Consider the following 144,179-nt stretch of genomic DNA (forward strand, 5'->3'; position numbering starts at 1 on the left):
TATAGATCACATCATTCTTGTTCTAATTGAGGATTTACTTGGGTCTATAAAGAAGCATAAAGACTCATCTTCTATAAGGGTGTAAGATGATAAAGGTATTTAAAACATTTGTCAGATCAACAAAATTATCCTGATTGTTTACTAAAATACATTAATTTTCTTGATGTTTTTGAATGAAAGTAAAAAAAAAAAAAGAAGTAAAGAATGATGATGTAGATGATGAAGAAAAAGAAGAAGAAGAAGATCAAATTTCTCCTCTATATAAATGATTCAAATGAAAATTTGTCCCTTCATAATGACCATGAGGACAACAATAATAAAAACATTTGAATAGTGCTCAAAACATACTGATATTTGCATTAATAAAATAATTGTACTTGAGTCGCTTTCTTATGGCTATTTCTCCTTGTTCTTTTTCCCCCCTATATGGCTTTGAAACATTTAAGTTGGCTCATAGTTTTCCAGTTTTAGTTGTTCGTTTGTGAATGTTAAATTATATATATTACACCATAGAAATTCTTTGTCTTTTGTATTAATTTTATAGATAAACTATACATAAAAGTTTAAAAGATATTGTTAGAGGACAGATCAATTTTATGAGAGACGTTTTGCACAATTAAGGTACTGCTTCAGCCATATACCTGTTAAGTTATTTTCAATATGATTTCTAAATGTGGATGTGAATGATTATGTGATTGAACTATGCTTGAAAGGTATTGTTTATGACAAGTTGATTCTAGGGGTGGGCGCGGGCTGGGCCACCAGCGGGGGGCTGGTCCTGGGCCTGATGGGCCGGCCCGTTTAATTTTTAAAATTATTTTTTATTATTAATAATATATATTTGTTATTAAAAATATATATTTTATATTCAAGAATCGGGCCAGGTTTCAGGTATCGGGCCAGCCCAATGCCCACCCTAGTTGATTTGGGTGTTACCTTACAATAATGATTTTTTATACATAGAATATATTACTTAGGACATGTTCACTGGGGAATTACCCCGCAACACTTGCATGTTATTTTGGTTATTTGTTTTTTTTTTTTTTGACATTATTTTTGTGGATATTATATACTAAACAATTTTTGTCACAAAACTACTTCAGTATGTATCACTTTGCAACAGATCTCTTCATATGCACTATATGTATCACTTTCCTACACATCGCTTCATATGCACTATATGTATCACTTTCCTACACATCGCTTCATAGGCTTACACCACATTGCATTGGTTAGCACTGCAGATTGATTTACTTAGTTGTTTCTCTTTTGGTCATCTACTTTGCATGTGTTTGAAAGCTGCCATTTTTTTCAGGTGATCTATTTGCTCTAGATGGGAATGCCCTTCCACTTAAGCTGATGACCTTTTCCAGTTTAAGAGAACATCAACTACATCGACACCTTGCCTACATTTTTTTTAGTTTCATACTGCAACGGCAGAGGACCTTATTTCATGGCAGACCACTATGTGACCACTAGTCTCTTTTTTTGACACTTATGTCCTTCAACTGACCTTAGATATTCTTTCTTGTTTCCCACTTTGCAAGTTACTATACACCCAATTAGAAGTTTCCACTTACAATTCTTATCAGCATCAACTCTTTTGCCTTATGCATCAGTAGCATCTATTGGCTTTTCCTCGTGGGAAAACTAGCATACTACTCGCAACTCGTATAATCCAGTGGAATTTGAATTAAATTCCCTTTATACAGAAAGCATTTGTCAACCAGACAGAAATTTAGTGGAATAGGGATATGAAAGAGATGCAGGCTCTATGATGGGGATATCGAAGAGATGCAGGCTTTAGAAAGGAAGGATCTGAAAGTCGATTGAACCCACCAAAATAGGAGCTGAAACTGGTCAAACTTATGCGTTTCCTATAGCAGAATGTGCATGGAGAATGTTAAATTTGAAACCCAAGTTCCCTGAAAAATGAGAATCAAGAGTGAGGCAATCCCATTTTTTCATTTCACAAATCCCATGGACTAGAGAACGGTGCGGTAAGTAGAGTTGCAGATATAAACTCTGCAATTACACCCAATTATTTACTAAATTAGACATTCGAATTTTATATGAATGAGCTAATGGTGATTGAGTAGTGCCACTGCAATGTGATCCTTCATCTAATTCAATGATTAACAGAATGAGGCAGTTCCACTAACAGCATAGTAATTATCTAGTGTGAAGGCTATGAGACATATATTCCGAACTAGAGCAGCATAAATGTTAAAAGCACAAAGAGGTGTTCACAGAAGCTAATTTCTATGGTTTATATATGACAGACAGACTTAACATAATCATCAACATGGTCCATGCTTAGTTAGAAACAATTGGAAATATCCCTGCACGTTTTAGGTGGTCTCCATATACTCCAGGATTTCCATCCACCTAGTAGAATTGTCCACACATTATTACAAATTTTGCTTGGCTCTAGAATCTTTAGCACATCTCACTAAACAACTGTGTGAGGACAAATTCTGGCACAGACAGGAAGTTATAATAGTGATGACTTTAAGAAGACAAAAGCATGCACGAGCGATACTTTCCCAGGGCCCATATTGGGAATATGTTCCTGTATGCAGAATAGCTGAGCATAAGCTTGTTGCAGGTAGCGCCCATAATTTCCTAACAATGGCAGAAAGTCAATTAAGGAACAGATATAAGCAAAAGCATACATAGATAAAAGAATATCATATAGCAATATGGCATCGGATTCTGAAAGAAAACTAAAAATCAGTCACCCAGATACATATGGGAAAGCTTAGGAGCAAAGCCTCCATAGATGGAATCATGCTGAAAATTCATGAGAAAATATACCTGCTGTGGGAAATCACCATTATCCATTTGTCCATTGATTAACACACTCGCCGCATGATGCAGAGGCTTTGGATCTCTCTCAGCCTAGCTCAAAAGAAATTTGCTAGTTATCAAGCAATTAAAGTTGAATTAAATTGCTGGTCTGGAAAAAATATACATAGGAGTTGAGTTCACTGATGAATAGCCAAAAAAGAAGAAAAAATGCAAAAGCAGAATTACATTAATTTTTACATCAAGTGTTAAATTTGAGCAGATATTTCATCAGAATATATGCAATATAGAGGCACAGAGAGAGCATGACAATATACCGAGCCAACAAATTGTGTCCTAAACATTAACAATTCATAGATCGGGAGAATAAGGTTTCTATTACAGTCCAATCAGATATCAGAAGACAATAACTCAATTACAGTCCCAAAAGTAAGTCATACCTGTCCAGCACTAAGCAGTGCAAGCATAGCCCAAGCTGTATTGACCAAATGCGACTGCTTTCCTTTCAGGTTTGTATACACCTTACTCAACATGCATCAGCAATAGAAAGTTCGTGTCACTAACTGCATAAATTAATACAAGAGAAAGCACCCTTCCAGGTTCAGTCACAAATAACAAAACTATAAAATTACGAGAATCTGGGAACAATCTTCTTTGCTTTGCCTTTTACTTTCACTGTAGACCCAATGAGTAACAAAACTCCAGCCAGGTCAACATCCTCATGTAGAAATGTGAAAAATATATAAATATGAAGCTGCTAATTCCCTATTGGTAAGAATAATCACTAATAATATTTCCCATATAAATATGCCATGACAGTCAAAAGATTCATAGGATCAATCATCCCTCCCAGGGTTTCCCCGTATCATCTAAGACTGCATAAAGACAAGATGAATTAAATGAAGAACCCTTTTTAAGAAGTGCAAACTCAACTGAGTAATAGTTAAGCACCAGAACTGAAAATACTGCAGTAGTCATAAGAATTGGACAAATAATGACTAAACAGAACAGATATCGAGGAAGAATCTTACCATATTCAGACATGAAAGATAGCTTTCACCCCAACCTCCAGATTCTAGTTGTTTTGATAACAAAAATTCACATGCTTTCCGGATTGCAGAGCAATTCTGATAGGTCATGCCACCAGCCACCAGTGCCTCAATCCCAAACCAAGTGCCATAGGTGAAACATATACCCCAATTACCATACCTATTTCAGAATATATATTCTCATTGATAGTCACATTTTAAAGGGCACTAAGAGGAAGGAAAGAACAATGAAGAACAGGTGAGATAAGCAATTGAAATACATCATCCAAATTAAGGAGGCATCTTAGCCATTCAGATTAATTGGATAATCTATTCATATACATTAGGCCAATTTAATAAAAAAGGCTTAAAGTGATAAAAGTAATATGCATATATTTATGTGGTTATATATAATTGAGTTAAATTACATATACCTCACTGTTTTTTTTTTCTCTTGACAAATCCCTATTTAAGAAGGGTTTAGGATACAATGAATTCCCTCACTCTCACTCCCTCACTTTTCTATCATAGGCCTTACTCACAAGCCATAAGTCCTTGAAGCATTTATTGATATCAATGTAAGTATTAGTTAGTTATGAAGACTACTTAACTAGATAAACATCTTAAACATAACTCTTAATGATTAGTCAATAATGGTCAAATTGTTGGTCTCTCATTTCTCGCTTTTTAGTAACATGAATGACTATTTTCTTTCAGCATTCAATTCTTATTCTCTCAAGAAAGATTATTCGTTTTTTTCTTACAATTAAGTCAATCAACAACTGTATTTATAGAATTGATTTTGCAACTCCTGTGCTCAACATATGGATGACTTCTTTTCTATATAAATAGCTCTAACAAATATGTATCCAGATAGATGCATATAGTCAGAGATTCAGAAATGTCATCAATATTTTGAAAATCTGTTAATGCTATCACCATTTTCAAGCCAACAGATAATATCAGCAAAATATCCTGTAGCCAAGAAAAGGGAAATGCTATGGTATTATCTGATATTCCAAATATTTTCTTCAGTCTTTCCAAATCTCTTTTTTTCAGAATTTTAGACATAATTTTCTTTCATTTCTTTTCTTCTGTGTTTTTCACAGAGCTCATTCTACTTGTTTCTTTGTATAGTCGCAATATGCACATAGGAAAAGCTATTACTACAAAGCCTTTTTGTTGTTTTTCATTTTTTTTTAGCTACATCACATGAATGCAAGGTGTAGGTGCAGGTATGTCACTTTCAGGATCAGTTCTGAGGTCGCTGCTATATGTAGATGATATGATTATTATAGGAAATGATGCCAACGAAATTATGCAGTCAAAGGATTTCCTAGAGTGAATTTGAAATGACTGATTTGGTTAGCTTAACATATGTCCTTGGTATTGAAGTAGCTTATAGTAGAAGAGAATAATTACTCTTACAAATGAAGTTTGCCAATAACATTATAATTTATAAGCAGATCAGGAATCACTGACGACAAGGTGGTCGACACTCCTGAAGCTTTAGGAGTAAAGATGAAGATTGGTGATGGAGAAATTTTAGAAAATCTCACCCTTTCGTCAATTGATTGGAGCTCTCACATATTTATCCATCCCAAGGCCTGACATATCGCATGGTATACATGTCATAAGTCACTTTCAAACTTTCAACAAAGACCTACTTCTGTACACATGGGAGCTGCATTGAGGATTATTCGATATGTCAAACACACTATTACTAAGGGACCTTTTCTATCCTCCTCATCAAATTTGAATATGTTTGCCTATACTGATGTTGATTGGGGTGAAGATCATAACAATAGGCATTCCACCATCGGATTTTGTGTTTTTTTAAGTGAGACTCTTATTTCTTGGAAGTGCAAAAAACAAAATAAAGTCTCTCTATCTTCAACCGAAGCAGAATATCATGCTATGGCTACCATCACCATGGAGATTGTATGGTTAAAAAATTTATTGAAGGATGTAGAAACAAAATATGCGCGAGAGTAGAAGAAAGCACACAGATGTAACGTGGAAAACCCTCAACACGAGGGAAGAAAAACCACGGGTGAGGAGGTCTGGTGCCCACTAGCCTCCAGACACTCTCTCTCTTCAAAACTTCATTAACACTAAGATTAGGGTTTACAGAGATATAAGTAGTCCTAATTAGGACAAACCGGATCGGGTAAGGATCCGGACCCGGACAACAAAACCCGTCAACACTCCCCCTCAAGTTGGGCATACATATCAAACATGCCCAACTTGGATACATTTCTCTCAAATGGAGTTACACTTAAGGCCTTGGTTAGGATATCAGCAGTTTGGTCTTCAGACTTCATGTATGGTAGTGTTAATTCCTTAGCATCAATTCTTTCTCTGATGAAGTGACGGTCAATCTCCACATGCTTTGTTCGATCATGAAGAACCGGGTTGTTAGCCAAGTTGATTGCAGACTTATTATCACAATACATCCTCATAGGCTCTTCAATTTCTATTCCAATATCTGTCAGTAAGATCTTCAGCCATAACAATTCTGATACCCCAGTAGCCACAGCCCTATATTCAGCCTCTGCACTCGAGCGGGAACACACATCTTGTCTCTTGCTTCTCCAAACAACTAAATTTCCCCCCAAGTAGACGCAGTACCCTGAAGTAGATCTTCTGGTGTCAACACAGCCTGCCCAGTCTGCATCAGAATACCCTTCAACTTCAATAGATCTTTGTTGCACATATAGAAGTCTCTTCCCGGGATTCTTCTTCAAGTAGCACAGAATTCTATCTACAGCCTTCAAGTGCATATCTGTAGGTGCATACATGAACTGGCTCATCACATTTACAGCAAATGTGATATCAGGTCTAGTCAGAGTGAGATAAATCAGTTTGCCAACTAGACGTTGATATCTCCCTTTAGCTTCTTCACCCAACAGTTCTCCATCTTTGCTACCAAGTTTATGCCCAGCATCTATAGGAGTAGAGGCTGGTCTACACCCCAGTTTTCCTGTCTCCTTCAGTAGATCCAGGGTATACTTCCTTTGACTAAGTACAAGAGTTGTACCTGATCTAGCAATTTCAATACCAAGGAAATACTTCAGCTTACCAAGATCTTTTAGATCAAATTCAGTAAATAGTAGACCCTTTAATCTTGCTATCTCTTCCTTATCATCACCTGTAACAATCATATCATCAACATAAATCAATAGTAGAGTAACTTTACTCTCTTTTCTTTACAAACAGGGTATGATCTCCATTTTCTTGTTTGTAGCCATGTTTCCCATAACAAGTCTGAGCTGTTCAAACCATGCTCGAGGAGACTGTTTCAGCCCATACAAAGCTTTCTTCAATCTACAGCATTTTCCAGGTTTCTTAAAACTTGGTGGCATGCACATGTACACCTCCTCTTCGAGATCTCCATTAAGAAAGGCATTTTTCACATCAAGTTGGCACATCTCCCAACCCTTCAGCACCGCCAATGAAATAATAACTCTAACAATCTTTGCAACTGGAGCAAACGTCTCTAAGTAGTCGATCCCATACTTCTGACTGAACCCCTTGGCCACCAATCGTGCTTTGTACCTCTCAATGTTCCCATCTGGTTTGTACTTAACAGTGTAGACCCACTTCGACCCAACCAAGTGGGCTGCTTCAGGAATATCAACCACCTCCCATGTCTGATTTCTGTCTAAAGCTTCCATCTCTTCTTTCATTGCATGAGACCACTTAGTTGTTAGAATTTAAATATTACACATTATGTAAGTATACATATGTTTCATATATGATTTGTATATATGAATATCTATGTATGCATAGGTGTTATGTATTTTATTTTATTTGCTTCCTTTTCGTTTTTATGTATTTTTTATTTCTTTTCTTTTTCTATTTTTACCTTTTCCTTTTTTGTAAAAGGGAACTAGCTGTTGGACCAGCTTCCAACGGCTAGATTTCTAGCCGTTGGAGCTGGCCCAACAGCCAACTCCTCCTTCTTCTCTCCCTTTCATTGTACTATATATATGGGACTGTTGTCCCTTGTTTGGTTAAGGCTTTTAGGCCTCTCTTGTGTATTCTTCTCTTGAGATTAATAGATTTGGTATCTTCTCCTCAAGTTTGAGGTTTGGTTGTGTATTACCTATTGAAGTTGTTGGGATCTTCAAGAGTGTATCTCTTGAAGCATTTGTATTCTCAAGATCAGGCCTGATTTACATGGTATCAGAGCCTCGTTTTGGCTCTTTGTGTTGCTGTCTTTCAAGCTTGGAAGATCCAATTATTACTCTTTCCTTGGAGCTGTGAAGCACTCCAAGTGTTCGATATATTGTTGGCTGAAATTTGACACAAGAAGGTGCTGTTATTTTGCTGGCCTCTTTTGGTGATATTTGTGACGGGATAAAGCTCCCTTGGTGGTGAAGATTGTGGCAGTCCTTGACGCGTCGAAAGCTTCATTTTTGTGTGGCTGTTTTTCATCCTAGCACTACCTCAACGTCTCTTTTACAAGGTACACATTATGGATGAAAGAACTTCCTCTACTCCTCTTCCCAAATTAACTTCATCAAATTATGTTTCTTGGGCAAAAACTATGGAACATTTTATTAGAAGTAAAGGCCTATGGGGACTCGTTGATGGGTCAAAAAGTGAACCTCAATTAGTCCTCACCAAGACCATAGATGGTAAAGCTCAAGAACTAGATGGAGTTGAAAAAGACAAGGCTATGAATGAATATGAGAGAAAATGGGAAGAGTGGAAGATAGGACACCACAAGATTATCACTTGGATTATTGCTTGTGTTGATACTACAACCATGGGCCAAATAGCAAAACATAATTTTGCTCATGAAGCTTGGGAATTCCTCAAGAAAACCCACACTATGAAGGATGTGGCCTACATGTGCAATCTTCAAATGAAGATTGCAAGTCTCCAACAAGGAGACAAGACCATTAAAGAATATGTTGGAGAAATGGAGCAATTATGGGACGAACTTGCTCTATTTGAACCCGAATGGTATGATCCAAGAGACATTGGAGTTAGAGAAAAACAAATCCAAAGGGAGAAATTTTATAAATTTATTCTTGGTCTTAGATCGGAATATGATGGAGTCAAAACTTCCTTGCTCCATAGGCATAAAGTGCCATCTATGAACGAAGCCATAGCGGAACTTCAAATGGAGGAGAATAGACTCAATTTTTCAAAAGACAAGAGTGAAAGTGTTCTTGCTACCTCAAGACCCGGTGCTCATATGAGAACTTATAGGCCTCCTCACTTTAATCGAAACTATGAGCATAGCAATAATGGCAACAAGAAGATTATATGTTTCCATTGTCAAGAAGAAGGACATACCAAACTTAGATGTCCTAAATTGAGGAGATTTGATAAAAAGACAAGTGTGGCTGGGACAATGTATGAAGAAAACAATCGATTTGACCTAGACAAACTTGTAAGTGCCCTCCAACCAAAGCTTATTGATGCTCTTCAACCGCTTTTCAAAGGAGGAGGGACTTCTCCAATCTCCGGAGCAACCGTGGCATCTACATCATCAAGTAAGTACTCTTGGATTCTTGATTCCGGAGCTTCATTTCATATGACCCCTTGTAATTCTTTGCTTACCGAATGCACTAAGGAAGAATCGTGTCCATTTGTTAAAACCGCCGATGGAACTCCTCTTGAAATCAAATGTGTTGGGAATATTGATCAAAATTTTAATTCAAAAGTTTTTAAAATACCAAAAGTTAGATTTATTCCCAAACTTAACTTAAATCTCTTGTCGGTTTCTCAAATAACAAATCATGGATGCGATATTGTCTTCTCACAAAATAAATTTTTGATACAGGACCATCTTTCCAAGAAGACGATTGGGGAAGGTTTTAGGAAAAATGATCTCTACTATGTTGACTATTTGGATCTTTCCAACCCTACTTGCAATATAGTCAAGAAGAGTGACATTCAAGTTTGGCATCAAAGACTTGGGCATTCAAGTTTAGGAAAAATGTCTTGTATCCCTTTTTTGGAAGAGAAATGTAAAGAAATGATCTCTTGTGATGATTGTATTAAAGCCAAAATTAAGGCTTTACCTTTTGGAAATAGAAATTTTGTTGCAAAAGCACCTTTTGAATTAGTGCATTCGGATGTATGGGGTCCCGCTCCTATTATGTCTAAAGGTGGTTTGCTTTATTATGTCATTTTTGTGGATGATTACTCTCGATATGCTTGGGTTTACTTTCTTAAACGCAAATCCGAAGTCCTTATGAATTTTAAAAACTTTTACAACATGATCAAAACTCAATTTGATGCAAACCTTAAAATTTTTAGAAGTGATTCCGGGGGAGAATTCATTTCCAATGAGTTTGAAGAATTCCTAAAAGAAAAGGGAGTTATACACCAAAAGTCTTGTCCCAAAACCCCCCAACAAAATGGAGTCGCCGAAAGAAAACATAGACATATTCTTGAAACAACAAGAGCTCTTCTTATATCAAAAAATGTTCCAAAAAATTTTTGGGCTGAAGCAATTTTAACATCCATTTACTTGATTAATAGAATGCCCTCTAAAGTTTTAGAAAATATTTCACCTTTTCAAAAACTTTTTAACTTGGAGCCAACTTATAAAAGATTCAAAGTCTTTGGTTGCAAATGTTTCATTTTAAATGACAAAAATGATAAACTTTCATCTAGGGCTATTCAATGTGTCTTTATTGGCTATTCCGAAACTCAAAAAGGGTATAGATGCTATGATATTGAAAAAGATAAGGTGTATGTTTCAAGAAATGTGATATTTTTAGAAGAAGAAAATGGCTTTAATGAAAATAAACCCAAGCATGAAGATGACTATTCTTTTTTATGGATAAATGATGATGATGTTGATAATGATGATGATGTTTTGCCTTCTTCACATAATGATGCTCAAAATGAGGTTGAGAATACTCCTTTTGATAGATCTTCACCAAGAAGTGATGGATCACCAAGAGAAGTTATAGTTTATAAGAGAAGGTCTCAACAAAACATCCAAGAGTCTCAACCTACTCTTAGGAGATCTCAAAGAGATTCTCATCCACCTCAAAAATTTGTTTCCTATGAGTCTTTTTCCCCAAAACATAGAGCTTGCTTATTAGCTATTCACTCTCATGTTGAACCTTCATCCTATCTTGAAGCCAAAACTAACCCACATTGGATTGAAGCAATGAACAATGAACTTAGAGCCCTTGAAGACAATAAAACTTGGGACATTGTGTCTCTTCCTATAGGGAAAAGGACAATAGGATGTAGGTGGGTTTACAAAGTCAAGACTAGAAGTGATGGATCACTTGAAAGGTATAAAGCTAGACTTGTTGCCAAAGGATATGCCCAAGAATATGGGATTGATTACGAAGAAACCTTCGCCCCTGTTGCTCGTATGACCTCTGTTAGAGCTCTTATTGCCATTGCCTCCATTAAACAATGGTCTATATATCAATTGGATGTCAAAAATGCTTTTTTGAATGGATACTTAAATGAAGAGGTATACATGGATTCACCCCCTGGGCTTGATTTACCTCAAGGAAAAGTTCTTTATCTTAGAAAGGCATTATATGGCTTGAAACAAGCTCCAAAAGCTTGGTTTGACATGTTTAGCAATGTTATGTTCAAACAAGGTTTTAAATCATGCTATTCTGACACTGCTATGTTTGTTAAAAATACTGCTATAGGTATAATTGTGTTACTTTTATATGTAGATGATATGATTATTACAGGTAATGATGCCAACGGAATTATGCAGGTAAAAGACTTTCTAAAGAATGAATTTGAAATGACTGATTTGGGTAAACTAACATATTTTCTTGGTATTGAAGTAGCTTATAGTAGAAGAGGATACTTACTCTCACAAATGAAGTTTGCCAATGACATTATAAGCAGATCAGGTATCACTGATGACAAGGTGGTAGACACTCCTGAAGCCTTAGGAGTAAAGATGAAGATTGATGATGGAGAAATTCTAGAAAATCCCACTCCATTTCGTCAATTGGTTGGAGCTCTCACATATCTATCCATTACAAGGCCTGACATATCACATGCGGTACATGTCATAAGTCAGTTTCAACAAAGACCCACTTCTGTACACATGGGAGCCACATTGAGGATTGTTCGATATGTCAAACACACAATCACTAAAGGACTTTTTCTATCATCCTCATCAAACTTGAATATGATTGCCTATACTGATGCTGATTGGGGTGGAGATCCTAATAACAGGCATTCCACCACCGGTTTTTGTGTTTTTCTAGGTGACTCTCTTATTTCGTGGAGGTGCAAAAAACAAAATAAAGTCTCTCTATCATCAACTGAAGCAGAATATCGTGCCATGGCCACCACCACCATGGAGATTGTGTGGTTAAAAAGCTTATTGAAGGACATTGGAATTGACTTAAATGAAGCAACCAAGCTCTGCTGCGACAATAAAAGTGCCATCTACATTGCTAGCAATCATACTTTTCATGAAAGGACGAAGCATATTGAAATGGATTGTCACTATGTGAGAGAAGAATATCTTAGCCGAACAATCGATATATCCTTTGTCCCTTCCGAATATCAACTTGGAGATTTCTTCACCAAAGCACTTGCTTCAGCACGTTTTCAGTTTCTTCTTGGCAAACTTTCGGTGATCACACCGTAAGTTTGAGGGGGGGTGTTAGAATTTAAATATTAGACATTATGTAAGTATACATATGTTTCATATATGATTTGTATATATGAATATCTATGTATGCATAGGTGTTATGTATTTTATTTTATTTGCTTCCTTTTCGTTTTTATGTATTTTTTATTTCTTTTCTTTTTCTATTTTTACCTTTTCCTTTTTTGTAAAAGGGAACTAGCTGTTGGACCAGCTTCCAACGGCTAGATTTCTAGCTGTTGGAGCTGGCCCAACCGCCAACTCCTCCTTCTTCTCTCCCTTTCATTGTACTATATATATGGGACTGTTGTCCCTTGTTTGGTTAAGGCTTTTAGGCCTCTCTTGTGTATTCTTCTCTTGAGATTAATAGATTTGGTATCTTCTCCTCAAGTTTGAGGTTTGGTTGTGTATTACCTATTGAAGTTGTTGGGATCTTCAAGAGTGTATCTCTTGAAGCATTTGTATTCTCAAGATCAGGCCTGATTTACATTAGTGTCACCCTGAGCCTCTGTAGCATTCCTGGGAATCACAACCACAGCCAAGGAGGATACAAAACATTTATAGTCAGTGCTCAATCTAGAGTAAGATACGAAGTTACCAATAAGGTGCTGGGTACATGACCTGACACCCTTTCTCAAGGCAATGGGAAGATCCTCCTTTTCTTTCCCAGTCTGAATTTCTCTTCCAACATCTTGCTTCTGAACACGACTTGGATCATCCAAGGAAGAAGTAGGATTGGGATTCGGTGTAACCTCCTCATCATTAATCACCTTGTCAGTACAAGCTCTTCTCCTGGAATACACCTGTCCAAACATACGATTACCCTCTTGTTCTATCACCATAGGATGCTCTCCCTCCTTCTCTTGTTCATGTACATCAGTAGTCGTCCCCTCTTCATCTTTGCCAAGCTTGGCAACAAGATTCTCTTCACGCCTGTAATCCATAAAGTCTGTAAATTGAATTTCCGATGTGGGAGAATACTCTTCCTTAGACATTAACTTCTCCCCCTGAAGAGAATTCTCACCAAAATAGGAGACATGTTCCAAGAATGTGACATCTTTGGTAATGTGAAGACGACCAGTGGTGAGATCTAGACATTTATAACCTTTTTGAGTGGAAGAATACCCAAGAAAGATGCCCTTAATAGATTTGGGATCAAGTTTTTTCACATTTGGGCTGTGGTTATGTATGAAACACACACATCCAAAGACTCGAGGAGGAAGGTGAAAAGATTGACTACTCCCTGGAAGCATAGAGTAGGGAGTACGACCCTTTAGCACACGACTAGGCATGCGATTAATCAAGTAGACACTAGTAAGGATTGCATCTCCCCAATAGTATTTTGGGAGATTTCTTTCGAACAATATGGCTCGGGTGACATTGAGCAACTGACGATTTTTCCTCTCAGCAACCCCATTTTGAGGGGGGGTATAACTACAGGAAGTCTCATGAACAATCCCCCTCTTTCGAAAGAATTCTTCAACAGTAAGACACATATATTCACGAGCATTATCAGACCGAAACGTCTTGACAGAATTTCCATATTGGTTTTCCACTAGGAGGATGAAAGTTTCAATAATGTGAGGCACCTCACTACGATCTTTCAACAAATACACAAAGGTACACCTTGAATAATCATCTATAAAAGTTAGAAAGTATTGAAAACCACTACGAGAATGAATGCCCGAAGGCCCCCACACATCAGAATGAACCAAGGAGAAAGCTTTATTAGAACGACTATTTGAAATTGGATAAGAAGCTCTAACATGCTTCGCAAACTGACACACATCACATGATAACATGGACATGTTTAAACTAGAACATAGTTCAGGGAACAAATGTTTCAAACTCCCAAATAGGAGATGACCAAGGCGTTCATGCCAAAACAAAAATAACTGACGACACTCTTCCTCCTTCTTCTCTGTCCTGCTGACTGCTGACATAAGAGCTGTGACAATGCGTATAGGAAGCCGATACAGCCCATTAGACACCAAACCAATCCCAATCCTCTTCCCTGTCACCAAGTCCTGCAAAACACAATGTTTTTCAGAAAATATAAGTTCACACTTCAGTTCCTTGGTAGTCTTACTGACAGATAACAAATTTAAGGGAAGATGGGGAACATGTAAGGCATCATGAACTAAAAAATTATTTAACAAGGAAAGACTCCCTTTCCCTGCCACAGAAGTAAAGGAACCATCGGCAAGGGACACAAGTTCCTTTCCCGAGGATAGCTTGTAGTCATGGAAAAGCTTGGGGTTGCCAGTCATGTGATGAGTGGCACCGCTGTCAACAATTCATTCACCCATATAAGAAGTACCTTCTGCCCCTGAAACAGCCAATACCTGATTGATCTTCACCTCATCTGGTGTATCTGCCTGACCAACATCAATCTTGCTCAAATATGCTCGTAGCTCACGAATCTGTTCTGCAGAAATAGAACATTTCCCATCACTCAGACTTGTTGCAGACGATACATGCTTCTTCCCACTAGAAGACCTCCCCCTACTATCCTTCTTCTCTGGATGCAGGTCCCAACAAAAATCCCTAGTATGACCAATTTTTTTGCAATATGTACATTTTCGGGAAGAACGAGGAGTACCCACAGGGGCACGGCTAACATAGGCAGACTGTTCTTCCCCCTTTCGTCCACTAGAAAGCAGCCTTCTCTGTTCTTTAGCTTCAACTCGGGAATAGACATCTTCAATACTAAATGATTCGTCAGAGTTAAGAATCTGACTCCTGATATTTTCAAAGTCATCATTCAGTCCGGATAAGAAAAGGAATACCCTGTTCTCCCATTTATCAGTCATATACTGCATCTGGTCGTGAGGACACCTCCATGTAATATCAGAATGATAGTCAAGGTCCTCCCACTTAGATTTTAATGTTGCATAAAAGTCTGCAACCGAGAGAGCACCTTGGCGCAGGGAATACACATCCTTCATAAGTTGATATACACGAACTTTCCTTTTCTTCTGACCATACATCTGTTCCAAAATAACCCACATATCCCTTGCAATCTTCTTACGAAGAATGAGGGATTGGATATCCGGGGACACCAAATTAACAATCCAGGTTTTTACCTGGTTGTCTTCAAGAAACCATGTATCCCAAAACAGACTATCTGCAGCAGGTTCAACCTTTCTCCCATTCACATAGGCAATGCGTCCTCGCCCAGCAATCCCCATAGTAATCGCAGCAGACCATCGTGAATAGTTCTCCTTGGTAAGTTGAATGGTGGTAACTTGAACCGGTACATGATCAGTCCGCGCAGACACAACATCAAGTAGATTAGTATTGATGGAAGAAGAAGACGAGTCAGCCATGATCACCAGTTAGAAGTGGCTGTCAAAGAACACACACAGCAGCAGTAACCTAGAGAAGAGGAAGCAGTGCTCGGCGGAAGCAGAGGGCGGCGCTTGGCCGCGCACGCCGAGCATAGACGACGGCGTCGGACGTTGGCGTCGGTGTAGGCGTCGGCGGCAGAGTCAGCGTCGGCAGAGGCGTCGGCGTTGGACGTCGGCAGTCACGACACCAGCGACGCAGCAGCGGCGGTCACGGCCACGGTGGGGCAGCGACGGAGACAATGTCACGGCGCGGTGACAGCGGCGGCGGTGGGGGTAGCGACGGCGACGGTGGTAGCGGCGACAGTCAGGGTTGGAACTTCACAACCCTAGAAAAACAGATTTCGTTTTCTCCAAGTCCGACGGCTCTGATACCATGTAGACACAAAATATGCACGAGAGTAGAAGAAAGCACACAGATGTAACGTGGAAAACCCTCAACACGAGGGAAGAAAAACCACGGGTGAGGAGGTCTGGTGCCCACTAGCCTCCAGACACTCTCTCTCTTCAAAACTTCATTAACACTAAGATTAGGGTTTACAGAGATATAAGTAGTCCTAATTAGGACAAACCGGATCGGGTAAAGATCCGGACCCGGACAACAAAACCCGTCAACAAAGGACATTGGAATTGACTTGACTGAAGTCACTAAAATCTGCTGCGACAATAAAAGCACCATCTACATTGCTAGCAATCATACTTTTCATGAAAGGACAAAACATATGGACATGGATTGTCACTATGTGAGAGAAGAATATCATCGCCGAACAATTGATATATTTTTGTTCCTTCAGATATCAACTTGGAGACTTCTTCACCAAGGCACTTGCTTCAGCAAGATTTCAGTTTCTTCTTGGCAAACTTTCGGTGATCACACTAAAAGTTTGAGGGAGGGTGTTAGAATTTAAGGTTTAGACATCATGTAAGTATACATGTGTATTTTATATTCTAGTTTGATGTATGACTTGTATATATAAATATATATGCATGTGTTATGTCTTTTATGTATTCTTCTTTTCCTTTTTATGTATTTTTCTGTTTCTATTCATTTTTACCTTTTTTTTATTTGCAAAAGGGAGAAGAACTAGCTGTTGGACCAGCTTCCAACTGCTAGAAATCTAGCCGTTGGAGCTGGCCCAACAGCCATCTCCCTCTTCCTCTCCTTGTACTATAAATAAGGGACTGCTGTCCCTTGTTTTGATAGGGCTTTGAGGCCTGCTTTTGTATATCATTTGAGATTCAATACATGTTCTTTTTCACCTCTAGTTATATGTTTCTCCTTGTGTGAATTCTTGGAATGGCTGATATCTTCAAGAGTGTAACCCTTGAAGTGTTTCGACCATCAAGTTTGGGTCTGGTTTACAGTGGGCTTGGCTCGGTTAAACTCGAGAAAGAAAATACATAAAATACGACTCATAAAATTATCAAAAAAAATAGATTGCTCAAATGGGTATGCATGTGACTGGTATGTGGGACGTTCCATGTTCAAATCTATATGCTGCCTCTTTTTTTAACAAAATATTTTTTTAAAGAAATGCTTGGTACGGCACAAGCCAATCTTTAGCTCGAGCATAATCAAGACGAATTCGAGTTTTAACAACTCGATCCGAGTTGAGCTCGGGCTAATGAAATCGAACTCGACTCGAGCTCGAGCAAAGTTTGAGTTTCTTTCAAGAGACTCACGCTGAGTTCAAGCTGGCTCAACCCTCACCTGGTAAAGGGTTGTTCTTTAAGAATGGGAATGCCATCGATATTGAGGCATGCAGGCTCGGCTGTAGATAGGAAGTATACCACTGGTTTATGTGTTTTTGTTGGGGGAAACTTAGTATCATGGAGGAGCAAGAAACAGACTGTCGTTGTCAGATCTAGCGCTGAATCTGAGTATCAGGCTATGGCTCACACTGCAGCAGAGATGACCTGGATTAAATCTCTGCTTACCAACTTAGGAGTGACTGTTCCATTGCCTATGAAGATGTATTATGACAATAGAGCAGCCATCTATACAGCTAATAACCAGTGTTTCACAAGAGGACGAAGCACATAGAGGTTGATTGTCATTATATCATGGAACTCTGAGAAGCAAGTAGCTGATATGTTCACTAAAGCATTGCCCATTAACGATTCTCTCTTCCAAACCCTAATTCAACAAGAACAATATTTGTAACTTTTGGTACATATGCATGTGCAAGTGTTCTCTATGTGATAGACATGCAAGCTTTAATTTTGGGCATTGATTTCCACAGTTTTACCAATAATTTGATTAAATTCATTCACTTTAAACTGTCATGTTAATGATTATCTAAGTCACATGGGTACTTCAGTAAGGTCCACGTACCCGTACCCAAAATGGGTACTTTGACACTTGGGTACTTATAGATTCAAACTGCTTAATTTTACTTTGATTCAATTTTTTTTACCTTACTTTTTATTCTATTCTTTGGATGTGAAAATTCAATTGATGTTCATATTTGACTAGGGGGCTGTTTGGTTGTCCATATGTAAAGTTTTTCATAGGTTTCTTAAACACACTGCTGCAAGAACCGTTGATATATATTTTCTCTGTTATTTATTTGTTTATGTTGATGTATATTCTTTATTTTGATACATATTTTCTAAGTTTTTCTTATTGTTTATATATATATATATACATGGCCGTACTCCCGCACCCAAGTTTTTTAAAAATAATCAGTACCCGTACCCGCACCGGAACCCGCACCTGTACCCGTACCTATGTGACACAGATGATTATTAAACTTATGAATCCATTACAACTAAAACTAAATAGCAAATTTCAAAAATAACCTGCAGTTTTGCAGCATATAATAACACATTCTTTGATATTGTTAAAAAACCACCTGCCATGAGTATTTTGTCAAGTCAGCAATCGTAATCATAAAATTTACCAGTCTTTCTTCTATAAAAACTGTAGAAACACGAACCACACAGAGAGAGAGTGGAGAACGAACACACAATCTACGTGGAAAACCTCAGAAAGAGGTGAAAAACCACGGGGAGGCTCTGACCTAGGGGCACACCGCAACCCTAGGAGAGAGAAAATTATATTTCACTTAATTCAACACTAAACACAAGTGACAATATAAAGAGGGAGAGAGGAGAAGCCGCCTAGGGTACCGAGCCCGCCTCGGTACCCGCGCCCCATAGAACCGGGTCCAGGAATGGATCCGGTTCCCACAGCAACATATTCTAACACTCCCCCTCAAGCTTGGCATACATGTCAAACATGCCAAGCTTGCTAACATTCTTTTCGAATGAAGAAGTACAAAGCCCTTTAGTTAGGACGTCTGCAACTTGATCTTCAGACTTCATATATGGCAGAATCAGCTCCTTTGAGTCAATGCGTTCCCGGATAAAATGACGGTCAATCTCCACATGTTTGGTCCTGTCATGTAGAACTGGATTATTGGCAAGATTAATCGCAGACTTGTTGTCACAGTACATCTTCATTTTATCTCCCAATTCCACACCAATATCAGTCAAAAGAATCTTCATCCACAGCATCTCTGTAACCCCCATTGCAACAGCCCTGTACTCAGCCTCCGCACTAGACCTCGAACATACTTCTTGCCTCTTACTTCTCCAAACAACTAGGTTACCTCCAAGAAAGATACAATACCCTGTAGTAGACCTCCTTGTGTCAGTGCAACCTGCCCAATCTGCATCTGAGTAGCCCTCAATGGTAAGTTTGTCCTGTCGAGTATACAACAGTCCTTTTCCTGGGTCATTCTTTAGATATCCCAACACTCTTTCTGCACTCTTCCAGTGACAATCCGTGGGAGCATGCATAAATTGACTTAGCACATTTACCGCATACGTGATATCAGGGCGAGTTAGAGTAAGATAGATAAGCTTACCTACTAGCCTCTGATATCGCCCTTTTCCTTCCTCATCCAGAATAGTGCCCGTCTTGATACTTATCTTAGTTCCCGACTCTATAGGAGTAAGATAGGGCCTACAACCAAGTTTGCCTGTCTCCTTTAGTAAGTCAAGAGTGTACTTCCTTTGATTCATAACCAGCCCTGTCTCTGATCGAGCAATCTCTATCCCCAGAAAGTATCTCAGCTTACCCAGATCCTTGAGGTCGAATTCCTTAGATAATCTCTCCTTCATCTTTCTGTTTTCTTCTTCGTCACTGCCAGTGACAATCATATCATCAACGTAGACAAGGAGAAGACTCACCAGACCACCTCTCTGCTTTATGAATAGGGTATGATCTCCATTTCCTTGCTTGTACCCAGTAGACTTCATAACGATCCTTAGTCTCTCAAACCAAGCTCTAGGCGACTGCTTCAAGCCATACAAAGCTTTCTTGAGGTGACAACATTTTCCCTCTTGAACATACCCGGGAGGCATGCTCATATAGACTTCTTCCTCCAGATGGCCGTTCAAGAACGCATTTTTAACATCAAGCTGGTCCATGCGCCACTTCCTGTGCACAGCAAGAGCAAGAATAACCCTCACGGTCTTCAACTTTGCAACAGGGGCAAAGGTCTCAAGATAGTCGATTCCATACTTCTGACTGAACCCCTTTGCAACCAAACGAGCTTTATATCGATCTACAGTGCCATCAGGTTTGTACTTCACGTTGTAAACCCACTTAGAGCCAACTAGGTGTGTCCCCTTAGGAATATCAACAACTTCCCATGTTTTGTTCTTAGCTAACGCACCCATCTCCTCTGTCATAGCATGTAACCACTTGGGATCATCCTTAGCATCATCCACCGACCTGGGAATAACAACTTTGGATAAGGTTGTGATAAAACATTTGTAATTTGTACTGAGCTTAGCATAAGAAACAAATCTCTGAATAGGGTGAGAAGTACATGACCTGGTGCCTTTGCGCACAGCAATGGGGAGCTCTTCATTCGATGGACTTGGGTCATCCGGGGAGATCACAGGATTGGGATTGGTTCTATCCTCATCACCAACATCTTCCACTGTAGCTTTCTCCTTTCTGACATAAACCTGGCCAAACAAGTGATCCCGGGCAACAATGGGCTGAGCATCCACCGTGACCCCTTCCATATGGCTGCCCTTCTCATTACTGACCGTGACCGTGTCAATCACACTGGGACTAACCTTGTAATCCAAAAACTCCATAAACTGAATTAGCTGATTAGAGGAATACTCTTCCCCTTTGTTCCCAAGACACTCCCCCTGAAGAGGATTCGCCGAAAAATACGACTCATGTTCATGAAATGTGACATCCCTCGAAACATACACTTTGGAAGTAGTGGGATCCACACATTTATACCCCTTCTGAGTGGAAGAGTACCCCAGGAAAACTCCTTTAATAGACCGGGGATCAAGTTTTTTGAGAGTAGGGCTATGATTATGCACAAAACAACTGCACCCAAAGACACGAGGAGTAAGAGGCCACGGATTCTGAGTGGGCCACAGGGTAGAATAAGGAGACTGACCATCCAACACCCTAGTAGGCATACGGTTAATGAGATGTGCACTAGTGAGAAGTGCATCACCCCAATACCGCGTCGGGACATGACGTTGGAACATAATGGCCCGGGTAACATTCAATAGATGACGATTTTTACGTTCAGCTATACCATTTTGAGGAGGGGTATAACTACAAGAGGTTTCATGAACAATACCCTTGCCTTTCAAGAATTCATCAAGGGATTGGGAGACATATTCCCTTGCATTATCCGTACGGAAAGCTTGAACAGTAGTATGGAATTGAGTCTCAACAAAGGCAACAAAGTTTTTCACAACTGCTGGAACCTCACTACGTTCTCGCAACAAGTACACGAACGTACATCTAGAGTAATCATCAATAAGCGTCAAAAAATAGTGACAACCACCACACGTGGGTACTCCAGAAGGACCCCAAACATCGGAATGAACTAAGGCAAACGGATGAGTGGTTTTATTCAAAGAAATAGGGTACGAAGCCCTGACATGTTTAGCCAATTGACACACTTCACAAGCGAAGGAGTCAATTGAGACAGAAGCAAACAAATGAGGAAACAACTTCTTTATTAACTGGAAGGGTAGATGTCCAAGACGCTCGTGCCATCGCAGAACAGTAGATCTATCGTTCACACCAGACAAGTGACCACTCGTGGCAGAAATCAATGCTGAAGCAACTTGGACCGGCAGCCTGTAGAGCCCATCAGTAACCGAACCAATCCCAATCTTCTTCCCCGTCACCAAGTCCTGCAGGGAACAATGATCAGCAGAGAAAATCAGATTACAGTTTAATTCTTTAGTAATACTGCTGACAGAGAGTAAGTTGACAGGAATATTGGGAACATGCAGGGCATTGTGAAGACGGTATTTGTTCAACAGGGACAAGCTCCCTTTCCCAGCCACAGAGATAGAAGACCCATCTGCCATAGACACGCGTTGCTTGCCAGAAGAAAGTCGATATTCTTGAAAGAGTTTAGAGTCCCCTGTCATGTGGTGAGTGGCTCCACTATCAACAATCCAATCACCAAGAGGAGGGTTACCTTGATCAGTCGAGGCAACGAGAGCTTGGGCTAGCTGAGCCCCTTCAGACGTGGAGGACTCCTCAGGGGTAGTAGATAGACGGCTGATGTACGCCTGTAGCTCCTGGAGTTGAGCAGGGGACAACTTGGACTTTGCACCACTAGAAGAATTGCTCTGACTGGAATCAGACACAGAAGGGCTACGCTTGCCAGAGGGAGGACGACCTCGGACCAGTCTCTTCTCGGGATGAAGATCCCAACAGAAATCCACCGAATGCCCCAACTTGTGGCAATGAGTGCAATGTCGGGCAGGACGCTGCCCAGTCCCTGAGGCACGGCTGACAAAGGCAGAAGGGCCATGACCGGTGTCAAGATGCATCACTTGGCGACGTTGTTCTTCAGATTCAACACGAGCATATACTTCCTCTATCCCCGGAATCTCATCACCATTAAGAATCTGGCTACGAATAGACTCAAATTCATCCCGCAGGCCTCCCAGAAACAGAAACGTACGGTCCATCCATTCCTTTTCCCAGTAGAGGGAATGATCTGAACCGCATGTCCACTCATCAGTCACATGATAATCTAACTCCTCCCACTTGGTCTTCAGGGCAGCATAGAAGGCAGCAACAGACAAATCACCCTGTGTCAGAGAGTAAATACTGCGTTTAATCTGATAGGTGCGCAAATGTCTCTTCTTGCGACCATACATCTTTGCAAGCACAGTCCACATATCAAAAGAGGTCGGCTTCCGCAGAATGAGGGGCTGAATATCGGATGACACGGAGCTGATAATCCACACCTTCACTTGGCTGTCCTCCAACGCCCACGTCGCCCATTGAGGATCAGATTTGATGGGCGCAGGTTTGTCGCCAGTGATGTAAGAGAGACGCCCACGACTAGTAATCCCAATCTCGAGAGCGGCAGACCAAGATAGGTAATTGTCCTTGGTCAGACGGATGGAGGTGACCTGGAGCGGCACGTTCTCAGTCTTGGAGGCGCTGCCCGTGTCAAGAACGGCATCTTTTTGAGTCCCCATCGCTTCTGCCATCACAAACTAGCACACAGCAACAAGAGGCACAGCAGCGGGAATGAGGCAACGGCGTCGGGAAGGAGGCAACGGCGTCGGGAAGGAGGCAGCGGCGACGGCGGCTGGAATGAGGCAGAGGCAACGTAAAGCAGGCGACGACGCAACACAGAGGCCACCCACGGTGGCAGAAACAAAGAACAGGACGAACGGAGGACCGCGGAGGCGTAACAGAGGGCGGCGGAACAGAGGACGGCGGCGGCGGAACAGAGGACGGCGGCGGCAGAGCAGGGCGACGTCACAAGGGCAGCAGCGACGCCGGAACAGAGGACGGCGGCGGCGGAACAAAGGACAGCGGCGGCAAAGCAGGGCGACGTCACACGGGCAGCAGCGGCGCCGGAACTTCAACGGCGTCGGGCGACGAAAAAACTTGACGATCCTTGGAAAAAACGCTTCTCCAACTCCGCTGGCTCTGATACCATGTAGAAACACGAACCACACAGAGAGAGAGTGGAGAACGAACACACAATCTACGTGGAAAACCTCAGAAAGAGGTGAAAAACCACGGGGAGGCTCTGACCTAGGGGCACACCGCAACCCTAGGAGAGAGAAAATTATATTTCACTTAATTCAACACTAAACACAAGTGACAATATAAAGAGGGAGAGAGGAGAAGCCGCCTAGGGTACCGAGCCCGCCTCGGTACCCGCGCCCCATAGAACCGGGTCCAGGAATGGATCCGGTTCCCACAGCAACATATTCTAACAAAAACTATAGGCATATATTACGTTTTGAATCACTTTTAAAGCACTCCTAAATTTTGAAAAAACTTTCAAAATAAGCTTGTATTGTTTTGATGATAAATGAAATCTACACTAGGTCTTCTAGTAATCTTAAAAACAACATGGTTGTTCACTATAAATTAAGTTATAAGTAAAGAGTGTTAGAATGTATGTCTCCATTCTATACATACATATATGTATATACATTACATATTAGTCATCTAATATGTGTCATATATACATATATATGTATTTTATAGGTTTGGGTACTTAGGATATTTATGTAACTTTTTACCTTCTTTTTGTCTTTTTATTTTCTGTATTTTTCCTGTTTTACCCTTGCCCCTTTCTGATTTTATCCAAAGGGGACCCAAGGGGAGACTAGTCCCAACGGCTAGAATTCTAGCCGTTGGAACTAGTCTCCAACGGCTAGCTCTCTCCTCTCTTTTGTCTTCTTCCTTATAAATAGTGTAGATTCTCTAGTGTAAGGTTATGGCTTTTTAGCCTACTTTATGTATCTCTTATTGTGATTAATTTAAGTTCTTCTTCACCTCTTGTTTGAGGGCTTGTGAGTTTGACTTGTTGGTGGAAAGCTTCAAGGCTGATTTGCTTGAAGTATTTCTCTTTGGGCCTGATTTACAAAGAGAATGACATAAAACTAATCAAAAGAAAACCATACCGTGAGGGTACTTTAGCCATTTCAGTTAATAAAAAATATACCAACGTTAATCAAGCTAAATTGGACAAAATGTGTGATAAGTGGGCAAAGAAGTTAGGAACATCCACGATGTTATTGAGAACTTAGGTGTCTTGATTTTCATAAAAATTTCGGACTGACTCTTGAAAGATTTGTTAATCAAATAATTTTCACAACCAAAAGAATGATATTCTAACTTACAGCACTCCTAGCATATCATATATCTTGAAAACCAAGACGCTTGGAATTACAGAAGAGAGTGAAAGGACCCACCATGATCCATCAGGTAATTGCATCTTTTTGATGAAATTAACAGCTTTTGAAATACTAGTCTCTATGTCTTCCTTCCGATACTGAGGGTATGCTTTTCTAAAATCTGCTAAAGCTTGAATGGCAGATGAAGTGCATTCCGTGGATCTAGAGGAACAAAATAAAGGTATTAGTGCATTACAAAGTATTACCAAGTAGGTTATCATTGGATCAAGCATGAGATGAGAAAGCACTCACGGATGGTCAATCATTATGCCTCCAAACATTTCAGATGGATTTATTAGCTGAAAATGACAACAAATTCAGTAAAGAAATAGGTAAGAATGTGATATCAAAGTTATGAAGCAAGCTAGACTGATCACCACGTTGTTGCAGTTAGCAATTCTAAAGAACTTACTACAGTTATACCAGTTTCTGATAATCTAATTCACATTTGTTAGCTAGAAACAAGAAAACGAACCAATTTTGCCATGTGTGAATATTATCCTATGTCACATAGGTACCGGTATGGGTGCTGGTAGGGGTATGGGTTCAGACTATTTTAACAAAACTTGGATATGGGGGTATAGCTGTATATGTCCACACACACATACACACACACACACATATCCATTGATCGGGCTTGCTCCTCCATGGGAGCTACTGATTCGTATGGAATTAGCATGACCCAACGATCAAATTCAATAAGAATTCAAACAAAATAACACATTCATGATTCAAAATTTATAGATTCTAAAGAAGAAATTATTGAACAAAATATGAAAACACAGCTCTGTATGTGTTTCCTGAGTGTAAATGGTGTAAAGAACAAAACTGAAATCCTAAATTTTGGATAGGAAAGGACTCAGTCAACTTTGACTGAGTCTTAAATCAGATGGATACGATCATGGGCACGTTGACCATATTCGGTACTGTTTGACCACTACCCAAGAAGTACCTGAGACAGTACCAGTACCAGTACCAGTACCAATGTCATACCTGACCGGTACGGGTACGCTGCCTTTACAGCAGTACCCATGTGACAATTATTATCTTATTGTAACACATTCCATATAACTTGGAAGAAAAAAGCACCTCCTTTTTCCTTATACACATAGTCAAACCATTCACATTTATTTCATTTATGGAAAATCTGGTCCCAAAAGAAAAATATTATCCATTAACATGTACAACCACCGAGACAAGTGAAAAACCTTCCATCATGTTCTATGGTAAACCAAAAAAATATCATTTTTTAATGATGTTGTTGACGTGTTGTGTATGTTTGGGTCTGGGTCTAAACCCTATCCGACCCAAAGTTCATGTTGAGTTCTATTTAAGTAACCTTTGTAATCCTAGAGAGTGAGAGAGACCGGCTACTCTTCTCCCTCAGGTCCGAACCAGATCCAAACCATAATAAAACGTAAAAACATAACCCACGACGCTCGTCTTCTCCCTCTCGATCTTCTTTGGTCTTCCAGTGGGTGCTTGGGCAGTTGGCAACAGACGTCCAGTAGCTTGGGCAGCCATTGCCGATAGACGGCGGCTGGCGACAGGCGGCAAGTCGGCAACGAGAGGTGCTGGAGCAGAGGAAGATAGAGAGAGACGCAAGAGCAAAGCGAGAAAGTTGTAAGAGTAGAGCAAGAGAGAGTTTGAGAACAAGCAGAGAGATAAACAGATAGAGAGAGGGAGAGAGAGTGGGATAGATTCGAAAACAAAGAGGGACACTGGTTTGTAGTTTGTCCAGAAAAAATGGCAGTCACCGGAATACTCAACCCAAAAAAGGAGGAAAATGGATACATTAGAAAACAAAAGGAGAAAAAAAAAAAGAATGTACTTGAGAAGTCAATTTTTTGGTTGAAGCTGGTGTAGTCGCCGGAGACACTATTCTCGTTGGAATAGAGGAAGGTTTAACCCTCGTCCCTCTCGTTAAATGATTTCTTTTTTTTTTTTTTGAGAAAATGAAATCCCATTGTCGAAGGACGAGAGTTTCTCTTTTATAACACACCATAAAAGAAAAAGTTAACATAACTCGTCTGAGTCTTCTTTGACTCATGACTTGTTTTTTAAAGTTTATCATATGCTTCCATTTATTTTATTAAGTTATTTGTTTTAATCTTTTAATGTGTTGTCAACATATTAAGGCTTATGAATGATGAATGATGAATATTGATTATATGTGTGATGATTTTTTATATTTATGAATTAAAAATATATAATTATCGTTCTAACAAGATTGGCGAAAACGTTGTACCCGTACCCGTACCTATGTGACATAGCTGTTGTCGCTTCCCTGGCATGACGTTCCACTGTTGCTGAGATCGTTGCCCTCCATGTGGTCGTCTCTTCCCTATTGTTGCTGTCTGCGCTGCCATCTCTGCAGTCTCTATTGTCTGCGTTGCCTGAATAGTTCCATTGTTGCATTGGCAATTACCTGCGTCGCCCGAGCCATCTATTGCAGCAGCCTGGGCGGCGTTTCTCGAGCCCTTTGATTAGCCGAAGTAACCCGCGTAAGGCTTCTACCTCTGCGGCTGCTGCCTCCAAAACAGTCCACCGAAATCAGCGAGATATCCACGAAAAAAAGCCACCAAAAATCAGCAAGACAACAACTCTTGTGCAAAACAGCAACTAATAATTTCGTCAAATAGTTGGTGTGCTTACGGCTACGAATAGGCAGCAAGAACTGATTTTTCCAGACCTTGAAAACCAACAAACGAAAAGCCAAACCGCGGCTCTGATACCATGTAAACCAGACCCAAACTTAATGGTCGAAACACTTCAAGAGCTAGACTCTTGAAGATACCAGCCACTCCAAGAATTCACACAAGGAGAAATATTTAACAAGAGGTGTGTTACGATCAGAGAGAGAGAGGCCAAAAAGTTATCATTAACGTAACCCTAATCTCAAGTTAAAGAGATTAGGGCTGGCGATAGAATAATTACAAATTCAGTCCAAAAAACACAAGAAAATATTTAAAGACCTACGCTCCAACTTTCTAATATTGCAGAAACACTCTTTAACACTTCCCCTCAAGATGGAGCATAGATATCAATCATGCTCAGCTTGTTACAACCTCTCACAAAATTCTCTATGGGAAGAGCCTTGGTAAAAATATCAGCTGTCTGATCTTCTGATGAGACATGAATAGTGCTAATAACTCCTTCTTGTACTAAGTTCCGAACATAGTGGCAATCCACTTCAATGCGTTTCGTCCTCTCATGGAAGACAAGATTGTTGGCAATATAGGTTGTTGTCTTGTTGTCACAATACATCTTCATTGGAAGATTCACTGAAACACCCAAATCTAGAAGCACTGATCTGACCCATGACATTTCAGCCGCAGTTTCAGCCATAGTTAATATTCAAACTCAGCACTAGATCGAGCCACCACATTTTGCTTATTGCTCCTCCAAGAAATGAGATTGCCTCCCACAAAGACACAAAAACCTGTTGTAGACTTCCTGTCATCTACAGACCCTGCATAATAAGCAAAATCACTATAAGTTTCTATGTCAACACCTTCTCCCTTTTTAAACCACAACCCCTTTCTCGGGGTTGATTTCAAGTATCTGACAATCATTAGAGCAACGTCCCAATGAATTTTTCAGGGTTTTTCCATAGATTGACTTAGCTTATTCACAGCGAAGCTAATGTCAGGGCGAGTGACAGCTAAATATAACAGTTTTTCTATCAGAGATATGCAAGATCTAGAGTCAAAAGACTCTAGTTCATCATCATGTATATGAATGCGGGGATTCATGGGAAGTGGCAGGTTTAGCCCCCAATAAACCTGTTTCTTACAGAAGATCAAGAACATATTTTCTTTGAGACACTACAACTCCTTTACTACTATAAGCCACCTCAATACCAAGAAAATAACAGAGTTGTCCAAGGTCTTTTGTGGCAAAGTGTTTCTGTATAAACTTCCTTTAGCTTGCCTTGTGGTGGCATGAGAGACTTCGACATCTTTCGTTTGGTGTACTTAGACAGTTGTTTCCTCACCTTTTTTCCAATCTAGATATGATCATGTTATCATGTGATCTTTATCATCTGGCTAAACATGTTAGGGCTTTGGACCCTGTTTCTACAAGTCATTCTAATAAAGTATTTGCTTTAATCCATTCGGATGTGTCTGGCCTTCAGGAATTCCATCTTGTCATGGTTTTCAGTACTTTATTACATTTATAAATGATTGTTCTCGTAACACCTTTGTGTACTTGTTGAAGGATCGTAGAGAAGTTCCCAGTGTAATTGAAACCTTTATCATTCTTGTGGAAACTCATTTCGGAGCATCTATTCAGACTTTTTGGCACGTGAGTCTACATGTCACTTTGTCAATAGTTTCTTTTCGCAAAAGGGGATTGTTCATGAGACATCTTGTAGTTATACCCCTCCTCAAAATAGGGTTGCTAAACGAAAGAATCGTCAGTTGCTAAATGTCACCAGGACTCTTGTTTCAACGACATCTTCCAAAGAAGTATTGGAGGGATGATGTGCTAACCAGTGCGTATTTAGTTAACCATATGCCTAGTCGTGTCTCGAATGGATGTACGTCTCATTCTATGTTAGCAGGTAGTAGTGAACCTTTTTCTCTCCCACCTTGGGTTTTTGGCTATGTCTGTTTTATCCACAATCACAGTCCCAATATCAAGAAACTTGACCCCAAGTCAATTAAAGGTGTACTTCTTGATTATTCTCCTACTTAAAAAGGATATAAATGTCTAGACCCTTCAACTGGTTGTGTCAAACATGTCTCATTCCTGGAACATGTTTCCTATTTTGGTGAGAATTCTCTTCAGGAGCAAAGGTCCACAAGAAGGAAAGAGTATTCTCAAAATCAAGAAATTCAGCTTCCAAATTTTCTGGCATACAAAAAGTAATTTACAGAATTTCTGGAGCACAAAAAAGGATGATGATTGCTCAACTGGAAATGAGGAGCGTGACCGCTTGTTTGAGCAGTATTCTAGGAGAAGATAGATTGCCACAGAGCTAGCTAGTGAGGTGATTGTTGACACTGATCCCAATCCTAATCTCACACCTTCCCTAGCTGATCCAAGTCGTGCCCGAGAGATGTCGGTTGGGGGTAGTCAAACAGATGCTGAGACTGACGAGTCACCCATTGCTCTCAGAAATGGTATCAAGTCATGTACTCAACACCATATTGGTAATTTCATATCATATTTTAAATTGAGCAAGAACTACAAATGTTTCATATCTTTTCTTTCTATGTTTGTGATCCCCAGGACTATACTGAGGCTCAGAGTAATCCAAAATGGGCTCATGTGATGCAAGAAGAAATAGAAGCATTAAATAAAAATAGAATGTGGTAGGTGGTAAATGGCCCTGAAGCAGCCCATCTCGTAGGATCCAAGTGGGTCTACACCATATAAGCTAGACAGAAGTGTGGAAAGGTTCAAAGCTCACTTGGTTGCCAAGGGGTTTAGTCAGAAATATGGATTGACTACTTGGAAACGTCTGCTCCTGTTGCAAAATGAAGAATGTCAGAGTTATTTTCTACTTAGCAGTGGTAAAAGAGTAGAAGATGTACCAACTAGATGTTAAGAACATTTTTCTAAATGGAGACCTTGAAAATGAAGTATATATGTGCATGCCTCCAGGATATGTGGAACTCGGAAAATGTTGCAGGTTGAAGAAAGCCTTGTATGGGCTCAAGCAATCTCCCCAAGCATGGTTTGAACGACTCAAACTTGTAATGAGACAACATGGATATCATCAAGGGAATGGGGATCACACTCTCTTCGTGAAGAGAAATGAGCACAAGGTAACTCTCTTGTTGGTATATGTTGATGATATGATTGTCACATGTAATGATGAAGATAAAATAACGAAGTTAAAGAAACTGTTGGCTATCGAGTTTGATCTCAAGGACCTTGGCAAGTTGAAATATTTCCTTGGCATTGAAATTGCTAGGTCAGGCACAAGTCTTGTGTTAAATCAACGAAAGTATACTCTAGATTTATTAAAGGAGACCGGAAAACTTGGGTGTAGACCAACTTCTACTCCTATAGATGTTGAACACAAACTTAGTCTTGGAGATGGGGAGAGCCCCTCTGTAAAGAAGCCAAGGGAAATATCAACGTCTTGTTGCGAAGTTGATCTATATTGCTCTTACTAGACCTGATATTACCTTTGCTGTGAATGTGATGAGTCAGTTCATGCATGCTCCCATGAATACTCACTTAAAGGCAGATGACAGTATTTTATGTTACTTGAACAGAAGTCCTGGCAAGGGTCTCTTGTATGTTAGGCAAGACTTTCTTGAGATTGAAGGTTATTCATATGCTGACTGGGCAGGATGTGTTGATACTAGGAGATCCACCTCAAGCTATTGTATTTACTTGGAAGGAAATCTCGTAGTGTAGAGAAGTAAGAGACAGGACGTTTGCTCTCGCTCCAGTGCTGAGGCTCAATATAGAGCTGTGGCCATAGCAGTCTCTAAGTTGTTGTGGCTGAAAGTGCTATTGGATGACATCGAAATCAAAACTGATGGACCAATGAAGATGTATTGTAATAAGTGACAACAAATTTGCAATCAACTTAGCCAACAATCCAGTGTTACATGATAGGATGAAGCATGTGGAGATCAACCGTCATTTCATTCAAGAGATAATTGATGCTAAAGAGTTTGTTATGCCTTACATGAAGTCCGAAGATCTAGTAGCTGATGCACTGGTCAAGGCGTTGTCATCAACTTCATTTGAAAGAAATGTATCCAAGTAGGGCATGTTTGACCTGTATGCTAACTTGAGGGGGAGTGTTGACGTGTTATGTCACACCCCGACCTTTTTGACACTCAAACATTTTTTTTTTTCTCAAAACATAAAGCATCGAGGTGTGACTACACAATAGTTCAAAAAGGAATGAGCCAAGCAATTCAAAACAATGGGGCAAGCTTTCCATTATATAGCATTTCAATTCAATTGTACATTTGACAAAAATGCCCCAAAATCACAACATCGATGCCTCATCAAAACAAGGCATCAGTAAAACCAAAAACCCGACGCGCCGGCACTACAAGAACAAAACAAAACCCAAAACCTCCCCAGTAGGACGTGAGTGTAGCCATCTGCTCAGCCTGCTGCCCCGGGTACACCAAAACCTGAAAAAAGGAAACAACTGAAGGCTTAGCCTTCGCAGTATGGCAACAAGCCAGAAAAATGCCAAACCCTCTCAAGTAAGGCTCAAATAAAGGGACAAATATCAACCCATCTATCGTCATGTCGCGTCTGAGTGCGACACGTAAAAGCCACTTGGTGGCCACACTAACACAACATCAGTCACATGCGAAGCATGCTTAAACATAACACTTGCATTCATATCAATCACATATACGTCAGTCACATGCATTCTGTCAAACACTTTGCATTTTCATTAACTTTAGTGCATTAACAGTTCCTGTGGGTGCAACACAGGCACGTGCACACCGCGGGCGGCCTACAGCCGAGAGACAACCCCCGTGGTGGCCCATAACAGTATGGATCCATTTCACCCGCTGCAGCGGTAGAGCACTCATCCCTGGATGTGTGACGTCCAAGGTGAGATACTCAGCCTTCCCTAGGACACCCAGGTTGGGAAGGCATGAGCCCAACGCTCCAAGCACAACACACAACAGAACCCTGGGGCCTTGCACCGCCTGCGCTCTGACAGGCGAGACCAGTGGCAATCAAGGGGGACGTCTCCCAAACACATAGCCACATCCCACTGGCCTCTCATCTCTTAGTTATTCATTCTTATCATTACAGTTACACATTCACAAGAAGACTGGCTAACACACGAGGTTAGTACACTTCCCGAGTGCACCCACACCTCCGATTACCTCCACATGAGGTCTATACATACAGTAACAGTCATTGCTAGCCGTCATACCATACGGGTACAACTACCCTCCAAACATCCATTTGCATCATTGCCCATGGCAATGCATATGCAACAACATACACATTTATATCAATCATCACATCAGTCATGTCAATCACCTCTTTGAAAAACATAGCCAATCCACAGAGAGTAGTCTCGATCTGCGGTTGGCTCGTAGCTGTCCTATGCAGTTATCATTCTATGATGCTTTCTAATGCACAATTGGGGTCGAGGAGACACTCGACTCGATACCCCACCTCATCTGTCCTAAACAGATATCAATTCTAGCATGCACATGCCAATGCGTAACATTTTTAAATCGAATGACTAATAATCTTTCTAACCCATTCATATCATGTAAGCAACATACACATACTCAATCACAAAACCGTCAATCAATTAACATCACAATCCTAGGATCCCTTGATCCTAGGAGCACCCAATCACACAATTGCCCCAGGCAGGAATTTGCCTGGAAAGTTGCCATACCTGTGGCGCGCTCACCAAATTCTTCAAAATGCCTCAAGCTTCGAACTCAAGGTCGACGGGATGAGCCCGGTGCACCTGCAAACATAAACAAGAATAAGGTTTCTACTAGATTCCTACACCAATCAAACAGAAATGAACATATACAAAAATAAAATCCTTGAGGCACGTGACAGCGCCTCAAGAGGGCATCGACAGGTAGTGTCGACCAACGGGCTCTCCACAAGGCCTCCTCCTTTACGTCTTGACGTTGCCTTGAATTATCAAGGCCTTCAACCATCAATCAAACCGTCACTAAATCCTTCCTCAATAACGTTCTTTAAGTAAGACATCAACCTCAAGTCACATCCCAAAACGTATATATCCCTAATTAACTTCATGATACACCCGTTCACCGAAGTCTGCGCTACACTCCCTAAGACGGTTCCAAAACTTCCCCACAACCTCACAATCTCTACCATGTTTCCTTAAAGCTTCGAAACTTAATCCATCATGCTAAAACGATCAATAAGTACATGAATCATCACTTTCCAACGCAAATCCTAAGTTTCCCCCAAAAACAAAATTACTAACATGCGTCCCAAAATCATCAATTCTAAGCTCTAGCATGCTCGAACCATAATTATACATGCTCTAAAAGATAAATACTCATCATTTTGAGCTTGATTAGGTATTGCTCACCCCAAACAAGCGTCCAAACTGCTACAACCCTTCTAGCAACCACTTCACACGTCCGATCAAGTGCCAATGCTCGAGATTGCCTGCTGTCGCTGCTCACTACACACCCTACTAGCAGGTAAGAGGGGAAAAACGTCCCCTAAACTGCAAACCAACCCCAAACGCCCAAAAAGTTTAACACAAACTCTGTTGCTAGGAAAGACCCACGGTAGTAGTTGGGGAAAAAAAAACTGAAATAAACAAAGAAAAGGGACGCTGACAGAGAGGAGAGACAGAGAGAGGAAGGGTTCGGTCAAGGGGGAAAACAGCCGTGGGGTGAGAAGAGAGAGAAAGAGCAGGCGGGGGAGTGCGGGTGAGTGAGAAGAGGGTCGAGCGGTAGAGAACCAGCGGAAAGAGGGGAAAGAAAATGGCGAGAGAGAAGAAGAGGGGACGTGCGGCAGAGAGCAAAACAGACAAAAGGGCATGAGTGGCAAAGCAAGAAAAATCGCACGAGAGAGAGAGGGTTTACCCAGCAGCCGCCGCCGCCGTCGCCGCTGCCACCTCCGTCGCCGTCGCCGTCGCCGTTCCAGCCACCACCACCCGACCGTCACTCTCCTCCCTCTGCGCTGCCACAGGAGACCACCGGAGACAACGAAGAAGGAAGGGAAAGGCGAGGGAGAAGGGCCTCGCGTCGGGCCCTTACGCGAGTGGGGGTCGGTTCCGGGTCTGGACCCTAGCTCGACCCGACCCGTCGAACCAACGAGCATTACATGTTATGTATGTTTGGGTTTGGGTCTGGACCCTATCCGACCCGTAGTTCATGTTGAGTTGTATTTAAGTAACCTTTGTAATCCTAATTGTTAAGGTTAATGAAATCTGAGAGTGAGAGAGACCGGCTACTAATGGGCGCCAGAATCGTCTCCAACATCATGGTTTTTTTCCCTCGTGTTGAGGGTTCTCCATGTTATATTTGTGTTCTTTGTGTGATTTTACCGTTCAACATATACCAATCATCATATTGCCCTATAAAACAAAATGGCACAACCGATATTGCATAAATTACTATTGATGGACACTGAGCAGCAGTTTGTGCAATTCAACCAAAATAAATTGGTCCTTTCACAAGAAGAAAGTATATTTCTTTCACTTGCCCAGTCAATGAAATCTCAAACCTAACTTGCTAGACATTATTTCCTGCGCTTGGTTGCCACAGCATGCCCGTACTTCTTGGATGACCATGTTGTTGGCCTAATGTCTTAGCTTCTTGTGAAACTGCATGATGTAAGCTGCAAAACTGACTTATATAAGCAACATGAAAGAATGAAAGCCAGGGGTTTCTTGACAATATACAGCTGTATGAAGGAAGGGATTCATCATATAATAGACTAATAGTCCTGCTGAAGTGAACTATTAAGCACTTTGTAGACTTCTTGTGTTTACCACTTTTATGGCTCATCTTTTGCATCTACAATTAACAGTGAACTTGTAATCCCATAGTGTATTAGTTTCTTCACGAGAACATTCTCTATGGCTTTTTTGCGAAGCTACAATTCTTGATAATAGACTTTAAACAATTAGTGTGCTACACACCATCAGGCGCCATATCTACATAATCTACCATCTTTTCTTCCTCTTTCCCACTTCAATGTTTCAAAGGAGGTCTTTGTGTTAGATGATAGAAATGAACCTGATGCTACAGACACAGGAACATTGGGTTCATAAACATTTGTTCTTGCCATCAACCAAAGAAAAGTTAGCATACAGTCTAAAGACGTACCTCTAACCATGCATATGATCTTGCCGGCTCATATGCTGAAAAGCCACCACATTTATTCTGTAAGAAATAAAACAAAGAAAGTAGTAAGTCCATCCACGAAATACTACAACCAGAAGCATAATTATATTTGGAAAGCATGGAACCCAATAGAGGTAGAACAAAAATGTGGAGAAAGGAGGAACTTGAAGAGTTAAGATGTTGAGGAACTGGATCAAGTTCTGATTACGTTGAAATTATATGTAAATATAAAATATGCTTGTCTTCGTATATATGTGTGTGTGTGTGTGTGAAATGAGTAAAAAGTCCCAAAAGAGGACTCATTTCAAATCCTTTTCACCCCCTAGGATCCAACGAATCCTAGAGTGGATTAAAAAAGGCAAGCTTCTCAGTGTGATTAATCAGAAGGTTATGAATATTTGTAGTAGAATCTTTTCTACATGCACTTCTGTGTTACTAACTGAGACTACCAAAACTCTCGTTATTTCAAGAAAAGTCCATAAAGAGTTTTGGGCTGAAGCCTCCCTTATATCAGCATATCATTTCAATAGAATGCCTTTTAAATCTCTATCGAATATAACCCCTTCCAAAAGCGTTTTAAATGTCAACCTGATTACCAAAGGTTTATGATTTTTAGATGTAATTGAGAAAGCAAAGGAGATAAATCGTCCCCAAAAGCTATTTTTTCTGTTTTATTGGATATTGGATACTCAAATGGGATACAAATGCTATGACATTAACAACAGTAGATGACATGTTTCAATAAAACTTAGTTCTGTCAAAAAGGAAAATGACGTTGATGATTCCAAGGTAAACAGTGAAATTGTTCATTAGTCATTTGTATTTGATTTGCATGTACTTGATGAACATGAAACAAGTGACGTTCAATCTCAAAAAGGAACATCCAATAGTGCTATTGTTGATGATAGAAGAAATTCAAATACCACTCTAGAAACACATGAACAACAAAGAAATCAAACTATTGAAACTCAAAAACATATACAAATCTTAGAGGATCAGAGAAAACATCTAGTTTCAGAAATAGATTTGTCCTATTTAAGTCTCTCACCTAAACATAGGAGTGGTCGCATTTCTATACATTCTTACTTTGAACAATCAAAGTATCAAACTATAATGAAGCTAAAGATCACTTTGAATAAGGACATGCCATTAAAAATGAATTAGATGATCCTGAAAAGGCTAAAACAGAGGAATTCCAAGAACCATCTATCAGAAAAAAGCACTAGGTACGGATGAGTTTATAAAGTGAAAAACTAAACTTAATCGGTCTATAGAAAATTCAAAGCCAGACTAATAGATAAAAGGCATATCTAAGAATATGAAATAGATTATGAAGAAACTTTGTTCATGTAAGAATGACAATTGTAAGAATCTTTACTGCTATTGCATCGACTAAAAAAATCAGATATTTAGCAAATGGATGTTTCAAATGCTCTGCCTGAACAAGAATTGAATGAGAAATAATGTATATTGAAGTTCTCTCCAGAATAAATAGTACTCAACGCAAGTTAAAAACGTCTTCTGAAACAAATAGCAAGGAAAAGGGAATTCAAGAAATTAAATGTCTTCTGAAAGCGAGTTTGAATGACAACTCTTGGTTTCTAACCTAGTTTCTGGGTATTGAAGTTGTCGATTCCAGCAGAAAATATATACTATCTCAAAATCAAACTTGCTTTTGCAGTTATTGCCAAGTCAAGAATATTGGATTATAAAATTTCAGGAAGTCCTAAGTTTATTGGAATGAAAATGAAAGTTGAGGATGGTACATTTGTGATAATCTAACTCCGCATGTATCACGATATAGTTTATGCAGTTCATATAGTAAGTCAACTTCAACGTATTCCTCAGTTCACATGAACGTGGTGTTAAGGATCATAAAATATATTGAAGGAAATACGTGTAAGAGATAGACATCTTGATCTTGTCTGCCTCCTCACATGAAGTAATTTCTTATACCACGCTGCATCATAGGCATTCACCTGGAACAACCTACATGTTGTGATAATAAAAGTTCAATTTAAATAGCTTGGAATCAGATGTTTCATCAGAGAAAAAGGTATATAGAGATGGTTTGTCTATTGCTAGATATAAACACCTAAGGAAGATGATTGACCTCCCTATATGGCCTCAAAGTTTTACATTGCAGAGCTCTTCACCAGAGCTCTGCATGCTCCTCGGTTTAACTTTCTTCTTGACAACCTTCAGTTATAGAACTATAAGTTTGATGGAGGGTGTTAGAATATATGCAAATACCATTATATATTTAACCATATAAATACATATCTAAGATCTACCTATTATTATGTGTATTCATTCATTTCTTACTTCCCTAGTTCATTCACCAAAAAATACATATTTTTGGTATGCCTTAGGGCACATTAAGTGTGCATATCGGTTTTTTGAGCCTTTTGGTGCCTTGAGACTAAAGTGCCCATTCTTGCCTTTTTCAGCCTTCGAGGATCATTTTAAGCAGACTTTTGGGATCATTTTTCAAAGGCTTTGTTCATTTACAGTTCCATGGCGTTCTTTTTGCCAATTATGACAGCATTGACAAGCTGCACATCTAGATGTCATTTTTCAGTAAGTCTGGTTGCAAATTATATTAGTATTAGCAATTAATATTTGAGAGTTGTTGTTGCATTTCTATGTTCAACATATTTCAAGGTCAATTTACGGGCAACAGTCAACCTAATGCTATATATATGGTCCACAATTTAAAACCATAGCTATAAATATTGTTATCGGGTTCTTAACAGCGAGGTTTTTCGCCGGTAATTTTTGACAAACTTGCTACTATTGTGAAAAGTTCGGAAAGCTCTCAACAAATTTTGCGAATATAAAAAAATTAGCTAAAAGTAAATCAAATGAGAAACTAATAAGAAAACATTAAAAAACTAGATAAAATGATAAAAATAATGTCTTAATAATGATAAGAATGATAATAAATAATTTCATTTATGTTCAAAGGTGAATCCACGATATCAATAACTTTAGAAGAGAGAAAAAAGAAAAATAAGGGAAAAGATTTGAAAAAAAATGCAATAAAAACATGATAAATATATTCTTCATGATTCTTAAAAATTCAAGTTTCTTGGTTTTATCGTGATAAATAAAAACGTGATAATTTTTTTGGTGTTGTCGGTTTTTATCATTTTTCTCACTAATATTGTGATATATTTTCAAATATAACGATATTGGTGGTTATGCTTAAAACGATATCTATGTGACAGAAATCACCATCAATTTTATCTTAAGTAAAACTATATAAAGAAGAATAACTTAAAAAGTACATTTACAACTTGGAAGATGTGAACTGGTACCATATGTAGTCATGACCAAATGCAACGAACTAGATTAGCATAAGGCTCATGTTTGGCTTTGGGATACACAAAACATGAGGCTGATTCAAATTTTTACATGTAATCTGACTAAAAACAATTGGAATCAATAAGGAAGTCTTGTCCCGAAATTGAAATTGAATTTCAAATGGATATTCAGATTCAAAATTCCTCGAATTTGATCAATCAGGTTCTGATTCTACTCCTTTCATGAAGGACGAAAAACATGGTGGCATAGATCAAAAATGTCATTTGACAGCCCTTTTAAGATGATAAACTTTCTTCAAGCAACTCTTACAAAACCTGTCCACAAGATAACCATATATATATTGATTGGAAGATTTGCATATTTTGCAAAAGGAAACCTTTTGCAAATTGCAAGAAAGTAGATATGGAGATCAAATAATCAAGTGTTTACGAAAACCAAAAATAGGAAATGTGAACTGGAGCGTTCTAATACAACTTGCTGATTGATATAACCAAGAAATAGAAGCAATAGTCAATAGAGACAGTCCACTATCAAACCAATTAGAACAACATAACCCACACAGATATAAAAACCACAATAATAACAAATTTCAAATCCTTATCTCTCAGCAACTTGGTTAGTGAGTTATGGCATAATTTCCCATAATGCCTACTAAGCAGTGCATCCTTATCTCGTGTTACATATATTGGAACATGATAATGAAGTATATGACCAATTAAGATTGTTGAAAGGTTAGTTATGGCAAAGTGTTCAGCTTACCTGCAGAGATAGGATCACATCCACAGCATCATAAAATTGCTCTGCAGCCAGAGGTTCTCCAACCACATTTGATGGTAATTTGGCAAGTAAAAGAGCAGCCTAAAGTTTGGAAAAAAAAAAACTTATTTAAATATGGTCAAGTTAAACAGTAATCTTCCTGGCACGAAAAAGTCGACACCTTCAGTCCTTCAGCTGTGCAATCTGAGACTTGCCATTTATTGTCTGCTGTTGATAAAGTCCATGCACCTTTTGATATGTTGCGATGCCAGGAACTAAAGTCACCAAGGCAATTATCTTGAACCTTTAGACAAGGACCAAAGTCATCATTGAAAGGCAAGGAACCACAAACCAGCTTCAAATGATTAAACAATACACTTGAGTGCAGGCACAACATATAAACCTGTGAATTTTTTATGAAATTGTGTGCTTTCCTAAGGGTCATTTCACAATCCTCAACAAGTTTAGTTGCTATTATTGATTGAATAGCAAGAGCGGCATCCCATGACTGACCACCATTATTACCCTGCAAAGATATTTTTTAAAAATAAAAGATATAGTGAAACTCTTTAATGGTTAGAAAAGATCTAAATCAATAGGATTGAACTATTAGACATTATTTTTTATCACCTTCATCTTCATGCCATCTTCTGCAACCCATAAATAATCTGGTATTCTTGGAAGATGCAGTTTAAACGCTTCTGAATTCGGATCTTCAACCCAGCAACACAGCATATTTAAAACCTATCAATTCAAGCAATTTGTTAGCCATGCTTTTGTCAAAGAAACAAATATACCCTAAGTTTGATGCGCACTATGGAACCTCATGACAGAAAGCATTTAGAAAGATTCTTTCTCAACATAGGAAGAGTTTGAGAAATGTTATCAAGGTTACTGTGTATCGCCAATATGCAATCTTATTGGCCCAACTGAGGCAAGGCAAGCTGATAAACCATGCTACTTTTCTTTTTGAGTTTTTGATAGCCTGTTGAGAAGTATTACATGAATGGGTTTTTGGGAAATTAGAAAAGTTAATACTTGGTACTTAGAAATGTTCTTTTATCATGTGGACTGTATGTGTAAGTATTTATCCCTGGGAGTGTCTAACATCTAGGTTGCTCTTCTTCCTCCCCATCTTCCTTCTTATTTCTCCCTCTTGAACATACAGGTCAGATTTATATCTATTTTCTGTTAACAAGTGGAGCTCTTTCTAGAGGCCAGAACCATATTTCAAACTATCATGCACAAGTTATATTGCTGAAAGAGTTGCCGTCAGTCATTTATTTTGTTGCTGGAGTGAAATCCCTTTTTTGTTTATATTTAATAAGCTTTCAACGGCTGAATCAAAGGTGCCGATATCAGAAATCTGATCTAACCACTGCATACAAAGTCTTTGCTAATCCATTCTCTTATGGATGATCCGTAAAAATAAATGTCAATAATGACGAAAGGCTGACTAGAACTTTTATGATGTCGATCTCAGGGCATCATTGAAGACCATTCAGCTTGAAAAGAAACCAGCAAAGAGGACAAGTAAATATGCAAAATAGACTGAGGATAATGCTATTATTATGGCATTTACTATGTCTAAAAATATTGCTAGCTGATATCGGGATAGAGATTGGAGGACCTATGAAGATGTACTGTGACAACAAATCTGCAATCAACCTAGCCAATAACCCTGTACTACATGACAGAACAAAACATGTTGAGATTGATCGCCACTTTATCCGTGAGAGGATTGATGCTAAAGAGTTAATCTTACCTTACATGAAGACCAAACCGCTGATGTTCTGACTAAAGCTCTATCTTCAACTTCTTTTCAGAGGAATGTATCCAAGTTGGCCATGTTTGATACGTATGCCCAACTTGAGGGGAGTGTTGAAGCATGTAAAGATGGGTCTTGGGACCCGGTCTGGATCTAGACCCGATCCAGCTTGTAGCCTTGTTGGGCCTTACTTAAAGACGTGTAACCTTAATTTCTAGTGTCAATGAAGTTCTAAGAGAGAGAGAGTCTGGCGGCTAGTGGGCACCAGACCTCCTCACCTGTAGTTTTTTTCGCTCTCGTTGAGGGTTTTCCACGTTACATCCGTGTTCGATCTTTATTTCATGTGTTTCTATTGTTTCTACATTCATATTTTGCGACATTAGAAACCGCTGTGAATGGTGCATTGCACGATCATTAGTTGATTGACCACAGTTGTCAGCTACAGAATGCACCATTTGCAATGGTTTTTAGCATCATAAAATTAAAAAAAAAAAAAATCTGACCATATAGGTAGCCAGCTGATTTCAATTTTTTTTTCTCTCTCTCTCTATATACACACACATATGTAGATCCTTTTCCTTTTATGTAACTTTATTTTCCTTTTCTCTTTCTTTCTATTTCAGCTGCTAATCTGATGTTTCTAAGCTTGCCACTGGCTGGCTCCAATGGCTATAATGCTAGCTGTTGGAGATACAACTTGCTAGCTCTTTCTTCCTCCTCCTTGTTTTTGTCTATAGATAAGGGACAAAGTCCCATTTTTTGTATGGCATGAGAGACAATTTGTATTAGCTTCTTTTCTTTGATAATATTTTCAGTTCTTTCAGGCAAGATATTTCTGTTTTGAGTGTTTTCCTATTTCAAGGCTGTGTGATAATTCAGTTCAAGTGTTTTTGCTCTAATTTATCCCTGGGTCCAGATGCCACCTATTGTGCATTATGTATTGTTGTACTTATTAGGGGCATAGTTGTCCTCTATACAGTCATTCACTTTATAGTGAAAGGAGATTAGGTAGTGACCCTAAAAGTTAGGGGTTCTGCTACTGTTTGCAGCCTCCATCGTTTTCCCATCTCTTCCTTGTGTCAAAGACAGATTTGATTTGATTTTTGATTTTTCAGATTTCTAACAGTAACTGCAATAATTGAACATGCTCACGCATTTTATTTCTCACATGCACTTTACTCTAGGAAAACAATATCTTCACAGGGTCATGTTCAGGGAAAATGCCTACAGACATAACAAATTTAAGGTCTAACAGACCTTACTCACTGCACTAATGATGGCATATTGAGTATTTTCAGCCTCATAGTGTAACTGTTGCATCACTTTATGTAAAGCCTTCTCTCTTAAGATGGATCCAGGCCAATGCGTCAGGATTGGTTCTGCAATCTTGTAAAGGGCTGCCCAAAGGACATCCTGTATGAGTGGATGTTGGTAGTGGAGATCCTCCTGTGGGTAAACTATCAGCATAAGTTGAAAACAAAGAGGTAAACAAGAAACACTAGCTTTTATGCGAATCAAATGCAAACAAGCAGAAATGTTTCCAACTTTGAGATTTGACTTTCAGTAAAGTAACACATGCAAAGCCCTTTTTAGAGCAACACAATGTTTCTCGTAAAATGTTGTGTTTGGATCTGGTTCACTTAATCCAAATCCAAGCATGCTATATTTAAATGTCCTTACTCCTTAGTAGTGTTCAACATACTTTTGGTTATGGGTGGTCATATGTAATTTAGAAAAAGCATATACACCTTACCAATATTTTATGTTATATCCAAATGTCTATTTAAAGAGGGAGCAGGAATCTAATGAGAAAGTACGATTCTTCCTCAACCTTTTTCCTTGTCTCTCCTCTCTCCCCCTCTCAATCTCACGTCCCTTCTTGTTTCTCTCTTATCTTCTCTCTTTTTTTTATCTACCTTCTCCTTCTTTCTTCCTTTCCATGTCTTTTGCTTTAATGCAGATAACAACATGGTATCAAAGCAGAGATCATCTCTTGGATAAGGCAGCAGCAGATCATTTATACAAAAAATAAAAATTATACGTTTTCTGTTTACAAGGAGGATATAATATAGAAGGCTCAACAGAAAATATTTGATGTCAAACAATCTGACAGCTGTGGTATCATATCTGAAATATTTGTTTCTGGTGAGGAGTTGCATCTATTGCAGAGACTTTATTGTCGTCACACTTATCTGGTTTTGAATGTTCATTTTACATGTGCTGATCAAGTAAGATCTAAATCAAACGCAAGCAAACCGTGGAGATGTGGTAGATGCCTACTGCAGAAATATGAACATGTGTCATGATAGTAATTGTGGCTGCAATCAGGTCAAATGGAAAATTATTCTTCACTGCATCATTGATTAGGTTTGATGCTAGTCGATGTTTTTAATACAGTTATAATGTGTTTTGTGCACTGATATCTGCCCAAATTGCCAATTTCAGATCAGAGTCAAGTTATGATCTGTCATGGTACTTTGTCTGTCATGAGGTTCTAAGATGTTTTCTCCTGCTCATTGCTGAGTTGATCAACTTCCCATGGATGTTGACATGATTTCAATCGCTATTGTCAGTTGTGGAATGATATATGAAGTCGTTTTCCAGTTGCAACGTTTCTAGTTGTGTTTGTGTTGCTGGTACTGTTCAAAGTGCATACTTTATTGTTGTTTAATTTACTAGCCGCTGATTATGGCTGATTCACGAGCCTAAGGTATTGAGTAAAAAGGTGACTTGACACTATAAAGCCTTTGCTCACTCATTGTCATATGGGTCTTCAAGAAATTGGCTGATACTAACTACCCAAGGTGGACAAGCACTTTTATGATATCAGTCTCCAGCTATAGAAGAAAACAAATTTATTGGACTCGGAAACGGCGTTGAAGATTAGAAAGTATGTTACACGGGAAGAAGATAATGACATTGTCATGTCATGGAATAAGAATGTTGTGCTGCCTCATATAGCTGATGTTATACCACAGGCAAACAAGTGAGGAATATCTAGTGGACTTTATTGTTATGTTATTTCTAGTGGACTAACTTTGTAAAGTTGTCAAATCTGAATGTTTGATCTCTCTCTCTCTCTCTCGTTCCTCTCTTCCTCCCATATTGAACATGGTATCAAAGCAACGGACCTAGGGCTGTGCGATCTAGGGTTCCACGCTCCTTCCTTCCTTTCCTCCTTTCTCATATCTCCCATCAAGCTAGGGTTTCACGTCTGAAATCCCTATTGATTACAAAAGAAGCAATCAAACTGGTTAGTGGAAAGGGGCTGTTGATAGATTGTGGGTTTCGGGTCCGGATCCATACCCGACCCGCCTTGTAGCCCGTTTTGGGCTCTACTTAAGTCATGTAACCCTAATCCTTATGAGAAAATGATAATCTTTAGAGAGAGAGAGTCTGGCTGCTAGTGGGCACCAACTCCTCCTCATTCGTGGTTTTTTCTCCCTCGTGTTGAGGGTTTTCCACGTTACATCGTGATCATTGTTTCTCTTCTTCTTCGTCTTGTTCGTATTTCTACATGGTATCAGAGCCGTGAAGTTCCGGCGTTTTTGGTTGTCTTTTGCCCGTGTTAGAGGAGAATCGCCCGACACTGTTCATCGTCTCGCCCGTGCCCGACGCTCGTGCCCGAGCGTCGTCTGTCACCCCGCCGCCGTCTCCGCCCAGCGCCGCCCTGATCAACGCCGATCAGGATTCCGCCGTCTCCGCCTAGCGACAACCGGCCCAGCGACGCCCTGGTTAGCGCAGCCGCTTCCGCCCAGCGTCGGCCTACCCAGCGGCGTTCCCGTTCTGCTGCTTCCGCCCAGCGTCGGCCTGCCCAAACGACGACCTGTCCAGCGGCGGTCTTTTTCCGCCCAACGCCGTGTCCTTTTCCGGCGCCGTGCCGCTCTGCCTGGTCTGTTTCCGCCCAGCGCCGCGCCGACTGCCTGGTCTGTTCCCGCCCAGCGCCGCGCCGCTTTGCCTGGTTCTGTTTCCTGCTCTCTGTCCGTTTTTTGGTGTTGTATCGTGTGATTGCTTCTTGCTGCCCTTGCTGCCTACTGGTCTGTGATTATGGCAGCCTCTTCCTCGTCAACCGTCAACACCAATCCCACTGAAATAGGGGCTTTTAGAACGGAGAATGTTCCCATGCAGGTCATCACTCTTCGCCTCACCAAGGATAATTATTTCTCGTGGTCGCCTGCTATGACCATGGGGATTGCTGGCCGTGGTCGCATGGCCTATATTGATGGGAGCAACCCCGAACCAGCAAGAACAAGTGATGTGTGGCATACTTGGTTTCTTGAGGATAATCAAGTGAAAACTTGGATTGTCAATTCCGTTTCCGCCGATATTCAGCCCCTTATCCTTCGGAAGAAGACTGCTAGAGACATGTGGGTGGTCCTCGAGCAAATGTATGGCCAAAAGAAGACCGCAATTCGTACTTACCAAGTAATGAAGACAGTCTATGGCATTCGACAAGGGACCTCGTCTGTTGCAGAGTACTATGGGGCTTTGAAAGCCAAGTGGGAAGAGCTTGACTATCATTCTGATATTCCTTGGCATTGTCCCCATGATCAGGCGCTCTATGTTGCTCATGAATGGGAAAACAGGGTGTTCCTATTTTTAGCAGGTTTAAATGATGAGTTTGAAGGTGTTCGAAGTCAGATTTTGAATTCAGGGGAGGTGTCCAGTATTGAAGATGTGTACTCCTGTGTTGAAGCGGAAGAACAGCGAAGGCTTGTTACAAAAGAAGGGAAGAGGGAACTTGTGCCCTATAACGAGAGATCTGCTCTCGTGAGTCGTGGTCCTGGCGGCCCATCTAGGTCTCTTCGCCGGTGCACTCACTGCAAGAAGACAGGTCACACTGTGGATTATTGCTGGGATCTTCATCCAGAAAAGAAGGGGAACAGAGGGAGATCTTTGACTGGGAGAACGCCCGTGTCTGAGGTGCAAGCCTCTAGTGGAGAAAAAGTCTCCATTTCTGCTGACCAGCTTCGTGAACTAAGGGCTTATTTGGGCAGGCTCGATGTCAACAAGACTGAGACCTCAGAGGGAACTACAGCTAATCATGCTCTTGCAGCTATTGGCAATCAAGGTAACTCTTCTGTGGGGGAATGGATTGTCGATAGTGGTGCTACTCATCACATGACAGGTAACCCAAAATTGTTTCATGAGTATAAGTTGTCCTCGGGAAGGGAACGTGTTTCTCTTGCAGATGGTTCCTCTACCTGTGTGGCAGGCGAAGGCACTCTGTCCTTGTTGGACAAATTTCATGTGCAGGGCGCTTTACATGTTCCCCAATTTCCTTTAAATCTCTTATCAGTCAGTAGACTTACTAAAGAATTGAATTGTGAACTTATATTCTCTGCCGATCGTTGTGTTTTGCAGGACTTGGTGACAGGGAAGAGGATTGGGATTGGTTTAGCTTCTGATGGATTATATCGTCTTCCCATACGTGTGGCTACTGCTCTGTTGACAGCGATCCGCAAGACAGATAAGAGAAGAGAAGATTGTCTTCAGTCTTTTATGTACTGGCATGAACGTTTTGGGCATTTACCTTTTGGGATTTTGAAACATTTGTTTCCAGACTTGTGTTCCTCCTTTGATGTGTCTTCCATTTCTTGTGATGTTTGTCAGTTTGCCAAACATGTGAGGGCTTCGTACCCTCTTTCTTCTAGTTGTGCTAATGAAGCTTTTTCTCTGATTCACTCTGATGTATGGGGACCTTCGGGCATTCATACCCGTCAAGGTTTCCAGTATTTTATCACTTTCATTGATGATTTCTCTCGTGCTACATTTATATACTTGTTAAAAGACCGCAGCGAGGTTCCTCGAATCATCGAGACATTTATTCTTCTTGTGCATACCCAGTATGGTGCGAATGTTAAAACTTTCAGGTCCGATAATGCCCGTGAGTACATGTGTCGGCCTGTTGAGGAGTTTCTTAGACAACGGGGGATTGTTCACGAGACATCCTGTAGTTACACCCCCCCTCAAAATGGGGTAGCTGAAAGGAAAAATCGTCAACTTCTTAATGTCACCAGGGCTCTTTTGTTTCAGAGAAATCTTCCTAAACACTATTGGGGTGATGCAGTTCTTACTAGTGCCTATCTTATTAACCGCATGCCCAGTCGTGTTTTGAATGGTAGGACTCCCCACTCGTTGCTTCCTGGCAGTCGTCCACCATTTCCTCTTCCTCCTCGTGTTTTTGGTTGTGTATGTTTTATCCATGATCACAGTCCAAATGTCAAGAAACTTGATCCTAGGTCTATCAAAGGTGTCTTTGTTGGATACTCCCCTACGCAAAAAGGATACAAATGTATTGATCCTATTACTGGTCGAGCTTATGTTACGAGGGATGTTACCTTCTTGGAACATGCCTCTTACTTTGGTGTGAATCCTCTTCAGGGGGAGCAGTCTGTGGGCAGGGAAGAGTATTCTCAGAGACAGGAACTTCAGTTTATAGATTTTTTGGACTACAAGAAAACAGAATCACTTAATACTGTTGATGTGCCTGAGAATGAGGAAAGGGGTGACAATAGCATTGAGAAGGAAGGCCCTCAGTTGTTTGGACAGTTCTACTCTAGACGAGGTACTCGGACAGAGGTGATGACTTGTGATGCTAGATCTACTTCCAATCCCAATGCCACTCCTTCCCTGGATGAACCAAGTCCTACCGAGGAGACCGTGGAGACCCATGATGAGGTTGAAAAGAAGAATGACGATCTTCCCATTGCCCTGAGAAAGGGTGTCAGGTCATGTACTCAACACCCTATTGGTAATTTTGTTTCTTATTCCAGACTTGGGAAAGATTACAAGTGTTTTGTTTCTACTCTTTCTTTGGCTGTGATTCCCAGGACTGTCGCTGAAGCTCAAAGTGACTCCAAGTGGGCCGATGCAATGAAAGAAGAAATAGATGCCCTAAGAAGAAACTTGACATGGGAAGTGGTGAAGATTCCTGAAGCCGCTCACCTAGTTGGATCCAAATGGGTGTATACCATCAAGTACAAACCAGATGGGAGTGTTGAAAGATATAAAGCTCGACTTGTGGCCAAGGGATTTAGCCAGAAATATGGAATTGATTACTTGGAAACCTTTGCTCCTGTTGCGAAAATGAAGACTGTGAGGGTGGTTATATCCCTAGCTGTGATGAAGGAGTGGAAGATGTATCAACTGGATGTTAAGAATGCATTCCTCAATGGTGACCTCGAAGAAGAAGTATATATGCATATGCCTCCAGGATATGAAGAACCAGAAATGTGTTGTAAGCTGAAAAAGGCATTGTATGGCCTTAAGCAATCGCCCAGAGCGTGGTTTGAACGACTGAGAAGAGTGATGATACGTCATGGATACAAACAAGGAAATGGAGATCACACTCTGTTTGTGAAGAAGAAGGAGAGCAAGGTTACTCTCCTGCTCGTCTACGTAGATGACATGATTGTTACTGGAGATGATGAGGAAGAGATTATCAAGCTAAAAGGGTTACTGGCTACAGAATTCGACCTCAAAGATCTTGGAAAACTAAGGTATTTTCTTGGTATGGAGGTTGCTAGGTCTAGTACTGGTCTTGTACTAAACCAAAGGAAATATACATTAGACCTGCTGGAAGAAACTGGTAAATTGGGATGTAGACCTACTCCTACCCCTTTTGACACTGGGCACAAGTTGAGTCTCAGAGATGGAGAGCCTCTCTGTGAAGAAGACAAGGGAAGATATCAACGTTTGGTTGGGAAGCTAATTTATCTTACCCTCACGAGACCTGATATCACCTTTGTGGTGAATGTTTTGAGCCAATTCATGCATGCGCCAACCGATGCACATCTGAAGGCTGTGGACAGAGTGCTATGCTACCTGAAGAAAAATCCTGGTAAGGGACTCCTGTATGTGAAACAAGAGACTGTGGAAATCGAGGGCTATTCTGATGCGGATTGGGCAGGTTGTGGTGATACCAGACGATCCACTACAGGGTACTGTGTCTACTTGGGAGGAAACCTTGTTGTATGGAGGAGCAAGAGACAGGATGTTTGCTCTAGATCCAGTGCAGAGGCAGAATATAGGGCAGTTGCTATAGGAGTGTCAGAGTTATTATGGTTGAAGATATTGTTGACTGACATTGGAATAGAGATTGAAGGACCTATGAAGATGTATTGTGATAACAAGTCTGCAATCAACTTAGCCAACAATCCTGTACTTCACGACAGAACAAAACATGTTGAAATTGATCGTCACTTCATTCGGGAAAGGATTGATGCGAAAGAGTTGATCTTACCTTACATGAAGTCTGAAGACCAAACTGCTGATGTTCTGACGAAAGCTCTTCCTTCAGCTTCATTTGAGAGGAATGTATCCAAGTTGGGCATGTTTGATATGTACGCCCAACTTGAGGGGGAGTGTTGATAGATTGTGGGTTTCGGGTCCGGATCCATACCCGACCCGCCTTGTAGCCCGTTTTGGGCTCTACTTAAGTCATGTAACCCTAATCCTTATGAGAAAATGATAATCTTTAGAGAGAGAGAGTCTGGCTGCTAGTGGGCACCAACTCCTCCTCATTCGTGGTTTTTTCTCCCTCGTGTTGAGGGTTTTCCACGTTACATCGTGATCATTGTTTCTCTTCTTCTTCGTCTTGTTCGTATTTCTACAGGGGCTAATCAGGTTTAACATGTAGAGATGTGGTGCGGCTGTTGAAGACGTTAAGTTGCAGGAAAAAAAAAAAAAATCTTATGTCGTTGTGTATGTTGCTGCCGTGGAAGAAGATCAGTCCATCAACAAGGGTATACTGATCAAATCTGATGTCGTGTATGTTGCTGCCGTGGAAGAAGGTCAGGCCATTGGTGTGCTGATCTGCTTGGTTGGGTGCTGCCTCATGGATATTCGCATTTAGAGGTATGTTTTATTGGCAGCGTTGAAATCATATGGAGGGGGAACATCGTTGAAGTCAAGTGGTGTAGACTGGTTTCAGATTTTTTTTTTTTTGGGCAGCATCGTTGAAGTCAATATTAGTTTCAGTTTGCCTAGTTTTCCAGCATAGTTGACACTGAGTGGAGCTGTCCAACCTATGCATGCTTGCTGCCTAATATCTATATCTAATATTGCTGCCTGATATCTACATTTGACAGTAGTTATCTACGCCTGAAACTAGTTTGCTCTGGTTGTGTTCATATTGTTGCACGTCTGGCTGTGGTCATCTTGCTGCACATCTTTTTTGGCTGAGATCCACGCATTCTATAATTTTACTATGGCTGACAGCAGTAGGTCAGAAGGGTCTAATAAATATAAGATGGCTGGTAACTCCTTCTCCTATGGAACCACAATCAAACTTGATGGTTCAAATTAGGAAATTTGGTCAAGGGTATTTATGATGTTGGTGGCTGGTCATAGGAAGAAATATATTCTTGAAGAAGATGAACCTCTTGAGAAAAAAGAGAAATATGCTACTTAGGATGAAGATAATAACATTGTGATGTCATGGATCATGAATAGTGTAGAGTCTCGTATCGCTCCAATGATTGCATACTACACCAAAGCTAGAGATACGTGGTCTTTTCTAAAGAAGACATATTCTCATGCTGTTAATGTTATTAAGATCTTGCAGTTGGAAGAAGAGCTTTGTAATATACGACAAGGAGATCAAGATCTATCACAATATGTTGCTACGTTGATTGCTGCATATGAGAGGTTAAAAGCTCTTCGCCCACCGTGCAAGCACTGCTATGCATCTCATTTTGAAACTGGTATGGTGGCAAAGTTTCTATCTAGGTTATCTTTAGAGTACTCTATGGCAAAGTCTCAAATCCTCACAGGCAGTGATCTTCCAAACTTAGCAGACACATATAATAGGCTGAGTCGCCTTAACACCAGTCTCCGCACTTGTGATATCAGGAAGACGGGGCCATAGTTCTTTTACTAGCACGAGAGGACGTGGTACAGACCGTGGTGCAGGACGTGGCACAGGCCATGGTGCAGGACGTGGCACAAGCCGTGGTGCAGGACGCGGCAGATTTCAGTGCTCTTATTGTGGCAAACTAGGTCATTTGGAGGACCGATGTTGGGACAAGCATCCTCATCTTCATTTTGGTGGGTCATTAGGGCGTGGTGGAGGGAGAACCATTATATGAAAGGGGCCTTCGTCTAATGCATCTTCCTCACAGGCTACAGCTTCTATGGTTGAGTCCCCTACCTCTGCTCCATCATACTCACTCAACTTAAGTAAGGAGGAATATGATCTAGTTCTTGCTCAGAGGTCCTCCCCTGCATCAACCAGCACTGCTGCAGTAGAGTTGGCTTTCACTGTTGGTGCCCCTACCATTGACCCAGGTATGATATGGATGATCGACTCAGGAGCTTCCAGGCATTGTTGTAATCAGCCACATATGTTTTTATCATTAACCAGGTTCACTACACCACAACACGTCAGATTGGCTGATGGCAAATTGTCACCTATTCTGGGCGGCGGGGATATCTACCTTACATCTTTGGGCACCATTACACATGTGCTATATGCTCCTAGATTTTGTTATCTGTTAAGCAATTGGCTAGAGACTTACACTGTAAAGTCATTTTTTATCTTGGTTCATGTTCTTTTCAGGACTTACAAATTGGAAAGACGTTTGGTGGCGGCCATGAACGGAAGGGACTCTATTTTCTCTCTGTTCCAGTCAATATTGCAGTATCATCCTTCACATCGAAGCCAACTCCTTTGCAGTGGCATCTCAGACTGGGTCATCCCTCTGTGTCCAAACTTTGTCGCATGTTTCCAGATATTCTTGCATCAGAGTCTTTCCTATGTGAAGCATGTCAGTTAGGCAAGCATACACGTAGTAGTTTTCCCTCGAGTCAAAGTCCATCTAGTCAGAGTCCTTTTGATCTACTTCATGTTGATGTTTGGAGTCCATGTCGGGTTTCTTTTCGTTCGCGTTTCTGGTGTTACCTTGTTTTGGTTGATGATTTTACCAGAGTCAGTTGGGTATTTTTGTTACGGGAAAGGTCTGAAGTCATTTGTATTCTTCACAGATTTATCAAGGAAATAAAATCTCAGTTTGGTTCTGTTTTCAAAAATATTCGCATTGATAATGCTCTTGAATTTAAATCTTCTGTTCTGCTTCAATTTTATGTCAATCATGGGATGGGATTCGACCATAATATACATGTCCCCACACGTCCCAACAAAATGGTGTTGCAGAACATAAACATCGTCAGCTTCTAAATGTGGTTCGTACCCTCATGTTACACACTCATATGCTATTCTTACAGCTTGCTATCTCACTAACCGATTGCCCTCGTCTGCCAATCAGGAACGCATCCCCATCTAATTACTATACCCAGATCGACCATTATTTCATATACCTCCCAAAGTATTTGGATGCACCTACTTTGCACACATTTTAGACCCAAATAGAAACAAACTTGCTGCCCAGGCTATACTCGTCGTCAAAGTCTCTCCCAACCGTCCACCAGCATCTTCTCATGAGGTAAGTTCCACTGATAAGACTGACTCAGGTAGAAATGATGACTTCTCTATAGAGTCATAGACGATATACCAATCGCCATTCGCAAGGTTCGACGACAGTGCACCATGCATCTGATCTCTAACTCTGTTCCTATGAATCATTTGAGTACAAGTTTGGTGCAGTTTGATCGAGCTATGTCTAGTCACACTATCCCATCGTCTCACCACCAAGCCTTATTAGATTCTCGGTGGAAGCAAGCTATGTAGGAGGAAATGGATGCACTTCTCTATCGGGAGACTTGAGACTTGGTGGATCCCCCACTAGATTGTGATGTTGTTGGCTCCAAATGGGTATTCACTATCAAATATCATTCTGATGGTTCCCTCGAGCGATTCAAAGCTCGCCTTGTTGCAAGAGGTTATACACAGACTTATGGGGTTGACTTCTTTGAGATGTTTTCACCAGTGGCAAGGTTAGGTACTATTTGCCTAATTATCTCTCTCTCAGTTCAGCAAGATTGGCCTCTTTTCCAGCTTGATGTGAAAAATGCATTTCTATATGGTGATCTCTCTGAAACGGTTTATATGCAACAACCACCTGGTTTTGAACGTCAGGGGGAGTGTTCCAAGGTATGCAACTCAAAAAGGCTATCTATGGACTTAAACAAAGTCCTCGCACATGGTTTCATAAACTAAGTGAGATTCTATCTAAGTGTGGTTTTCAAAGATCTCAACTCGATCATTCATTGCTTATCAAGCGGAGCACAGATGGTATAGTGATATTGATTGTGTACGTTGATGACATTGTTATCACAGGGGAAAGTAATCAGGAGATAGCTAAGACAAAGGAGTTTCTACAGAAACACTTTGTCACAAAAGACCTTGGTCAACTCCGTTATTTTCTTGGTATTGAAATGGCTCGTAGTAGTAAAGGGGTTGTGATGTCTCAGAGGAAATATGTTCTTGATCTTCTGCAAGAAACAGGATTATTAGGGGCCAAACCTGCCACACCTCCTATAAATCCTCGAATTCATATTCATGATGATGAATCAGAGACTTTTGACTCTCGATCTTACAGATCTCTAATCGGGAAACTTTTATATTTGACCATCACTCGTCCAGACATTAGCTTTGCTGTGAATAAGCTAAGTCAATTCACGGAAAAACCTCGAAAAGTTCATTGGGAGGCTACCTTAATGGTGCTAAAATACTTGAAATCAGCCCCGGGAAAGGGGTTATGGTTCAAAAAGGGAGAAAGTGTGGACATAGTAACATATAGTGATGTTGATTATGCAGGGTCAGTATATGACAGGAGATCTACTACAGGTTTTTGCGTCTTTGTTGGAGGGAATCTTATTTCTTCGAGAAGCAAGAAACAAAATGTGGTTGCTAGATCTAATGCTGAGTCTGAGTATAGAGCTATTGCCCAAACTGCGGCTGAAATGTCTTGGGTCAAATCGGTGCTTCTAGAATTGGGGATTTCAGTGAACCTCCCAATGAAAATGCATTGGGATAACAGAGTAGCAACCTATATTGCAAATAACCATGTTTTTCATGAGAGGACAAAACACACTGAGATGACAAAACACATTGAAGTGGATTGTCATTATGTTCGGGACTTGGTACAAAAAGGAGTCATTAGCACTATTCATGTCTCTTCTAAAGATCAAGCAACTGACATGTTTACTAAGGCGCTTCCCATCGGCGATTTCTTGAAAGGATGTAACAAGCTGAGCATGATTGATATCTATGCTCCAGCTTGAGGGGGAGTGTTAAAAACTTTTAGAAGTTGATTAGAGGTTTTCTGAAATTTTAGAAAGTTGGAATGGTCCACTTTATTGTTATCTTATTTCTAGTGGACTAATTTTGTAAAGTTGTCAAGACACCCTAATCTCTTTTAATATGAGATTAGGGTTACGTGAATGTAAATCTGAACGTTTGCTCTCTCTCTCTCTCTCTTTCTCTCTCCCTCTCTCTCTCGTTCCTCTCTTCCTCCCATATTGAACACTCTAGAATACATACTCTCAGAAAACTAATATCAGTCGAGTTCTACGAGTCGAGCGAGAGATCTACCAATTGCAGCAAGCAAAGCAGACTTTAACTCAATATTGTGCATCAGTTAAACCTGCCATTGAAGACTTAATACTCAAAGGCAGTGATGGTACTCTAAATAGAAGAGTCATCAAAAGCAAACTATGGCTGCCCAATTTCTTATTATCATTTAAAAATTAAAACTCGGTTGCTAAGGTTCAAAGTTAACTAGTTCTGATGTGCCAGCTAATGATGCATAAAATGCACCATCTTGTTAGTATATGTTTTTTATGCATTATGGTAGAGGTTAAATCTCACGTTCACATTGATTTATGGGATTAGAGCTTTCAAATTTGGTGTTAATCAAGGTTAAAATGAAGGAAGTAATTGCTAAAAAACCAAATGCAACTTCAGATCCAAGAGCCAAAATGAGAAATCATGGATCCAAAACTCATATCCAAACCCAAACTCATGATCCAAAGTGTAGGATGTGAAGAAAATATTGCAAAAAATGTCATCCATTTGGGCAGCACCCCAGAGTTGAAAACAGATGCGTGCCTGAAGTTTCTCTTTGAAAATCTGATCAGATAACAAATATGATAGATTATGAAATTGCTTATCAAAGTGCAGACAAAATATTGTGCAAATGACATTGGTTTTGTGCCCGACAAGTTGCAAAGTAGAAACACCAGACTTGACCAAAAGCAAAAGAAAAATAAAAGAGAGAGAAAGCGAGAGAGAGAGAAAGCGAGAGAGAGAGAGAGAAAGCGAGAGAGAGAGAGAGAGAGATCTGGAGTTCAGAAAAGAAGAGTGAACTGATATGTATAATATATAGCAGAAGATTGAGCACAGATTGCAGACTCGAGAAGAAAAAGAGTGATATCAGGCAGATATCATGCAGAGACTGCAGACAGAAATCTAAATAAGAAAAAGAGGAGGCTATGATGTCAAGGACAGATCAGAATATAGGATGTGCAATCCAGGGGGCAAAAAATAGAAAGACCAAGGAAGAAGGATTAAGTATATGTGCAAAGAAAAACAAGAATACATGCAGAGAAATAATGACAGACTAGGGAAGAGAAAAGAATAAACCAGAAAACACTGATTTTGGGGCACATGAGGAACCTCCAAGATGACACCTTCAGCAGTAAATGGTCCCTGCTCTATGGCTCCAAGACCATGTATCTGAATTTCTAGACTTCTTCAACTTGAGGAAAAGGAGAAAACAAGAAGAGAAGGGGTTTTTTTCTGCAGTATCTTGGCAGCTCAACCAGTCTAGGAATGCCCTAATCTTATTAACGCATTAACAGGTATTTACAAGACACAAAGGTACATGAGCAGTTTACAAGGTAACTAGGCTACCCTTTGTTACATGCTGGGGACCTGTAAATACCATATATCCTACTTCAGATCTGATCCATATCCATAAACATGACACATCCTCTTCTTTTCAGAAGTATCATGCAACCAAGAATAACGAAGGCACTAAGGAGACTGCACTTCAGCCTTCACTCTATCTACATAGAATCTGATTCACTCTTTTCATATTGCAAAAGACCCAGACAAGGAAAAGACATCAAGTTGTCGGACAATGCCTTTATTTATTAATGTTGTCACTGCAGAACTTACATTTCTCCCAGTTAATTGTTTATCTTTTCTCCCAGTTAAATGTTCATCCTTTCAGAAGTTACATTTTTCCCAACATACATATAGTAAGGGAAGGTTATTGTGTTTAATATGTCATTCCTTCCTGTAGAAATAGGCACTGCTTAATTGTGGTAATTAATTCTCAGTTGGATGGTATGCCCATATGGAATTTGATTATGTGATGAAGAAATTTGATAGTTTGTCCAACAAGTGGATTTTTCCAAGAGACAAATATAGAATATAAAGCATGTTACAATTGCAGATTCTACTATAACTTTCTGCTGATGGTAATAAAGTTAAAAATAATAATACAATTTTTTGGTCAGACACATAATAGAAATTTACTGTTTTCAATTATAATGACATTCAATTATAACAACATCCAGGGTGTTGTCTGTCCTTTCCAATTATAGTAATATCCAAGGTGTCGTCTGACCTTTCCAATGGTTTCAAGTTGTTTCTGATAAATCTAACCCTAGAAAATGAAAAAAGATTATCCAACGGTATAGGATTCAAGAAAGAAATCTTAAAATTTTGATGTGTTAATTGGGTTTTATGAGCCAACAACTCTAAGGCTATTGATTTTTGTGACTTTCTATGAATCCAATCTGTATATTGAACTTTTAAGAATTGTAGTTTTGGACAGTTCGAGTTCACCCGTTTGGCTGGAACACAACCAAAAAAAAAAAAGAAGGCTTTAGAGTGCAAAAAAAGCTAAATGACATCCTCAACCATCATATTTGGAGATGTATCTCCAAATATGATGTCAAGGATGCAGCCTAGACTCCATAGTCCATAGCAATCTGAAGCTGGATTTAATGACTTGATTGACTTCAATAAACTTGGAAGTTGGAAGATCAAAAACTATGGGGTTCATAAAAGAATCATGAAGGTATGGCGTGCAGATTGGACTTGATGAGGTAACAATTTAAGACAGACAGACAACTCACTTTAAAAATCAGTCTATGGATTAGATTTTGGCAAGCTCCTTCATTATTTCGAATTTTAGAGTTTTACATATTCAAGTTCGCCAGTATGGTGGGGCTCATCAAAACAGCTTCAGGTTGATGGGAAAGCCAGACAATTTGGGGATGTCATCATTCAAGAATCATATACAGCTTCAAGAATCATAATCAGAAAATGCATGTAGTGGAGAGCAAATTAAAATGTGGTGGAGATAAGAATGGTACGATAAGATCTGAAACAGGCGGCTTGTGGTATTTGATTACGCAAACAATCCTTGTGCCAGAACTGTATTAGTAAGTAATGGTTGAGATGTGTTCACCAACCTTTGCACACAAATTTCGTGCTTTATTCCAATCTACTTGATCATAGGGTAGAGGAAGAAGCTCTTTACGTAGATCTAAGACTGTTTCTGTGATATGGCCAACAAATCTCTTTCCATACAAATAGCTCATGGGTGAGTAAACCATGCGACAGTGACACCACAATCTTCCTGCACGAAAAAACATATAAAAAATAATCACTAGATAACTATGTCACATGGATGTGGGGTGCAGGTGGTGTGCGGGTATGGATGGAAGTGCCAATGTAGCACATCCCAAAAAAATTGGTTGCAGGATTTTATATATGTATACATATATCATATATATATATATATGTATATATATATATATATATATATATATATATATATATATATATATTTCTCGGGTTTTTAATGGCAAAGTTCTTTTTTCGAAAAAATATTGGGAAAAACTCAGAAAATTTTAAAAAATAAAAAAATAGGCATGAATGAAATAAATAAAAAACTAATAGGAAAACATAAATAAAACTATACAATAGTGATAAAAGGACTGTTTTAATGATAATTAAAATGATGAAAATAATTTAGTTTAAGCTTATATTCAGATACATGATAATCTCAATCTAAAAAATAGAAAAATGAAAAAATCGGGAAAAACGTGATAAAAACATGATAAATATTTTTCCCTTTTTTTTAAATATTCTGATTTTTTTTTCTTTTTTTGTTTTTCTTATTTTGATATTAATATCACGATATCTTCAAGATATCAATGCACAAATATCGTTCTCGGGTTTTTAACGGCCAGATTTTTCTTGGGTATTTTTCTGCAGAGTTGTTTTTCTCGTAAAAAATCACAAAAAAAAACTCAGAAAACTTAAAAGAAATAGATATAAATGAAATAAATCAGAAACTAATAAGAAGACAAATAAAACTACATAAAAGTGATGAAAGGAATGATTTAATGACAAAACTCTAAATTGGAATCCACGATAATATCATGGTAAAAAATTTAAAAATGAAAAAATCATGAAAAAAGCAATCAATGTATTTTCCCATTTTTTTCAACATCACGCTTTGTTTCACTTTTTTTGTTTTTTTTATTTTTCATGTGAGTAGCGCGATATTTTCAAAAAATATTGCAATATCTGTCACATTGATATAAAAATATGTGTGTGTGTGTGTAAAATATATATATATATATACATAAATAAATATATATATATATATATATTTATGTATATATATATATATATATATATATATATATATATATATATATATTTATGTATATACGGTTGTTTCTTAGCTTAATCTATCCTTTTTTATTACTGTAAATAAAGAGAAATATGGAGAGAGAGAAGAAAAAGAATGTGGAAAAAAAATTGAAAGGGAATAGAATAGGGTAGGGTTGGGGTGTAAGTCAGAGCTGCACTGTGTCCGCACCCGCACGCACATTACATCGATGCGGGTGCTACCCCTTTATTGAAGAGTTTGTGTGACATAGCTAGTAAATTGCCAGGTCTCAATAATGATGTATAACGTAACCTTTACAGGATGTGCATCCAATGGTGCCTTTTGTTCTTTTTCTCAGAATTATTTCTTTTCCTAAAACTAATTATAAGATTTTTCAAAAGATCCTCTCTTCTTTTTTGCTTGGCTGCTTCTCATTTGATGGGACCCTCATCCTTTCCGCTTTCTTGGAGTGTGTTGCCTTCATGTGATTCACAGGGTTCAACAAGCAATCAATATTTCATGATGAAAGGTGTAGCACTGCTACAGTAACAGTTCTTGTTTATTGATGAATTTTAGTTTTTTCTAATCTAAAAAAAAAGGCAAAAGCATCATTTCTTTTAAATATACTTAGACTTCAAATCAATGATGTAACTATCATACCATACATAATGATGCATCCAGTGACTTACTGAACAATAAGGTGTTAGGAAGACAGAAAGTAACAATTTTCTTTTGTAGTTAATTTGTAGAATGCCTTCAAAATAACACATCACTATTTCAAAAACTTCATAACATTAAGCCAAATTATGAAAGACTAAAGTTTTTCAATGTAAAGGCTATATTTTTGGCAATCAAAGTAACAATTTTATCTCAAAAGCAATTAAATGAGTCTTTGTTGAATATTCAAAAAGCCAAAAAGGATATAGATGCTAAAGCATTGATAAGGACAAATTATTTGTCCCCAAAAAAGTTGTGCTTCTTGAACATGAAAAAGGTTTTGAACAAAAACCAAATCCCAACATGATCTGGATTGCTCTTTTTTGTATGAATTATTACCATCAGAAGATGAAGATCTTGAGAATAACAAAACTTGCTCTCATGATGTTAATAGTGATATTCCTCAATCTGATTCTCCACATAATATATTGAGCCATCCAGAGACGTAATCACTCACCATAAAAGAGGAACCTCTACAAATGAACCTTTAAATGAAATTATTCACGAACCCAACATTAGGAGATTTGAACAAAACAACTAGACCTCCACAAAGATTTGTGTCTCATAAATCACTTTTGTTATTTATTTATCCCGAATTACCCTATGATCATGTAAAAGTTCCACTTTTACCCAAATAACCATTAACAGCAAAAGAAAATCAAAATTTTCATGTGGAAAATCACCGGATACTATAGACAACCTATTATGAAGCAGCACAAATCCCACATGGGTAGAATTGAATGCCTTACAAAAATGCAAAAATTGGAAATTCAATCTTTCTGTATATGGAAAAAAAAAAACAATAGGGTATAGATGGATTTTCAAAGTTGAAACTAACAGTGACAGAATCCTAAGTAGACTCAAAGCTAAGGTAGTTGTCAAAGGTTATTCACAAGAATATGACAAAGGTTGTTCACAAAAACATGAGGATAGACTATGAGGAAACCTTCGTCCCTGTTGTCTGTATGATCTCTATTAGAACCCTCATAACCATTGCATTTATTAAAGGATTGCCTATTTATCAGATGGATGTTAAAAAGGCATTTTTAAATAGAGAACTAAATGGGAAGTGTTCATGATACCTTCCCTTGTATTTACAGTAAAGGTTTAGAATGTTAAAAAGGCTCTTTATGGTTTACAGCATAAATCACATGGACACGGCAAATTTGTCTTTGTACCCGTGTCAATACCCTGATACTAGTAATCAAACATGTCAAGACATGACTCAATCCAAAACACATTAAATTCTCTTCTTCCAAAAAAAAAACACATGATTTTTTGGGAGATTTTGTATATAGAAAATAAATCTGATTCAAAATGTATTAAAATCTATTTCATTTTAACAAAATGTGCAAACTTTTGTGGGATTTTGTATATTATATACTCATATATTGTCGTGTCCCCATACCCACATTTTCCAAACTTGTCGTACCCATATCCTTACCAGCATCCATGTGACTTAATTTAAAACAAGCTCTTATGCACTTGTATGATAGATTCTATAGCCATGATATAGAAGAGTTTAAGTTTTGGTATCCCAACATTGCCTTGTTTTCAAAAGTTCAGCTGAAGGCATTGTAATTTCACTTCTTTATATTGGTGGTTGATGATTACAAAAAGTTATGAAGAATGAGAAACAAATTAAGGATCTCTTGAAAAAATGATTTTCAAATGTCCGACTTTGGTTTTCTCGCATACGTTCTTAGTGGAGGCTTTGAGGAAGGTAGCTTCTACTATCTAAATCATTGTCACAAATATTGTTCTTAAGATAATATCCGCAAGGTTTTTCTCAGGTATTTTTCAGTCTGCCAATTTTTTAAAAATAAAAAACCCTAAGAAAATTAGAAACTATAAAATAAATGAGCTAATAAAAAGTTAAAAATCGTGAAAAAAAAACACGAGATATTCATTTTTGTAGAGATTTTCTAGGTATTTTTATTTTACTTGTTGTTCTCATAAATATCATGAGATTTTCGAAAATCTCGCGATATCTGTGACAATGGTCTAAATAACCATTGGGAGCGATTCCCTTACGTAAACTTTGTAAGATTATTTATCTGATTTCTTGTTTAATTTTATTTTGTTTCTTAGTGTTAAGCATGTCAAGTGGGCAAACATTATAGGAGGTTCTTTCCTTTTAGTCAGAGTACATGGAGTCATAGATTGTTTGGACTTCTCCAATTTGATTTATGGGGACTTAATAGGATTCCAAGCAGGCCCAAGTGTCGGACATTACTTGGTTACTATTAATGACTCTTCAAAATTTTCTTACATTTTTTTACTAAAAGAAGGGTATGAGTTTTCATTATTCTCAAGTGTCTAGCGATTGAGATAAAAGTTGGTTTGATTCTTCTATCAAGGTCATCTACCCGGCCAATTTTCTTAAGTGAATGACTTGATTGCAATTTTATCGCAATTGTAGGATACAATCTCAAACTGTTTGTACCCAGACCTCTTAGCAAAATACAGTTGCATAAAGAAAACATATACATCTTCTCATTGTGGCTCACATCCTTACGCTACAACCCAATATGCTAGCATCATATTAGGGTGATGCAATTCTAACAGCTTACTATTTAATTAACCATATGCCTTCATCTTCTTTGGGAGAACAAATTCCTTTCCAAATCATATTATCCCAATACTCTTCCAAATTTCTTCCAAGATACTTGTTTGTGTTTGTTTTGCTCACAAACCTAGATCTAATCATGATAAATTGGTTGCTCAAGTTGTCAAATGTGCTCTATTGGATACCCCAGAACTAAAAAGGATATAGGTCCCATGAACTTGCTTTTAGCAAAAAGTACGTTAGTGCAAGATGCACCTTGTTGCAGTTCACAATGAGATGAAGGTAAAATAGAAGGAAAGAAGAAGGAAGAAGAAAGAAGCTCTACATGTAATAGACATAGCAGATCTAGTTCTAGGAAAAAAGAAATGGTAGCAGTGACAACACTTCAAAGGAGTGAGGCTTTCTAGGAGTAAGCAACAAAAGAAGCCCTAACATCAAAACCAAGAACTTGATGGACAGGAGACCAGCACCTCTAACAAAGAAGCACAAATTTTATGATGGAGGTAAAAATTGCAACAACAAGTGTTAAATTAGGAGAATTAATGCAATGATATATAACTAGGATGTATCTCTACTGTAGTCATCAAAGGAATCCTAAGGTCAATGGGAGAAGGATGGATAATAATTATAGTTGTAATGTTATAGGTGGACAACAGCCTTAGACATAGTAGATGTACAGGTAACAAGTTTATGCAGTTACTACTATTGATCTCGAACCAAATAATTGATTGAATTTATTCTACTTGTTGTCCGTGTTATCCAGGGGTACTGTTTGCCACTGGAGCTACATGCTTCTTTCCCTATGCTCATGTTGGTAGGACTTTCCTGCTAATTTTATACATTTTCCGCTGAAGTTATATTAAGTGAGTATATGACAAGTCTTCACACAAAATACATATTAAGAACTACCGATACATCTAACATCTAATTAGGTATTCAAGGTATGCCGTGTTATGGTGTCATTGAGCATGACTTAGTTTTATGAGCATGTTATTCTACAAATATGGAAACAAGAAAGCGCCTATTTTGGAAACCTAATTTACTAATCATGTAGTTATGTCACAATAAGTCTGTAAATGGGATTAAGAAAGAATGGATTAGATTATTATTCACCAGAAAAGTAACACTGTTTCAGCTTTGACCACATAATGAATACTAATTTGACCCACAAAGTTTAGAACATAAAAGGATAAACTAGTTTGACATGGGAAAACTAATTCAGATGTCACACCCCAAAAAGTTCAGCAATTGTCAATAGTCGATAATGATAAAAGGCTTAGGCTTCCGTTTTTAGGGGAATCCATATTTTGGGGTTAGGAATATGCAAAATGAACCATTCTGAAGATATACATAAGGACTATGTATGTTAAACTGATCTTGCCGCACTTTCTTCTTCTGCAGTTACTTGTGTGCAAGAGATTCTATTCCAATGTCAGTACCATACAACCATTGCTTAATAGTAATAGCAAATAGCTCATCAGGGAAAAGATATTTGAACAAAGCCATTAACCAAGTGAAATTATCAATAGCAGTTGACAATTACCTGGATGAAAAGGAAGGAAGTAAGGAAGAAGCCACATCTCAGGGGGCAATGGGTTGATGCCAGACCAATCATATACTCCAAGCACCTATAATAGTTATATAACATAATATCTTGCTTCAGTCCCTTATTTTCCAAATAGGCATGTATATAAGCTCTTGGAGAAGTTAGTATTCTAAAATTGTTGATTAATGAACAAAAGGTTTTGATATTGTTAAAAATGCACCTAAATTTTTGCATGATTGATTAGTAAAAACCAATGTTATCCGTATCGTACGATACGCACGCGTATCGTACGATACGTATCGTATAGGTTGAAGAAACCTATACGATACATGTTCAATACACGATACGCATGCGTATCGTACCCGTATCGGCCGTATCGTACGATACGGAGCCTGTATCGTATGATACGGGCGATACACCCCCGTATCGTACGATACGGGAGAAAACATAAAATTCTTTATTTTTTAAAAGTTTAAACACTCCTTCCTCTCTCTCTTCTTGTATTTAAAGACTCCAATAGACATAGGAGGGATAAATTTTGCGTATTTTCATAAAAATTAACCGATGATTCATCGATTTGGGAGATATCATCGTTGAATCATGAAATATGATAACTGTATGTTTGAACTTATAAAATTCTGATGTAATCTAAGTCCTAAAACTCCAAGACTTAAGACTCTAAGTCCTCAAATTTTATAAAATTTTCAAGTTTAAAATTGTGATAGATGCTTATTATGTTAATTTGAATATTTGATTTCTTATTTTTGAATGTGTTGTTGATAGTATACACATGAATGTTCCTTATGTATGATGATCTTTTTTATATTTGAATACATTTTTTATTTTTCTTGATTTCTGATTTTTTGTTCATTGTTTTCAGATTTTTGAGAATTTTTGTCTATTTTTTCTGATTTTTAAATATTTTTTAAAATTAAAAAATTAATTTTACGATACGTTACGCTACGTTTACGATACGTTACGATACGGCGTATAGGTCGGCCCGACCGATACGCGATACGCTACGCCTTTTATAACATTGGTAAAAACACATTTTCATCAGTCTAACCTTGTATTTAAGGTCAGCTAATGAATCCAAATTACCAAAACTACCTGTGAGTTAGGTTTCAATCTTTTGTGTTTTCGTGTTCCCCTGTTTTGCCTCTTCAACTTTGCAGCTGCCTAGTAATTCAATAAAAGGCTGGCCTCATTTTTTCTCTCTCGTTAAAAAATATTAACTGTTTTGCAGTTTGGGATTTTTCTCTCCACCAAAACCTTGACCATGTCACAGTTTATGTTTTATAAGCAGAAGGGTATTTTTATTCAGCCACTTAATGCAAACTTGACATAGACAAAAAAAAAATTAGAATAGCCATTTCACCTTTTCTATTAACCGCTTAAAAGAAAAAGAATGTGGGTGCAATTATAGCAACACTAGGGACCGTAGGATTGTTGTGATTCTTGCCAAAGCTTTAGACGTGCTTTAAAAAATTTCCCCTTCCAAGAATAAGGTCCCACATGATTCAAACTATCATATTTCTACACAAATGATATCTTATGGGCTTATTTTATTTATGTAGTTTAAATGTCATCACTTTTAGTAATTGATAAAAGGAAAAACTATGAACCAAATGATTGGTGCTTTCTCAATTAACATAGCAACCAACAAATATAGAAGACTTTGTGTTCAAATTTTATCATCTTTACTTGAAAAAGCTTATCTGCTGGTGAAATGTTGACATAAAGATGGTTACATGCAGGTTTCCTGCCATCATCTTCGACTAGCTTGCCTCAAAAGTTATAATTCTTCAAAGATTGTCTCACACCTTTGCAAGAATTTAGAACCCAAGTTATGAGCTTCTCAGCGTCCAAGTGGTTATGCATGCACTCGTCCACTCTTATATAAATTAGCTGCACAAATTTTAGTTTGAGTTGTCCACTGCATTATGACACTAAAAATGCATTATCTACTATGCATGGCTACACTTAATATTCTCTGACAGAGATAATGAGTGAGATTACAATGTCAATGAAATATAGCCAAATTACTTAAGGGAAGGGGTGCCTCTGAAAGCAACCAAATATCATAACTGACAATATGAAAAGAAAGATATTGAAAGTTAGAAAAGACATGATAGAATTAGAGGTCCAATCCCATACCGAAAGCCACATTTTCCCCCATGACGGGATCGCAGTGACACCTCCTCGATCAAGGATCCACTTTCGTGCTTTCTCCAAAGAACTTGATTCCGTCCCTCCAGGTTTTTCACCAAACAATCGTAAAACAACATAGTTTAATGCTGTACCAAACATGGTACTAGGACTTTCGATATGAAATCCCCAACCTCCATCTTCATTCTAGAAAAAATATGTACAATAAGGTAACTCGCTCAGAAATTTTTGAACATTTCAGAGGAAATATGCAAGTGCCAGCAACAACCAAGAAAAGAAAAGAGAAGAGAAAGAGAGAGAGAAGGAGAAAAGGAAACGATGAGGAATGTGTAAAGCTCATCCTTGCCTGATGATTATGCAGATAATGACATATTTCTTGTATATGCGCTAGAGATAGAACATTATGCAGCGCTCCAGTAACGTATAGGGTAATCACCTGCATGCAAAAACATTAATCATTTCGGCCAATTTCTTTTCTCTACCGAAACTATAGAAGAAGGAAATGAAGTCCGATTTGCTCGGATTGTCATGTCCATTCAGTTAACAAAATACCAGCCAAAGAAAAACCCACTAAGACCTCCCCCTGTTGTAAAAATAATTAATTCTAAGGAAATTTTACCAACGGTGGCCAACATTCCATAGGCTTCGAAGCACGCGCCTATCTTAAAAGATTACACTTAAGTGGCTAATGTTGGTGGCAATGGTGCCGTAGCATGAAGCCGACAACTGTATTCAGGTGATTAACTAGCAAGGTCAAATAGTGGATTTACCTTTTATCCTCCTGAGCCCTCGGCCAACGGTTCATTACCCTCTTCTATCTCATTCGCCCCTTACATTTGTGGTTTTTCTCAGACATGGCGTCCTTTTACCATGCCCTGAAGAAGACGCCCGCCTCTCAATGGAGTTTTGCCTATACCTCTCTCTCGCTGGCTGTGCGTTGAATGCCTTCTCGTTCCTCACTTCCTCTCCCCTTCCTTCCCTCTATCTTTTGTCCATTCTCTGGTTCCGTAACAATGGCGGTGGATGGGTGAATGTAGAGATTTTAGAGAATGGACGAGCGAAGTATTTGAACCCAAAGGGCTGCCTGCTCTTTCCTTTCCCATTCTTTCCCTCTCCCCTTTGTCCATTCTCTGGTTCCGTAACAATGGTGGTGGATAGGTGAATGCAGAGGCTTGGGGGATGGATGAACGAAGCATTCGAACGGGAAAGGAGGGAGAGAGAAAGAGAGAGAGAAGGCGGTTGTCGGTGAAGGGAGCAGTTGAGGATGCCAACGAAGCGAAGCGAAATCCAACGGCAGTAGCAATGATGCAGTGGGAATGTAAAGGCGATGGGTTAATCGTAACTGTCCAAACGGGAAAAGTGAACGGGAAGGTTGTAATCGTGATTTTTTATGCAATTAAAAAGAAATTATTTTGTTATTGGTAAGGGTGCGCATCGGGCCCGGACCCGAACCTGACCGGGCCCCATCCAATTTTAATAAAAAAAATATTAAAATTAAAAAAATTATGTCTGTTGGGCCAGCTTATGTCAGTTTTTCCCTGTCGGACTCAGGTTTGTCGGGTGGTCAGGCTTAATTATTGTATATACAATTATTATGTGCATATGTTTTTTAAGGCTTAATTATTGTATATATAATTATTATGTGCATATGTTTGTTAAGGCTTAATTATTATATGTACAATTATTATATGTACAATCATTATGTGCATGTGCTTTTTAAAGATAAATGTGTCCATTCATAAAAGGTGTTTGGATGATTCACTTTTTTTTTTGTTTTCTTTCTTATGAATAGCTCAAGAGAGGGGGCAGTTTATTACTCTGATGGTTTTGTCAAAAATAAGTTTTGGTCAAACTCGATTCAAGTTCAACTGTTCAATACATTTGGTTCAAGAGCGGTTCTTGATTTTCAATCTTTGGTTAAAATTTGCTACGAACTTTATCGAGGCAAAAATTTTAAAAATAAGTAATCGAAACAGAATTAGAGAGAATGAAGTTGCCATTCATTAAAAAAAAAAAGAATGAAATGAAATAGAGAGGGCGTTGTTAGAGTAGAGAATACATCGTTCAATGAGAGAGAGTGTGTGTGATATTAATGGTGAGAAAAGATGAGACGAGGAATGAAACGAAAGAGACTGACTGAGAGAGGGAATGTGTGTTTGTATGTAACCGATGAAGAGAAAGATGGCGAGTCAAACCAGAGAGAGAGAGAGAGAGAGAGGGAACAAAAAACAGCCAATTAAATGTGTGAAAAGAAGAGAGAGAGAGAGAAAAATGTCTGAAAGAGAAAAAAAGAGAGAGAAAGCATGTAAATAATGGAGAGAGAAAGAGAGAGAGAGAGAGAGAAAGCATGTACCTTTTTTTTCGAGCTTTTTCTTTGATGCACAAGCTTAATTGAGCTTCATGAATACAAATTTGTGGTGTTTAAACGAATGAGTTCAAACAAAAAATTGAACTCAACGTGTTTATGAGACGAGTCAACAAGCTAAACTCCGAGATGAATTTGAGCTACTCGACTCATTGTTAAGGCCAAATTCAAACTTATCGAAGATGGTGTTTTGGAAACAAAAACATTTTTTATCTCGGAAATTTTGTTTTCGGCGTCATCCAATCCAGCACATTTTTCATTTTCAATGCAGCAGAATCGGATCTGGAGCTATAAATCAATTTATCTTTCACTCTTTTTTTTTGTTCATATCCAGTGACTCAGCTTTATAGGCTTTTTACAATTTAGATTTTTGCATTTTTTTTTATATTGAATCGTGAAATGTAAGTTATAGATGCCTTAAGTTTGGATTTGTTTCTGTAAATCAGAATAGCCTTCATATCCCATTTTCTAATACACCCTTAGTTTTTTTATTTACAAAACTACCAAATGTGGCATACCTGTGCTTAAAATATAAGCTGCGAGGAATATATAATAGGTTGCCTTACCAATATGCTGGGGAGGATACACTTTTAAGAGGTTGTAGCCTCTTTCCTTTTTTGCACTAATCATGAGTCTAGCGTTGCTTTAAGACCCTCCATAGTGAGTCACTTGTTCGCCTGTGAAATCTGAACTGATAACCAAACTTTCACCGACCTGCCAGTCATGCTGCAGTCCTAACAAAAACCAACCTGCTGGAGTATTATGATGCTGACCGCGAAGAGACTGTGTAGAGATGATGATGCTGTCATGCTGTCAACCTGACTAAGGAGAACCTCAAGTAATAGAGGTGGGAGGAAAATAATCACTAACAACAGGGTTGGAGCAGACCCAGTGGCGGAGCCACACATGGTTGCTCACACCAGCCCTTCAGTGGTTCTTTATTTTTATATTGGAACATTCAAATATTTGCTTTATATATATATATATATATATATATATATATATATATATATATATATATATATTGGAACATTCAAATATTTGCTCTAGGTAATGGGTGCCCCTGAGACATGAAATCTGTAAATGAGCATCCCTTCAAACATTTATTCTAGATGTGGCGCTAGGGAGACGTCTGAGTTGTATGCTCGAGGAAACGTGCTGGTTTTTGTAGGAATGGCTTGAAATGACAGCAAACACGGAGTGGATTCGGTTCGTTAACTTATCTCCAATGGCTAATGCGGGTATGGGTTTTTGGATGGAGGGACGACTACCTTCTACCCCCATCTTATTCCATGGAATTTGATTACCTATTTTGTATCACTGTTATTTGGTTTCGTTTTTTCTTTTCACATTCATCATCGCCATCTTAAGATTTGTAAATCTTACAGACGTAAAAGGCCTTAATATATATATGTGTGTGTGAGAGAGAGAGAGAGAGATTGAACGATGAGTTGTTTAAGGTCACTTAAGCATCTATTACCAAGGCTGTTTATTTGAAGTAGATAAATGATTGAGAGAAAAATAAAGAAAAAAATGTAAATTAATATTAGATGACGAAAACGTTCATCACTTTTTTATCTTTATGTTTCACTTAACCATCTATCATAGTTGATCAGAAGGCGGGACTCTAAAATATGGTATCACCATTCAATATATATATATATATATATATATATATATATATAAAAGAGGAACGATCTAAAAACTCACCAGCCCAGGTATATAAAACAAGGGACCACCGAAATCTCCGGGCCAGTGGCCATCATGTGCTTGTATACTTGAATAGAATTTAACAGCCCTTCTCAACGTCACAGTCACTGCCTCCACTGAAGGAATTTCATTCTCCCCTATGCTCACACGCGGAAGCATCGACAAGTCACAGGGATTTTCTTTCGCAAACTGCATTTTAAAAATTACGAGGCGTTAGTGCAGGTTTGCAGGCTAATAAAACAACATTATCACCCAGTTGATAAACAATCAACCATTACAAATCCAATTGCAGCAATATTTTTCAAAAAATTAAAGAAAATGGCGCACAAAATTCAATTTTGTCTCTGTTTTTTTTTTTCAACATAAACTCAGCCAATCTATCCTACAAATAGAATAGAGGGGAAAATGTTCATGAAGTACATTAATGAGACATGATATAATAAGTTTGAAAATAAGTGAGTGCATGCATTATTGGTCTGCACGACTCCTTCAATGTTGAAAGTCTCATAAGAACCATGTCTTTAAATGTGGATTACTAGGGCCTAAGACCACTAAAAAACGAATATTTACTGACATGAGGTAAACGTCACTAAAAAAAAGACATAAGTCAGAAAAAGTATTGCCGACAATTGTAGACAAATGTCGGTAAAAGTGATGTCACTAAAGGCATTATTGTCATTTGACATCAAATGTCAGTGTTCCCCACCTTTAACGACGTATGGTATCTGCCAAGTCTATGGTGCAAGGGCCTTCTTTTTGGGTCTCTTTTTTGGTCCTGGGCATGGAAGTTTTTGACATAGGAAAAGAATGTGCACATCATTAACAAATAACAACCCAAAAGTTTGGTCTCTTATCTGAGAAGTTATTACAATGTCTCCATGCCTTCAGTTTTTCAGTGTTATTCACAAAATGGGAAATGTCTAAATAGTAGTTCTTTGCAATATTGTGCCCAAATTATGGACAACTTAGGAGTCAAATTCTCAAAAGCTTCAAGTTGTTTCAAATTTATCCATTGCACAGTAATTTGCGTGAACAAGAAACAAGAATATTACAATCCACTACTTCTAAAAGAGCCAAAGCTTCTCTGGCTTTCACATTGCAAGCCCCAAGCATCCATATAAACTTGTGTCAAAGTATGGTGAAGAGGCTATGTTTCTTTATCTTGGTACTGCGCTCCACCCCATATGACACAAGAGCACAACACCCATAAGAATTGGATTGTCTGCATGTTTTTTCATTCTACCAATCCACCCAACTATGTTATGCTCTTGAAGGACGTATCATCATAGGATAATTTGTGAATGCACGTAATCTTAATATATATATATATATATATATATATATATATATATATATATATTAAGAGGCCGTGATGGAAGGAACTGAATTTATTAAAAAAGAACAACACTTGGATAGCGACAAAACCACTCAAAAAGAATAGTCTGATTCTTCATAATAGGCCATTAAGAGAAAAACAGAGAGAAAAAGATGATTGGTATTTTCATCATATAATATTTGTTTCACTTTTTTGTTTATGTTTTTCTCTCAACCTTTCACTGCATCATATGAATGATTTTGGTTAGATGGCTAGGTGTCTTTAGATAGCAAGAGTTAATATTCACTCACTTTTATATATATATATATATATATATATATATATATATATATATATACTATATATATATATATATATATATATATAGTAGAAAGCTGAGTTCTAAATATATATATATATTTATATATCGGACCCCCAATACCTAATCAGCCAGCCCAATCGAACAAGTTTATGCCCAACCCAAGCCAAGCCTATCATATGTGCAAGGTACCCAGCTATCCATCCATGATCCAACCTCTGCCGTCTCACCCTTTCCAAGTATCCACTTTAGATACACTAAGTAGTGACTTAGTTTCATTCTTATATTAAAAAAAAAAACGTGCTGATCACCAGCAATAATTCTAAGGCATGAAAAAAATAAGAGTATCTTTACATGATCTTTGAAAAGGAGATTTTTTTCTTAAGAAATACTTTTAGATGGACGACAGCCATTGACAGCGCTCTCAAACATGGTACCCACGCCAAATTTGTCAATTAATCGATGTATTTTAGTTCAAGGCACCGTTTGGTTAACATTGTAATATATTGTTTTATAATTTGCCTCAACTTCTTGGATAAGTTCCTAACAAAACTATTCTCGCTACCAAACAACCTCCTTAATAAATAATGTCTAATCTTATTAGATTTCTCTTGCACACTTGTTATTCCCGCTAACACCTTCTGACAGGAATTCATCGGCAAATTGATGTTTTCAGGAGTTTTGCCATCGCTAACTGACTGTAATAGAGGAAGCTGAACAGTATATATTTACAATCTTGTTACGGATTTTCCTTTTACGAGCCACCGCCTCTAAGTTGTCTCCTTATCTCGGTGGTTCTATTCTTTTTATTTATGCCGTATTTTTTATTCTCTGACTTAAGGCTCAATAAAGTCGGGCTCGGATTGGTATGAAGATTTTTTTAGTGATCCAAGCTTGGTTCACTTAGTTATCAAATCATGTTCGGCCGTCAACTTTATACTCGTAAGGTATCCGATCAAAGTACCATTATTTGAAATCCTTAATAATATTTTAGTATCTCAAAAACTGTTAATGACGTGTTGACAGCTTATAAGAGTGTTATTAGTGACATATGAACAGGTTTTAAGGGTGTTATCGGCCACATATGAAGAGTTTGTGAGAGAGTCGTAAAAAATGTTTGCTCCCTAACATTTTTCATTGAAAGGTTAAGAGTGAGAGGAAACTCTACACGCATGAGATCCCTTGCTTTGAGATTTGAGTAAACTTATATTACTCCTACTCCATTCAACTCCAGGATAGCACCTATCATCCTCAAACAAGATGGACCATAAAAGAACTAAGGATGCAAAAAAAAAATATCGATAATAAGAAGGTGTTTAACATTTAGCAAAATAATAGATCACAACTCAGCTTTACTCACTTTTAGAGGTTATAAACAAATAACTTCAATAGTGAATACTAGTTGTTACCCTTCACGAGCCAAGTAACGAGCGGTCGTTTGTAAGAGATATTTCGTCATTTTGTTGATGGAACTTAAGTTAATGAATAGTCTGATCTTTGAGGTGAAGAGATTATCTACGAAAGCAGATCTCCTCCTTACCTGCATCCTCATGATGAGATCGGAGCTGTGCTTCTTCTCAAACCGATGCTTGGTGAAATTTGCGCGCGCCTCCTCGATCGCCTTCCGGTCTTCCTCCGACCAGAAATCGGGTTCCAACTCCCACACCTCCCTCCCCACGTGATTGTTGGTCGTCCTCAGCCATGGATTCTCGCTTCCCTCCGCCACCTTCAGCCTCCACATCCTCCTTCCACAGAGAGAGAGAGAGAGAGATATGAAGAAAGAAGGACCTGGGAGTACTTGGGAACTCTCCGCCCTGGACGGCTGGACATAGCTCGGTGGGAAGGGAATTTAAAAAGAAAAGTTTACAAAAGTGCTCCTAATAAAATGGGTATATCACAAGATCGTGTCCATGCATGGAAGTTTTTCCTCTGGCTGAATATTTGAAAGCTTGTTTCTGAACAACCCGTCATTTACTCACTTAGCTAGGTCCTGGGCAGGTGGTGCCTGGTGGAGTCACCTATCCGTGAGTCCGTGTGTCGGTACCTCCCTCCCCTATAAGTAATGTCCATTCACTTAATTTTTGCGGATATGTAGTTTTTACGGGGCCCTTTGATGCTCTCGAAATTTATATTTATTATAGCAGTGAAATAAAATTTTAAAATTTTAAATTTTTTCCTTTTCATCAAATTTAGAATTTTTTTTACTGTTAAAAGTGAAAACGACAAAATATTTTTGAAAAATTTTTTTCAGACGGATGAAAAAATTTTTCAAGAAATATCTTTTTGACCGTTGGAGGAGGAAGAGAAAGAAGGAGGGAGGAGGAAGGGAAGGAAGGAGGAAGAGGAGGAAGGGAAGAAGAGAAGAGGGAAAAGGAAGAAGAAGGGAAAGAAGGAAGAGAAGGAAGAAGGGAGAAAGAAGGGGAAGAGGGCACAGAGAAGAGTGGAAGAAGGGTGTGTGTGCCCCCTCCAAGTGTGTGCTAACCAATTTAATGGCTCTGCCATTGGTTGGAGCAAACACAGCTGGGTTTAGATTGAGACGTGTGCGCCGTTATGGGCACACAACATACATACACAGTAATTGTAGGATGACATTTTAGTAATTAAAAAACAAACATTTCCTTTATACTTCTTTACTTTTTTTTATTTTCACTTTTATCTTTTCAAAAAGTTTTTTTTTTTATGTGAACGGGGTCATTTCAATCTGGGTTGAGTTGGGAACGCCAAAATTGTCTCTATTCAACCAGCGGCGAAAACAGCCTCAGAGGAGAGTCAGTGTCAGCCTTACCAAACAGTCACGAATTACAAATTCTTGTTGTACTACGTATCTTAGAGGCTTATAATCGTTCTTGAGTCAATCATGGATCCGAGGTCCAAAGGCCTTTCTTAGATGCGTGGATACAAATAATTTTTTATACATTAGGAGAGTCCAAATTAGATGCTCCTTTTAATGGCCGTTTGATGGAAAGGAATTTTTACTGTAGAACACAAACATTTGTTTGTGTTTTTAAATTTGATGAAGAACCCACCACACAATGTTAAAACATCTCTACACAATTGACCTGCTGAGGTCCTACTTTTAGGGGCCTCTTGATGCATTGGAAATATGGAGTTGGAAAGAAGTTTCCATAAACTTATTTGAGGCATTGAAGAAATGAAAACAAAATCTATAAACTTATTTCAGGTATTGAAGAAATGAAAACAAAATCTAGATTTTCAAAACCTCTTTGTATTTGATGTACTTGTGTTTATGTTTTGGGAAATAAATTTCTCAGTTTGATAAAAATGAAAAAAGAAAAAACAAAATAGATGGATTAAGCATTGTTTGAGGATCCAACGTTAACTTTTTTTATCCCGAAATTTTTTTTTCCTCCCCTTGAGATGAAAATAATTTTTCAAAAAAAAAAAAAAAACTTTCTGAAAACCAATCCAACGTTCACTTTTTTCATCCAAGTTTGATGAGCAAGAAAATTTTTTAAAAATTTGAATTTTATTTACATGGTTATAGGAAATATCCTGCCCATCAAACAAGCCGTTTATCTACATATAATTTTCTCCCATTGAAGATGAAGTCCATGCATTTCAGGTGGCAACTTTCTCTCTTCTAGTCTACTTCCTGCAAATCATCAGTCCATCTTTCTCTCTCTCTCTCTCTCTCTCCCCTGCATGGGCCTCCTTTCACTGCGGTGGGGCTCGTCAGCAAGCAACACAACTTGATGTACATAACTATTTAATTAAAATCCATCGATTTTTTTTCAGGCTTTTTGTCATGTAGCCATCCAATGGGCTATGAGAGTTAGCCAACTTGATAAGGTACACTTTAATCATAGAAATTTTGGCTGGTGGGAGAACTAGTTGAATAACTTTAATGTTTTAAGGGGCACCTATAATATAAACAATTAAATATATGAAATTGTTAACATAAAAATAGCAAAATTTGTGAGGCTGGTGTGGGCAATTGTCGAAAAGAGCTCTTTTCAACTTTTTGAGAGTGTGCGATAGCAGAAAAGCTTTTCATGCATCATGGAACTATCCTTCTCCATTGCTATCCCAGCAGTATTTTGCGCGTGTGGCGTTTCCTTTGAAGGTTTTGGTTTATGTTGCTTTTGATGGCACATTTGGATGATGCAGAACAACCATTGTGAAGGCTTTTTGGTGCCATGATCTTATATTTAATTTTATTAGTTATTATCGCTTTCACCATCTGATTGGTTGCATGTTTTACATTTATTGCGCTTAGATGTGTTTTGTTGTAATGAATTCTCTCTCTCTCTCTTGTTTCAATTGTGAAGTAGAAGGGGACACTAATCAATTAGGCTTGTAGAGAAAACATTTCCTAATGTTCTTTTGTTTTTTGTGGTTTGTGATCAGTATTGTTATGCATTGTCTGGTTTGTCACTTGTTCGGTCCATTGTTACAAAAAACGTGTACAAATATTATACTACGAGGAAGAAGACGGCTATAATACGACAAAGTTGTATATCTTCAGAATAAAACGGAAAAAATTTAAACATTTAATAAATATTAAAAATTATAAAAAAATAAAAACTAATAAAAAACGACAAAAAAACAGCAAAAAATGAGAAAAACGTATGATACAGGTATTATATAGGCATTATATGCATTTTTTGTTTTTTTGTTGTTTTTTTTTTAAAGTATTTTTTCACATAAAAGTTGAGACCCTGGCCGACATTTTATTAACTAAAAGTAGAAAGTATCCAAAGAAAAAATCCTAGTCTATTGAATAGGACCCGGCATGGCGCCGACTTAGCCCAATTATCTTTCGATGATGGAACTAAAACTGGGCCCAGTAATGAACGTGCGTCCGATAGGCTCTGCCGGTACCCAGCCTGGCCCAACTATTATTTTTATTATTTTTATAAAACCCACCTGAAAACCATGCAGAAGTGCCCAAAAGCGAAAGTTGTTCTCCTTTTTATAATATAATTTGCTCACCCACTCCCTAAAACAACTGTCCCTCTTTTGAATTTTTGATAATCGTTTCTAAATTAATGAGAAATTTAATGCTCTTCGATGCATTATTTGTTACTTTGGTGTGTGTTTGAAGGCACAAGCCTTATCTGAAAAAGTTGTTTACCAGATAGTAATTATCATTTATTAACTTTTTATTGCAATTCCATCAGGCCCAGTAAACTGGCCCGAGGCTGGCTGAGTCCGAGTCTTTTGAGAGTCCCCTCAAGTACAAGTCGCGTATCGGGTTTGATGTCCACCTTTGATATTAAAGAGAATCGATGAACATTTCTTCTCCCCCATCTGTAATTGCTTCTTGGGATTGCAGGATCTTCTCATTCCTCACCAACCTTTTTTCTTAGAAAACTTTAGTTCTTTTTTTATGACGCAGCGGGCATGGGAATTCTATTGGACTTTTTATCTCTCTTCAGTTTCCTCCACTATTTTGGTTTGGTGGTTACATGTACCATCATTGTTTAAATGAGCAAAGTCAGCATGAAAATGAATTTTTTAATAAAAAAAACTTATATTTTCTTTCACTACTATAAAGACGGCACGTGATAAGAGAGGAAAAGTCGCTGGATCAGATTTTAATTTTGCCATTCCTTGCATCAACTTTCTGTTTGAAGCATTTCGTATTGAGCATAAATGATGTTACATGTTAAGCCGTTTATATAGGACCGTGTATTAAGAGCTAGAAATGACATAGCTGCAGGGGCGAAACTAAGGATTTTTTATGAAGACTGGCCGAATTGTATTATCAAAATTTTGACGATATCAGTTTTTAAAATTTTTATATAAGATAAATAAAATTTTTTGAAGTTTACATGTAAAAAAAAAAAAAAAAACCTTATGGGCAACTAAGGGCCCTGCCTACCCCCTAGCTCCACTATGTCGGAGTGAAGAGCAAAAGTAAAACAAAAATGTGAAGAACCTCTACGATTGCTTAGAGACAAAATATGTTTATTTTTAATAAATAACTTACGTTGAGAGAAGAATAGCTGTAGCAGAATCAGAAATTTCTAGCTACGGGCAATTTCTTTGAAAATAATAAATAGCTGAGGGTCCTAATATGAAAATAAGCAAAATGAGGCTATGGGACACAAATATGTAAGTAGTTTGTATGGATTCATTTAGCCAGACAGCTGCCTACACAAGCCCACCGGTATCTATAAGAGATACAACTCTGTGAAACGAATTAACTAAGAAGATAAACATGGCTGACTTGCTGCAGGTCTGATACGGCCATGGCCGCACTCCGCAGCAACATGCTAACGTGTGGCTGGAGGGGCGGAGCTAGGGTAAGGCTTGCATGGGTCCTGACTTCACCTTAAAAAAAAAATTAAAAAAAAAAATTAAAAATTATATGTAAATTTAAAAAATTTAACTTGTTCAATATAAAAATTTTGAAAAATGATATTTCAACTCTAAACAAAATTTTAAAACTGCATTGAACAAGTTGGCTCCCACTGCGATGCAGTGACAGATTCTTCCACGAGAAAAGAAATGGAAAAGGAGAGATAATACATATATGCCTCCTGTGGGAGGCGTCTTGGCCAATTGACCATGCTCTAAAGACAAACCATTTCATTTTCCTTCTTCTTTGCATTATTCATCTCATCGCATCAAATCCTGCGGCCCCCGGTCGAATTATTAACTCTCTTTTTCAGCAGTTCCCCATTATCTTACGTTGAAATTCAAAGCTTCATACGATGAGATTGAGCTGTAATTAAGAGGGTATATGAACGAGAGTGTGCCAAATGGAGAATCTTTCTCTCTCTAGGTAGGAGAGCCAAACTTTGTGCACGGTCAAATAAAGTGGAGAAAATATGGTTTTGGAAAGAAAAAAAGATGTGAGCAGAGAAAGGCGTTAGCTTTGATGGAAATTATACTTCAAAAGTCTTAAGTTCAATTAAAGCTTTAATTTTGACATTATAGAGCAATAGCGAGAAAAATATTGTATTTTATAGATTTTTTTTTGAAAAATTCAAAAACATATTTACCTTTCATTGGCATAACAAATGGATACATTTATGTTGTGGCAATTTTTTTCCTTTGCTCTCTCAAACATGACAAGCTTACTTTGGTGAGAGAAGGGCAAAAAAGTGGTTCTCCTCCTTTTGCCTATAACCTACAATAATAGAATGTTCTTTTATGTTATGTTCCTCACATGGGGAAGAACATTTGTGTGGGTGTAAAAGCCAGAACCATAATAGACCTTGTCCCATTAGATCTATGGGTCGAGTTTCTTTTTTTAATTGGAGCATTTTCATCTTATAATTTAAGAAAATTAAGAAAGATTTATTGTTTTCTTAATTATATTGATTGAGAAAATTATTAAACTAATATTTACTTTCATTTATTATCATAGTTGAGAAACTATGTCCAGACTTCTTTTTTTAATTTATCCCCTCTCTATCATTATATTGATAGGGAGATTATTAAGCTAACATTTTTAGCATGACATGGTACATGGCCAGACAATATTAGATTTGCAGTGATTTTAACTACCATATTTAATAGTTATATTATTTCAGTATATATATAGATATATATATATATATATATATATATATATAACTTTGTACATAAGGATCTCAATGAATTAAGTTCGGATCGGATATACCCTTAATTATATCAATTTTTTTTATATTCACACATTTGGATTCGAATACGAATAAAAGAAAATCATATCCGAATATGAATCTGAAATCTGATTACAATCCAAATTCGATTTTACAATCTCAATCTGATTTTTATATTCATATCTGAATCCGAATCCAAATTTTGAACCAGATTTTATCAATTTTTAAAATGTAATAGAATTAGATACATGACATTTATATGTAATGGAATTAGATGCATGATATTTATTTAAAAATGAATCCGCTTCAAATCCTAGTCGAATCAGATATTTATGTATATGTGAATCAAAATCCAATGAAAATTTGTTATTAAATCCAATCTCGATACGATTTCTTAATTAGATATCAATTTTTTTATATCCCATTTTCTGGAATCGGTTAGGTCAGGTATCATTCATATAAGACAGATTGACAACCTACCTGCACAACCCATCTTTAATGTACTTGTGCATATACACCTCCGACCGATCGCATGCGTCTGCTACCAATGCCCCTTTACAAGTGCAATTAATGTACACAAGTATCGAGCTATGCACTGCTGTCCATCATTTACGTGTTTGTGCCGGCCATGTGCTGCGCTGGCTTGCTCTGCTCAGATGAGCCAGCCAGTTGGGACTGGTACTTATTATTAAGGTCAGACTTTTACCCGCAATCGTCTTGATTCACGGCCACCCAATATATCAGTCAATTCACGGCCACCCGTTGTCCGGTGTGTTTATTCAACGAAGCTTGTAACGTGACAGGCACAGGCAGAAAACTTGAATAGAGAAAGACACAAACCTATATGAAATTGAAATTAGCTGGCCACTTACGTGACAGAATATTTTTGTCACCAAAAACAATAGCAAAAAGTGCATTTACAACGGTCGATTGCTTAGTCACAGTCACAGCTTTTGAAAACGAAATGCACTTTTTTGAATAGTTTTGAATGACACAAAATAACAATAACTTCTTGGCCACAAAGGTAGCTGGTTGATTCAATTTTCTTATATATATACACTGGTTTATTCAAATTTTTTAGATATAATTTATATAAAGTTTATGTGTACATTCTACTTGAGGCATCGACTATCTAACTATGTCACAGTGGTATGTTTATGTGTACATTAGTTGAGGCATAGACTATCTAACTATGTCACAGCTGCTCCCACGTACCAGTATCAATACAGATATGGCGGTAGGACAGTGGTAAGCTTGGATCAGTTTCGGGTCGGAACTGATCCAAACCTTTTCTTTTCGCTTTTTTCTTACATTTTAACTATATTTTTGTACTTTATTTCTGTTTTTTGAGATTATATGTAGAAATTATTAAAAAATGTTTTAATAATATGTTGTCTGTGTCTATATATATATATATATATATATATATATATATATATATATATACCCCCTATCAAGATTATCTAAAATTGTCATACCTATATACGTGACCCAAGTTGAAAATCCTTTTGCTACTTCATATAGGGCAATTAGAAATTTATGGATATTCACTTGCAAAAGATGAAAACTGCACACTTCATAGCCTTTTTCAGTTTGTCTGCATTGGTAAGTACAAAGTATATGCTCTGCTTTCTACTAAGACTGGGTTACACTTCGCAGATTTTAGATCATAAAAGAAAAAGATCAATAAAAACGTATTCATCTTTTCAAGCAGAAGCAAAGAAGTGATGAAACAACGAAACATCTTGAAGAGGAAATCAAGCTATAAAAGCTCAGAAGCCACATCACACAGAATCTTCAAAAAAGGTGCGGCACCTACATCGACACGACATAGAGTACGGGCCTGGGTGCAACTCCAACTCGCAGCCCAACTGCGCCTTATGTTTTCCTGTTTTTAAAAAAATCTTCTTTTTTACTTCTCTGTCTCACTTTCTTTATTTATTTAGTGATAAAAGTTAAAAAGACAAATAAAGCTAAGGAACAACCATATAATTACATATATATACCATGCATACATATATTTATATTTATTTTATATATGTATATACCATCATCACACTCTTGCACCTAATTTTTTCAGCACCCATCTTGCATCCATGTGACAAAGCTCAGAAGGTATTATCCCCCTTTTATGCTTCATAATCAACTTACTAGAAAAGGAACTAAGAGAATAGCATCCTAAAATTAATCTAGTTAAGTTGGCTGCGTACAGGATTTGAGATGCTGATCATACAGGAAATGTCGATATTAACTTACAAAAGATAATGTGTTTTTTGTTATCTTTTTGAAGAATTGGAAAGATAAACATGATGTGTACACAAAATTATGCATATAATGATTAATGGACTAGAATTCTAAAAATGAGGTATGATCTAAGATACAGGTAGGGAAAGTATCAGCATTTACAGAAAACTGCATACATATAATCATAGGTTCATATATTTGTTAAACGAAAATGTAATGAGTAGGATAACGAAGGTTTGTAGATGCATTAGCATTCAAACTCTACTAACTAGTGAATATTTTACAAAACATATACCAATGGCTGGGGCCAAATATAGAATGTGCGTTCAGTTTCAAATGTGGGCTTTCAGGATTATCGGATCCTACGAATGCATTTTTGTTTAAATGATGTGTAGAAGAATGTGTCTCTTAAAAAATGAATGAAATGTGTGACACTGATTAACTGTTTTTAAATGATCACGCGATAGAACATGCATACTACAATTATAATTGCTTTGGACAGCTTATTTGGGGTATCGAGTCGATTACATCCTTTACCCTGATTGTGTATTAGTGAGCATGCGCGCATGATACCATAGTAATTATATATATATTTTTGTGTATTGGACTCTAGATGGGTTAGAGATTTATCTGGCTTGTCTTTATATTGTGAGCATATTAATATCTAATATAGAGGATTGACTGATACGGCCCATCATTCGGCGACCAGGACGAGGGCCGCGGCCGGCACCGAGTGGGCGAAAGGCCACGCACAGCCGACGGCCAAGGTGGCCCACACGCCAGGAGGAGGGGGTGATAACCCCGGTTCTGAGCAGAGGGAGGTTACAGGCGGCGGCAGAGGGCTTGACATCTTTGAGGAGCAGCCGCGGGAGGCTAGTCCCGCGGGCCGGCAGAGGACGCGCCACACAGGGCAGGACGCTTCGGGAGGCTTAGCCTCCATCGCCCGGGCAGGGGCGAGGGCAGAGGAGGCCGAGGACGACGAGAGCGCCGAGCATTACCCGGCCGAGCAGTGGCCAGAGGCAGACGAGGCAGGCGACAGCATCGCTGGCTGTCGCCCAGTTGACCCACAGCCACCGCCGAGCGATACTAGAGCGCCCGGCGGACTGGCCGACGGGCCTGCGGGCGACGCACCAGGCAGCGGCCACAGGCGGACGAGAGGGCGCGGCAGCGCCCGGCCGTGGGCGCTCGACGGCGGCAGCGGCAGCGCCCGGTCGAGAAGGCTGGGCCGCGACAGGCAGACAGGCGGCCAGAGAGAGCTCAGCGGGACACGCCCACCTTGTGACGCCTGACACCATGCTATAGGCGAGACACTGTATAGGGGGGACACCTTGGGAATAACCGGACACGGATCCGGAGTTGTGAGGCGGGTCGGCCCGTCATTTTGTAGACCCGGATCCATACGTAGTCTTATGGATCTGGGCACGGACTTTTTGGGGGATCTGGACTGGGGTCCGGACCCGCTTTTATTCTTCGTCTTCCTCCTTTATAAAGGGGATGAAGCCATGGATGTTTCTTATGTTTTGAGAGAGAGAATCCCAAGAGGGCAGATTCCTGGAAGAGCATTCCCAGAAGGTCGCCGGACGCCATTCCCGGCGACAGCCCCCTTGGATTCCATCTCATTTCATCAATGAGTATGATGTTATCTTCTTCCTCCATTTCTCCCTGTTCTTCTCCATTTCCAGCAGCCATGGCCGTCGAGCTGGTGATCTCCATCGTCTGACGCCCATTCCAGCGAAGGAGACTCCACCCGGAAGCACCCACACACATCCCGTCGATCCATTCCATCCATCCGACGCCAAATCCATCGCTCGATCATCCGAAAGCCTCCCAGCCGATTCCATTCCTCACTGCGTTTTCCCCTTCACCGTGGACAGGTTACTGTTACATTGGAGAACTCCTCCCCTGTGCGAGATCTTGGCGATCAGCGACCACGAACGGCTGCCTACGGCATGCCTCTCGGCTGTGGGTCGCAACAAGTTGGTATCAGAGCCGTCGCACGGCCTGAGGAGTCGGATTTTTGAAGGGTTATGTTGATGTTCGCCTGAGAAGAAGAAACCGAGCGTAGGGGTCTGTTCAGATCGACGGCGCTAATTTCTGGGCGAGATTCCTCCGTCGAGCACCTACCCAACTTCTTCGTATATATCTTGGGAGTGTTGAGGAATTTTTGGGCGATTTTTAGAGCATCACGGACGGAGATATTGAATTTTGAAGCAACACTGGTTTTTCAGGCGTTTTCAGGCCCGCCGGCGAACTTCGACGGATTCCAGTCGATTGAAGGCGGATTTCTTGCTGTCCAGCGGCTGATCAACCCCGAATAGGTTGATCTTTGAACGGTTAGTGCAATCCCCATGAATTTCTGCAGATTAACCGTAGATTTCTCCTGCATTTGAATCCGTTTTCCTGTTTTTTTTCCTTTTTCCGGCGACATCCGTGTGTTCCGGCCTTGATTCCGGTTGATTCGTTGTTTAATCCGTGTTGATGAGCACCCATGAGGATTCTAGACTAAATTCCGAGCAGTTTGGGCTTTGAATCGTCGATTTTGGTTAAGAATTGGCTCCGGAATCTACTTCTCAACATTTCCGGCTGTTTTCTGCGTTTTCCGACGATCGCGAGGAATTCTGGCGAACCCGACGAATCTCGGCGGAATATTTCGTCGAGATTAGACGTGTTCTTCAGTCCCCGGCAGCGTGTCCGTGTGACGTGTCAGAATCAGGAGCGGATCACTGTGACACGCGAGTCCCGTCGAGTCATCCTTCACAACTCGACCGTGTCCCGACGTGTCTCGCATCACACGAATCCCGGCAAAACACAGCCGAGAGGGATGCCGTAGGCAGCCGTTCGTGGTCGCTGATCGCCAAGATCTCGCACGGGGGAGGAGTTCTCCAATGTAACAGTAACATGTCCACGATGAAGGGGAAACGCAGGGGGAAATGGAACCGGTAGGGAGGCTTTTGGATGATTGACGTCGGATGGATGGAATGGATCGACGGGATGCGTGTGGGTGGCTTCCGAATGGAGTCTCCTTCGCTGGAATGGGCGTCAGTCGAGGGAGATCACCAGCTCGGCGGCCATGGCTGCTGGAAACGGAGAAGAACAGGAATACAAGGACGATGATGAAAATGCAGTTCTCATTGATGAAGAAGATAGAGATCCAAAGGGGCTGCCACTGGGAAGAACATCCGGCGACCTTCTGGGCAAAGCTTTCAGGAATCTGCCCTCCTGGAAATCCTCTTCTTGCATAACCTCTCAACAATGGCTTCCTCCCCTTATATAGAGGAGGAAGACGATGGCCTCTCACGCTCGGGTGGGAGGTGGCCGACCAAACCGTCCCGGTTCGACATCCTTGTCGAACCGGGTCGGGGGCGGTGACTCGTCCGGGTCCTCAAAGACCCGGGTCCAAAATTGAGACGATAAGAAATGCGGGTCCGGACCCCAGTCTGGATCCCCCAAAAAGTCTGCGCCCGGATCCATTAGACTACACATGGATTCGGGTCTACAAAAATGACGGGTCAGCCCGCCTCACAACTTCGGATCCGTGTCCGGTTATTCCCGTAGTGTCCCCCCTATATAGTGTCACGCCTCCAGCGTGGTGTCAGGCGTCACAAGGTGGACGTGTCCCGTCAGCGGGACACGCGTGTCCCGCTGAGCTCTCTCTGGTCGCCTGTCTGCCTGTCTCGGCCCGGCCCTCCCGGCCAGGCGCTGCCACTGCCGAGCGCCCTCGGCCGGGCGCTGCTGCGCCCGCTCGTCCGCCTGTAGCCGTGCTGCCTGATGCGTCACCCGCAGGCCCACCGGGCGCTCTGGCGTCGCTCTGCGGTGGCTGTGGGTCGACTGGGCAATAGCCCGCGCTGCTGCCGTCTGCCTCTGGCCACTGCTCGGTCGGGTACTGCTCGGCGGTCTCTCCTCCCTCGTCACCCTCTGTCCGCGCCCCAGCCCGGGCGATGGAGGCCAAGCCTCTCAGCACGTCCGGCCCTGCGTTCCGTGTCCTCTGCCGGGCCGCGGGACTAGCTTCCCGCGGCTGCTCCTGAGCGAAGTCAAGCTCTACGCCACAAACTGTAACCTCCCTTTGAGTTGACTCGGGGTCTCTACCTCGTCCGCCTGTGGGCTGCGCCCGGCCCAGCGCCCTGGCGTGGCCGGCTGTGGCCCTCTTCGTGGACGCCGATGGATGGCCCGTATCAGATCCATCGCCCTTAGATGGAGCATGTCCCCATGCTCCTACAGCGGGGTATGTCTCTGCCAGACCGTTGGCGTCCTCCCAAGTGGGACCTCCCTCGCGACCGTCCCACTCCACCAAATACTCCCGGCGAAGCTCGCCGTCTCGTCGTACCCTGCGGCTACGTAGCAGCCTCCGCGGCAGGGCGGGCTCATCCGGGGTCTGAGTAGTATCCGTGGGCGGGGCTCCGTGGTGCGGCTTGAGCCTCCCCACGTGGAAAACAGGGTGCACTCGGGCGTCTGCTGGTAGTGCTAGGCGGTAGGCGGCCTTGCCGTGGCGCGCCTCTACCCGGTAAGGCCTGAAGTACCTCGGTAGTAGCTTCGAGTACGGCCGGCCGAACATGGTCTTCTGCCCCCTGGGCAAGCGTTTGAGCCACGCCCAATCCCCAACGCTAAACTGGCGCTCTGCTCGGCCTTTATCGTGCTGCTGCTGGATGCGGCTGCGTGCCCTCTCTAGATTGGTGCGTAGCACCCTCTCTAGATTACTGCTGCTGGTCACACAAGCTGCGCTCAAGGTCGTCCTCGCCTGCTAGACCTGGCTCATAGCTCCTCAACGTGGGCGGGGGTCGCCCATAGACAGCCTGGAAGGGAGTCATCCCTATCGAAGAGTGTGGGCTGGTGTTATACGCCCACTCGCACCACGAAAGGTACTTGGCCCACGTCGACGGCCTATGCCCTGAAAAGCTCCGCAGATAGGTCTCTATGGTGCGGTTCACCACCTCAGTCTGTCCGTCAGTCTGGGGGTGGTGGGCCAAACTTTAGAGGACCTTCGTGCCAGCCAACCGCGTGTACTCTCTCCAAAAATCGCTGATGAACACACTGTCCCGGTCGCACACCATCGTGCGGGGCATGCCATGATGCCTCCCAATCCACTCCTGGTAGGTCTTAACGACAAGACGGGCCGAGTAGAGACGCAGTAATGCTGCAAAGTGACCGTGCTTGGTGAGCCGGTCCACCACCACAAGTATAGCCTCCTTCCCGTCTGAACGAGGGAGGGCGTCTATAAAATCCATGGAGACGTCCTCCCATGGCCAGGCAAAGGGCAAAGGTGCCCGGGTGTCTTGGCTGCCTCGTACTTTTCGCGCTGGCATATGGGGCAGCTCCTCAGAAAATGGGCAACGTCGGCCTTAAGCCCTTTCCAAAAAAAATCGGCGGCCACCCTAGCTCGGGTCTTCTCACGCCCCTTGTGGCCCTTGGCGGGCAAGTCATGGTGGTGTTGGATCAGCTCTTGGCACAAGGAATGCCCTTTCGGAATGACGACCTTGCCTTCTCGGTAGAGAAGGCCCTCTCGGGCTGAGTACAGCGGGATGCTGCCCGGGTTCGCCTGCACGGAGGATAGGAGGAGCCGTAAGGTGTCGTCCTCCCTCTGAGCCGCTCGAATACGGTCCCATAGGCGTGTAGTAGGGGCTGACATGGTGAAAAACGCCTCAGGAGCTCGTGAAAGTGCGTCGGCCGCGGAGTTGTCCACTCCTCTCTTGTACTCAATCGAAAAATCATAACACAAGAGTCAGGCTATCCACCTCTGCTGAGTGGGGGTGGATATACGCTGAGCTAACAAGTACTTGAGGCTGACGTGGTCAGTCCTCACCACAAAGCGCTGTCCAAGGAAGTAGGGCCTCCACTTCTCGACGGCTACGACTATGGCCAACATCTCCCTCTCGTACGTAGAAAACTGGTTGGCGCGTCGGTTGAGGGCCTTGCTGATGTAGGTAATGGGGTGCCTATCCTGACTCAGTACTGCCCCAATCCCAGCCTCGCAGGCATCTGTCTCCACCACGAATGTCTTGGAGAAGTCTGGCATGGATAGCACGGGAGCGGTGGTCATGGCCACCTTGAGCTGCTCAAACGCCCCTCTAGCGTCCTCGGTCCACTCCCAACCACCCTTCTGGAGCAAGCGGGTGAGGGGAGAAGCTATGTGCCCGTAACGTCGGATGAACCGACGGTATAGGCCAATCCAACATTGCCTCAATCTTTGCAGGTCGGCCTTGACCCCCTCGGCCGTGACTATGTGTTCCAGATAGGCGACCTCAGACTGACCAAAACTGCACTTGGTATGCTTCGCATACAACTGGTGCTCCCTGAGCAACTCTAGCACGGTCTGAGGTGTCTGATGTGGTCCTCAAGAGTGGCGCTGTAAATGAGGTCATCGTCAAAGAAAACTAGGACCCCTTTGCGAAGGTGGGCTCAGAAGATGTCGTTCATGCACCGCTGGAAGGTGGCCGGTGCATTGGTCAGGCCGAACGGCATCACCAAAAACTCGAAGTGTCCGTCGTGGGTGCGGAATGCCGTCTTGAGAATATCCTCAGACGCCATTCGAATCTGGAAGTAACCGGACCGTAGATCAATCTTCGAGAAGTATCGGGCACCCGAGAGCTCGTCAATCACGGGTATAGGATGCTTGTCCTTGAGCGTGGCCTCGTTGAGGGCTCGGTAATCCACGCAAAACCGCCACGAACCGTCGTGCTTCTTCACTAGGAGCACCGGAGAAGAAAAGGCACTCGAAGAGGGTCGGATGAGTCCCTCTCGTAACATGTCTCGAACCTGCTTCTCTAACTCGCTCTTCTGAGCATGGGCATACCGGTAAGGCCTAACGCAAACTGCTGTGGTGCCCGGGACAAGTTGAATATGGTGGTCGTGAGCCCGTGGCGGGGGCAGCCCTTTGGGCTCTCGGAAAACGTCCGTGAACTCCTCCAAAAGAAGAGAAACGGGCTGCGGCGTCTCTCCTTGGACGGCTGGCTGCTCATCCACGCATGACAAAAGGAGGTAGGCCGGCTCTTGGGCCTGCAGTGCTCGGAGGGCCTCCTTGGGCTGGACCGGTCCGTCTAGAGCCCTCAAAATGGCATGTTGCCCGTCAGCACGGAGAAACTTTAAGGTCATTTCTTTGAAGTTGAATGTGATCTCGTCAAGCGTCTTGATCCACTGAACCCCAAGAATGATGTCTGTGCCACACTGAGCTAGAACAAAAAGGTCTACCCGAAAGTCCGTGTCCTGAATCCTGATACTGACGTCTTCACACACCTCGCGGCAAGGAATACGGACACCGTCCCCTACCATGACCTCAAAAGGAGGGTAAGCCTTGAGCTTACAACCCGAAGATATGGCTACCGGCCGACTAATGAAGTTGTGTGTCGCACCGGTATCTACAAGGACCAGCACCCTTACGTCTCCAACTGTCCCTTCAATCCTCATAGAATTAGGCGTAGGGGCTCGAGAGATAGAGAAATATGCATGTGGAACTAATGCCTGTCGGTCGATGGGCTCTCCCTTGTCGGCGTCGACATGCTCGGGTGGAGCGTCCCCTCTAGGGCTATCGACGGTCTCCTCATCCTCTAGCACGTGATACATCATGTTTGCCCGACACTTATGTCCTCTCACGTACTTCTCATGGCAATAGAAGCACATGCCCTGTTTGATCCTCTCCTCACGCTCTTGTGGTGTGATGATTTTAACCCGTGGAGGAAGTGGCTTGCGCGGGGAGCTGGCCGGCGAATATCGGTCGGGCATGCGAGGCCTCGGCTGGGGTAGCCGTGAAGGTGAAAGCGAGGGCCGGCCTCGGCTAGGCGCGCCCGGGCTGGCTGGCCGATGGTACGCGGCCAGCCGGCAGATCTTCTCCTCAATCTTATTCGCCCTCTTATAACACTCTTTCAATCGTTGAGGGCGGTCCGTCATCAATTCCAGCTTGATGTCCTCACGGAGGCCTCCAATAAAACTCGAAATAAGGGCTCCCTCGGGCCAAGCGTGCACCATGCTAGACAAATCCTCAAATCGGGCTTGGTAGTCCTTAACGGAGCCCGTTTGATACAAAGCCTTGAGCTCAATCTCGTAGTCATGAAACGCGGACTCTCCAAAGCGATCAAGGACTTCTTGGACCAACTCTTCCCATGGAGGCTCGGGTAGCCCCCTATAGTTCCAGTTGTACCACCTCATGGCTTCTCCTTCGAAGTGACATACGGCTATCGACACCCATAGATCTCGTGGCACTTGCTGGCATAGAAAATATTGGTGGGTCTTGTAGGTCCACTCTTGTGCGTCTTGCCCACCAAACTTGAGGAAATCCAAACGCATCCATGGTATAGCGCGAAACCACTCTTCGCGCAGGTCATCCCTAAAGGGATTCAAGTTGACGCGCCCGTAGAGTGGCTGGCGTCGGTGACCGTGGTGAGGAGGAGCCTCCCGTGGTGAATCAAGTCCAGCAAACTCAGCGGGGTAATCCTGCATTGGTTCGGGTGGAGCGCCTGGTCCGAATCGAGGAGGAAGCTCGTCGAAGGCCCTAACATTCTGCCGCCACCTCTCTGCCCGCGTCTCGCCCTGTCAATCCATTGAAAGCTATATTTGTGTCATCTTCAAAACTTAATATTTTCATATCTCTTTCTCCTATTAAATCTCTTTGTATAGTTTCATAATTTCTATATTTTTTAAATCTCTGACTAAGTTTAGCTACTAAAAAGAATTTTTATTGAGGGTGCCATTTGAGTGGAATGACGCATTGTCCCTTTTTTTTTAGTAAAAAGGGGGGACATCCAATTTCGATAAAGCAAACAATATATACTACAATTATAACCGCTTAAGATAGCTTATGTTGGATATCGAGTCGAGTACATATTTGACCCCTATTGTGAATTAGAGAGCATCCTAGCATGTTATCATAGTGACCATGATTTTTATATATTGGACTCCAAAAGAGTTAGAGATTTATCTAGTTTGTCTTTATACTTTGAACATATTAATATCTAATATAGAGGGTTGACATCCATTGAAAGTTATATTTGTTTTTTCTTCAAAAACTTAGCTTCTTTACAACTCTTTTGCCAATTATTCCTTTTGTATATCCTATTTCTGGATTTTTTAAATCTTTAACTAATTTTTGCTATTAAAATGATTATTTATTGAGGGTATTGTTCGAATGGAATGACGTCTTGTCCCATTTTTTTTAGTAAAAAGGAGGGCTATCTGATTTTAGTAAATCAAACAATATATACTACAATTATAACTAATTAGGACAGCTTATGTGCGGTATCAAGTTAAGTACCTCCTCGACCCAATTGTATATTAGTGAGCATCCTAGCAAGATATCATAATAATTATTTTTCTTTTGTATATTAGACTCTAGATAGGTCATAGCTTTATCTAGATTGTCATTATATTGTGAAAATATTAATATCTAATATAGAGGGTTGACATCCATTGAAAGCTATATTTGTGTCATCTTCAAAACTTAGCATTTTTATATCTCTTTATCCAATTAAATCCATTTGTATGGTTTCCTATTTTCTAAATTTTTTAAACCTCCAACTAATTTTAGCAACTAAACGACTTTTTATTGAGGGTGCCGTTCGAATGGAATGACACATTGTCCCATTTTTTTAGTAAAATGAAAGAACAACCGATTTTGGTAAATCAAACGATGTATATAACAATTATAACTACTTATGACAACTTATGTGAGGTATTGAGTCAAGTACCTCCTCAACCCAGATTGTGTATTAATGAACATCCTACCTTGATATCATAATAGTTAAGTTTCTTTTGTATATTGGACTATAGGTGGGTTAGAGATTTATCTAGATTGTTTTTATACAGTGAACATATTAGAATCTAATATAGAGGGTGGACATCCATTGAAAGATATATTTGTTCATCTTCAAAACTAGCATTTTCATTTCTTTTTCTCCAATTAAATTCCCTTCAATAGTTTCATATTTTCTAATCATTTAAATATCCAACTAATTTTAACCGCTCAAATGACTTTTTATTGAGGGTGCCATTCGAGTGGAATGACGCCTTGTCCCCCATTTTAGTAAAAAGGAGGGCTTGTCCAATTTTAGTAAATAAAAAAAATGTATAATACAATTGTAATTATTTAGGACCACTTATGTAGGTACCAAATCGAGTACCTCCTCGACCCAAATTCTGCATTACTGAGCAACCAAGCATAATATCATAGTGATTATGTTTCTTTTAAATTTTAGAATCCAGATGGGGTGATTATGTTTCTTTTAAATTTTAGAATCCAGATGGGTTAGATATTTATGTAGATTGTCGTTATACTATTAACATATTAATATTTAATATAGAGGGTTGATATCCTTTGAAAGCTATATTTGTATCATCTTTAAAACTTAGCATTTTGATATCTCTTTCTCCAATTAATTCCCTTTGAATAGTTTCCTATTTTCTGATTTTTTAAATCTCTAATTAGTTTTAGCTACTAAAACGACTTTATATTGAGGGTGCTGTTCGAGTGGAATGACACCTTGTCCCCTTTTTCCAGTAAAAAGGAAGGCCATTTGATTTTGGTAAATCAAAGGACGTATACTACAATTATAACTGTTTAGGACAGCTTATGTACGGTGTTGTTTAGGACAGCTTATGTACGGTATCGAGTCAAGTAATTTCTTGACCCCAATTGTGTATTAGTGTGCCGTCTTCAAAACTTAGCATTTTCTTATCTCTTTGTCCAATTAAATATCTTTGTATTGTTTCCTATTTTCTGGATTTTTTAAATCTCTAACTAATTTTATGTACTAAAACTAATTTTTATTGAGGGTGCCATTTAAGTGAAATGACGTATCGTCCCTTTTTTTCAGTAAAATGGAGGGCCATCCGATTTTAGTAAATCAAACGATGTATACTGCAATTATAACTACTTAGGACATCTTATATGTTGTATCGAGTTGAGTATCTTCTTGATCCCAATTGCTTATTAATTAACATCGTAGCATGATATAATGATTGTGTTTTTTTTGTATATTAGACTTCACATAGGTTAGAGATTTATCTAGATTATCGTTATACTATGAACATATTAATATCTAATATAGAGGGTTGACATCCATTGAAAGCTATATTTGTGTCATCTTCAAAGCATGACATTTTCATCTCTTTTTCCAATTAAATCCCTTTGTATGGTTCCTAATTTTGGATTTTTTTAAATCTCCAACTAATTTGGGCTACAAAAACGACCTTTAATTGAAGGTGCCATTTGAATGGAATGGCGCCTTGTCCCCTTTTTTCAGTAAAAAGGATGGCCATTTTGGTAATTCAAACAATTGGCCAACTCACATCATACAAAATCAATATATATATATATATATATATATATATATATAAATAATATAATATAATATAATATAATAAAAAGCTTAAAGAGTATATATGCAGATCCCCACATGCTTGAATCATACGTATTATCATACGGATACAAATGTTATAGTGCTCACCTCAACTAACTACTAGATTGGTTTCATCTTATTTTTAACTTAGAATACTGCATGACGTGAGACAGGCTAAGATGGACCCACTGGCTCTCTTCAACGCGCAATATAAACTCTACTCTGGCTTTATCGATCAATAATATGTAAAATTCATGATGGATTCAAGGACGAAATTGTCAGCACAAGCAAATGTCTCATATGAATATCATGTTTGAAAATGCATTATTTATTACTTGCTTGGGTTTCAAGGCCTAAAGCTTGTGGTAAGTCCTGCAGCCTTACTAAAAAAGTAGTTTCGTTTATATTAATTATCATTTATTAATATTTTTATTGCAATTCCATCGGGCCCAGAAAAATGGGCTTGGCCTGGCCTGGCCCGTTTTATTTCCAAGGAGGGCTGAGCCACAGTTATTTCAGCCCATAAGCCCAAATCCATGGCCCGGACCTGTTTCTGGCGGGGTGCTTGGTATATGTTGGGCACCTGGCTTCATGCACACCCTTAATATTGATTGATTTTACAGAGAATAGATTGATTTTTTTTGTCTCTTTCTTTAATTGTTTCTTCAGGACGTATGATTTAATTCCTCAGTATGCTCAAGTGAACGCATCCCATCGCTCAAAACAAGGCCCAAAGGCTTGAGTTGTGTCATTGTCAATGATAGCAATGGTGTACCCTTCAACTTAGATGTTGTGTCTTACCACCTTAAGACACATGAACGTAGTGCACACGGGAATCAATAGAGATTTGCCTTTATACAGGCTCCGAGCTCAACCATCAACGCTATGTCCCTTGAGGCTTCATTACTCAGTCTGCTGGTTCAACCTTTTTTCTTAGAAAACTTCGATCTCTTATTGTGGAGTGGGCATGGGTGCCCTAATGGACTTTTTGTCTATGTTTTCCTCCAATATTTTGGAGGATTGATGGTCATACATAAGTAAGAGCAAAAAGTAGAAATTGGAAAAATAAGCTTTTAAGAAAACAAAAATGTTCTCTCATAAAACTATGGATGTCAGTGGATCAAATTTGAATCCCATAATACCCTTAACCATATCCACTTTTTCAGATGTTCACATATTCAGATTCAAATTTAGATTTGAATACAAACAAAGAGATGTCATATTCAAATTTGAATCTGATTTTTATATTCATATCCAATTCGAATCCGAATTTTGAACAGAATTTTGCCAATTTTTAAAATGTAAGAGCAATAAATATAAGATATATGTTTAAAAATATACTTGATTTCAATATGCATATGAATCGGACTGGATATTTATGTATCTGAATCTGAATCTGAATCCAAATCCGCTCGGATGTCATTTCTTAAATCTAAATCTGATATTATTTCTTAATCGGATATTTTTTTTTCCATGTCGGTTTTTTCGGATTAGTTCGATGGATATCCGATCCCAATTGGATATACTGACGGCCCTTCATAAAACGGTTGAACTCCGGCCCATGTTAGACATAGAAGGGACTCCTCAGAGAACCGTATACGAGATAAAACTCAAGCGAAAACACCCCAATACAGGTTTTGGTTGCAATGTGTAATAGAAAAGAAAGATTTGAAACCTTTTACAGACTCCATTACCAATAAGTTATAGTTATTATAGTAGTTATATGAAGTCATTGTGTGGTATATTTAGAAAATGAATTGTTTTTTACAGATTAATGAAAATGAATAAGCTTCAATTCATTAGAAATGAAAATGAATTTCATTCGTTTTTATGGAGAACCTGAGGAAAAATAAAAATGAGAAATATTCATCATTGTTATACTTATAATATAAGAGCATGATATGCCTACACCACATCAAGAAATAAGAAATATAATATAAATAAGTAAGTGGGCTTCTGTTAGATGAATCTTGAGATAGGACGTGACCCACACAAAACAAACTATGCGATTCGATCACAATCAATTCTTATTTCGAATAAGTAGTTGGAGTTATTGATAAATTGACAATTACAATTCTAATTAATCAATGAATTCTTTATATTCTACATTCATAAGAGTACACCTATGTTTCCTTTACGAATATCATATTTTTTGGGCATTTCTGATGATATCAAGTGTTATTCCTATTTTGGCATTTATAATTTCCTGGGTTTCAGCCCCAATTAGTGAAGGACCAGAGAGGCTCTCTAGTTATGAATCAAAAATAAAACCAATAGCAGTAACAATGAAAATGGCTCCTTGTTTAGTAAGACTATATGAACTACATATTACTGACGTCCCTACATAAAACGGTTGAACTCCATTCCATGTTAGTCATAGAAGAAACTTGTACAGCTGGTTTTTTCAATGAAAAAGTACACAGTGCATGGTTAATAGCTTTCACTCAAAACATTTTTTGTTTTAATAATAACTTGAATTGAGAGAAGGAGTGTGGCAGAGTCACAAATATCTAGCTATAGGCAATCCCTTTAAAAAAAATAAATAGCTGAGGGGCACTAATATGCAAATAAGAAAATGAGGTAGCGGGATATGACTACCTAAGCAGTTTGTGTGGGTCCATTTAGCTAGGCAACTGCCCACACAAGCCTACATGCGCCTCCACCTTTGAGTGAATGAAAGAGAGAATCAAGGTTCTCACTCTAACTTGGAATCGCATCACGTAAAGAAAGGGCAAAAGAAAATGAAGCTCACATTGACTTCACTTGCTTTTCTGCTATTCTTATGAACTTTCATGCAAATCTTAGCTCTAGACGGGTTTCTTCCACTCTCGAATGCCTATTCGTATGCTAAAAAACAACTTATTTAGTACTTTAGTATGATAGAAAAATGGAGAAAAGTTATAGTAGATTAAACTAGATAGGGATTACTGACGGTCTCTAATGCTATACCTGCAAAGCTTTTTGTACCACCACACATGTGAGGAAGTTTCTTTGTACAAATTTTCTATGGCCCTATTTGGATGACATGCCCTCGAAACCTGGTTTTCCTGTTTGGATGCCAACACAAAACCAGGTTTTTTTTTTTTTTAAACCTGGTTTTTGTTTGGATGCCAAAAACCAATGGTGGAGCTACATGGTGGTTAGTATGGGCAGTTGCCCACACTAGCCTCACAAACTTTACTTATTTATATGTTAATAATTTAATACATTTGGTTGTTTAAATGTATAGGTGCATTAAGATTATTAAACTAGTGCCCCCACCAGCCAAAATTTCAGGCTCCGCTAGTGCCAAAAACCTGGTTGTTCAATCGACTACTGATGCATTAGCCATGCATGGCGCATGTTCCTAACGGCAGAAGACAGCGAAGGTCAGATAATTGTTAGCAGAAACACAAGTTCGCTGTTGTGCTCTTTTGTTGCCCATGTCGCAATGTTTTTTCTTAGACTTCATACTATCCTTCATAGGAACAATGTTGCGTTGCGATGCTTGACATCAACATTGGCTATCATAAAACTGAAGTACAATGAACAAGTTCACAATTTCCACATCATCTAATCAGTATAAAGAATACGCACAACATGGTACAAAATATACAAAAAACTGAATAATGATCTCGATGGTCCTTATGATGGATCTTATATCTTCTAACAAGTCTTCTAGTAGTTGATGTTTTTGTTGGCACTTAATACTTGTCTTTCATGTTAAAAACCACACATGCAAGATAGAAAACAGATCTCAGACTCAAAAAAGAAGTAACCGAAGGGATAAACAAAGTGATCACCTGTACTTCACTTGAACTAATATGTAAAGATCAGAAGTTAAAATAATAAATCAATAAAACTGTGTACTTCACTTGTAGGATGATTTGCTACTAAGGTGGTCAGGGTGCCAAAAGACATTAAAACAAAATATTACAGTACCATACAAGATAAGTGAGCACCTAGATATCATCCATGCCCACAAGGCTACGTTCAGAATCCAAGAAGACCTAACAAAAGGTTACATCAACAGAACGTAGTTACGATCACCAGCTCTGATGATAAAAGCAGAACTATATAAATGTCAATGCTGAATGAAAGGCGAAACCTACCATGATTAAACGAGCTGCTTTTGCATTTTCAACTGCTAGCCATTGTCCTTCTTCAGAAGAAAAAAGCCATTCAATGAGTCCCCGTCTGAGGGCAATCATGTTAGGCATCAGTCCTACGTCTCAGACAAACAACTCTACATCGCAAAAAACACTTGCGTATAGGCTTAAGGGATTTGGGTTTGCCTGCTGTAACCAAAACTTGGATTCACCAAAACCACGGAGCCAGAAAATTCGGGACACCAAATATAAAATTTTAAATTTTAAGGGGCACCAACATGTAAGTGAAACAAATTACTCAAAAAACTCTTAATACAAAAATTTTAAAAAATTTAGGTAGTTGCCCACACCTCCCTCACCCCTGAGCCCAAAGGAGGTTTTTTTGGCTCAATAACCTTGTTTTGGGTGTCACGCAAACAGGCCGTATGCATGTTTTTTTTAACATAATTTTGTTTCTACGTCAAAACATGCAGCCAATCAGTTGTCGCATTTATACATTTGTTACATATTTCATTGTAATAAGAAACATATAACTTATTTTAGCATCAATATCAATAAAAGTATACTTACCTTCGCAGTTCAATTCAAACAAACAAATGCATAGGCATCTATCGCCCCATGCAAATTCCTCAACTCTTCAAGTATTTCCTGCAACTCATACATAAACTTCATAGCATGTCAGTAATGCAAGACGCAAAATCAATGTCACGACATTTACTTTCCTATACGCGAGCCCAAATATCATCTTAGTGGTCGTTTCATGGGTAGAACAGACGATGGAACAGCGCTTGTTCCGTCTGCAGCAATCTGACACAAACATTGGACGGAAGACAAGCCTGGCAGGCTGTACGGTGAACACAGGGTATATATATCGGCTCCGTTCCAGCATACAATGCTCCAGTAAATGGCTTGTGTAGTCGGTGCAAAATAAAAGATGCTATATCTTTGATAGATAAGATGGTGGATCTTGGATTGCAGCTTAATATTATCAGTTACACGACGATTATAGATGCACTTTGAGAGAAGTAAGGTGCAAAGCTTTCTGTTGCCATTGTCGGCTGCTTGCTAGTGAGGGGCTGCAGACCTAATTATGACATTTACCTCCTTAATGAAGGGATTCTTCAAGAAAGGAAATGTTCATAATGCAACTGTGATGTGGAATCAAATGCTAAAGGAAGGGTGTGAACCCAATACAGTTGCATACAATACCATGATATATGGTCTTTGTCTCAACCGGAAGTTGCTTAGAGCTATATCAGTTTTCAATAAGATGGCAAAAAGCGTGCATCTACCAAATGTCAGGAGTTGCGGTATTCTTTTAGATGGGTTTGCAAATGCTGGTAATTTGGAGGGTGCTTCAAATGTTTACTGAATGATATATTGGGAAACACTGATGCAAAAATAAATATCGGATACATTATTATTTTATATGAGCTACTGCTGCATTATTTTCCAAATGCTTTCTTCAAATTTCCTCTTTTAAATATCTGTCTTTCAAGAAAACATCTGGAGGAAGTTGAAGGAGTAAGAGAACTACTAAGTAGGGCCTGGAAAAGAACAGCCCATTTTTTGTGTCATGCTCTGTAACGATTGCACTCGGCTGAATAATGAGCATTGGGGTTCACATTGCTACCTTTTCTCCAGATAATGTCGTACTAACAGAGAACAGCTTTCCTTTTTCCTTCTTCGTCGTCTGTTACAGTCCACTTGAAGTTTGCACTTGATTGATTATCTTATATTGACAGGAACATCATTTTTTGACGGGGCTATTTCTCTTTTAGTTTGTGCAAGGCAGGCATATGAGTATGGATCAGCGCAGCCTTCAGTATCTGCGATACTAAACACGATAATATGCAAGTTGTGGCTTCAATTCTTAAAGCAAGGTGCGGTTTATGAGCACTGAATATATTATTCATTTTGACTGACAGGATAAATCCAAATTGCAGCCCCCCATCATGAATTTTACTCTCTCTCTCTCTCTCTCTCTCTCTCTCTCTCTCTCTCTCTCTCTCTCTCTCTCTCTATCTATATATATATATATATATATATATATGTATATATATATATATATATGTATATATATATATCTCACATTTGATCCCTACCAAAAAACAAAATGTTTCTCTCTCTCTCTCTCTCTCTCTCTCTCTATATATATATATATATATATATATATATATATATATATATATATATATATATATATATATATATATATATATCACATTTGATCCCTACCAAAAACCAAACAAAATGGTGAAAATAGTAAACAAACGGTGGCCGGAACGAACATAACTTACAAAACAAATAGATGGAAAACAAACGATGGACAGAAAGGACATAGTGTTCCTTTTCTAAAACCACCAAACAATGGACAGAAAAACCACAGAAGAACAAACGAACAATGATGTGATGGATAAAAAGTCCTGTCTTTATAAATTTGACCAAACAAACTGTAAATATATCTTTTTATCATCCTCCCTTCTTGCCATACTCAAACCATGAGTGAGCCCTCGCCCTTTTCCTTTCTCTATCGTTCAGTTGGCACAAATCGAGTTAAAAGATATACAATTATTTTATAATAGACACTTTTCCTCTAACCCCTCATTTTTCAATGCCGAAAGTAGAAATCTCTGCTCCCATTTTAGTTTGAAATTTTTCACAACGGATATCCTTGAGAGAGACAAGCTGTACATTATATATCTATAAATAAATTTCTTTGAAGGCATTCCTCCGCCCGCCTAATGTATCAGAGTTCTAGAATCCTAGATATGTGTGAATTCTTTGACTTTGGCCATCCCAATATGTGGAAGGTATGCTTTTCTATATGTATTTGCATTAGGTATTTCAAACAGGTAGCAACAATGCAACTATTTTCTGAAAGACTCTTGAAAGGACGGGCGGCTGATCATTTAATAGACAATGTAGGTTCCAACTCTCTAACTTGGAATTGCATCACGTAAAAAAAATGCCAAAAAAAAAATGAAGCTCACAATGACTTGTTTTTCTACTATTCTTATGATTCTTCATAAAAATCTTATCTCTAGATAGTTCTCTTCTACTCTCGAATGCCGATTCATATATTAAAAAACAACATTTTTTGTATATTAATATGTTAGAAAAGGGACAAAAGTTACAGTAAATTAAGCTTTATAAGCGATTATTCACTGTAACTACAGCCACACATGAAAGGATTCTTGTACTCATTGTGCACAATTTTCTACATGTTTTTCACTTAACTTGTTTTTATGTTGAAACATGCAGCCAATTAGTTATCATATTTGTAGATTTGCTACATATTTAACTATAATTAATAAGAAATTTATATAGCGTATTTTAGCATCAATATCGTAAACATATACATACCTTTCCTGCTTTAGACAACCAATAACAAGCAAAAGCGTGCCGCTGATGTGCAAGTGCATAGGCATCCATCGGCCATACGACTCCTCAACCTCAAGTGTTTGCTGTAATTAAAGAAATTTTGTCGCATGTCAGTTATAAAAGACAAAATTTTATTCTTAAAGGAAAAATCAATGTCACAACATTTGCCTGCCTATCTGCGAACTCAAATATCTGACTCCTGTCCAAAATACGCATGTATAAAGTATAAACAAAGAATTAAAGGACAAAACAAGATTGTGAAAAAATTTAGCAGTCTAAAATAGACACTTCTTTATAAAAAAATCGAAAATATCTCAACCCTTCTTTTCTACTTTGGTGTATACTTGTGTATGCACACTACTTTACACGCGTTCTCCCAATGTTGGTACCAAAATGGCACTGTGTTCATGTGAGAGAGAGAGAGAGAGAGTGTGTGTGTAACTGCAAATCTCAGTTGCTGAGAAAATCAAAGAGGTGAGAGTGCAATTCTCAGTTCAAGGAAAAATCTTTGTTGCAGCCAAAACCAAATAGTTGCAGACATATCAGTTGCCTTCTGAACTCTCTCTTTTTCTTTTGCACATGCACAGTGCATGCAAAGGTTTGCATTTTGGTACGCACTGCGTTGATATGTAATGGGGCGGTCATATTTCGAGGCACTGAATCAGACATTGTACCCGAGGGAATGAGGAGTTGGGTAAGGGCAGACATATCAGTTGCCTTCTGAACTCTCTCTTTTTCTTTTGCACATGCACAGTGCATGCAAAGGTTTGCATGTTGGTACGCACTGCGTTGGTATGTAATGGGGCGGTCATATTTCGAGGCACTGAATCAGACATTGTACCCGAGGGAATGAGGAGTTGGGTAAGGGCTTCAGCCTTTTTTCGAGTGGTAAGTTAAACTCCACTCCCATAAACCTACAGCAAGTTGGGGAGTTCATTATGAACAAGTAGTATGTGATTTGATTGCTCAGCACATCGTTGACAGCTCATTCATTACTCATTTCCTTTATCCACCACCAGGGGCTGAGCCAGGATTTTTTCTAGGGTCGGGCCAAGAGGAACGACGAGGAGCGACCGGTCGGGCCAAACTAAAAAAAATAGATTTTTTCAATGTAAAAAAAAAAAATTCCTGGGCTCACCTGGGCCATGGCCCGGGTGGGCCCCCCCTCCCTCCGCCCCTGTCCACCACTACCACAGCCAAAACCAAATAGTTGCAGGCCTAAAAGTTGCTTTTTGAACTCTTTCTCCTCTCTCTCCCTCTCTTGCAACCGGCCACATCCTCAGTTTGATTCTTAAAAGGTGTTATCTTCATGGTATTGAAGAGAAGTATTGATCTTGATATTAAAGGTACTATTGTGAGGTCAAGTGGATCAATTCTTGTCACCCCCTCTTTTCCTTTTTTTCTCTCTTTCTCTTTTGCACATGCAAAGTACCAAAGTAGGCCCTTGCAAATGTGCCATTTTAGTACATGTACATTATAGGGCAGCATTTAGAGGTACCAAAGTAGCCTTTTAAAAAGTGTCATGTTGGTATCTACATATTCTTGGGCGGTATCTATAGGTATTAAAGTAGGTTTTGTACTTTAAAAGATGAAGGGTTGAGTGAGACTTTATCAATACTAGGACATCACAATGAGTATTTCAAGATTCGAACACGAGTCTCCAAAGATAAAAACAAAAAGGCAGTAACAAAAAAATTGATAAAAGTCCTTGAGCCGTAGGGTTGTGGAATATAGAAGGTTTTTTCAGAAACAGTAGGAGAACTTCGTTCTCATTCAAGCAATACAAAAGGCAAACATTTGTTTTTTCCTTCACACTCAAGGTACTACAAGATTTATGAAGACCAGTGGTGCGGCAGCCATGGGTAGCAAAGTTCTCATTCGAGCAATACAAGAGGCAAACATCTGTCTTTTCCTTCACACAAGGCACTACAAGATTTATGAGGTTTAGTGGTGTGGCCGCCATGGGATGCAAAGTTCTCATTCCAGCAATAGAGGCAAACATCCGTCTTCTCCTTCACACTCAAGGCACTACAAGATTTATGAGGTTCAGTGGTGTGGCGGCCATGGGGTGCCACTGCCATTGAGAAAAATCCTTGAGCAATCAGGGTTGTAGAATATAGAAGGTTTTTTTAGAAACTGTGTGCCAAACTTGTCCCCATCAAACAATACAAGATTCCTTCACACTCACTGCAAATTTATGGGGTTCAGTGGGGTGGCGACCTTGGGCTGCCATTGAAAACTTCCCTTTTATGGCGCTGGCCAAGGGGTATCATATTAAAAACTTGTTTTTGGCGTTTAGCAACAGGTTTATGGAGTACCAATAAATTTTTACACTGTTGGCATTCTATGAAACAAACAGAAGAGAAAAACAATTTAGAGCACCCCAAAACGCCATTGAAAACGGGAAAAATTTTTTTTCTCCCCCTTCCTCTCGTTTTCGTGGGCTTCATTCTTGCCTGAAGATCCTTTGAGAGAAAACGGAACTTCCAGAACAAAGTTCTAAATATAACGGGATGACTTTATGTTACGTGAAAAAGACATCCACCAGACCACTATTCTTCAGAATAAAAAAAAAATCCAATTATTTGAATGTTTCGGGGCTGTTTTGCTACTGCTGCTGGATCGTATCTGTGCAGAAATGGAGTCATCATATGCTTCTCCAGAACTTGTGCCTCCGGTTGCTTGTCCCTCATCTTGCTTTAAACCCAAGAGTGAATGTCGAAGAGATCCAGATCCAGTTCTCTTATTTATTATTTTGTCTTGTTCTTGCTGTAACACATTTTGGTTCTCCAACTGTGACAAAAGAGAAATCAACTGGATGTTCTTCAATAGTTGAACCATTGATGCATGTCAACTTCTTTGTACATTGAGTGGCATGGATAGTTGTCGTTTTTTTTAAGGGTGAGTGGTTTATTCCACCCCTCCTCCCTACTTTGCCCATCCCCTCATAGGGTTCAGAGAGCTTACTTAACGACCTTTTACGATCCAGAAGCTGAGCACAGGAACATGATACCATGGGATTTGAACTTCAAACCCCTTTGAAGTACACTGTTTTGTCGCCCAGTGTGCTATTCCGGCCCCTTGAGGTAAAATTTGGGCACCATATTCTCGGTAGTTCATGAAGAAGGATGAATCGATCAGATGTGTGAATGGATCTTCCTGTTCTAAACTGACTTCATGAGGAATTTCTGAGGTTCAGACTTGTTATATGCTTCCACTTTAGCTGTGGTTCTCTTGAATTGCATATGCCAACTTTCTCTCTGCTTTCCTTGAAGGTAGAAATTGCAATTGCTTGACTGTGTGAGTATCCAAGAGTGATCAATCAATTAGATGTGTGACATGGCTTATGCAATATTATGAATAGAACTACTAGAGCATTTCAAGGTTATGTCTTGATACCCACTTTCTTCTAACTATATTGTCATGAATAAATGAAGCATAGTCACAAAAATATGTATTGTCATGTAGTCACAAAAATATGTTTTCTTTGAAAAAAAAAGAACACGAAAAATAAGCCTGCTGAATAAAACGGCAAAAAAAAACCCTGTTTTATGAGAAAACGGCAAAACGAAAATGTATTCACGCTAATGTAGAAGGAAAGGAGGTCAGGTCGAGGCCTTTTAGGTGTTTTCCTCGCATTTTTTTAATTTCCAACTGCTTGTTTTCATTTTTTATTCTTATTTTTTATATTGTATTTTTTCTCATTTATTTCTTCCATAAATTTTAAATTTTTTTAAAAAAATATCATATTTTCTGCCTTATTTTTTCAAGTTTGTCGTATAATACTCAATAAAAACCTCACCATTAAAAACACAAAAATGATATTTGTGACTGTGGAATACATATATATTGATTGATCGATGAAACAAGTACTGCTGAGAATGATATATACTTGGAGTAAAATATAGGCATTAGATTTTTGAAAAGCCTCTAAAATGCAGTGTTATGCAAATTTAAACACCTGGTTGTCTCTCTTTTCACTTTCTATGGTCTTTGCTATTTTTTGCCTTTTTATTTCAGATTATTTTGGCAAAATCTTAATAGATTTTAGCCAAATATATATAGCAGCTTGTATTGTTCACCTGCTTTAAAGCAGTAATTTGGTTTTAAAATCATAAAAGCTTACCAGTGATTACTTAGCGGTCCTTTATAAATCTATAAAGGATGAAAATTACCATTGGTGTAGATCTTAGTTAGCTAGAGGTGAAAGAATGGCGGCTGGACATTGCAGTCTTGAAGGACATCTAGAGTGACCTTCATTATTTGGCAGCAGGGACACTCTGGAAGGACATTTAGAGAGACCTTGATTGTTTGGCAGCAGCGACACTATAATTGCCCCATGAATCATCCCAATGATTAGGCTAGATTCATGAAATATTAGATTTAGTGTTTCATGAATCTACCTAAAGTTTTGGGACAGATTCATGGAACACTCACTGAGTGCCCAAACGACCTCTTATCGGTGGAGTTCAATGTTACCCATGTTACTGCAGCATGTCCTTCAAAAGTCTTTGGGCAAGACTAAAGGTGAGCAAATTTAAAACAAAATTTTACTTTTAAACATCTTTGGACAGAGAACTGTAACTAGATCTCTGTGGCCTTGCCAACCCAGTTTCATGTCTTCAAGGTAGGAAGATCCAATATAGTGGTTCCATCCCTTAAATCGGAATTTTTATGAAAAGGAAAGGAGGAAAAGATGGCATCCAAAGTGGAATGATATGATAAGAGAGAGAGAGAGAGAGAGAGAGAGAGAGAATGAAGTTTGGTTTTGAGACAGCGGCAAAGCCAGAAAATTTTGGCTGACGAGCACTAAACAAACTCTCGTTTAGGATAATGAGTGCTTGCAGGGCACTCTGACTTAGGTTAGGTGTGGGCACTATATGTGGTTGGACCTAGCTGAACATAGGTCCAGCTTAGTGCACAATACATGATTTCAGGGGCTAGAGTGGGCAGTGGCCCACACAGTATCTGTGCTACTGTATTCAGACCTTGAATCAGATCTGAATCTGGATCTGAATATTAAAAAAAAATATGAAGACGGAGGTCATACAAATTCTTTAGTGCTTTATATGACTGTATTGATGAGTCGAGCCAACTTGGCTGGACTAGAATTCACCCAATTAACCTGAACTTAATCTCGACTCTTCAGGCTAAGAAATGGATTTGATCAAGTAAACAATTCGAGCTTGAGATAGGTAGGCTCGATTAGCTTAAACTCGGTTACGCTTGTGAAAAGAGAACACATAAAACATGTTTCACAATATTATCACAAAGGTTGAAGAGTTCGAGTGGGCCTAACTGAGCCGAGTTCGAGCTTTCTAAGCTCAAGACGAGCCGCACTTGATTTGAGTTCAAGCTGGCCCAGCTCCACTCAAACTTCGCTCATGAACTGCCCTAGGATTGACCTTATAATACAGTCGAGCCACTCAACTTTGGTTATGTTTGTGGGTTTTGAAAAACTTTTGAACATATTTTAAAGAATAACTTGTTTTTAAAGATTGAAATTTTAAATAAACCCTTTTGTGTTGAAATTTTAAAATATTGGACACTGTTTTTAGTGGCAAAGCCATCTATTCATAAACCAACTTAGGGATTACAATTTTGGCTCTATGGGGGCATTTTGGGATCTCAATGTGGGCCTACATGTGTTATTATTTGTACATTGAGTGCTATTTGAGGGATTGAACTGTAACTGTAATCAATTCGGTTGAGCTTAATTATTATTTGTGAGAGGATGGGTAATTTCATGTGTTTGGATAGTAAGTTGGCTAACTCATGACTCAGACTCGAATCGGCTGATGACCGAGCCATCGGGTCAGTAAGTTGACTCATTGACTCAATTGAGTTTTTAAATAATCTGAATCGAACAAGTCAGAACGGGCCAGGGCTGAATTAGGCCGAGTCAGAGGTGAACCGAGCCAACCTTGACTTGTGGTCGTGGTTAGGTTTTCTAGCGATCCGAGCTGGCTCAGGATATTCCTAAGCCACCCCAAAGAGTCAGCCAACTATGGTGGATAGTGGATAAAGATTTTGGATCCATTGATGTGCTGGATCTACAAATTCACTGTTATAGTAGTGATCTCCATAGTCTTATAGATCAGCTTTCGTTCCTCCCAGCAGAAAGAAACTGTTATCTCTATCATAAAAGTTCGTAGGAGACTCTGTCCTGCATCAGTACGTGGACAGATTCATGCTTCCGCCACAACTTATTTGTTTTCATTTTTCAATTTTTTTTTAATGGACGGAGATATGTTGGGTTAACGAGAAGAGTATTTCATTCGACCACCCAATAAAAGGGGCGAAGTCCCCACTCTTTTCTCTATTCCTCTGGAGTACCAGGTCTGCTTTGTCTACTTTGAGAATAGCATGGTTATGCTTCAACTTGAATATCAACAGCCGTTTTGTGCATCTCAAGAAGGTGATGTTTTTTGAATTCAAAAAGTATGAGCATATGCTGCGTCCATTACACCAACCCCTTTGGGAAATGTTGCAGTACCATTTATGGAGGATTGACAAAATAACTTTATATTGTGTGCTATATACTATATCAAAAGGTGACCACAAGTAAAAATCCACCAATTGCAGCCACAACGAAATAGGTGAAAGCGCAAAATCCATGTTGCAGGCATCACCAGTCTCCTTATGAACTCTCTCTCTCTCTTGCACATGCACAGTACATGGAAAGATGCCATGATGGAGACAAAGCCAGGGGAAAAAATAAATTAAAAAAACTTACATTAAATTTTAAAAAAAATTATGCATCTTATATAAAAATTTTGCAAAATGGTATTTGAAACAATAATTTGTCCTCTCTTATAAAAAATTCCCATCTTTGCCCCCCTGTTGGTACCTATTGCATTGATGCATAATGAAAATAGAGCAAGTTGAAGAATTGATTATGAACACCTACGCAGCATGCTATCTGTTATGGCCGAACACAATGTTGCCCGCTCTTTTTTCTGCACAATCCCAGAGAGCTTCCTTTCAAATGGTACCACAGGCTGTTCTTTATTTTATTTTCACGGGATCGCGTAATAAATAGACACGATAATGAATTCATCTTATTGTTGTTTTCTTTTTTCTTTTGGCTTTGAATAATTCCGACGGGCACGAAGCGTCACCAAGACCGATCAGTCATTCAGACGATTCATACAATAATTGTTATTTTTGCATGTCCACTTCTGGCTGTGTGCAGTTCAAGCCCGCTGTCACCGGCTTTCTTTAATGCACTCGCCGGCCATACGGCTCCATCTCAGCCGGTTGGTTTGAGCAGCGGCCGGGCGAGGTACCTGTTTTGCCCACTTCTGTGAACGCAACGAGCATGCTTTTTAAATTTTTAATAGGCATTCTAAAGCTTTTCTTGTTTTTTACCTTTTTAAAAAGTTTTTTTTTTAATTTTAATAAAGATATTTTTTGACAAATCTGAAATTTTTTGGAAAATTTTGGAATTTTTTAAGAAAAAATCCTAAAAAATAGGAAAAAGAAAATTAAATTGACATCAATTAAATAATAGACATCTACGAAAGCTCAAATCAATCCTCACTAAGAATCTGAACTTTTTGGTGATATGTAAACACATCACTTTATTTTAGTATTTGCATGCATACTCTCAAAGCTGGAAAATAATTATTATAATATAATGATCAATAAAATGCTATTTTGCGTTTCCACTTTGAGAGTCCCATATTACATACAACGCTAACTGATCATTTTTCATATATATTCTCAAACGTCGTCTGACGTGAGGGATACTATAGAGGTGTCTTATGAATGCTCAATTGAGGCATATTTATGTGTCGTTCGTGAATATGCCTCAATTTTTAAGAAAGATTAGCGAGACACTTTGAGTGTTCCTGCTACCAAATATGCTCACAATGTCTTAAAAGGCATGTATCATTTTTGCTGCCAAAACGAGGGCTGGGAAAGGCTTTATTACAAAACAAATATTGGTTATAGAGTTGTAACATTGTATCTTTATCTTGGTATGATAAAGATACATAAAAGATAATATCCATAAGGATTGAACAGACTGCCGAACTTACACTGACCAGCTATACTATGCCTTTTAGAAGATCCTCTGAAATGGACTTGTCTCTGTCTAGCCTCAAACATGAGTCAATCCATTGGAAAAGTGGTTCAAATAACTAATTGATTTGTTTTAAAAATACTACATTATCCGTTGATTGCTTGGTTACTAACTAAGTGAGTAATATACAAGGAGATAGGGCTGTACAACGAGCGGAGCCAATTCGGGCTCGACTCGAACTCGCTCGAAAAAAACTCGGCTCGTGCTTGACTCATTTATAAATGAGCTGAGTTCAAGCTTATAAAGATACTTAAAATGATAAACTAATCGAGTTCAAGTTTCAAGAAATAGACTCGTTTATACTCAGACTCCACTCGCAAACCGATACTCTATATATACTGCCAAAACCAGTTCACCGGTTTTGACTTTTAGGGTAAAAACAAATTTTCACAAGTTACACGAGTTTAACACTTACAGGAGTTAATGCCAAACGAGTTAACGCCTAAACGAGTTAAATAGGTTAACTGAGTCGAGTTTGAGTTCAATTTTGTGTAATCGAGTCGAGCTGGAGCTCGCTATAAGGAGCTCTACTCGAGTTTGAGGCAAGCTCAAGCTCGAGTTTTTTGGGCCGAGTCAAGCTCGATCTAGTCATAACCATATAGTCAAGTGAGCACATAAGCACCTCATCCAAAAGAATTCAAAATTGAATAAACCCTAAGTAATGCGTGAGGTTACAAAGAACAAACTGTTAGGAGAATTTAAACATGTTACTAATTGCCTAAACTAGATCACTTATGTAACTATAACCTTAGATAGAAGACTTTAACCAAGGTAACGAGTAATAATTTATGGGTGAAGGAGAGATGGGAAAACCATAATTAACCAAAGTCTTCCCCTCACCACTCCCACCTCTCTTCCATTGTGTGCCTCCCGACCCAGGGTTGCGTTTGGGCCTGGTGTGGAGTTAGTGAACCGCCAATTAGGTACAGTGTTTCACCATATAAAGTCCAAAAGCATATCATCCATTGAATTGGCATACTACCAACCAGACCAACTATACTATGCAAGTGACTAACAATTTATAATCTAAAACTGACACAAATTAGTATTGCATAATCCTAATCTAACCAAATTATTAAACAAATAAACCATAGTAAAAGATAAGCAATAATCACTTATAAATCGGATTAGCTTTAAACCTACTTCCAAGTAAGAAAGTAACCTCGAAAAGAGGGAGCTAAAAGAAGTTACCTGCTCACCACTTGTGATTTTTCTTAGCTGCATGGCATGACCGGCATCCATGAACGGAAGTGGGTCATGTGCGCACTCTTGTATATGAAAAATTGTGCACCGGGTATACAATGACCAAAACACGCCCACTAAAATAAATAAGAAAACGGCTTTTACAAGGGTAAAAAAGTTTTTAAAAAAGTAAAAAGTCTAAAATGTCCACTTATTTTATAAAAAAATTCAAAAAATGCCTCCACCCCACTTTGTTGCATACTTGCTGCACAACTCAATTTGCCGATAGAATCGCTGCTAAGGCTAAGCATCAGGTCGGGCATACCAGGCCGGCCCGATAACTTATTGGGCTGGTCCGGATCAGCTCAATAAGTTTTTTAATATTATTTTTAGTATATATTATGTATGTATTGTTTTATACTAAAAAGTATATGTTTTTATTTTAACCGGACCGGAACTAGGCTCGGGTTTCAGGCAACTTGTTCCGGCCTAAGCATGGCTCTTTATTGGGCTCGGGATTGAAATGTTGGACAGGGCCAAACCAGCCTGATGCCCAGGCTTAGTTTGAGATGTTAAGTCAAAAGAGAACGATGGCTGTTTGATTCATGATCGTCAGATGCCCAGGCTTTTCAGACTTCAAATGAAGAGGCCATCCACTCACTGCTGGCCTGGCCGTCTGCAGTCAAGCCGCTGTCACTGGACCTAGCGGCCGGCGAGCTAGCTGTTTTGTTAAATACACAGCTTAAACAAGTTCAGCTTCTCACGGCAGCATGGATCTCAAACACAACGTTGCCGCTTGAAAAACCGTGGATTTGACGTCCGACCACCTCCTTCCAACCTTACACCACTGGCGGCCTCCACTATGCCGTAAACATTGCCTTTTTAATTTACATTGTTACAAATATGGTTAATGGGTTTTAGGCAAGGCCTTTTTTCGGGTTTTTTTTTATAAATTTAAAAATTTCTATAAAAAAATCGGTATTTTTTAGGAAACAAAAAAAATCTAAAAATTAGGAAAAAGTAAAATAAATGAAAAAGTAACAAAAAAACATAACGAATAACTTGATAAAATGACAAAAATCATGTTTTACTAATGATAGGAATGAGGATAATTTAAACCTTAAAACAAAAATAATGACAATGATGTGATAAAAATATGAAAAAAAGTCAGTTTGGAGTTTATGGGAAAATGGGAAAAGATATAATTTTTCATTTTTATTGGGTCTTTTTGGAAAAAGACTGGTTTTTTGTGACTCTCCTTTTTGGTTTTCTAGAAATAATTATATTTAGAGGGCAATTTTGTAACTTATTCATCTTAAACTTCCTGCCTAAAAAGGGACAGTTTCAGACTTAGTTGGACAATTTGTTAACTCATTCGTTTACTGGGCAGCTTGAGAACTGAAACTGGCATTAATGAAATCATCGACACCATTAAAAAAATAAGTAGTTCTACTGACATGCAAACGAAAAACGTTAAAACTATTTGTATTATTGACGTTCATGAAATGCACCAATATGAATAGCGTCACTAAAGATTCCACTGATGGTCTAGAAAAATTGTCGGTATACATGCATTTATGAACTTTTTGGTGATATGTAACCTCATTATTTGCATACATACTCAAACGTCGAAAAAAATTATTGTAGTAAGATGAGACATAAAATATTGTTTTTACTTTTCCATTCTTGAGGGACATTGTGGAAGCATCTCAACTCAAAAATCATGGCATATTCTAGTTAACAATATCTCATGCTCACAAAATGTTATTTTTGCCAAACAACTTCTAGATGTATCATTTTTGCTACTAAAACTAGTGTCAGAAAATGCTTTACTAGAATTTCATTTTAAACCTTTTAGGTTTAAGATTATATAGGGGTTATGGAGTTGGAACATTGTATTTTTATCTTGGCATGATGGTGCATAATGCTTTGAATGGATCACTGAACTTTCAACGGGGAAGAGCAAAGGAAAACTTTTTTTTTTTTTACATTGAAGAAATCAAATTTTTTTAATTTGGCCCGATCGTTACCTCTTCGTCACTCTTCTTGACCCGACTCTAGAAAAAATCTTGGCTCCACCCCTTGAAAGCTCTCGCAAAGTGAAATATCATTTGGGAATTGGGATTGTTTCCGCATACATTCAAACATTTCAGTGAGAAAGCGGTTCAAGCAACTAATTGATTTGTTTTGAAACTAAAACATTATCCGTTGATTGCTTGGTTACTTAGTCAGTAATATACAGTGCTTGGTTACTTAGTCAGTAATGTACAGGGAGAGAGGGAGAAGCAAGACACGCCTTTCCTAAAACATTTTGCCAAAACAGCATCATTTTTTAATGAAATAATGAAAACATGCTTATGTTTTGATTTATTTCACTTAACTGCCTAACCTGTAAGAAAGAGGTGAACAGTTACACGTTAGGCCCTTGGGGCTTAGACCCCTATGAGATTCAAGATTCAAGAATCAAGACGGGGCGATATAACAAACACATGGATCGCTTTCAATCTTTTTAGTTCAACCGTCTGTTTCTTGAATTTCAGCGTTTTCTTACAGAGTTCGTTCTTTCTCGATATCATCACACCCAACATAAACCTACAACCGGAGAAAAGGAAAAGATAAGGAGAAGCATTAATAGTCGTATTATTATCGTTTACAGATCTTCAATCTTACATGTTACAACAACAAGATATTCCACGTTCACGAAAAAGAGGCGAAAAAAAAATGGTGGAAGGAATTCCCTCTTTCAGAAAGATAAAGAAAAAAAAAATTACAGGTTTTGCCTTCCACCTGTCCCTAAATTGTCCAGTTGCGCCAATCCATCCATCAATCGGTCAATGAGTTAGTCAAGGAACCGGTCCGTCGTCATGCCCGGCGACAGTATCAGCGGCAACGGCGACAGACGCCCGTAGAACGTGGGGCTCAGATTGCTCAGTAACGCGCTTAATTCCCGATCCGGCGACGGCACGCAGAAATTGGGGGAGATGCAAGGGTTCGAGAGGAAGTTGGGGGAGAAGGGCGGCAGCGAGGACGGGAGCGGGAAAAAATTGGGGGAAATGGGGGGCAGGCAAGACGGGAGCGGAGAGAGGATGCCATGGGGGTTCCCCTCCTCCTTCCGGTCCAATAGCGTGTCCATCTCGATCTCCACCTCCGGCGGAAGGCCGAAGTCGCCCATTCCCTCTCCGCTGCCGAACCTTCCCGCCGGCGTCCGGGGCGACGGGCCCGGCGACGGCCCCGTGAGACGCTGCACGACCGACATGAAGTCGTCCGTCGTCACCTGGATGATCTTGGGGGATACCGCATAGATGATGACGGGGCCGGCCCGGGGGCAGTCCTCCTCCGCCGGAAGATGTGGCGCGGACGGTCCAGGCGGTGGCTTCTTGAATTTACTGGGGTTCTTCCGAACCCTTAGCGGAGCTGGTCTCGGACCCTGGAGCTCCTTCCTCTGAGGCGGCGGCCTTCCGGGTCCCTGCCGGTCCATGGATTTTCCCGAGGACCAGAAACCGGTGCCGACGGGAAGGGGAAGGATGGAGGTGGTGGGCGTTGGTGGTAGCAGCAATGCCTTTATGACCCGCTTTGGTCGCTGGAGAATAGTCAACGACGGCGACCTCCGGAGAAGAGCTGGAGAAGAGCTGATTCGTGTAAAACAACTGCCTGCCCCAAGTCCGAGCAACTGTAAACAACGCTAAATTGAATATAATTACGCTAGCCCCAACTTTTGCCTTATAATACAAAAAGAACCTCGTATTTTTGTGCAGGGACATTTCGAGGCCGTCTCTCCGTCGGAACATTCTGGTCGTGGGACAATCATGAGAGAAATAAACGAGTTCTTTTAAATGAACCTTCTTCTCTACTTTGAGGGGTATTTTTGGTTCTTGAAAAAATAATTTAACTTCTGTATTAATTCAAGTCAGAGATGTGAGAGTCTGATAGCTACTTGTTTACCTTATTTATACATCACAATGCTAACAAAAAAAGGTTCCCTTTTTACGTCTTAAAGTTCACATTTTTTCCCAAAGCTAACTCTATGTGATGGAGGTTTCAAATTTGGTGGTCGATCCTTACCTTGAAAAATGGAGCCATAGAGAAAACACTTTGCGTTGTTAGTTTTGTTCGTAGTTGTAAACTGCAAAATTCTACTGGACGAAATCTTGATGTTACACCCAATTCACCTTTGCTTTTTTCTGAAATTTCGATTCTTGAATTATGTTTTTCCTATACGCATGAATTGTTACTTGTGACTCTCACCAATGAAATCATTTCTCATGATATCATTTATCTATTGATTGAAAAGTTTGATGCACGATTATCTAGTATCATTTATCATTTCTCATGATATCATTTATCTATTGATTGAAAAGTTTGATGCATTATTATCTAGTATCATTTATGAATGTTTCATGAATGTGCTTCAAAGATTTTGTTAGGTTAATGCAACAATAATAGTATTACATGAATCTGTCTCAATCTTTAATATAGATTTATAAGACACTTAAAAAGTGTTTTTTCTGCCAAAAAAACATTTGCTGTCATATTTTTTGGCCGACCCTTTATAATTTCTTCACGTCACTTACTTGTCTATCAATGTAGACTTTACATATTAAATAAGTTTGTAAACAAATATGTTTTTAGATCCGATTACCTAACCAGTACGTAGTTATTTTAATATCAAGTACCAAAATATGCGTAGTATTTCTTATGGACATTTTTACTTGAAAATTGAAATTAAGCTTTTTTTTTCTCATAACTGTCAAATTGCGGCTAACTTTCGTAGGCCTTTTGCATGTGTATTGTATTGGGTTCTAGAAATTTCAGCCGCAAAATTAAATTAATGGAAACTTGAAGGGGTTATTTGAGAACTGGAATTCCAAGCTTGACCAGGGGCGTACATCTAGTTAGTTTCCCAACGGCAACCGTTGATCGTGGTGGACGGAATCAGGGATTTCCAAGTGGGCCCACCGTTGCCTAAATTGGTCAAATGGTAGTACTGCTCAGAGGGACCGTCCAGATTTCAAATCCTGGATTTATCCTAATTTGAATAAATCAATTTTAGCGACGACAGTAGGAAATAAAAAATGAAGCAGTTGATAAATCGCAAGATTTATAAACAAATAAACCTTTTTTTATATGTGACATTTTTTTACGATAAGGACGTGATAAAACAAAGGTTTCGGTTTTAGTGTCACAAATATCAATGTATTTAAACGATATTAAGAAATAAATGAGAAACTGAAAATAACGTGAAAAAAGTTGCATCTTTTTAAATAAAGTGAAAGTTAAATTTATTATGCCTCCTCCTGCATTTTGCATTTTATTCGTTTTTCTCTTTTTTAATGTTAACATCCTCAAGGGTTCAGGTTTAAACTTAAACGTAATTATTCACCATTACTTTGTCAACATTAAGACATTATTTATATCATTTCATATAATTTTATATGTTTTTGTATTTAGTTATTTTCATTTATTTTATTTTTACCTGACTTTTAGGAACTTTTCAATTTCTAATCTTTTGTTCAGATTTTTTCAAGGGTTTCTTAAATAAATCAACTTTACTGAAAAATACCTAACAAAAACATCATCATTAAAAACCCAAAACGAATTTAAGTTTATGATCTGGCTGCAGGACCAGAGGCAAGGACCATGGCTCTCTCTCCAATTAAAAAAAAAACGAAAAATTTACTTATAAATTAAAAAAAATTAACCTATATAAAAAAATTAAAATTCTATATTTAGGTTCTTGTTAAAATTTTGAAATTATAGTTTAGCTCCTGCAACAAAAAAGCTCTGCTTGCATTTCTTTCTGGTTGGTATTTGATACAGCATGTTTCTTGCCAACCCACAGATCCTAATGGCTGTGAAATGGATTGAGCCTTCTTGAAGCACCTAAATCAACTTAATTTTCCATAATTTTTTTATGCACTCATTTAATTTTAGTGTAGACTGTGATTTTTCATTTTAGCTTTTAAAATCTATATTTGTGTACAGAGAACACAAATTTTATGTTAGTTTAGATGTTATAGAGTACAGATCCCTTTTCCTTCCAATTGTTTTTAATTTCATTGGAAAAATAAAAATATAAGATCTTTTCAAACCAAGAACAGCAACTATAAATGATTAAAGACCAGCATATCTTCAATACAACACAATTTTATAAGGTTGTTTTATATACATCCAAACATTACATTATATATTATCAATGGAATAAGCTAGCTATATAAGTTCTGAAGGTTTTGAAACATCGCATGCTAAGCATAGTATTATGCACACATTTGCAACAAATTATAGGTGCATCTTATCGAAAGAATGTCATGCAGCACAATCTATTGGGTGTCTTAAGCATGTTATATTTAACATCTTCTTCTTCTTTCTTCTCGTAATAAAATCCCAAATTTGTGATGACTTTTTTGGCCCGATATATAAACCTTAAATAACTACACACCAATAAGAAAAACTTCGTATAATAATTCAAGTAAGATGCTAAGATTTGTTACTCTATCCAAATAAACGCTTCATATGAAATAAACAAATCAAAATAATATGTTTTTGGCGATCTCTGAGCAAATTTTCATACCTATCATTCTTTAATCCTTGTTCACCAACACAAGTTGGCCAATCAAAAGATGATGCATTGCTTGCATTTCAAACACATATGAAATCGACCCTTGCATGTCATCAACTTCAACATCAATTCTTTGGTTAACTTTTAGGGCTGAACACGAGCCGAGTCGAGCCCGAGCTCGGTCAGCTCGACTAAGTGAGACTCGAACTCGGCTCGACTAAGTGAGGCTCAAACTCAATTCTTTGGTTAACTTAATAACTTTACAGTCTCACCAAGAAAATGCATGCTAATATACATAGTTTTGACAAGGCCAACATCTCTTATAATTTAGGTCATGCATTGCACTTGTAGTAAATTAACCTTTCCATATATCATGGCATTATTTGCATTCTCAAAGTTGATGAAGGAATGCAGACCATTCCAGTGCTTTTCGTTTCCTCCATCCTTCATAGTTCATCTTTGATTTTCTATGTCAGCTCTTATTTAGATGTGCTTTTTCGAAATGACGTGGGTCAAAAACGTACATGGCTGTAGATGACATGGCTAATGACACATATATAACCATTCTAATATATGACATGTTGTGGTGGATGATCTCAACCCTACATCTATAATATACACACCCTTCATCAGTTCACATAACTTGACCACCATGATTGCCCTGCATAATCATCTTAGGACCTTGAATTAATTTGGCCTAAAGTGATTAACAAAATAATTTTTTATGCATCAAAGGTTTAAAGTCCAAGTCAATCATACATATGCTCAAATAACTCGGACCCAGGCTTGGGCCTGAAAGAAGGCCCGATAGAGAGAGTGGGTGAGCAATTGCTCTTAAGGATGGTGTCGGGTCAGATACCCGATGGGTACCCAGTACTCGAGAAAAAAAAAAAGGCACCGGGCCAGCCCGATAAAGAGAGTGAAGGAGTAATTGCTCTTAAGACAGGGCGTTGGGTCGGATACCCACCGGTACCCACTACTCGGCCTGACTCAGGCCCCGGTTCAAGCCTAAAAAAAAGTATCAAGCCCGCCCGGGTGGTCTTCACTAAGTCGGTTTTGGTTTGATAAGGTTTTTTTAGTACATTATTTTATTGATTTTTATATTTGATTATAATAATTATGATTAATTATATTTATATATTATTTTATATTAAAAATATATATTTTTTAATTTAATTGAATCAAACTCAAGCCTAGCTCTGGTTTGGATTTTAGGTGTGAGGCCGGCCCGAACCAGACTCCTTATTGAAAAGACATGTAGATGACGTGTTGGGCATGGAGGTCCACATCAGAGACACTCAACCATTAAATAGAACCTGCATTAGTGCACCGCTGGTCCTTAGAAAACAAGCCAACTTATTCAACGATATCCCAATTAAATTGACATGCATTCTGTCTATATATATCATATGTCACACGACCAACAAAGCTTGTACTTGTGAATGAAGATATTTAATATGTCAAGAATGTATTACTCCTGATATTTGAGATCCTACAGGCTTATTGCTTTAAGAGCACCAGTTGAAAAGGCATCTTATAGTATGCAATGTTATTATGTACTTGACATTTTGCCTATCCTATCTTTTTCTCAATTTGTCTCATGAAACTTTAGCTCATGAATTTAATTTATGACTTTTCAAGCATTAACTGATTTTGTGAGCCATTATTTTTTGGCTATCTGAGGAGCACAATATAATTTAGTTCGTTGTGATTATTAAGATTCATTTGTGCCATATGAATTATCATAGGTTTGTCTAAATACTTGTCCAACTGTTTCACTAATCCATCACAATTTTAAAACAGATTCATACAACACTCTCTCATATTCATATAACACTCTCTCATATTGTTGTTATACCAAACAACCCAAAAAAAATCCATCCCTCAACTACTTAAACGTCAAACTATATTATATTATACCACTGATTTGTGTACAATTTTTTCATTTAAAATAATAAAAGATTTGGTTGATTAGTTCAATTCATAGTTTTTGTGAATATATAGTACGTAAGATTTTACTTATAATACTAAAACATTTGGTTGATTAATTTAATGTCACGTTTTATGTGAGTCGACTTGATTTAACGGTACAAAGTATGTTAGCTAAGGTTATCGCATGGTTTATATTGTTTATTTTCATATGAATAATTTTAAAAAATACTTAAAAGGAAATCGCTAATTTATATGCGTGAACCTCTTCCAAGCTATATTTGAGATGAGGATGACGAGAAACCCCTGGTTAGGGCGCGGACTCTAAAAAGGGCGACGGCACTGTTTGCTCGAAACTTCAGGGTCGAAGCTCCAGGGTATCTTCATTCTTCCCCCCCTCGCTCTTCTCTCCCTCTCTATGGCGAATTCGCCGGAGCACGATATCGACGACGAGCTCTTTCAGGAGGTGTATGGGAAGGAGTATACTGGGCCAACGGGGACGCGGTCGGCCGCTCAGGTGGCGTCGGCGCCTGTGACCAAGAGGCCGCAACACAGCGACAGCGAGGAGGAGGGCGAACCGGACCCCAACGCCGTGCCGACGGACTTCACGAGCCGTGAGGCGAAGGCGTGGGAGGCGAAGGCCAAGGCGACGGAGCGCAACTGGAAGAAGCGGAAGGAGGAGGAAATGATATGCAAGATCTGCGGCGAGTCAGGCCATTTTACTCAGGTATTCTTTCTGGACACATCTCAATGTTTCGTTGCAGTTGTGCCACTCTCTCCCACCATCTTTCTCCCACTGCTTTCTATTTCGCTTCCGGAATGGTAGCTGCCCTGGATAGATCCTTCGGTAGTTAGGGTTTGGTACTAATGTTGAATTCATTTTAGTTTCTTGGGGTATCTTTTCGTATTGACGTGATGATGAAAGCTGAATTGGGGCATGACAATTTTATGCTTCTTTTTGGGTTGAAATCTTTTCCAATTTTCCTATCCTTTTACCTTTGTTATATCGCTTATCGGCTGTCTAGGATCTGTTAGTTGTCGATTCAAGCAGGAAAATGCACATGAGTTTCTCTCTATTTCGCTCATACGTCCTTGTTGGGTAGAAGACAACTGTGGATATTTAGACTTTGGGATTTACTGGTTGCTAGTGGTAATAATTTGTGTAAGCTTCTTGTGAGTAGGGAATTGGAGTGTTTATACTTGAATATGCATAAGTCAACGTTTTCCTTTGGTAATATTTTTGTTTTTCCTTTTTCCCCTTCCTGGTTTTATCTGGTTGAGTCTTGCAATTGTGTCTGTTTGATGAGTTTCCTTTTTGTTTTCCCGAGGCAAACTAGTAGCATTACAATGTCTACTGACAATGGAGTTGTAACTCACGCTTGCTTGCCTATTTTCTGTATTTGGTGATTTGTGATCCTTCTTAACTGATATCCTAATTTACTGTATGAACAGAAATGTCCCTAAAACACCAAACACATTACAATATAGCAAGACTCATCATGTTAGCCATGTTAAGTTCTGGACACATCCCAATGTAAAAAGACCCTATATTATATTACAAGTGCTCGTCATGTTAGACGTGTTTGGGCGTCGAGATCCAAAGAAGTGGGACCCAATGATGTCCTATCTCCTCCTAGATTGACCAGGTAGGGTAGGCCCGATTCAGTGAAGTCTCTTGGTTGACTTGGCAAACTTTTAGACATTGGCCTTCACATGCTTTGACATTGCTTCCCGTACCAAGATGTTTAATCTTGTAAGTTCCTTCATTGTATTTTTATGGCATTTCTTGCAAGCAGTGTCATAGATATTGTGATATTTTCAAAAATCTATTGATAGTTACGAGATAATCAAATAAAACACAAAAATCAGGAAAAACTCATGAGATTTTGAAAATCTTGCCAAATGAAAATCTCGCTATTTTATCATGATTCCATTACAATTTTCCCGAATTTTAATATTTTTTAGTTTTTAGAATTTTTAAGGTTTTTTATGCTTTTAAATTTTTAAAAAAATGTCAAGTTTGTTCTAAGATTTTTTTGAGAGGATGAACTTCACAAAAATTACCTGAGAAAAACCTCACAGATATTTTCCTGAGAGTGATATTTGTGACAATGCCTGCAAGTTCCTGCATTCAAATCCTTGGTGATTATTAATTTTTTAAAAATTGTCAAGATTTTCCCAAGATTTTTTTTGAGAAGAACTTCATAAAAATTAAAAAACCTCACAGATAATTTCCTGAGAGTGATATTTGTAACAATGCCTGCAAGTTACTGCATTCAAATCCTTGGTTTTGTAGTATGCCCATTGCCATGCATGGCTCAAAGATCTTCTTGCTGTTCTTTGATTTTCAAGCTTAACTGCATTCCTTTGGTTCTAACCATGTCACAGATATCGTGGGATTTTCAAAAATCTTGCAATATATACATGAAGATCAGATAAAACAAAAAGATTGGGAAAACGTCATGAAGTTTTGAAAATCTCACAAAAAAATCTCACAATTTTATCGTTATTTTCTTGCCATCTTTTTCTGAGATTTTAATAATTTTAAATATTTAAAAAATTTGAGGTTTTTTTTAACTTTTTAAAATTGTTGAGATTTTCCTGGGGAAAACAGCATTGCCAAAAAATACTTGAGAAAAACCTCACCGATATTTTCCTGAGAATGATATTTGTGACAGTGGTTCTAACAAACAAAAGAAAATGACATATTTAACAATTATATTTCACTACATAATGCTACATAGTAGCAATAGGAATCGTATATATGGTAACCATAATTTTTGGACTCAATAATGAATAAAAGTTAAAAAAATAGAGTAAAAAGTTAGTAATAGTAAGAGGAAGAAGAAGAAGAAATAACATAGTCTTGTACACTACATGATACAGAATCATATAATACATATGAATCAATTTTTGTGGAATTTAGTTTTGTAGATATTATTCTAACTTCTAAGAGTGATTTGATAGGAAACATATATAAAGACAATTATTGTTCGGGTTTAAATGTGTTTCTGTATTCGTTTAAAAAGAAGAGCTCTCATTACGTCAAATTATTGATAATTTTCATAAAAAAACTTGAATAGTTCAATTGAAGCATGTTTTATACTAAATTAATATTATGGACATGTTAGCTTGGCAAATATCAATGAATTCCTTTGCTATTTTCGTTGCCAATGCTTCTTGCAGTTGTCCTTTTGCGTTCATTGTTGTGCATGTGTGGGGGCAGTGGTGGGGATGTGTGATTGCTTTTGTGGAGGCATGTGCTTGTACGCACTCATGTTTTTTCTTTTCACTTATGATAGGCAAATACCTATAAAACAAACAGATTAAATTTAGAAATAGAAACATTTTCAGTTTGACAAATGAACTTGAGGTAGAACTTTAGACATATCATTATTTAGGTTAATCATATCTCAAGGAACTATTATAGCTTTTCTCTTTCTCTGCATCAATGTAAGTTCTTGCCCTATATCAAAACAAATTTATTGTGCAATATTTGTACAGGCCTTTCACTCTTTTTACTGTTGGAACTCTACAATTTTAATACATGTTCATAGGTTTAATGTTCAACTAACATCAATTAACTGTGTAAAATGCAGTAGTCTGCTCCAACTTTTCATACTTTAATTGACTAAAATATAACTATTGACTTTTGAATTTTGAGACTCAGAGAATGGTTTTGAAGAATATGGAGGGCTGTTCTGGCCTACTGGCCGAATCATATTGCTTTGTCTCATACTTCTTTCATTCTAATGCATAACTAGGAGTTTGTGTATTGGTTGCTGGAGTTCAGTGCTCCTAACCATGTCTATATGAATGCAACACCAACTAATCTCAGCTATTGATTTTGAGTTTGGGTGTAGGGTGCTCATGGTGACAGGACAGTTCATCTTATAGTGTGTGTTTTGAGTCTTTGAGATACCTGTGCTGATCAGGCTAAATTTATCAGATATTAAATGCAATGCCATGGGAAATGCTAGAAAAGGGATCATCAAATTGATTACTTTTTTTTTTTTTACTTGAAAAACTACCATCAGTAATTCACTTGTATTCCTGAATCCTGAAAATGAAAAAAGGTTCATCCTCTTTCTCTTTTTTCTTTGTGCATATCTGCATGAGAGTGTGCACATGTGCCTGATGTGACAATGCCTTTATGCTGCTTGTGTATATTTGTAAAACTAGCACTAAGGGACATCGTGTTATCAATCTTGAGGTAAGTGATTATTTCCCAATAACAAGGAAAAAGAGGAGTGAACAAAAGTTAGATCGGCTCACTGACAGGAAAGAAATATGTGGATATAATCTCTGGAACAAGAGCAATTTCTTTTTAATTTTAACCCAGAAAAACGTGATATTTCACCTCATTTTTAAACTGCAATTTGTTTAGCAAATGTCACAATAATGTCATTAAAAGATGTTGCTAATTTGCTTCAAAGTTCAGACAATAATTGTTTTCGATATTTTGTAATATATCCATTTCGCTGATAAACTTTTGGTAAAAATAAAAAGCTTGAAGGTTTCTTAAGAAAGAAAGGAAACTAGGCTGGTAATTAGCTACATAAATTGTTTTTCTGCTAAGATTACAGCATCCCTTGCTAGTCTTGTTGACCCCCTTAATGGGAAATTTGATGGGGTAAATGCCCCAGCACATCATAACAACATACTTGGTTGTGGACTGGAGATGTCATCGTTGTCTGCTTTCGCTAGTGCTGTCGAATATTAGTTTAGGAATTTATCTTGTCATGAAGAGCTCCAATTTTGATCTAAGCAGTTTCTCTTGGTTCGGGCCCTACAGATTCTTTTTATTTTCATTGATACATAGTTTCAGTTCTATTTTGCCTCATCTGTTCTTACCTGTCCATATTGGTGTACAGGGATGCCCATCTACTCTAGGCTCAAATCGCAAGTCTGCAGAATTTATTGAAAGGGTTCCTGCAAGAGACAAACATGTACGGGCATTATTTTCAGAGAAAGTGGTGACCAGGATTGAGAAGGACATTGGTTGCAAACTTAAAATGGACGAGCGATTCATCATAGTAAGTGGAAAAGATAGGCTGGTTCTGGCAAAAGGTGTGGATGCTGTGAGGAAGGTGATACAAGACGAGGACAGGGGTGCGAGAAGGAAAGGATCATCTGATCATCAGAATGCAAGATCTAGGTCTCCTGATGATACACATGTTAGTCCTCATTTACGACGATCAATGTCTCAAAGGTCTCATTCTAGTCCTAGAAATCCTCCACAAACCCAGTCAAGGATTTGTAGTCAAGAAAAGGTTGTAGAGGATCATTTGCGGAAGGACCTGCAACAGTTGTCAAGGGGTTCTCCACAAGGTAGGGACCATGTAGAATTCACTCTCAGCCTTCATAGGGAGCTGGTAAAACCATGTACAGAGACTCTAGAAACCTTTTTCTTTTTGTATTTATGTATATTATATTTTAATGGAAATATAATAACATTTCCTGTTGACGGCAGTTGTTTTGCAGCAAGAGGTAAGTTCAAGGTTTACGTGTTCGAGTTTGAAGTAATTTACAGAGTGAATCAGTCAGGTTGTCACCAAATGCAAACTTATTTATTGAAAGCATAGCCAAAAGTTGTATGTGTTGATGGTTTCAGAGATTCATCTATTTTTGTTTTTTTTAGTTATGTTTCATTATGTGATATCCTTGTCATTAGGATGTAATCTTAAGTATATGAAAACAAAGAAGCTGCCCATTGACAAGATCTTCATTTCATGAAGCTTTTGGTAATGATGGAGCTAGAGGGCGATCAAGGTCTCCACAGCGTGGTGGCACTTTTCCAGGTGATGGATTTAAAGCCTATGATAGCCATAAACAGAATGCAGGGATGCATAGGGCAGGTACTTGGGATGTTGATAGACATGGGCTGGATGTACACACCAATCATAAGTATGATTTCCATTCCTTTCCCCAAAATTTTGAAGAGTTGGACATGGACTATAGGAGGGAGGTGATGGAATTGGCAAGATGGCGAGATAAGGAAGAAGATGCAGAAAGTCATAAGCATCGTGAGGTATAAGTCCATGTATTTTTTTTTATTTTACATGTGTATTTTATATTTGAACTGTTTCCTTATTGCTTATAATTTGCCTAATGCTGCTTTTCTTTTGGACTAAGTTTGTTGATTTCAATCTTCAAAGTTGAATGAGACTGGCAGCTGGTTATGGGTCCAAGGTGGTCTAATTATTCATAGGCCTCAACTTTGGACAGCTGCAATCATAAATTGGATCTACCTTAGATGAACCTAGAACAATGTAGACCAGTGTTTGTGTTTTTATGACGGGCAAAGAATCAGAAAAATTGATACTTGTTTGAGTTCATTCAATTGTGTTTGAAACTTTGAGTATCAAAAGTTAAGGTGATGCCTAATAGGCTTGTAATTGTTTATGGTTACTTTAGAGTTTAAAAACCCAACAGGTATATCAGGTAACATTTATGATTTTATATGTATCTTCATTTTTCAAATTTGTCTATACACATGGACTATGACGATGAGTTTGCTCTATTCAATGTCCGTATAAACCATTTCTAAGGAAGAGTTTTCTTCTTTTCTAATCTATTTCAAAATTATTTTCATGATTTAAAGTTTAAAGTTTAAATTCTAGAATAAATAGTTGACCAGGTTATTCATTTTGTACCATCTTTTTGCAAGTTTCTATATATATATATATATATATATATATATATATATATATATATATATATATATATATATATATATATATTTGGGATGTTATAACAATAAATCTCCACCTTACCTAGACAACAGTGGTAGGTGGGTGTGGATGGTGGATCCTTAGAAAGGGCCTAGCTGGGTCCAAAAAGAAGGAAGCTGAATTCAACAATAACTATAGCCAGTATAGTCTTCAGAAATTTGAGAACAACATACCTATCTTCCCAGTAACATCCCAAGTTCAAGGGCCAGAAGTTAATCTGTTCGCAGAAAAGTGAAAACAGTTATTTTACTGAACACATATTATGCTCTGGTGTCTTATGCTTCCTACAAGTAACAGGGAATTTAATTTGAGGATTTACATGCAAAGATATCTTAGAAAACATGGAAGTTTACTGTTAAAATCTTAAGCTTCCTTCCAACAATGAGATAAACAAAACCCTTAGAGTCTTGCAGTGCAATATTTCCGAGTATTTAGCTCCTTTTCTTCCCCAGTACTCTTTCTCTTGAGGAGTTTGGGTGTGGTGCATGTTTGATGTTCTTGGACTCTTTGTAGCTATGCCTTTGAAATTTTTTTTTTTGGAATTGGGAAAGCAAATGCGTTGAGTCTAACATGGTCGTAAAACTGCAGTCTATCCAAGAACTAAGGGATTCATATACAAAGAAATTGGCTGCGTTAAGAGTCTCTCATGCAAAACAATGGGAAGAATTTCTGCATGCAGATATGCAAAGGCGACAACAAGCACACCACCATTTGCCAGAATCAACATATTCCTCCTATTCTCGCCCTGGCTTCCCTGATTATGAGGGAACTGCAACTGCCTCCCACTACTCAAGTAGTTTGCCTGTTGATTCAAGGAGCAGATACCCATTTTCAGACAGTTATTCAACTGCAAGGCCTCAAGATTTGTATGGTGAGTTTCAACATCAAAGACGCGAGGATTACAGGAAGACTTACGATAGATACTGACGCTGTAGTCTCTATGAAAAATACAATGGTAAGTTGTTGGTAACAGTTCACATTGATTTATGCTTTCTTTTCTGGCATGTTCATGCCATTTATCTCTAAAAATACCAACAAATAGGCATGAAAACCAGCCCAAAAAGGTAGAAGATGATGGCGCTGATGGCCAATCACGAAGAACACAAGAATGTGCACTGATGCACACATACAATAGAGATAAGAATCGAATTGCTTAATTGCTTAAAACATGGTTAATCCAAAGCGAATACCATCTATATATGCAGAAAAAGAGAGGTTGCAGCAAATGAAAAAGCAGCAATAAAAGTAAAATACATGTTTATCCTATTACCTAATATACACTTAGTACATACAATATATGGTTTGCATTATTGCCACAAGTATCGTTCTCAGGTTTTAAACGGTGAGATTTCTCTCAGGTATTTTCCAGTAGTTTCATGAGGAAAAACTTGACAATTTTTAAAAATCATAAAAATTAGGTAAAAATAAAATAAATGGGAAACTAATAAGAAGATAAATAATAAAAATGATGTTTTAGTAATGATAGAAATGAAGATAAATACTTTAACTTAACTTTTAAACTTTGAAGCAAAAATGACATGGAAAAAGTGAAAAAATGTAATAAAAGTGGAAAAATGCATTAAATTTGTTTGTTTTTTAATGTAAATATCAGTTCTTTTTTGAAAAAGGCACAATATTTTTGACAATTATTTGCATATATATACGTGGATGAACAAGTATATACACAAATTCTAGCACACCATCAAACTTATGGTGTCTTTTTTAAAAGTTTGTTAATAAGAAAATTAAAATCTTGGTGTACACAAAATGTAGTAAAAAAAATCTGCAAGTTGATATACTGAAGCCACATAAAGAAGTTCAATAGTATTCCTCTTCTCTTATTTCAATGCAATTGTTCATCTTTGTACTCTTGCTTCTTTATACTCTTGCTTCTTTTATGAAATGTGTAACTTCATGCTATATAAGTAAATTTTTATGATCATTGCATAGTTTTGAAGGTTTTCCATGCAAGCTCGCATGTCCATTAAAAGTTGTGTGAATTATATGTTCTTTATTGTCCTAATGGTCACTGCCATACTGCTATTGTATCTGTGGCTGTAGATGACAAAAAGGCCTTTTGTTGTTTTTTGCACTTCTATAATGCTAGTGATTCTCTTTGGAAAACAACAATCAATTCTAATAAAAAGAAAGAAGATAGGAATACTCTCATATATCTCTTTTGGGTATCGTACATTTTGTGATATCAAACTCTGTGGACTGAGGTTTAAGTATGTTGAAACTGGCTTGCCGTATACTGCATGTGCTATGTGAGGTTTAGTGATACTTAGGTGCATAAAAGGTCCAACTAACTGTCTTCAATCAGTTGTATTTTTCAAAAGAATTCCATCATCGACTTTAGTCTTGGTTCTGATTTCTGATAATTTCAAGACTCTCCATTACTCTTATCATTAGTTATTTAGGACCTGATAATATTTATTCAAATGTCATTTGGGATAATATGTATCCTCATGAAGAATAAATTTCATGTTAGAATGTATGTTAGAAATCCCAAACTGGTCACTTCAAAAGTGTTTTTGAAAAATGTTGAAGTTGATTATGTCACTTCCCATTATCAACTTGTTATCATCATATAGTAACAATATAATGATCATTGTGCAAGTATTCTTAACAAACAATGTCATCAGTAAAAGAAGTTGAAATCTATATTTCATTATTTTTTTTTTGAATTTATCCCATTTTTCATGTGTTTGTTTGAGATCATAAAAAATTTTCTTAATCTAAGCACCTTATGATTTATTACATTCATATTCAGTGAGACATCTATGTAAATTTCTTTGTTAAGGTCTTCACTCACGGATGCATTTTTAAGCACCATTTGAAAACTTTCCAATTTTTAATTAAACAGTAGCTATGAGGGTTTATCATGGTTATTGTTGCCATGTGGCAAAGTCCTTCATAGTCTTTTCTGTATTTTGGAGTGTGTCTTTTGTCCACTAATGTAGCTTTGTGTCCTTTAATGACTCATGACTCTTGGTTTTTATCTTATGGATCCATGTACAATCTATAGTTCCTTTATTGGTATGGATGTCCTGCATATTGGTTCTTCCAATAGCTTCTATGCTAAGGATTGTACCTTCTTGCTTTTTCATCACTGGTTGGTTCAAAGTAAGAATGTATGACAAGCAAGCAAACTTTTATGTCTAGGGGTAAAGGAGTCAAAAGAGACAAACCTATCAGTCACTCTTGGTGTTCTTTCAGTTCTTTGAAGTGTAGGTGGTTGATTTTAAATTTCTAATGGTTGTTTCCTATGATGAGTCGGCGGCACTTTGGATGCAACACCTGCATCGATGTGACGTGGAGGAGAATGCACACATGCACATGCAGCTCGGTTAGGTTTTTATAAAATTCCTTTGTTTTAAGCCTTCATTCTATTTTCATTTCCAAAAAGAGACCCATTTTTATTTTTATTTTTATCATCTTTTAAAATTCTCTTTTGTTACAGATTTACACTAAGAGGCTTATGTATGTATATATTTATTTATATATGCATATATGTCTATGTTGTCAAGGCGTCAAGGTAAAATTGGTGACCAGTTTGTTTTTATTAATTTTTTTTATCAAGTTCGAGCTCAATCTTCTCGAAAAATGTAAAAGAAATTCTTTTTCAACTCGTACTCTGATCTTGTTTCAGTGACAATTTCACCTCATTTGGGTTCAATATATTTTGTTTCATATTAAAAGCAATTCCATAAAATTGTCAGACGCATTTTAATTTCCTTGTTTGTCATTTCTAGTTTTTTGCTTTTGAGATAATACTTATGAGCCATATCTTTTTGGGTGAACATAACTTTTAGAGATTTTCATGCCTCACTAGTTTTCTTTGAATGATAAAAATTTGAGATAATTTTTTTGTCCAACACCAGCAGACATCAGAACTAAGGCCTTTGCAGTTTTCATTTGACATTAAGTTTTATATAATAATTATCTTAAAGATGCTGCCAGTCGTTTGTTCCTTCTGGCCCTAAAATGTCGTTTGACAACAGTAGCAAACTGTTATTGTTCCATGAACCTGCCCCGATGTTTTGGGGCAGATTCAAGAAACAGTCACAGTCTGTTACTACTGTTGCTAAACAGCTTCTAAGAGGGCAAAAGAATGGCAGCTTGAGGGAAAAGTGGCGGCAGGCAAGACGGGACTTTCTAGGAGGTCACCCAATCCCAGTACTATAGGGATCAATACATTTCAAATGAAAACCAGATCTTTTTTTGGTACCATGTAAGGACCCCCAAATAGCCATAAAACCCAGCCCAATATGTTGAAGAAAGTGATGACGAAAACTCAATCACCAAGCACCCTTAAGAAATGTGCGCTAAGGCACAGAAAAATAAAAATGGCACTAAGCGTAGAAACGCATCTATGGTACAAGAGGGGAATAGCTTCAATATATACGGCCAGCAAGGGGCTGATCTAGCCTGTGGCTAACCCTCAATGCTCTGAAAGGAGCCATTCAGTTACCCAACCTTGGTCAAGGCCTAATCTTGAGTAGTAAAACAAAAATTAATACAAAAATAAATTAGATGAAACAGAAATAAAAATAAAATGCATGTTTATATCTATGTATAATATACATATAAGTGGCATATATCTTGCCTGATTAACATATGTGTACATATAAGAATACACATGTACTTACATTTTTACATTATGTGACAAACTTCTTTGCTTGTTGATTTGCTAGTAACATGGAATATAAATTTGATCTTCAGAAGGCATCTGATGTAAGTTGTGAAGGAAATTTAAATTCCTAAGGAACTATAACAACATGCTTAGACTGCTTGAGCATGAGAATTTGGAAGAGTATTTAGTTTGCCTGTCGAATAAAAATCTAGAAAGCGTCATTAGTTCTCAGCTTCCTGTCGGCATATCTTCCTGGATGCAGTCTGTTCTCTTTTCTTTATTTCATGCAGGCGACTTTCACTGTTGTTTCTATTCTCTATACGCCTATTATTTTACTTTAATGGTCTTCGTGGCTTATTTTTTTGCCAACTGTGCAGGCTGAAAATAGGGAGCTCCCTTTAGTTTTCTGAAAGATTCGACATCTCAACCGTTGCATATGGACAATCTGAGATGGGATGGCTTTTGGACTCTTTTCTAGTTTTAGAGCTTCGGCTACCAGTAGGTGAAGTTTTTGGTGTATCACCCCCTCTAGGCGTCACTCTGAGTAAGATAATGATCCCTTCTTCAATATTGATTTTGTCACCATGAAGGAACATCTACAGGTCTGTTATGATGAAAAGAATGTACATTTTCTATTTGTTCTGGTCTGTATCTGTTGGTGTGAATCTAACGGACTGGGATGGCGTTGGTATCTTAGCTTCCAGGTTCGTGTGACGGTTTCCAATCATGGGGTGCTAGTTTATCCAGCAGAATATCTTGTAGGAGATGCAAAGCACCACTATCCCCCCGCCCTTAAAAAAAAAAAAAAAATAGTGCATCCGAGCATGCCCTAGTTTGCCACAAGGTTTGGTGATGGGAGATTGGTTGTGTCATATGATTTGTTCTATCATACGTAAGGAACCTGGGGAAACAACGGTAAGATTCAAGTTGGTTTTATTAATCTGAACTGTCTTAACATGTCAGATAGAGTACGAACAGAAACAACTTGCAGGCGTGTATTCCAGTCAGAAATTGTGCCAACATCTCAAATCTGTTTGAGAAAACTGAGGAATAACAGGAAATGGTATTCAAAGTTAGCTTAGGATTTTGTTCTCATAATCTTGGCAAGGGATCATTTTCTCTTGCTTGTTTTTGCCGTACTGACGACCGCTCTAAATTTTCATGGAAACTTTTTATCTTTTTAGTTTTTTGAAACACTACCAGTCTTGCTTCTATCTGTTGAACAATGACGCTGCTTTGAGCTTCTGGTGTGGAAATGTTCGTTTGATATGAACAACGGTGATCAAGTTTGCTTTCCCTTTTCATGTAAAAAATCTTCCAGTCCACGTTACAGCTGGGGTGCGCTAGTCTTCAAAGGAGGACTAGGTCTCAAGTTCCTAATTCTCCAATTCCTACTGGAATCTTTTAGTAGATTCAATGTGAATTCTGTCAACTGGGTAATGCTATTTCTTTATGCTTGGCAAATCTGGCTACATATATATACACACACACGCACACCCACTGAACCATTTCTTCCTTTCTTTCATGTAAGTCACCACGACAACGATATTGGTCTCTGGCTGTTGGTGATTCAGATCAGAGACCACCACTCCTGTGCGTAGCCAAATCTCCAACTTGACTTTTTCCTCCTTCCATTTGAGAGAGTGATGTACGTCTTGGCAGCTACCTCCAAATCATCTTAGGCAGGGGAAACTTTACCTGACCTCACTCCCGATGGTCTAGATGGTTCCTCCACCACGATATTTTCCAGACTATGACGAAAGGTGACCTTCTAACAGGTGTCTGGCCAGCACTGCTTGAATCTCGTGCTCAGCCATCGTTGGAACTCGCTCCGGATATCCCTCCAAGGGGCTCTGGCCTTACCAAATGCTTGGTTACTTCCATCCACACCCTGGCAGTTACGCTACATTTGATAACAAGATGACGAGAGCTCTCCTCATCTTTGAAGCACAATTCACAAGCATTGGCGAAACTAACCTCCCACTTCTTGATCTTGTCTAGGGTAGGCATTCGATTCTCATAGGCGATGAACAGGAACCAAGCTGCCCTGGTTGGGGCTTTCGAGCGCCAGATGTCAGCTCTTGAACATTCCTTCACTAGAGTTAATGAGGTGACAAGCTCTGCCTTTGTTAAAGAGGCCAGGCCGGCCCCCGATGCCCAAGTCTAATGACAAGTGAGTTAACATATATGAACCCAAAAAAGAAGAAAAAGCAGTGCACATAACATATATGAACCAAACGATTTTTTTTTAAAATGTTTGTTTTTTGTACAGGGGGCTGTATGATCAAAATACCTCCATTAAAATAAAAAAAACTTTCTATAAGGGCAAAAAAAAATTTGTGAAAAGGCTAAAAAGCCTAAACTGCCCATTATTTTATCAAAAATTTTAGAAATACCCTCCACCCCTTTTGGTGCGTATTTGTTGTGTGCAACTCGATTTGCCTTCCTAGAGGTGCATTGTTCACAAGATCCAATAGTGGTAGTGCCCTTGTCTAACAAGAGGATGTCGAGATTGACCCATTCTCTCTTCAGCTATATTTCCCAGCCTTTGGGACTTCCAACAAGCTCCACTCTCATTTGGTTTTGGGTGCCCATTATCAAATTCAATTGTACCTCCCCAGAGCGAGTTGTGTGCACCAGGATGGTGCATGCGACAGATATGCATCGGAAAACAAAAGGGGAGAGTTAGGGTATTTTGGAGATTTTTTTTTAAATGCCCTTTTTTAAACTTTCAACCTTTTCATTACCTGGATATACTGCACAGAGGCATCAAAAAAAAAAAAAAAAAAAAAACGTCCAAATGGTATCAAAAGTTCAAGTGACAATTACTTTTTAATGAATAGATCTAATCACAACTTGGAACTTTTTCGTCTTTATAGGAGGTCCCTCTTTTTACTAATCAGGAGTGTTTTGGGCATTACACCTCATGTGTATAATTTTTTTTGGTGTACAGAACCGGGCACATAACCAGCTTTGGAGGCTCCTGCTTTTGGGTCATATTCTTCTTAATTGCCAACAATGTCTGGTACCCAAGTCTTTCTTCAATGGCATAGGCTCTCAAGGCACTAGGCCATGAATATTGGCTGGCTCAAGCATCCAGATCCAAGGCATAACAGCCTACTCTAGACAGCCATGGGAAGAATTATGTTGCAATAATTGTAGAACATTGTTGTGTTCAATAGTGGACAAACCAATAATGACCTTCAGATTGCTGGAACGCATGGTGTAGATGCACACGAGTGCTAGACGCACCAAGAAGTGCACTATGAATTTAAGGATCAGAGGCGGAGATACGTGGGGTCTTTATGGGGGTGTGTGCCTCACGGAGCTATTTTAAAACCTTAAATTTATAGTTGGATTTAGGTGGACCTAGGTTAAGTTACTATATGACTGCCCCATGAGATATGAGTCACTGCCCCATAGACCTGAGCAGAGTTGGCCGTTAACTATATATTTAATGCTCATTGGAGAAAATTTTCTGGCTCCACCCTTGCTAAGGATGGTTGTGAGGGTGTGAGGAACAATGGCATCAAGGATGCAAGTAGTAAGGCATGTAGCCAATGCTCTCTGCCAACGAAATTCCAAGAGTCTAGAGACACATTGTCGTTGTTTAATGTATGTAGGCGGCTGAGGGTCTGGGACAGCTATTGCCGAAACTCGAAAGGTAGGGCCAAAAATAAAGGGAGAGGTGCAAGAATGACTTGGGTGCTAGGCAGTAGCGGAGCCAGAAAAATTCATTGGAGGAGTACTTGTTTAAAAATATTCAAATCTGGTGGGGCACTTTATATATACATTTTTATTTAAGGTTTTCATTTAAAAATAAAGAACTTTTAAGAGACTGGTGTGGGCAACTGCTCACACCAGTCTCCCTAGGCTACACCACTGGTGCTAGGACATGCTACTGACCCACTCCTAAGAAAAGTGTTATGCGCACAGGCCTGTGCAGCTTTCCATCGTGCCCAAGCCTGTACATATAAACCAGCTTCGCTGGACAAGTGCAAGGGAATGGTCAAACTCACATTGATGCATCCAGAATTAATTTTCCACTAGTTGCACGTAAATAGCTCGTATTCACCTACAAATCAAAATATTAATGTAATATGAATACAATTTTGTTTTCAATGAAGCATGTATACTCTTAGCTCTTTAGTAAATTGCATGAATACAACAATTCATATTTGCATATATGCTACTGTGGTAATTTACTTCAAATGAAGTTGTAGGTACAAGTAGCTGCAGAAATGATGACTTCCACATGAAAATAAGCACAGTTCTGATTTAATGAACTGCAGTATTATAAACATCGTAGACACCATTAATAGAAACAATGCTTGTTAGTATGGGCAAATACAGCACCACTTACCAACATCAATTTAATCAAATATCTACTGCATCCTTTTTACAAGTTTGTGACCACTTCACCTCAATTCCAAATAATGAAAACTTTTTTTTTTAAAGCATTCTCTACTCACAATCCATTAGACAAATTAATCCACCCTATGGAAAAAAAGAAAGAAAAGAGAGAGGCAGTAGCAAGGAGGCGAACACCTCTCTATTTGTTAGTCTATTGCTATCTACTTTGACATTTCTTAATGCTCTATTTTCCATACAAAACAAAGGTGAACACCAAGTGATATATATATTTTTTGACTAAGTAGGAGGAATATCCAACTGCTTAAGGGAGCATAAAAAAAGCACATCCCCTAGGTCTAAGGTTGCATTGGTGCCTGGTGTGGGTCGCCAATGTGAATCTTTTAAACACAAGAGGAATGGGAAGGTAGGCCATGATCTTAATAGCAAAATGATTCAGGTGGGGAGGCAAGGGTGGAGCCAAAAGTTTTTGACTACGAGGTACTAAATATAAAATTTTAAATTTTTAAGAGACAAATATGTAAACAAAAAAAAATTGCCTTGAAACATCAAATATGAAAATAAGAATTTTCTTTTTAATCTCTGTGGGCAATTGCCTACAATTAGTCCACCCGCTGCCATACAAGCCCAGATGCAACTCAGTACCTGAAGGTAGAATAGAAGTCTTCGAACATCTTTTCTAAAGGCGGTAGGCAACCTCCTTTTGACAAAAAAAGAAAAAGAAAAAAAACTTTGCGTTAGAGAAGATGGTAGGCAGAGCGTTTTTATGAAAATCCGATTCGATACTACGAAAATATGACTAAAGCTTCAACCCAGATCCGATCCATTTTGCAAGCCTTTGCAGAAAACACGCCGACCGCCGCCCCTCGTTTTCCCACCCCTCTTCTGAAGGAACATCACGGCCGTTGATCTCTCCAACTATTTCGGTCTTCCCCCAGCCGGCCAGGTATCACTCTCCCACTCCTCGCCTGAGCTCTCTCTCTCTCTCTCTCTCTCTCAGAGGTCAGTGCGGCTCCTCCCCTTTGCTTCTGTATCTCGTTTAGCAACTCGATTTGATTGCTTTGATTCAATGTTGGCTGCATCAATGAGATCGGCGTCGGGTTTTTCGTACCCCCCGGTCCCCTTTTTCAACGCTTGTTTTATTTCCTTCATTTCATTTTCTCGTTTAATCGTCTCTCGGTTCCACTTCTCTCCGTTTTTGTTCTTTTGTGATAATTTTGATGCCGAATATGACTTCTTGAGCGATTGAGTTTTTTGCATTAAACCGTTCGTGATTGATCTGGTTCCGAGTGGATAACTTTTACGTTTCCTTTTTCTTGGGTTTTAAGTGGTACGGTATCCTTTTCTTTTCGGTGGTCTTCTGGGTTTTCATGTTTGGCGGGCTTGTTGAATTGGGGATTTTGTGATCGCGGTGCGCCTCTGTTTCCCGTTTGCTTTTTCTGTTGCTTATTTGTGTTATTGTGGGGTTGCATTTTTACTTTATGATCTTCAGTTGGCCGATTTCTGTGTGAAAATATCGTGCCTACATTGTTCAGTACGTTGAAGTTACGGTCTGGTTATGAATAGAAGGTCAAGTGTTGGTACACGATCGTTTGGTTGGGGAAACGTGGTTTGTAGCTTTGGGTTGCTTCCACGATGGGGCTCATGGGGATGGAAATTAACTTGACAATATCACTACTCAGTCGATTCTTATCGATCATTAGCTAGTTTGTCGATGTGTTTCTCTTTACTTTGGATGCTTCAGAAGTTCAGGTCAAGGATGAAGACATTTTTGTGATACTGCTGAATGAGGCTATCGTTGATCATGAATGTGATAACTAGTTTTCCATATGAAATTATGAATTACAGCTTGAATACTATATAAACTCTTTTTTTGCACAACCTAAACTTTTTAGGATGGCAACTTCTACAACCCATTGCAACTGAGGTGATTTGTGTTATCTACTCTTATTGAGCTGAATGTCTGAATCATTAGAATTTGCTTGTCGCAGGAAAAAAATCTTAAAAGTTCTTCTTGTTGATTGCCTGGGCGAGATTTTTGGTTGCTATGTAAGTTTCTTACCGTTTCTATGTATCATTATATCTCAGCGAGTATGTAGATGTACACAGGCTTATGTTACACAAATACTTCATAAACATGGTTATGCCTCTTCTTTTTCCCATCCTATAGAAAGTTTTTCAATTGGCTAGTATTAACAAACTATTATTCTATCAATGACTCAACAAAGGAAAAAGGTTGCATAATCAAGTAACTAATAGACCTTTCAGTTTTGAAGTTCACACATTGTTAGAATCGTTTTCATAACACTTTTATTGCTACGTAATCAAATAATCAACTTGCTCACCCTGCGACCTGGCTGTAAGCTGATTTGAGTCCAATTTCCTAGCTTTCCAACTATGTTTCGAAGCATGCCACATCTCATTTCTTAAGCTCATTTCACAGTAGTCACATCCATCAGCCTCATTTGCTGCAGATAAGCTTATCTCCAATCGTGCCGCATTGTCACTTTAAGATGGACTAAGTGCACTAAGTTTTCATAGACTCAAGCATACTTGCCCATTGAACATGTTTCTGTATTGGTACATCTCTGTTCTTATTTGAATTTCTCACTAAGTTCGACACTTGGTCATCTACCTCAACAGGCATTCGTTAAACCACCTTGCCAAGTCTAATGCGATCTGTTGCCACATTATTGCTATCAGCCTATCACCAACAAGCCCCTTTCCTCACTTCCAAACACTTTGAGGAGCACCTGGTTTTGACAACCAGTTGAAGGCTAAGGCATCTTCTCAAAATTTGGGCAACCAATTCTCCAAGTTGCCAATCGACATTCACTTGTTGAGCCCCACCCCTCCATGTGTGACGTTGTGGTCGTAGCTTGTGTGATTATTGAAGGTTTTGCCCTTAACCACATGTGCACCCTAATGCTACATGTGGGAAGCATCCAGCTTAAATTGCATAGAGGGACCATTCACTCTGATGTAGCATGATTCACGAACAATGATGCAACTATTTTTCCTTATGTTGCTCAAATGCTAATTAGATAATGTCCATAGATATCCAAGCTAAGCCCAACCAAGTACCTGTAGTTCAAACCTGACGATGGCCATTGCCACTGTCCAACTAATTGGTCCTTCATTGCTTCAATTTTCTGTTGTGTCATGCACTCCCATTACTGGCCATCTGTGTGTGACATTCATCATGTTGGTCACTAAAGTGTCGACTACCAACACAAGTTCCTGACGCTTTAATTCGAACCTCAAAAATCGTAAAGCGGCTACTGCTTCTTCACTAAAATGTTACAAAGCTGCTAAGTTTTTCATGAAGTCATGATTGAGCAGCTAAATAACTTAAATTCCTAAATAATTAAATGAGTTAACAAATTGCTTAATTTTGATCTTATATGGACTAACCTTATCGCGTCAGTTTATGAAATGTATCAGCAAAAGTCTTTGTCATATATCCACAAATATTGCAATATTTGCAAAAATATTGTGATATTAACGAAAAATAAAAAACGAAACAAGGGAAAAATATACGATGTTCTCCAAAAAAATGTCAAAAATGAATTTATCGTGATTTTTTCATTTTCTGTTTACGTTTTTTAAACTTTTGTCTCATTGGTTTATTTATACCCTTAATTTTTATCATTTTAACAAGATATTTTTTGTTTTGTTATTAGTTTTACTCAATGTTTTGGATTTTTATGTTTTTTTTTTAAAAACTTCAAGATTATCCCGAGAGAAATAACTTTGCCGAAAAATACCCAAATAAAGCCTCACTGGTAAAAACCCAATGATTATATTTGTGGTTATGCTTTGGACATTCTAATACATTGTTAGTCACCTTTCATTCTTCAAAGGAACCAGAACTCATGCATCCCTCTTCTATATAGCATTTCAATTGCCCTTATCTTCTCTCTCCCTCTTTCTTTTTCTCTCACGCTGGCATCAACTCAATCTCTCTCAACATTGTTATTTTACCACTCACCATGAAGACAGAAAGAAACTAAAACTCTTTGTCTATGATGCTTCTCATCCTTTTCCTATATTTCGTTCACTTACTCTCTAAGATAATTTTTTATTTGACTTGAGGAGAAAATAACCAAGAGAGAGGCAAACTTTTATCCTTCAAGAGCATGTTTGATGGACTGGGACACCTTCCTTCTCTCTCTCGACGATCTATTTTCACTTTTCATTCTTCATTGCCAATGGAGTTGAAAGAGTGTTTTGCTCAAAGAAAAGGAAGCATCAGTCTCTTTGTCTCCTTCCTTTATCTCTCCGTGAGGAGCTTTCTTTCCATACATTTTCTCTTCAAAAACTCTGAAACCTCACCAACAATGCATTTCAATGGAAGATTCTTGTGAAGCAGATGACAAACATGACCTCAACTTGAATCAATTTATTGGCAAGCTCCCTTCAGAACTCGGCATAATCGCTTCTTTGGAGGCTTTGGTCCTCAAAAACAATTTGTTTGCCGAAAAATTTCACTGAAGATAAAAAAACACTCCAAATCCTCTCATATTTCAACATTGGCAGCAATCCACCAGAAGCTGACAAACCTTTCTCTCAACGCCAACAGGTAGTCTGGCTACTCTTCCTGTGGAAACCTTGCTCGCTTGAAGGCTTGCACAAGAGCTTGCTGAAGTTCTCAAATGAGTTTCACCCTTTAATTAACAGTAAAAGCATAATTTTACTATGCATTTAGTGGATTCTATCAAAACGTCTCTTTTAGTTAAACATTTCTAAACCAAGGGTGGTGATTTGAAAAAACTTCAAAACCTGAGCATGTTTTTTTGTAAAAACTCAGATGTTAAGTGTGTGTTGTGAATTTTGCACACACACACGCACACACACACATATCTCTGTCTCCAAGTACACTTTTTTCATCTTTTACCACATCCCACACTCACATAAGCTGTCTGATACTGACACTCATGTTAGTGTCCCATTGTCCATGCAACATAGATAACATTCATTTATAGGTCCACGTCCATGAGTTCATATGTGTATGTATGTGTGTATGTCTGTGTGTGTGTGTTTTCTGACGATAAATATCTATAATATTTTGAGAATATCACAAATTCATAATAACCCTTTAAAAGCCAGCTGATAATATGAGAAAAATATTGCAATATTTTCACAATGTAATCAGAGAAAAATATGATCATATTATCATAATATTATTGCAGTAAGCTCATAATCGTTCCTCTTTTTGAAATTGAAATTCCTGTGTTTATATATTATTAGTATATATTCCTTTTCTTTTTGTTTCTTTCATAATTTGAAAAGCTTTCACTAATGTTGGATATATATAAAAAAGTAGTAGAAACTATGTCACATAGGTATGGGTACGGGTACGGGCCATTTTTAAAAAACTTGGGTGCGTGGGTACGGCCGTACACACACATGCACATATACATATATACAAACAGAAATTATTCATAATTCATAATCCAAAATTTATCAGTCTTGATTCTCATTCTCCTCAGTCACATAAAGTACCACCTGGATAATAAGATGTAGGAATGAACTGACGAGAGACTAAGGGGCGAACAAGGAACTAGATACAGAAGCTGAACAAAAGTAAGAAGTACAGTCAAGTGGCTGCAGAAATTCGCTTAATGTTAAGCAGTAAAAATTTTCAGTTCGGAGTGAAAGACAATCCATGAACTACATAGCAATCAGTTTCATCAAAGGGAAGGTGTCTACAACATCCGCAAGTATATAAAAATTAACTTATGACAATGGCAATCACGGCAGAAGCACAAACAAAATAAAATACAATTTTACATAAGTAACAAAACAAACAAAAGAGGGAACACCGAACAGAAAAAAAAAAGGAACAAAAAAAAGGGAACCGACTAGAAAAGAGGGAACACGGAACAAAAAAAAAGGAACAAAAAAAGGGAACCGACTGCAGGCAATGAACAAAAAAGAAGGAACCGTCTGCAGGCGACAAATAGAAAAAGGATTCATGGCCATCTGCCGGCACTGGAGACGATGGAAGGCTCCACCGGTGAAAAGCGCCGTCTGCCGGCACCAGAGATGATGAAAGGCTCAGCCCATCGACAGAAAATGAGAAAACGATGAAAAAAAGCAAATATCGTCGCTGTTCGCCACCCACCGTCGCCGGAGATCGTCTGCCGTCGCCGGTCGCCGCAGATCGTCTGCCGTCGCCGGTCGCCGCCTGCCGTCGCCGCTCGTTGCCTGCAGCCGCCGGTCTTTGCCCCTGCCTTCGCTCGTCGCCGTGCGTGGTCGTCGATGAGAGAGGAACACCGTTCGTGAGAGAGGAAGAAACGAACGAAATGAAACGAAAAAAGTTTTAGGGTTTTGATATATTTAACGTTAAAATGGTTTAAAACGTGAAAATATTAAAAAACGTTAAAATAAAAATGGACAACTTTAGACTCGGTCAACTTTGACCGAGTCTGAAAACGGTCGAATATGACCCTGGGTGCGTTGACCGCACCTGGTACGGTCAACGCCGCACTTCTGGCGTACCCACCAACATACCCGTACTGGTACCGGTGTCGTACCGGTACCGTGCGGGTACTCCTCCTTAGGAGGAGTACCCGTGTGACATAGAGTAGAAACAACTAACAATTAATAATCCTGATGTTACCTTTTACACCGTACTGTTGTCTATGTCTGTAATAATCCTTGTGGAGGTGCTTACATGCAATCAACTGTTTGTTCAGTGAATCAAGAACTCTCAGTAAGTTCTCAGTAATGACTGAATGCTACTGGGCCATTCAGACCTTGAACATACCTACAACTAATGAACAAAAAAAGCCAGCCTGTGTTTAATGGATATATCGGTCTTTTCACATTGTATTTCTCCTCCTTTATGGAGCAGGCCAGTTGCTTCTTATTGTTTAAGTAATATAGTTTCCACTTGCATTTATGTGAGTATAGGGCTGATGAGGAGCTTGTTGATCCAAAGAAATATCTTGAAGAATCTTGCAAGCCAAAGTGCGTAAAATATTTGCTTCAATATCAGGTATGTCACAAATTGTCTATTGATTTATCTAATGAATTAATTTGCTAACTGCTAAAATTCTCTTTGGGGGCTCTTTCGCAAATTATATTAACTTGGTTGCTTAGAAGGTTAAATTCAAGTAAATGGTTTATCTTTGAGTCAAGTAGAAAATTTTTACAGGTATACAGCGGAGAAATTACATTATTATTTCTAATGCCAAGAGAATCTTTTGTTAAATAAAGACAAGAGGTCACATTTTTCTGATGCAGATGCAAACCAATGAAACTTTCCAATAATTTGAAAATCTATGATATTAGATTTTGACCAATGAAAATCTAATTCCACCACCACATACCACGTAACAAAAAACGCCGTTTTTTTAAAAAAACGCCGTTTTTTTAAAAAAACGCGTATTTAACGCCAAAAACAGTTCTGTCGTATAATACCCGTACTATTCCCGTTTTAAAAAAAAGAACGTCGAAAAACAAAAAACGCGTATAATATGCGTATAATACGCGTATAATACCCGTATTATACGTTATTTTCTCGTTTTTTGCCGTTTTTTTATTAATTATTATTTTTTATAATTTTTAAGATGTATTAAATGTTTAATTTTTAAAAAAAACTTTGCCGAACTTTTCTCGTTTTATTCCCGATATATAAAACTTTATCGTATTATACCCGTTTTTTTCCTCGTCATTTAATACCCGTCCCCGTTTTTTGTGACAATGGTTTACCATGCCTTATCTTTTCTACACTTCGGTGGAAAACCTCTGGATGTCCTTTCTTGCCTGCAAATAGAATCTTCCTATTGCTTCCTTCTTGTGTTTAAGGGGTTATCAAAGTCTTTTAAGCTAATCAACCTAGCCAGAGTCTTTTCTACATGATAAAGGGTGACATTACGCTTGACAGATAGTCTAATTTTTCCAGCTGTTTCATATTATGAATACAAACAAAGGAAACAGTCTAGCCATTAGTGGCTTTCGCAATCATGCTACGGGATACAAACCTTACATTCATAAACCTATTGAATTCTCCTCTTTGAGATGCACCTATTATTGCACTCTAACCCCATGTTCTGCCATGTTGTGTTGCCATTGTCGTCTGGCTTGTTTCAACCGTTAAGTCCTCTGCAATATTGACTATGCAAATGGTAGGTATTGAGCAAAGGTTGCTTTCCTCAATCAACAAAGGCTGATTATCTCTTGCTTCATGGCCAGATCCTGCAACAGCTACTGCAGACATAAGCACCAAAAAATGCCCACAAAAAAGGCACGAAAGCAGCCCATAAAGGAAGAAGAAAATGGCAAATAAAGCCAGTCACCAAGAACACTAAAAAAATGTGCACTGTGGTACAAAGGAGACAATATGATAATAATAAATTCATTAAAAAAAATGCTTAGAAGAACAATGGTCATACAAGTGGCAAAAGGCTGCTATATATGCAACAAGCAAGGGGCTGAGCTAGTCATTTTCTAGCTCCAAAAAAACTTTAAATGGAGCTGTTGGGATTAGCCAACAGCAAAAAACCTTGGTCAAGGTCCAATCTTGACCAAAAAATAAGCACGAACAGATGAATACATAGTATTTAGAGTAAGTGTATTGTTCTAGTAGCAAAAATGTATTGCAGAAAGGTCGCAAAAATGTAAAATGCATATTCAACCTGTATATGTAATATATTGTTCTAGTTTGTATACATAATAATACAAATATCTTACACTTTGTATATACATTCATATAATTAGCATATATCTTTAGAGGCATATATGTGTATTTACATAAATTGTAACACTCCTCAAACTCACAGTGCTATTATCAAAAGTTTGTTAAGAAAAAAATTAAGACTTCGTGCATCCAAGGCCTTAATGAAAAAATCTGCTAGTGGATATTTTATGACAACATATGCAAGGCCAATAGTATGGTTCATGTACTCTTCTTGAACAAAGTGACAATCAAGAATCAACAAAGTGACAATTCATTTCAATATGCTTAGTTTGTTTGAAGCATGTGCTTTTGTGTTAAATAGATAAACCTTTTATTATCACAGCATAATTTAATAAGCTTTCTTTCAAACGAACTCCAATGTCCGTTAAAGTTGTCTCATCTATATGATCTCCATGCTTCTAGTAGCAGTTGCTCTATGCCATGCTTTTGTAGATGACAAAGGGACCTGTTGTTTTTGGCACTTTCATGCTATGTCACACGGACTTTTCAAAAAAGGGGCAGCACCAGCATTGACACGACGCGGGTATGGGTGCAGCTCCGACACGCACCCCGACTGCACCCTTTCTTATTCATGTTCAAATTTTTTTTCATTTTTTTGTTCTTTTTTTCCCCTCTTTCTTTATTTACAGTAATAAAAGTAAAAAAAAGGGACAAATTAAGGCTAAGCTAAGAAACAATCATTTAATATATATATATATACACCCTCGCTGCATCCTCGCACCCAAATTTTTTGGGATGTGCCGCACCGGTAGGCTGTAGCTGCACCCTGCATTCATGTGACATAGCTTTCATGATATCAGTGATTTCCTTAAGAAAACACACAACCTTTTATTGTGTTGTCTATTATTTGGTTTTCTTCCTTGATCCACATTAGTACAAGAAACAATTATAGTGAAGAAGAAGAAGAAGAAGATAAAAGTACTCTCCTAATTAAAGTTCCTTTAGCGTCCCTGATAATTTGCTAACCACATTCATGTAGACTGAATTTGGAACATGTTGAGACTGACTTGCCAGGTGCTATATGGACTGCATGTGCACTATGTTGGGTTTGGTGATACTTAGGTATATGAATGATGCAACTAATTGTTTATGGGGAATTATATTTTCCCTCAGAATTCCACCATCAACTTCCATGATGGATTATATTTTCTTTTTCTTTTTCTATTTTTGGTCAAGGGTAAACCTTGTGCAAAAGCTGTGTTCTGGAATCAGATGTGAATCGATCACCAAAACTGTGTTCTGCAGAAAAAATAAGAGAAGGGAAGAGGAGGCATCTGAAGGAACGGAGGAGACTTCTTAACATCGAGCCCTCTCAATCTCAACCCTAATTTTAATTATATTAAGCCATCTTTACACCATGGATAGAAATAACAAATAAGATACTAAAAATTGCA

General features: G+C 38.8%; 6 protein-coding genes across 9 annotated transcripts in view; 2 read left to right on the forward strand and 4 right to left on the reverse strand.

The window, feature by feature from the left end:
- Nucleotides 1-2,238: 2,238 nt before the first annotated feature.
- On the reverse strand, nucleotides 2,239-73,735 carry LOC116266844 (cycloartenol Synthase-like). 3 transcript variants are annotated; one of them, XM_031648277.2, is made up of 18 exons: nucleotides 73,535-73,735; nucleotides 70,361-70,549; nucleotides 66,632-66,721; nucleotides 66,274-66,471; nucleotides 64,114-64,198; nucleotides 58,074-58,240; nucleotides 42,951-43,130; nucleotides 40,547-40,660; nucleotides 40,320-40,442; nucleotides 40,098-40,220; nucleotides 39,920-40,018; nucleotides 35,816-35,872; nucleotides 25,275-25,321; nucleotides 25,041-25,184; nucleotides 3,840-4,017; nucleotides 3,249-3,329; nucleotides 2,818-2,901; nucleotides 2,239-2,625 (listed from the first exon to the last, which is right to left on the reverse strand). In XM_031648277.2, the coding sequence occupies exons 1-18, from the start codon at nucleotides 73,733-73,735 to the stop codon at nucleotides 2,512-2,514; spliced, it is 2,274 nt and encodes a 757-aa protein (XP_031504137.1). In that variant the 3' UTR covers nucleotides 2,239-2,511. The 3 variants fall into 3 exon arrangements, 2 of the variants coding, with proteins under 2 accessions (XP_031504137.1, XP_031504136.1); XM_031648276.2 differs by having other exon boundaries at nucleotides 2,240-2,625; nucleotides 42,942-43,130; XR_004175447.1 differs by lacking the exon at nucleotides 2,239-2,625 and having other exon boundaries at nucleotides 2,834-2,901; nucleotides 3,249-3,371; nucleotides 42,942-43,130.
- On the reverse strand, nucleotides 21,402-23,435 carry LOC126409214 (uncharacterized). Its single transcript, XM_050075162.1, has 2 exons — nucleotides 22,283-23,435; nucleotides 21,402-21,989 (listed from the first exon to the last, which is right to left on the reverse strand). The coding sequence occupies exons 1-2, from the start codon at nucleotides 23,310-23,312 to the stop codon at nucleotides 21,946-21,948; spliced, it is 1,074 nt and encodes a 357-aa protein (XP_049931119.1). The 5' UTR covers nucleotides 23,313-23,435; the 3' UTR covers nucleotides 21,402-21,945.
- A 13,772-nt stretch (nucleotides 73,736-87,507) lies between the features above and the next one.
- LOC116267030 (uncharacterized) lies at nucleotides 87,508-100,635 on the reverse strand. Its single transcript, XM_031648578.1, has 3 exons — nucleotides 100,567-100,635; nucleotides 88,251-90,308; nucleotides 87,508-88,107 (listed from the first exon to the last, which is right to left on the reverse strand). Exons 1-3 carry the CDS (start codon nucleotides 100,633-100,635, stop codon nucleotides 87,508-87,510), a joined length of 2,727 nt encoding a protein of 908 aa, XP_031504438.1.
- An 11,833-nt stretch (nucleotides 100,636-112,468) lies between these two features.
- Nucleotides 112,469-113,932, reverse strand: LOC116267032 (protein MKS1-like). The gene is made up of 2 exons (XM_031648581.2): nucleotides 113,915-113,932; nucleotides 112,469-113,522 (listed from the first exon to the last, which is right to left on the reverse strand). The coding sequence occupies exons 1-2, from the start codon at nucleotides 113,930-113,932 to the stop codon at nucleotides 112,692-112,694; spliced, it is 849 nt and encodes a 282-aa protein (XP_031504441.1). The 3' UTR covers nucleotides 112,469-112,691.
- Nucleotides 113,933-118,626: 4,694 nt separating this feature from the next.
- LOC116267260 (uncharacterized) lies at nucleotides 118,627-130,342 on the forward strand. The gene is made up of 5 exons (XM_031648887.1): nucleotides 118,627-119,064; nucleotides 123,212-123,668; nucleotides 124,076-124,368; nucleotides 125,660-126,026; nucleotides 130,085-130,342. The coding sequence occupies exons 1-4, from the start codon at nucleotides 118,756-118,758 to the stop codon at nucleotides 125,996-125,998; spliced, it is 1,398 nt and encodes a 465-aa protein (XP_031504747.1). The 5' UTR covers nucleotides 118,627-118,755; the 3' UTR covers nucleotides 125,999-126,026; nucleotides 130,085-130,342.
- A 4,546-nt stretch (nucleotides 130,343-134,888) lies between these two features.
- The window catches only part of LOC116267345 (cytochrome b-c1 complex subunit 6-1, mitochondrial-like), an 11,206-nt gene continuing 1,915 nt past the window's right edge, over nucleotides 134,889-144,179 (forward strand). Inside the window, exons 1-3 of one of the 2 annotated variants that reach the window (XM_031649032.2) lie at nucleotides 134,889-135,024; nucleotides 136,070-136,127; nucleotides 140,997-141,081. In XM_031649032.2, coding sequence (XP_031504892.1) covers nucleotides 136,126-136,127; nucleotides 140,997-141,081 — 87 coding nt within the window. In that variant the 5' untranslated portion in view covers nucleotides 134,889-135,024; nucleotides 136,070-136,125. Of the gene's footprint in view, nucleotides 135,081-136,069; nucleotides 136,128-140,996; nucleotides 141,082-144,179 lie in introns of both variants that reach the window. The other variant, XM_031649033.2, reaches the window with a different exon arrangement.

The sequence above is a fragment of the Nymphaea colorata genome, chromosome 13 (assembly GCF_008831285.2).
Source record: "Nymphaea colorata isolate Beijing-Zhang1983 chromosome 13, ASM883128v2, whole genome shotgun sequence".
In the NCBI taxonomy this organism is placed as follows: domain Eukaryota; kingdom Viridiplantae; phylum Streptophyta; class Magnoliopsida; order Nymphaeales; family Nymphaeaceae; genus Nymphaea; species Nymphaea colorata.

Excerpts from the sequence above, each read along its gene's own strand:
- LOC116267260 (XM_031648887.1), top strand. The coding sequence starts at position 118,756 with ATGGCGAATTCGCCGGAGCACGATATCGACGACGAGCTCTTTCAGGAG. Across the intron at positions 119,065-123,211 it reads AGTCAGGCCATTTTACTCAG|GGATGCCCATCTACTCTAGG; the intron begins GTATTCTTTCTG and ends ATTGGTGTACAG. Across the intron at positions 124,369-125,659 it reads AAAGTCATAAGCATCGTGAG|TCTATCCAAGAACTAAGGGA; the intron begins GTATAAGTCCAT and ends GTAAAACTGCAG.
- LOC116267030 (XM_031648578.1), bottom strand. The coding sequence starts at position 100,635 with ATGGATGCCTATGCACTTGCACATCAGCGGCACGCTTTTGCTTGTTAT. Across the intron at positions 90,309-100,566 it reads GGTTGTCTAAAGCAGGAAAG|GGCGAGACGCGGGCAGAGAG; the intron begins GTATGTATATGT and ends ATGGATTGACAG. Across the intron at positions 88,108-88,250 it reads ACGGACACTTCGAGTTTTTG|ACACCTCAGACCGTGCTAGA; the intron begins GTGATGCCGTTC and ends GGACCACATCAG.
- LOC126409214 (XM_050075162.1), bottom strand. The coding sequence starts at position 23,312 with ATGGCAGAAGCGATGGGGACTCAAAAAGATGCCGTTCTTGACACGGGC. Across the intron at positions 21,990-22,282 it reads CGTTGCCTCGACTGATCAAG|GACTTGGTGACGGGGAAGAA; the intron begins GTAACCCTCCTC and ends TGTTCCCTGCAG.
- LOC116266844 (XM_031648276.2), bottom strand. The coding sequence starts at position 73,735 with ATGTGGAGGCTGAAGGTGGCGGAGGGAAGCGAGAATCCATGGCTGAGG. Across the intron at positions 58,241-64,113 it reads CTTCCTTCCTTTTCATCCAG|GAAGATTGTGGTGTCACTGT; the intron begins GTAATTGTCAAC and ends TTTTTCGTGCAG. Across the intron at positions 3,330-3,839 it reads ATCTTTCATGTCTGAATATG|GTGTATACAAACCTGAAAGG; the intron begins GTAAGATTCTTC and ends ATGTTGAGTAAG.